Here is a 121,896-nt window from a genome sequence, read left to right as displayed (position 1 = left end):
CAGTAAAAACAAAATAGAAAGTAATAAAATGAAACTATATACAGTGTAACTGTACTAGCAAGATGACCATCATAAATATGTTGATATATATCTTTTCTGGTATTAATATTTTAAAAAATATAAATAGGAATATATTGTCATCTTGCTAGTAAGGTTACACTGTATATACTTTTTTTATAAGTGACTTTTTCCATCTTAATAATATATTATAAATATCTTTCTATGTCATTAGCACATTCCTCAAGAATAGTGGTTCTTTAAGAGCAAGAAATGAAGAACATGTATCAAATAACCCAGAGCCTCATTCCTGGGATGTAATGAGTAAGATCTTGGTGGATGACTCTGGAAGGAAAGTGTATGCTGAAAAATCCAAGCAGGACGTTCTAATAACCATCATACATCCAACTGTCTCATTCATATTAGAGGGTTTAAAATATGTTTATATTCTGTAATATGTTTAGTTCATTAAATGGATATGTAATAATCATTCTACTATTGTTGGACTTTCAGATTTTCCCCAGTTTTTCATTGGAAGACCAATGTGAATATCTTTGAAACTGTATTTTACAAATATTAATAATTATTAGTATTCTTAGCATGAGAATCAGAGAAAAGGTATGCAGAATTTTGTTTCTGACACACCCTCCCAGTGTGTTCCTCCATTAGTAGTTCTTTTTTTTTAATCTCTTACACCCAAGCATAAGTTTTGTTTTTAACCCTTGTGAATAAAACTTTGAAAAGGAAAATAATAATCTGAATTTCTTTGACTAATAACTGTTTTTCAAATTTATTGACCTTCTTTATTTCTTCCTATGTACTTTGGAAACTTTTCTCTTAAAGTTTTCAGACCATTAATCTTTAAGGTTTTCAAAATATATTAAAGGCAACAGTCCTTTGTCATATGTTATCTAAAAGAGTTTCTTAAGAGAAAAATATGAATCCTTTCCATGATACCTTTGGGTAATAGATATAAGCTTAAATCCATCCTTATTCTCTGCCTTTTAAAAAACCTAAGTTTTTGTAAAAGGCATTAGTAGTATTCATATTTTTGGAAATCAACACATTACCTATTAAATGATATTAGTTCTTTATTCTGCTCATTCTAAAAATAGATAATTAAAATAACCATATTAAAACAAAATTATTTGATAGTATTACTGATTCACATTTTCTCGTTTTGTTTTTCCTTATATTGCCAGGAATTCCACATTTTGAAAAATTCCTATTATCTTGACATTTCTTAAAACTCAAGCAAATCTTTTGGGCTGACCTTTTCTTCTCTGGGCTCATGAATATGTTCTCCAAAATCCTCACATAGTAAAGTGAAAAATAATAGAAATGCCTGGAGGTGGTTTTAAATAGAGAAAGTGCAAGGGATTTCTTATGACTTTCTCTTTGCTAAGAAACTCTATTATTTATTTTTTTTGTTCATTTATTTATGCAGCAAATATTCTGAACACTGTAGAGCAAACAATTCCCTTATTCTTTACCTCATAAATGGGCTAAACAGTCTTGCTCTGAGAAGTATATGATTTAATATAATGTGAGAACAATGAAGCTCTTAAAATGGGATGCCTGTGTTTTGGAAGTCTTCTTCACCAATTAGCTGAATCCCTCCTGCACCTTGGCTCAGAAGTTCACAGTATACTTTCCTGGCCAGAATAACAACTGAGCTTTCTTTAAATGTATTTCAAAACCCAAACCAAATACTGTGTTATTGAATGCTGACATTCAATAGTGTTCTGGTTCACAAAAATGAATGAAATGTGCATACATCCTAAAAAAAAACAACTTTAAGCTCTAAAGTAAAATAAAATAATTGAATTGGTCTCTAAATACATGCTGTGACAGTTCTTCTCCAGTCTAATACAAATTGCAGGATAGAAAGTGGGTTGGGTTTTTTTGGTAAAAAAAAAATCTTTTTGTTACTCACAAAATACAAAAAAAACCATTATTAACTATTGAAACTAAAGTTGCCTTGAGCTACATGAGATGTTCACTAATTACTATAATTTAGTGTTTGGCTTTGTCTGGCTTAAAGATTTAATAATTTTAGAAAAGCCATCCTTAGTTTAAATAAGCATCAGAATCTTGACCTGGCTTCTTTGTTCAACAAGCCCACTGAACTTAAATGCATTAGCCTACAGGTTGAAATTATATGGTTATGCATAATATGATTTCATATTCAAAGGTGACTACAGATACAGAAAGCCATCTGTATGGGTGTTAGGTTAGGAGCAATTCTGCGGTCAGTTCCTCGTCTTGCCTGAGCTCTCTGTCTCCTTGGAGACGGCACAAACCACATAACCCAGCTGCCTGACTTCAATGTAGAGCTGTATTACCGGAGCACAACTAGTCCCTTGGTGTTGTTTCTGATACTTTTTATCTATTCTGGTTGTTTCTGTTTATCATTCCCAGAGCCTCAGTCCATGTTCCTATTTCCCAACTCCAACATGTTCTTGTTCATAGGTCAGATTTCCTTGATTTTCCCCTTAGGAAGCAGAATTCTTTCAACACCATCAAGAGATGATATATCCTAGGCACTGCTCTAGATACTGGAGATGCCAAGATGAATATGACATTGCACTGTCCTGAAGTGGTGGAGAAAAGGAGAAATGTCATATCTAGAGAACATGAATGCAACTGACTAGATAAGCTCAGTGTTTCATGCAATATTTATCCAAAAATTCCTGTTGAGCTGAAGACCAACTCCTCCAGTCTCCCATTTCCCAATCCAGCTATTTATTAAATTAAACCTCTTGATCACACTTGTGCCCTTTCATTCCATTGGAGGTGATGAGTGGGAGATGACTTCCCTGACCTGCTGTGACCTGTTTTAACACACTGGCTTATGATCTAAACAGAAACAACAAAAGCAACAGGAAAGAAAGAAAGAGAGAAAGGAAGGAAGGAAGGAAGGAAGGAAGGAAGGAAGGAAGGGAAGGAGAAGAAGGACAGTTACTCTGCTAGAAGTATACAATATGGCTGAGAGTGTGGACCAATCATTCAGGGTGCCCTGATTTTCAGCCATGGTCTTGAGGAATTGAATATTTATTGAATGAGTATGTGCCAATCAAAACTGTGCTCATAACAAATACCTCACAGATGCTTTATTGAAATAGACCTATGACCTAGGTAATACTATTCTCACTTTATGGATAAGGATACAAAGAACTATAAAATAGCACTTAAGTTCCTTGTCCACTAACACACATCAAGCAAGTACAGGCCTGTGCCCACCAACTCCAAATCTAAGATCTTTTAGATCCTTTTTTAATTGGAGCATTTCTAACCTTGAGAACATAAGAGGCACCTAAATACCAAAGAAAACTCAAGGTGAAGAGAATTGATAAATTTCAAGAAGAACCTCACAGTATCTGAGGATGTCATCTGAAGTATAACCATGAAGATCCATGTTTCTGCAGGCCTATTCTTCCTAGTCAGTTGCATGCGACCTGTTTTAACACACTAATGTGTCAGGGAGCAGCCCTGCTTATACAGTTATACAAACATTATATATAGCACTATGTTACATATGTGTGTGTATAACAATATATATAACAATGTAATGTCAATCAAATAATGTTCTCTGAGCTGTATCTTCATAAAATTCTTTGACTTTCTTTCTCTAGGTTTGGAATTTGGGGTACCTTCCCCAGCTCTAATCCTACAGCTTTAAGATCATCAGTAATTAGACCCATAGGAGCAGCAATAATTAGCTTACCCTCTTTTTGTAGAGCTTAATAGCTCACAAAGCACCCCTACATATATCATGTCATTTAACTGCATCATTCCAAATCTTTACATAAAAGAGACTTGAAAAATTGACGGTAAGTCATATAATAGCAGTTTTAAAAAATATTCTTTCAAAACCTTAGAATTCATCTTCTCCAAAATCTGGTACCTCCAGGTTGTTTGAATTTTCAGATACACTTTACCGCCTTATCCTACTATTTTCCCTGTGTTTTTATCAATTCAGAGCTTTTACCAAGTTGTGAAACAAAGACACAGCAAAGCTTCTAAGGGGAAACAAATTACATAATTTTAAAGGCACTAAAAATCCAAATCATAAATATTGGAGACTAAGAAACCTTTTATGCCATTGAATCTGCAATCTTCCAAAGGTGGAGCAATAACTGAACCAACAGAATCAGTCGCTCAAGAATAGAATGACTATTAATATCAATTTAATATCTTTGCCCTGAAAACACAATTTGCTTGTGAGTGGATGCCGTGGTTGTTTCTGCTGAAAGGTAAATAATCTCTCCTCTTTGAAAACATGCATTTAATAAAGAAGAATCCCTCCTATGCTTGAACTAAAGTGCCTCCCCACACATCCATAGTTCTTTGGCTAATAAAAAGGATTATCAGGCAAATAGAAATGTAGTTTACAGTTGCAGTAGCTCACACCATTACTTTTTACCTCAATAAGTAAATCAAGCATTTGTGCCTGAAAACTACTTAAAAGCCAACTTTTTAGAATCTGTATTCCTCTGACAGCATATAATGAATATTTTGTCATAGCAAATAACAAGTTTTATTATAGCTCTAATGCTTAAAATTCCATCTGTTTCCACAAACAGACATGAATACAGGAAAGCAACCATTAATCTTAAAATGTACTAAAAAAATCCTCCTAATAAAGGGTTTCTAAAAGGCATTTAACAATATTCAAGGCCTGTTCATGATGGGTGTTGTGTCTGACACCTGAGTTTCCATTCACTGGCTGCTCAGCTCATCCATGTTTATCCCACAGATATCTGTAAAAGAGAGGCACTATTCTTTTAAAGTGGGAAACTATGCCTAATTTGAAAGGAGGATAAATATCATCCACTTGCTATTTGCTATTTTATCTACAGTATGGCAATTGCAGGCAGTAAACAAATGCCGTGGACCGTGAAATCGAGGAAATTGTTCTTAGAAAATACCCATTTACTATCTATCCACCAGATATTTATTGAATACCTACTATGTGTCAAACACTCTGCCCTGAAAATTCAGAAATGAAAGACATAGGTTTTGTCCTCTAGTAGCTCACAGTTCAATAGATATTGACAATGTGGTAAACAGAAGACAGAAAGAGGAGTACCTTCTCTACAGAGAGAAATCAATAAATATTTCTCCAAGAAGATAACGTATGGGGAGGGTTTGAAAGATGACTTTTTAAAACCTGCATAACTCAAATTTAACACACCAATGGAAGTATTCAAAGGATATTATCAGAATTACCTAAAGTAAAAGAAGCATCAAATGGAACTTCAGCAAAATCATAGGCTATCACAATTCAAAAAAGATTTAAGGTCATTGCTCAAAGATAACAGTTCTCAAACTGATATAACAATGCACATCTTTCATTTGGAAAACAATGGTTCCCTGAGTTATACTGATTTTCCAACATTGACACATTTCATTATAATATATTTTTAAAATTGTATTCATTAATTTTACCACCAAACTCATCAGAAAAGTCTTAAGTATTGAGAAGCTGTCAAGTTTTATGGTACTATACACAATATTCTAAAATTTCAAGTGTTATAAAATATAACAGTTCTCAAACAAGTCTCAAATGAGACCAAATTACATCATAATCATTTTGCAATGATATTTGCTTTTTTACTGTATAGATATTTGTAGCAATTTATAGTATTTCTATAATGGTATTTTTTTTCTTTTTGGCAGCACCTTTTAAAATAACTTAACAAACATTACCTCATCTAAAAAAAAACTTCCATTTGGAAATGAAATTCCACCTGAACACGGGAAAAATTAACGTTACATATCCATCCAAAAGCTACATCTATCCTTTCATGGAATTCTTAATTCAAAACACTACCTTCAAGATGTAAATTAGCTACATATTCCTCTCTAGAACAAGAATCTTAAAAAACAGATCCCAAATGGCCCAAACACAGATCTTTCCTATTCAGAGTCAAGCCTAGGCCAGATGCATCTCATTTTGTTATTTTTCTTCCAACCCCCTCCACCTCAGTTACCAAAAATTTCCAAAACACTAAATAAATTGAAGTTGAGGACATTGCACCATTCTCTAATAAAAGGATTCCAGCCAGAGGAAATAAACCTAGAGATTCTGGTTGAGAGTACATCCTTCAATGAACTTCATAAAGGAGCCAGTTAGTCCCCTGACTTTCTTCACACATATATTCATAACATGTGAGGGTTTCATTGAGTGGCACTGCACTTTCCTGGGTAACCTATTGGACCACACTATGGTAACATTTTTGAACGTTTGCTTGATAAATTCTGAATCTTCCTTAATTTGGATTATAATTTCCAACAACTTCATCATGGCCAGATTAACTGCAATGGGTAAAATTACTGATGCTCTAACACAGCTCCTGGCAGTGGCTTCACATTGTACCATCAGTCTTTGTGTTCATCAGTGCCACTAATTCACAGTAATATCTACTCTTATTCACAGAAAACCTCTTCACTTGAAAGAAAAACTGCCAAATGATGGTTATTCACATTAGGTTAATTGGCAGAAGCCTTTTAAAAAATGTGATTTGAGCCTGCCATTTTTATTAAAGCAAATAATAGTATTGGTTGCCAATGATGAAATTTGATCCTTCAAAAAATATTGAAATTTTAGAATATTTGTGTATAGTACCATGAAAACTTGACAGCTTCCCAATGCTTAAGATTTTTCTGATGAGTTTGGTGTTAAAATTAATGAATGTAATTTTTTTATATATTATAATGAAATGTGTCAATATTTGGAAGATCAGTATAACTCAGGGAACCACTGGTTTCCAAATGAAAAATGTATATTGTTATAATATATAACATGGGTAAAATATTCATCTAAAATTCAAGATAAATTAATGAATTTTTGTGTAATGGAGAACAAAAAACTTACTAATGCAGAATCAGATTCCATATTGCAACTAACCTTTTAAGAAATTTCTACTGGTTAAAGTTTCGGCGTAGTATCTAAGAAGAATATCCACAATTTTCTAAACAGACTATTAAAATTATTCCCTCCTAGATTTCCAACTGTATATCTGTGCAAGGTCAGATTTTCTTCATGTTTTTCAACCAAAACAACCTCTATCAGAATTTGAATGCAGAACAGTTATAGAAATTTAATGGTCTTCTTAAAATAAGCTACACATTAGTATAATGTAAAAAAAGTAACAATGTCACTATTTTTAGTATTTTTTGTTTTGATTTGGAAAATAAATATTTTTATGAAGAACGCATTACATTAACAAGTAGTTGAATGGGTTTACTTCTGCTATTTTCAAATAAAGTATTTTAAATATTTTAATTGTTAATTTTAATTATATATATATGATATATACATATGTATCACCTGTACAAAGTACTTCGTAGTTTTTAATAATTTTTAAGAGTGTAATGTGTCCTGAGATCAAAATATTTGAGAACCATTGTTCTAAGACATGAATGTATCAAAACCACCTGCCAAGCTTTAAAATACACACACACATATCACAGAGATAATTTTAAAAGCCTCACACATGATTCAAATGTCTGAAGTGAACATTGTGGGAAAGAACAATTTTTTTTCTAGAGACATCTAGTATTAAAATGTGTGTGAACATGTATTTAAATCAGTTCCAAAGTCTAATGTACAGCCACCTCTACCGCACAGCAATAACTGCCTTCCTGTGTATTAACGATGTCAATTTGTAACATAGGCAAGTTAGTCACTATTTCAAACCTCTGCCTTCTCATGTTTAAAATTTCCTGAAGAAGCAGATACAAATAGTATTACCTCATATGATTGGTGAATGATTAAATGAGGAAAGTGCTTATAGTTTAACATACATTCATTGAACTATTTTTATTATTTTATCTTTTTCATTATCTTACTACTCTTACTGTGGTTATAACTATTCCTTTGGTAGGTGGTCCTGTATCTTTATTTATTCATTGCCCATGATGGTGAACACAACGCTTTTCAAAGCAGCATATTTCATTACTGTAAGAAAAATCCTTCATTATGGTTTCAATGTGTCTCTTGGCTTTCAATTTACCTGAAAGCCAAAATTCTTCCTTGCAAAAGGCATTTTTGAGAGTCATGTAGGTTTATTGTAAAGAGAATCATACAGACGTATATTTGAATATTGGGTTTCTCTCTTATGGTTTGTGTTGTCATTGGCAAATCACTGAATGTCAGTTACTTCATCTATGAAATGGGAATAATCATGCTCTTTTGTTTCATTGTAATCACAAAATCTCAAAGAACCAATATATGTTAACCACATGATTCATTCTATTACAATGTCTGTGTGGACTTTATATTGAGAATTTGCCTGACACTCCTAAAACTTCAAACCTAGTGGGGTCACAAAGCATATTATATTAGGGGTAGGAATCCTATGTGATTCTTCTTACTGCTTCCCAACTAAGGATCTTACTGGGAAAAATCATTCATTCATTTTACATTGCTTTAGTTGCTACTTTTCATATTATGCTAACACAGAGGAATAACCCAGGTTTCCTTGCTTTTCTTGGTGACTGCTTTTACCAACCACTATTCTACTTTTGATAATCTTGTTATATTATTCACCTATACTGTGCATAAAGTATGACTAATTAAAGACTCTTCCATTGTATGGGAGAATTTTGCTTCCTGAAGAGCAGACTTTTTTCTTGCTATATTGTGCAGGTCAAAGACATTGCAACTAGAGGTGCCAACTGTCTTGCATTAGACATGCAAGCAATCAATCTAAAAACAGGTTTTAAACCCTAATCCTATCCCCAAGAGTTTGCTGCTGCCTATAAACTGATACACAATGGCTTTAAAAATGTAATTAACAGATAATTAAATATTTATGCTCTGTATAAACAAATGCCTAAGTGCTTTGGTGAGAGAGTAGATGAGGATTTACTGATTTACCTTGCACAGAGATAACAACTGGCATGATAAAAGAGTAGAGATTAAAAGGATCCTGTCTCCAGATTTTGACCATGTAATCCTAGAAAACTAGAACTACGCTTTTTTTTGTCTCTGCATTTAAGAAACAAAATGTGCTGTGCATCTGTTTTATGTGTTTCTGGGACACAAAGATAAATTGATAAATTATCTTTCAATAGCGTGCATTCCAGTGGTATAGCAGAAACTATTTCTTCTTATATAAAAATGATATGAAACTCAAACTGAGGTAACCACTAATAAAGTTTTATTGAAACACACCCATATTCCTTTGTTTATGTATTGTCTATGGCAGAGTTCACATTACAAATACAGAGTTGAATAGTTGCAATAGAGACCATATGGACTGAAAATCCTAAAATATCTAGTATCTGTCCCTTTTCAGGAAGAGTTTGTTGACCTCTGCTTTAAAGAGATTATATAAATATTGTTTTTTTCTTAAAACAGTGAAACAATAAGAATCATGATAATGATGAGAAGGAGGAGAAGGAATAGGAGGAAGAAGAGAAGCATCACGATCATGACTGTATTAGTTTGAATTTTCTTACCTGTCTCCAGGCTTGGACCATTTCTTGGGAGGACCACTTCAATAAAGGGCACATTCAATCAACTGTGTAGTGATTCCTATGAGCTCCATTCCTGGAAACAAAACATATTTTCATGTTTTGTGCAACTTTTCATCATTTATGGTCATTTAAAACATTTTAAGATGCTATATAGTAAAACTTGAGCGAGTCTGGAAGACATTGTTGCACTCACCCAGCCAGCACTGTGCCCTCTCACCCTTCCTTTCTTCCTATGAAAATACTGATTTTGTTCCTTTTTGAGCATTGTACAATCTCATGTACAGAAGAAGCTGAATCTCTCACTAGTCTAAGCTAACCAGGCTGCTTCTCTTCCCTTTATCAAGAGATAGGTTTAAGTGTGCCCACATAACAGTTCTGGGTAATTATATGTGAAATAATATCTTCTAGGGAAAGATGTGTAACCACATTCTTGCCTAATGTTCTCCAAACAAAAGGCAACTGAGTTTAAACAATGTAACTGTGAAATATTCCACTTCCCACATCAGAGATAGCCATACCCTTGAATGCAAGGCAGAATTGAGTGAGAGCAGAGAAGTTTAGGTAAGAAAAAAAAAAAAAGATAAATTGATTAAAGTGAAAAATCTTTTTCAAGTAGCATGAATGTTACAGATTCCTGCATTTAAAAAGTACAATTCAAAGTAGTGTCAAGGACCCACTTTCTTGTTTGTCTTTGTGTCTTAATTTGCAGCTATGGAAATATACAATTACTAGTGTGGTATTCACAGTAGTTGTACATGGAAAATGAAGAACACTGGGAAATATTAAACAATTGATATATCATTCTAAAATATGTATATATGCCAGTCTACATATAACATGCCTGAAGCATGGTATTTGCATTGGAAAATAAATAGATGCTAGAAGTATGAAAAGCTTCACTTACATGAATAATAATAAACTTAAATTAAATTTTCAGAAATTAAATAAAAATTCAGCATCATTACAATAATTTATATTTTAATATGCTATGTTCCTTAAATGTTCTTTTTGGCCTTTTTAATTTGCTAGATATTTTTGAATGTTTAGAAGACAACTTTTTAAAAATATACATGAAAAGTAATGTTAATATTTTCTTAGTTTTTAAAATTTACATATTATGATATATATTCAAATTTGTATATGCTAAGTACAGTTACAGTTTATTTTACTTTTTACAACTTTACTATGGAAATATGGAAGTAGTGTGACTCCTGTGTACTCATCGCCCAGCCTTAACAATTCTTTCCTATCAACCCCATCATCCACTCCCTCATATTACTTTGAGTCAAACCCAAATTATAGCCTTTCATTCATTAATATTTGTTGTAACATTAAAATATAAGAACTTTTTTCACATTATTATATCTAAAACATATTAAAGGTAGCTGTTTAACGTATGAAATAGCCAGTTAGTTTTTTAAAATCCCAGTGGTCTTATAAACGTTTTTTTATAATTCTTTTGAATCAGGATCCCAATGTTTCACACATCACAATTGATTGGTATGTCTTATAAATGCTATAAATTTTTTTCTCTCTTGCTCTTGCCCTCCCTCACTCTCTCTTGACTCTTTCTTCACTCTCTCATTGTTGCAGAAACTGATTTCTGGTCCTGGATTGTTTTGCACAGTTTACATTAGCAGTGTTTACAAAAATTTTCTGCAAATGATGAAAATATTCTAGGATGTTCAGTATGATAGCCACTAGCCACATATGGCTATTGAGCTCTTGAAAGAAATGTATATGGCATGGCCTAAGATCAGAAATAAGTTTTGTTTTGTTTTAAAGGCAAGTTTAAATTTAAATAACTACATGTGGTTAGTGCCTTATGGCTACCACAGGGAACACCACCTCTTTGGATTTGTGGATTGTATCACCGTGGGGCAGTTTAATACATTGCTATATTCTTTTTATTTCCTATAAATTGGGGGTTGGGTGTAAACTAGGGGCCTATTCAGATTCAATTGCTTTTGCTTTTTTTCTTTGTTTGCAAGAATTCTTTGTAGATGGTTTTATGTTTTACCTTCCAGAGGCATATAAACTGCGGCAGTTTTTATATTTTTGATATTAGTTGGCCTGGACTTTCAAAATCTAGGTGAATTATTAATTCATTAAAGTTGAAAAATGGTAATATTCAAATTCTGCTATTTCTTCTTCATTTTCTGTGTAAAGACTAATGGCAGGACAGATGGTGATTCTTTCCCCTCATTTACCAGTTTTCAAATAGTGATTTGGATCCCTATTATCCTCCATAAACATTATTTTACCATTATTTAAACTCATGTATTTATTAATATTTAGTGTTTTCATCCATTGAAGTTATTGTTCTTAGAGATACTTATAATTTCCACTATTTGGTCAATGGAGTCTTTTCTAGTTGTCTCTTGAATCCTTTTAAAATGACCTTAGTAATCTTTGATATCTTGCATTTCATTTTAAAAATGTAATCATCTTTTAGATGATTACTCTCAATATAACACAAAATTAAATGAAAATTTTTATTATAACATTATCATGTCTATTTTATTACTAATTCAAACACTATGGACCCCAAAAGAAAATCTAGGCATGTGCAATAATTACACTCATATATTCCTCATACTGAGTTAACTTTTAGTTATATAAGGACCCTAACTTTATATATATTTTTTATTTTTATTATTTTGAAGCTATACTTGTCAAGAAAGCAATTATTTTATATAACATCTCATAGCTTGTTTATAAGCTAAATATTTAGAAACATTAACCTACATGTGTACTTTTTCCCAAAAAATCAGGAAATAGGAGTGAGCCTTTCAATGGCATAATTTACATCAAATTGCAAATAATTCTACATTTGTTACATTAAGAGAAACATTATTTTACTTAATTCTCATCACAACTCTTGATATAAACAGAATTTACAATTCTGGTTTTGGGTGTTAACTGAGTCTCAGAGATATTAAAAGGCTTTTCCAAGACAAATAACTAGTAAATGGACTAGAATTCAGATCTTTAAATCAATAAATTTTCCAGGACACCAAGAACAGGGTTTCAATATTTTAAGCCATCTCTATTGCAAATTACTTATGTGACAATTCAGAATATCATTGAAAATACCTTTAATTCTAAATAAGCTATTTTTAAAACTAAAGACTTCAGGATATAACTTTTAAATAAAATCCCTTTTCCCCAAACTATCAATCAATTAATCAATATCAGCTTCTCTCTGAACAAATATACTTCCTCAGAATTTTACAGATGTTTTCTTTTTTTTTTTTTTTTCTTGCCAAACATGTGGTGCTATGTTATCTTTTCAGAATAAAGGAGGAAAACTTATTTGGGGGTGTTGACAGAAGCAATAAATACTGAATTGCTGACCTTTATGGATTCTGTGAGATCAGTTTATGTTTTAAGGTACACCACATACCCTCATCTCTTTTCTAAGTGAGAGAACCATTTTATCTTTCTGTGAAGAAGTAAAACACAAGAAGCTGAATCCATTTCAGAAAGTGTATGTTTGCCCAGATGTAGTATTTATACCACTTGGAGTCCCTTAGCTTGGTGACATTAAAAGTTCCATTTGGAAGTTTAACTCCTAGGAATTCTCCCCAAAAATCTAGTACTTGTGCCTACCCAAGGCATTATTGTGGCCTGAGTCACTGCCATAAGCAATGATTTGGATTATCTTTAATACCTTCTTTGTGTCAGCATCTTTTCATATATGGTATGACACTTTAAAGCATTAGTGTATGTTTGTTTTGTTGTGATCTAAGACTAAAAAAAAAATGAATCAAAGAAATATTTCTGTCTTTTCTAGTTAGTCCACCATCTGTCTTCCGCAAGAAAGGTTTGGATTCTGCAATATCAGTGTTGCTTTTCCTCTAATGCAGAACAAAACCTATATATTGGAATTCATAACATCAGAAGACTACATGTTTTACCGGATGGTTCACAATGGTGAGGGGATGATTACTCAGATACTGTGAGTGGAGAGGCAGAATGGCTGAACTACAGAGTTATATTACACGGAAAAAGCACACATCTTTAGGTAAACCTCAGCCAATAATATTCACCTGTATCCCACTTGCACTCTGCATCTTAAGCAGTGAATAGAGCCTCTGCTTGGGGGCATGTGCAGGTGAGAGCTCTGCCCTTTCCAGCCATGGTCTTGGGAGCTGATACAGCACAGCTGGTTCCTCCTGCTCGACTTAGTCGTTTGCCAGGCAGTAACATGTCTTACTTCCATGAAGAGGGATTTTACCCTAAGCATACACACACTGAAGTGGCTTAACTCTCTCATTCTCCCTTTTTTGGGGGGCATGCGATGCCCTTAGGGAAGGTTTGGGTGATTTCTCCTGTGCTTTTTGCCAAGCATCATCAGAATTCCTCATCCCGGATTGCCATGACCAAAAATCAGGTCTCCCAACTTGGTTTCTTTCTTATAATAAAGTTAATATTATGATTTCATCTTTAATTTGTTAAAATATTACTGCTAAAATTGTGCAGGAATCCTGGAGAGAAAAGAGATACAACTCAGCCTCCCTGAGACCACCAGCACTATTAATTCCCTTATATAATATTTTTTATTTATTAAGTTACTACTATAGACAAGGAATTGCTCTGAGTGGTAATACTGATGTTTCAGACATACATGTTTAAAGAGACTTCATGGGTTTCTTACCATGATGGCTGAGCCAGACTGAAAAGGGTAAGAGCCTGTTTATGCACTCGTTACTTTAGAAATTGTATTTTTCTTATACCATTAATTGAAGAAGGTATTATAATGTGCTGAATGAATGAATAGATTAATACATATTTTGGGTGAAGCACAAATACAAGATAGTTATACTTCTTTAGTAGAAGGGGATTGAATCCTCTATGGAGGGAGACAGAATTCAAAGCCGATTCTGTCACTTACTAGTAATTGGACCTTCTCTGCACAAGTATTTAACTTCTGTAAGCCTCGGTTTTATTATCTGTAAAATGGAGGAAATAGTTTGTAGCTTACAGCGTGAATGTAACCTTCATAAATAACATGAAGATAAGATTCTCTAGGATCTTAGAAAGGTAGAGAAGTCATAGTCAGTGAAGTAAGTAGAAGAGCAGAGAGCCCAAAGAAATGTAAGATTCACCAATTATATAAAAAAACAGGTAGGAAATTAAACAAGCCAAGGCTTCAATAAGGGAAGGAAACAGAGATGGAAGTATAGCTAAATAATATTTCAAGACTATTTCCTTAACTCATCCTGTATTTCTCTGTTCTTTCCCTCTGATCCAGATTTTGGCAGGGTTGACTGAGCCAGGGAAGCATCTCTAAAGCGGCAGAATCTCTCCCAGAACATGGGATCTAAGGAGCCGCTGTGATTTCAAAAAGGGCCTCTGGGGCGAGTGGGTGGTGAGCCTAAACCACCATCTGCTGTTTGTTTGGTTTGTCCCCCCCCTCCCCTTTTTTGGCTCTTCCCCTGTGCTTCAGAGACTGACTCATTCCTAGTCAACACCAAGTGTTACTTGAAACTTTTAAAAAATAATGTAAATTTCTACACAATGTATTGGCTTTAACATTTTACTATCTGACTTTTTTTTAATGAAATATATGTTGTTTCCACCAGTGGTTGTTGCAAATACCCTATAATACTAATTCAGTTCAATCAATGTTTACTGAATTTATTCAATGTATCATTCCTATGCTCCAGGCTATGAATAATATAAGACTCCAGTCCTCTAACAGTGCAGTGGAAGGGACACTGTGCCTGTGTGTAACCACTGACTTACCAGTTAGGGATGTGAGAGAGGGTCTGCCTGAGAATACTCCTTTCTACCTCTGTTTTTTACAATTTTCTTTCTCTCACACTACAAAGAAAAACTATAATAAACACTGAAACATCTAAAATTACTATAATTTACTGCCCAGAAATGACAAAAAGCAAAACAAAGCAAACAAAAATTCTAGGGTGTCATATACATAGAAATGTTAAAATATTGATACCAGAGAAGTCTCCTTTAATCAACACTCTGTAATTCACCCACCATATCGATACAAGACACATTTCCAATAAAATTTAAATCATTTTGTTAATATTTACCTGAACTTGAGTTGTTTGGCTCAATTGTGTACTACTAACAATTATAATGCATTCTAAAATATTTTTAATTATAAAAGTTCACAGGAAATAAAGCATATTTGATTATTACACACTTCAGTTGTAGAACCATTATAGAGTGACCCATAAAAGATAAATATAAAATCCAATTATAAAAATGCATTACAGTGAAAATTTTGAGGGAGAGGTGGAATAATGGATGACATCACGGAAAAAAAGAAGTAAAAAAACTTGTTCATATTTTAAAAATGAATTTTGATGGTTATTGACTTACTGTCATATTTGGATTTCATTAGATGCATTTAAATCATCCTATAATTATACTTATTTGATGATCATATTTATCTGTTGTAGTGACTTTTCTCTTAAATTCTATTTCATCCAGTATTAACAGGGCCACACTATCAGGCTTTCAGTTGGTATCTGGTGCACGTTCCTCCATCATTTTACTTTCAAACCCTATATGTACTATTTGTGTTTCTTTTAAACAACATATTTTTTTTACATCAGTTTGGCAATTACTACCTTTTAATTGCAACATGAAGGCAGGCACTTCTATTTGATGTGATTATTGATAGACATAGTTTTAGCACTATTATTTTAGCATAGTTTTTCTCTTTATCTTGCCCAGCATTTGTTCTTTTCCCCTCACTTCCTTGCCTTCTTTTATATATTATTTTTGTTATTATTCCATTTCCCCACTTTGTTTAGAAGATCAACACTCACTTTCTAATCTTTAATGGTATCTTGACAATTTTAACATGCTTCTTTTCTTGACAAAATAGTTACTTTAACTTTTTTCCTAGGCTATATAAAAAAACTTTTAGTAGCCCATCTCCACTCACCTGGGAATCATCAAACTAGCTCCTGTTCACCACGTTAGTCTTCAGTGTTAACTCCACTTCCTCAGAGTACCCTGCCCTGATACACCTTCCCCACAAACGACAGCTGTAATTAAAAAAACAAAATCAATGCTGTAATTATTCCAATCACATTCTATCTTTTCTTCAAATATTTTACCACAAATTAGTAATACATTTAATTTGGATGACTTATTTAAGGCCTAGTTCTTCCATCAGGGCAAGTTTGATGGGATTAGGGACATTTTAATCTTGGATGTTGCTTGCATCTCTTCCCTTGGATCTTTGTAGACAACAAAGTGCTTATTTGCAGTGTAGTATAAATGCTCCTACCATGGCTGACTTCAAACTACCAACTACATAGATGCAAATTTGGTAAGAGATGTACATAACTGGTTGTAGCACATGACTGAAAGTAGGAATTTTGTCATTAGTAGTTATAAACCTACTAAACTAGATCCATAATTCTCCTCTTTTTATGGTCTAAATGCATATTTGAAAAAAAATCTTTGACACATGGAATATTTTAAGAGAACTTACCTCAGAGTATATTTAGTTTGGTTATTATTGTATATTTGTTTTCCTCCAAACTATCTGAGCTTTCTGTTACATTAACATCTGTGCTTTTGCTAGATTTAGGTATATCAAGTAATCAGATTATCAGTTTTATCAGCCTTTTGAATGAAAGTTGACTTAACTAATAACCTCAGTATATTTGGGTTCATCAAATGAGTAAAATACACTAAAATATTATATATATATATATTACATACACATATACATATATATAATATATGTCTACCTTTGGTGGGGAGAGTGGTTTGGCTACATTTAGTTAACTATACAGCCCATCCTCTACCCCCAACTCCTAGATAAGGTAACAAGCTTACCTAATGCATTTCTGGAAGTGCAACTCACTGAAAACTTCCTATTTAAATAAGACATGGAAAAATGGAAAAGAAACACAGATCACTGGTATATTACTAAGCTAACGGACTTTCTGCTAAGAAAGTCAAGGATTGATCTACATTAAAAATGTGATTTACTCCAGAAAGAGAATAATTAAGCATTAGTCAATAGCTAAGGCATTTTAATACTATCTTTCTAACAGCTGAAAATGCATTAAAAGACTAAAATCTGGACCTGTAAAAAGCTTCATTAATTAAACAAAAATCCTTTTCTTCACACTGGGAAACTGTCAAAATGTTTTCAAAAGTGGATATCAGATGAAGCAGATACATAGTTACACACAGAAATACTCTGAGTTCATATTGGTCCTAGAATCTGGAAGAATTAGCCATTTGATGATTTCAAACTGAGAGAAAAATTCAGATTATATCAATGCCTTACATATCATCAAAATGGTTTAATTAAACATAGCATGTGGGCAGACGCTCTCTGTACCCTGTGGGGAATATTCTGAAGGCTTGAAAAATGCTCCCTGACTTTAGGGTACTTTGACCTGGACTCAAGGACCAGAAAAAAGACAGGTGAAATAAGAAAAATTTAAGTGCATTCTGCTTGGATAATACTCTGTAACTAGGATAAGTGACTGTGGTCTAGAGCAGTTAGAGAATGCTTCCTGGAAAAGGCTATGTATGCATATGTGTGTGTTGGGTAGGGGTAAACAGTATTTTCCAAGCTTTTAAGCATGGGCAGAATTGAGAAGGTTGGGAGGACTTAGTTCTTTTGGAGGGAAAGAGCCTAAACACAGATTAGTAAAATAATTATCCAAGACGTGCTATGCATAGTGAGATATTTAGAACCTCAGCCTGATTTTCCTTGACTCAAGTGGGCCAATGGGGATGAAAAGATACAACAGTGCCTAATGACCTTGTAATACTAATAGAAAAATAAGAATAGGCAATTTCTTGTGCAAACTATACATATGATGTAATGTTTACAACTCTATGTATGTATCACTTCACTTTACAGATGCGAAACTGATCCTTAGGAAGGTTAAATAACCAGCCCAAATCACACACTTAACACAGGACAGAGTTGGGCTTCATTGCCTCCAAAGGGGATGTTCTGCTCTGCCTCTGCCTACAAAGGCAGAGTTAAAGGAATGTTACAAAAATGGCTTAATCCCTGTTCTCCAGGAGGGAGAAAGAAACCAACATTTACTGTACATTAAGAACACTTAAGCACACAGAGCAGGAAATAGATATCCTGACCCATACAATTTCTTATGTGCCCTCCAATTCTTTCATGTGGATTTGTCTCTTGACTCAGAAAAGTTATGGGTATAACACAGTGGAACAATCATGGATTTTGGAATCAATAGGCTCTTGCTCTATATTTTGACCATTTAACTCTCCCCGTTTCAGCTCCCTGAGACTATGCTCCTCTATAGAATGCGAATATAAAACCATCCTACCTGATTGTTGAGAGAGTGGTGTGATCATGTGTGTTATGTATCTAGCACACGTTAAATGACCCTAATTATTGCAATTCATTTATCTCCCACACCGAGAAAAGTCCAGCTCATAATCTATTATAGGCCTTTAATAAATAGAGCCCAACCAGTCTTTTCTGCATTCTGTTTTGTTTTATAGTCACACATGTGCATGTTGCTTTCTTCAAGAGGAAAAAGCCTGTGGTTTATTCGCTTGCATACCCTCTCCCTCCTGGTGACACAGAAAGTTTCTAGCATTTTTTCAGACACACCAGGCAGCACCTTCTTTAAAAATTGACAAAGGCATGCTTAGGGGAGACAGATAGTAAATGCTGAGCAGATGTCAGTTTGTTCCCGTATCTACCCTATTATGTAGATATGGAAACTGAGGTACAGAGAGGTTATCAGCCAACTTTCACAGCTCATAGCAGGTAGGATTAGGATTTTAAACAAATAGTGTAGTTGCAGGGCTACATTCTTGTTTTACTCTAACAAATATACAGGATTCAAATTTCAGCCTTCCTCCCTTCTGCACACCCTCTCTACATACACATACATGCAAGCACACACACACGCCTATATCTCCCATCGATACATAAAAAAGTCTGTCACTTAATCTGAGCCAGATCAAGTGGAGGAAAAGGGGAACAAAAATACATTAGCATGACCATAACCATCAATAAATGGAAATAAATATCATAAGTTTCTGTAGAATCTATAGTCAAATAATATATTGGGTATAGTAGAAGCACGGAGGAGGGAATGCCCAGCTCACCCATGAGTGTCAGCAGAAGTTTCATAGAGAAGGAGAGGCTCTCAGTTTTGAAAGATGACCAACCAGGCATTGAAAATTGGTATTGAAGGTAATTGGTAAATAATAATTTACTGTGGAATTGGACTATTAATGTTGTTTTGCAAAGTGCAATTGTCGGAATATTAGTTTCATGGTATTTTATTTTTAAAGGCCCTGTCTAAATAGACTATGCAAACACTTAACTAAATGGGTTGAACAACGAAACACAATTTTGGATTTTTCTTGATTGTTTTCCTAGTTAACATTCAGAGTTTTTCCTTTGCTGATGGGACATGTCATTTCCCAAGCTGGCAACAGACTATACTTTGCTCTGAAAATACTGTATTACCCTCATCGAGGTTGCACTTCTTAGGGCAAAGCTTCCCCCCAACCAAAAAAAAAAAAGCTTTTGGATAATGCTGATTTAGGGTCTTTCCTCATGTGACATATGAGGAATGTGAGCCACAATGGTCACTGCAATATGTTTGTTACATGTCATTACAGTATACTTCCTCTCTTGCAAGCCTTATAACCCAGATGACCATATTGTTTGGCACATTTTAACTCTTTAAAGGTCTTTGTAAGACTTGGCTGATTTTAGCTAATTGCACTTACTTAGGTAACCAGTCAGTCTCCATTCTCCAAACAGACACATTTCTGGGAATTTGTGCTCTTGCAAATCAAGCAGACATTCCTTCATTAATGGAGATGTGATATTAGTTTTAAGTAACCTTTCTTCTTTTTTTCTATTTTTTTGATTTCATTTTTTTATTAGTTTTATTTTGGTATCATTAATCTACAATTACATGAAGGACATTATGTTTACTAGGCTCCCCCCTTCACCAAGTCCCCCCCACATACCCATTCACAGTCACTGTCCATCTGCGTAGTAAGATGCTGTAAAATCACTACTTGTTTTCTCTGTGTTGCACAGCCCTCCCCGTGCCCCCAACGCACTATACATGCTAATCGTAATGCCCTCTTTCTTTTTCCCCACCCTTATCCCTCCCTTCCCACCCATTGTCCCCAGTCCCTTTCCCTTTGGTAACTATTAGTCCATTCTTGGGTTCTGTGATTCTGCTGCTGTTTTGTCCCTTCAGTTTTCCTTTTCTTTACTCCACAGATGAGGAAATCATTTGGTACTTGTCCTTCTCCTCCTGGCTTATTTCACTGAGCATAATACCCTCTAGCTCCATCCATGTTGTTGCAAATGGTAGGATCTGTTTTTTTCTTATAGCTGAGTAATATTCCATTGTGTTTATGTACCACATCTTCTTTATCCATTCATCTACTGATGGACATTTAGGTTGCTTCCATATCTTGGCTATTGTAAATAGTGCAGCAATAAACATAGGAGTGCATCTGTCTTTTTCAAACTGGAGTGCTGCATTCTTGGGGTAAATTCCTAGAAGTGGAATTCCTGGGTCAAATGGTATTTCTATTTTGAGCATTTTGAGGAACCTCCATACTGCTTTCCACAATGGTTGAACTAATTTACATTCCCACCAGCAGTGTAGGAGGGTTCCCCTTTCTCCACAACCTTGCCAACATTTGTTGTTGTTTGTCTTTTGGATGGTAGCCATCCTTACTGGTGTGAGATGATATCTCATTGTGGTTTTGATTTGCATTTCTCTGATGACAAGCAATGTGGAGCATCTTTTCATGTGTCTGTTGGCCATCTGAATTTCTTCTTTGGAGAACTGTCTGTTCAGCTCCTTTGCCCATTTTTTAATTGGATTATTTGCTTTTTGTTTGTTGAGGTGTGTGAGCTCTTTATATATTTTGGATGTCAACCCTTTATCAGATCTGTCATTTTCAAATATATTCTCCCATACAGTAGGATACCTTTTTGTTCTATTGATGGTGTCCTTTGCTGTACAGAAGCTTTTCAGCTTGATATAGTCCCATTTGTTCATTTTTGTTTTTGTTTCACTTGCCTGGGGAGATATGTTCAAGAAGAGGTCACTCAAGAGATTTTTGCCTATGTTTTTTCTAAGAGTTTAATGGTTTCATGACTTACATTCAGATCTTTGATCCATTTTGAATTTACTTTTGTGTATGGGGTTAGACAGTGATCCAGTTTCATTCTCCTACATGTAGCTGTCCAGTTTTGCCAGCACCATCTGTTGAAGAGACTGTCATTTCCCCATTGTATGTCCATGGTCCCTTTATCAAATATTAGTTGACCATATATGTTTGCGTTAATGTCTGGAGTCTCTATTCTGTTCCACTGGTCTGTGGCTCTGTTCTTGTGCCAGTACCAAATTGTCTTGATTACTGTGGCTTTGTAGTAGAGCTTGAAGTTGGGGAGTGAGATCCCCCCGACTTTATTCTTCCTTCTCAGGATTGCTTTAGCTATTCGGGGTCTTTGCTAAGTGACCTTTCTTCTATCTTTGGCTGGAAAATAAATAAAGGAAAATAAGAAAGGTGTATATACATCTCTTTGTGCTCAACAACTGTAGCTGTATAAAAAGGGACTCTGGGTAAAACAATAAAAATAACAAAATAAAAGACACAAAATTAATAATATTAACAATAACAATTCCACTGGTTCTTTTCCACCTACCCATGAAGGATGTCAGCTTCTTCGGAATCCCAGCTCTCCTAGGAGTTCTCAGTGGATTTCTCATGTTAGTTCATGAACAATCTCCTCTTTAAGATGGTAGGTACATTGTTCAATTGCTAGGCATCCTCGGGTACCATTTTTATGAGGGCCCTCTTGTAGTCAAAGCACTAAACCCATTTAAACTCCATAGCTCCACGGCTATATAGGGTGCAGTGCGCCATGCAGGGGAATACTCCATCCTATAAGTATTATGTCCCAAGAGAAGGGCTCCAAATCAGCCACTATGTTGTTCCAGTTTCTACAGTTCTTGTTGAAAAAAACAAAAGAAGAAATATAAACCTCTGTTAACTCATAATGGTCTCACAGATATGTTTTCATACTTTACCCCACAACAAAGAGGTAAAATGAGTATTAGTATTCTCATTTTATATGTAAAGAATCTCAGCCAAAATGGGTGTCAAAGCAAGTCCTTTTCTTCTGTTGTGATCATTCTTTGAAGCACCATTTCCCACAGTGGAAAATAGTCCTAAGTGGGCTTAGGAGAGATCTTTACAAAATAAAAATACTAGCCTGTATGTTCAGGAAAGATAGCTATTTGTCAAGCTGTTGGCAAACCAGTAAACCATTTTTCCTCTATGATATTAGTATAAGGACCCCACTGACCAACTGCTGGTACTTCCCAGTATTTCTGCTGGTCTTTATTCATGACCACAGGTTCCCTCCTTCTGAGGTCAATTGGTCTCTGTAATCTTAAAATACATTTTTATTGTCTTTATATGCACCACATCTAAATGGATCTGTACATTTTTGTAGCTCATAAGCTAGTCTTTAAGTAGAATTTAAAAAACGATTATTTGAATTAACCACACCATAACAAGATGGATAGATGTTTTTAAAGTAGATATACCCAAATAAAACATGGAAATTTAGGTATGACAATGTATTTACATGCAAAGATTTATAAGCCTATTTATATATGTGGAACACTGACTCAGATTTTCCACTTACATAGACTCATACAGTTTTAAACAATTAGCCACTCTACTTGACATGAATTCATTTTTATTATTCATCTTTATTACTTTTGAGTACAAGAATATTGTTTTCATTTTACAAATATGGAAAAGGAGGTTCACCTTGAAGAAATGATAGCTGACATGATCCAGGACTTTCCACTCCATAGATCTTAGCTATTTTACAGCACCTGAATTATCCCAAAAGCTTTTCTAGACCTCACATTCTTTAAGTCTATTCCTTTAATCAACAAATATCTATTATCATCTATGCTCCAGGCATAGTACTTGATTGCTGGGATAGAATTTCTCCTCTCAGGGAGTTTAACTTGAAATTGATGAATTGAGAAAGGATAAGGTAGGGGAGACAGAATCAAGCAATAAAGTAAATAAATAAATAAATGAATAAATTCAAATGATACATTTAGAGAGAAGTGATATTAAAACGTGATATTATAAAGAGTTATGGAAGAGGTAAGGTATTTAGTGAACAAAAGAAAAATAAGAAGAAATGAGGTCTGAACATTAGCCTGAGCCACATAACAGAGGATTTTGCAGGTCATAGTAAAATTTTGATTTTTTTCTAAATGCACTGGAGGACTTTTGGGGGAATAGTGCCACCTTATTTAGATTTTAATAGATTGTTTGACTACTGTGTAGAAAAAGATTGGAGGGGCAGAAGTAAAGTAGATGTATCATCCAGGAATCTATCGTGTCATTCAGATTTAAAAAAATGAATGCTTTGAATTTACGGCAGGTAATGGCAGTGATTATACAAATTCGTATAATCCCAGAAGTTTCGGTTTTATTCTTTTTTCCTAGAACATCCAAGTATAGAGAAGTTGGCCACCTTCTGGCTCTGACAAAGTCATTCCAGTGACGTCGGTTGCCAGCTTCTGAGTCATTAGTCGAGCATACAGGGCCACGGTGCTCCCGGGCAGGCTTTGTTTGGTACCGACAGCCGTCCTCAACCCCACTCACCCAGAAGGAAGATGGGTTTCTCTCTGTGCCCCCCAAGGACATTCCTGTGGTCTTTTTATATTTTTGCCTGTCTTAATTTCTGAGGTTATTTACTTTTAAACTCTGACAGATTCAGAAAGAGAAAGATGAGAGCTGCATGTTGTGATGGTAAAAATGAAAAGGAGTTGAAAATACATAACGTAGTTATAGATCAGAGAAGAGACTGGCAGAGTGGAGACTATTACTCAAGCATTCCTACTGCCTTTAGTTTGCTTTGATGCAAGCACAGGTTTTGATACTCATTTGCAGCTGAGTAGCACACAGCGGATCAAGCCACACATAGGCCATCTCTCAACAGGCACCAATGTTTGACTATGGGATTAGTAATTGAGAACAGAATTCCATAACCTCAAATGATAGATGAAAACAAAGCATGGCCATGGGACTGGAGGAGCTCGACTACCTGGCAGGTTACTGAGACAAATACTAGACTTGACATGTAGCTTGACCCTCTATGGTCTGCCTGTGTGCCTATTAGTAACACTATTCCAAAATTTGTAGTTTGTGAATACCATCTTGGACATACCCAGCTTGTTTCAGATCTGCCGCTTCATTTAAATTCCCTATCCTCTTTATATTACTTTGTGTGAATCCTTCAACTCAAGTCCTCTTGAAGGACTCTGAGTTTAACTCATCATTGGCTTTCCCTATGAAGAATTCCAGTATACCTGCATAGCAGTGTCTCTGGATCAAACTCCTTTTACTTATACCTGGTCAGCACCTTTGTTTGCCCACCTAATTACCTATTCAGGAAGAAAGTGGGAATTCAGATACTGGAATGTAAGCACACACACACAAAAGAAACATACCTTGTTTTTTGAACTGCCTTCTGGAAGGGTAATATTCCAGGAACAAACATCATGAGTCTAATCACCGAAGTTGAGGCGCAAGATCATAAAAATGACTATTCTTCAAGCCACACTAGTACTGAATTACCTGTTTCATGGACAAAGTGAAGAAGTGGTCATAAAATTGGAACAAGGAATAAATCTGTGTCAGGAATCACATGACAGCAGCTGTGGACGGTCGGACAATGTAGGAGGTGGGGTACAAACAAGTTTACCCGGACGTGTGTGAGGCAGCCTCACATTTCTCCACAGGAGGGCGTCTAACCTTGGGAAGACAAACACTCATCAAAGGGACTGCTTCAGGAAAAACCTTTCTTTTAATATTTTTATTATATCTATATTGTACTGCTATTTACACTTATAATGAAGGCACAATGCAACAGTAATAAACTAATAATTGCAAATAGTCATTTAAAAGACCTCCGATTCTAGAACTTAACACATTTTTTTCTTTTCATATTTGTTTTTCTACATTTTATCTAGTTACAGAAATGTCTGTGTATAGCTCTGTGCACTGCTTTTTTTGTTGTTTTTTTTGTGGGGAGAGAGAGAGGGAGTATGTGTTAGCATTCTACTCTTTCCTTAAGCATACTGGCATGGATAGTTTACACTTTTCTACATAAGCTTTAGGGCTTCACACTGCATAAATTTATCATCTCACAGTTCTGTAGGTCAGAAGTCCAGAGCTGGATTTATTTCTTAGCTCCAGGTCTCACAGGGTCAAAATCAAGAAGGCGGCAAGATTGTATTCCTTAGTGGAGATTCTGTGGAAAAATTCACATCCAAATTCATTCAGCTAATTGGCTAAATTCAGTACCCTGTAGTTGTAGGACTGAGTCCTGCATATCCTTGCTGACTGCCAGGTGGGTGGCCATCCTTAGTTCCTAGACACTTCTGTCTGGTCCTTGTATGGAGCCTCCTGTATCTTAAAAGCAGCAATGCCATATCAAATCCTGCTTGCACTTGGAATCTCTCTGATTTTCCCTTCTGCCACATACCTTCAGCTTCTTCAATCTCTCCCTCTTCAGCTGGAGAGTGTTTTCTGAGTTTAAAGGCTTATTTGATTAGATTGGGCCCACCCCATAATGCAAAATTATCTCCCTAATCTTAGGGTTTGTGAACTTACTTACATATGCAAAATCTATTTTGCTCTATGAGGTAACATATTCACCTGCTCCACTGATTAGGATATGGACATTCTGGGGGGCGTTATTCTTTCCAGTCACAGTATACACCTTTAACAGTGTCACCATTTTTATGTATACTAACATTAAAGAACATTTTCTGAGGATGTATATTTGTTTTCACTTTTGTTTTGCCACTTTACATTATATTTTGTTATTTTCAGTTCTTACATTATTTCCCTTAATTGAGGAATGGGATCACTGTGTCATGTTAGAGTACTTTTTTTCAGCTTACTGCTTTCAACTTATTGCTATATTGAGTTAAAGTAGATTTATACCAGTTTATAAAGTTCAGCCCTAAAAGACTGCAGTTTTGTAACTACCTCACCAGCCTTGTGTGTAAACATTTTTAGATGTGTATTTCCAGTCTAAAGTGTGACATTTTGTCACACATGTATATAATTGATATGACCTCCTATATGAAGTATCTCCAATACTATTTTCCTGAGTATTTTTTGGCATCTTGATGCTCTATATATAAAGAAATTATCCACCTATTTGTCATATGTAGAGAAAACATTTTTCCATATAGGCTGTTACTATGTTTTATCTTGATATTTTTCAATGCAGATAATATTTTTTAACTACTTAAATTTGTCATGTCCCTTAATATTGTTTTTTTATTCAAATCTGAGAAAGCTGTTTCTTCACAGATCTTACCAGTTTTTCAGCTCTTCAAATCATCTCATACTAGTGTAGATAATATTTGATCTACCTTTCAAGGACTGATTTGCATACTGGGCATTTTTCAACAGAGGGCAGCATTTTGCATTTGTTCTGCTTTGTGGGTGCATATTTTAACCACAGAGCACCAAATGCTCTGAAAAATTCCTCAGAAAATACAGTGAATCAGGAAAACAACATGTACAAGTGCATTTCTATGGAAACAAAGGATGTATTTTCTTATCACAGAGCTTCTGGGAGAGTCTTAAATATTCTTTGAAATGCAATAAACGTTCTTTAAATCAATAATTGTGGTGAAAATAATAAAGAACCAACATATGTTAGGAAAAAAATAAGTCAGCTTTACAAGGTAATAATGACAGGAGGTTTTAGCCAAAACTATAGAACAATAAAATATGACTGAATAAGCCAACAATAAGTCTTGAATTTGCTGCAGAAAATGTAACTAATTTGGGCCAAAAACTGCAACTAAAGCTCTATTCTCTATATGACTTAATAAAAAAATGTCTGCATTATGTTTTTAATTGTCTTCATCATAAATTCTGAATCCTTTGCATGGCTCACCAGATTTTTTGTTTTCTAGCCTGAGGCCTCAAAATGTAAGTAAGTATTCTCTATTATAGTTTCCAGGTAGAATATTTCCCACCCTGTAGGGGCCGGCCTATGGCCGAGGCTGAGTCCCACTATGGCTGAACACCGCCCTTCCACTCTGGCTGACCAATGCCCTAAGATGGGGCCCGCTTCCTGGGCGCCACCCTGCCTGGTTTGGTGGCATTAGCATAAGGAAGTTGCTCCTATAGGCTTGCCTCATGCTTAAAGGTCACGCATGATCTTGATCACCATAGGCCAGCTTCCTTTATATAAGGCGGAAGCAGGAAAGAGAAGCACTCTCTCACTCCCTCTCTCTCTCACTCTCTCTCTCCTCTCATTCTTCCTCTCATTCGCTCCCCCCGGCTGTTGCTTCTTCTCACTCACCTTCTCCCAGCCTTCCGAGCGACAATAAAGAACTGAAGTGAACCAGGTCTGTGTACGTATCGCTGTCGTCACCGCCACAAGGGGCGAACGCGGTACCACCCTGTGCTCTTATCCTGTTTTTCTGTCTCTGCATTACTTTCTTATTAGGCCCTAGGCTCTTCTGGGACCTGTCTTTGTCTTATTATCTCTATGCATTGGAATTTGAGCAGTGCAGATAGCACAATATAGTCACTCATTAAATAAGGAAAGAAATCATATTGAGATATGGATTTTTCCACTTACTAGTTTGGCAATACTTTTTTTCCCGAGCACTTCTAGTATTTGCCTAATATATATATATACAAAATCCCTGACCTTAGCTCATTTCGATAAAAATTATTTCAGTATAATGTGCCTTTTCCTTTGAGGGATTTTATAGAACTTATGTGTTTTTATAAGACATTTTGAAATTATTAACTGAAGCATATCAAAGCAACTAGGAACTATAATTCCATTAGAGACCTGGTGTTAGAAATACATCCACTTCCGATTTCCAAATGCATCACAATTTTAGGACCACTGAGGTTGGAGGTCATAAAAGCAGCTAAAACTTTATGTTTTAATAAATCTGAGTTGTCTGGATTGAGAGGAAAGGAAAAAAAATGTTGCATACCACACACTTTTGCAAGATGGATTAAGTGAGCAGAAATTCATAATTCACAAGCATAAATCCATGATGGCAAGATGGTCATGGAGTGACACAGGCCTGACATTTGGTCTAGCTTTTATAAAGTATAGATAAGAAAATTATAGAATCACTTTTAAAACCCCTATACAGGATAAATTTTCTATATTGTTCAGTGCTGAAATTCCTCAAGAATGAACACAAACCACTTGCACTCAGCTAATTGAAGATTTATTGAATGTTTCCCATGAACCAAAGGACTCTGCTAGGTACATGGAATATAATAATAGATGAGATAGTATATAGAAGGGGGGCCAGAGTCCTAAAATAAAACTGTTCATCAAAAAGTACCTTCCTTCGAAAGATGATTAGATATCTAAACAAGTTGTGTCTGTAAATGTTCTTCCCCTATATTCACTCATCAAAATTCCTCAAACCTCATCTTCACAACCCTATTCCCTTCCTAAATTACCTCAAGCAAATCGCATACCTCAGATATTTCTTCAAGACTGGTGTGAGTTTGCTTATGGTGCTGTGATTCACCCAGAGGAAACTGCGTACAGTGGAGAAACTCTTACGCTCATCATTTCTTCCCGTCACCAGGTACGGCACAAAGTGCAGAACTGCAGAATGAACAAATGAGTTGCATTTCTTTCAACTACAAAAATAATATGCAGTAGTAATAGTACAACTCCTTTCAGATTCCTGGATCTGATTCCAATACATGTGTGTGTGTGCGTGTGTGTGCGTGCGTGCGTGCGTGCGTGTGTGTGTGTGTGTGTGAGGGTTCTTTCCACACACACAACACCAAGCAGTTCTCAAACCCCAATAGGATGTCCGAGAACTCAATTCTGACACTACCTGCACAGAGATTGTACCAGACTCCCCAGGTGAAGGGCTCTGTCCTGTAAGACTGCCCTCCGCCCACAGAAGCCAGATGCCTGTTGCAAGTTCCAGGCACTTGTGATTCTGACCAACAAGCTACAGATTGGAGGATCACGCGACCTCCCACTTAGGTTCAATTAATTTGCTAGAGTGGCTCACAAAACTCAGGGAAAACACTTTGGTTTACCAGTTTAATTAAGGTTACTGTAAAGTATACATGTTAATAGCCAGATGAAGAGATACATAGGGCAAAGTCCCAAATAAAGGAGCTTCTATCCTTGTGGAGCTTGGGCTGGGCTCAGTGGCACATGGAAGCTTTCCGGTTCCCCAAGCATGGAAGCTCTCTCCAACTGAGAAGCAGGATCCAACAGAGCAATGTGCTCCTCTCACTGGTTTTTGTAAGGGTTTCATTGCATAGTCATGACTGACTAAATCATTGGCTATTGGCTGATTCAACCTCCAGCCCCTGCTGCCCTTGGGTGGGTCCAAAAATCTCTCATTAGTATAACAAGACACCCATTTCACTTTAAGGCTCTGAAGTGTTTTTCAAGAACTGTGGATGAAGACCAAATATACCTGGGAAATATATATTTGATCTTATGAATAACCAAATATGTATTTCTTATGACTCATTATATTATATAAGTTAATACATGAGTGAATGAATGAATGAATGAATAATTTGTGAACATATTTTTGGGGTTTGACTAAGAGGTTAATTTTGCATTCACATTTTTGTAGTTATTCTAATTCTCTAATTCATTTACAATGTTTTGGTTATTTTATTTCAAAATTCCCATTATAATTCTGGATTTGTTACTTTTTCTTTTAATTCTCTGATTATTTACCAGTATTTATTTTCAAATGATATTACTCCATTAATTTTTGGTTGATTGTTCCTATTAGTCTTATTTTCTGCCTATTAATGACTTTTATCTTCAATTTTATTTGGCTGACATTAATATTCCAAAACCAGATACTGGATTTCTTCTTTTGATCAGTAGTACCCTTGTACAGATATCTTTTACTTATTAATTTTTAATCTCATTCTTTGCCTTGGTCCTTCCCTGTGCTGTGTGTAAATGTGCTTATTACTGATCTAACAAAACTGGTATTTTTTTGGTATTCTCTGTGCTGTACTACTGTCCCTGTGACCAACTTACATTATAGTTGTGAATTATTGTACCCCTTTATCCCCTCCCACCCTCTTCCCCCCATTCCAACCCCTCTCCCTTGGTAACCACTGGTCCCTTCTTGGTGTCTATAAGTCTACTGCTATCTTGATAAAATTGATTTTTAAACACATATTCTTTCTTCTTAAATTAATTAATATCTTAATAACTTACACACATTCACATTCTTTTTTGCTAGGTTGCTTTGTATGTTCCCTTCTCCTCCTTATCTCTCTCTTTCTCTCTTCCTCTTTTTGTACCACCACATTATATTTTCTTTCCTTTACTTGTTAGAAGGTATAGATTCTAGTTGTTTTTCTTGTGGTCCCCTGAAATTATGAGGATATACTTTGACCTGCAAACTTTTATATCAAATTTAATAACAGTCAGTGTTTCTACCACTCTACCATGAGAGGTGTTTACATGTTTTAATTACACATTTAACACATCCTCTTCTACTACCATTATTATGATATAGTTTCAGTTTTTGTTATTCATTAAAAATAGTTTTATTACTTTTACATTAAGCCCATAGTTGACTTTACTAGAATATTATCAACTTATGTGCCCACCATTTTTGTCCACACATTATTTCTGCATTCTTTTTTTCTTTTTCAATGTATATTCTCTAGTAACTCTTTTAAGTGAAGAACTGTGGATGGTAAAGTCAAGAGATATTAGAAAACATCTTCATTTCCTTTCACTCCTAGTTAGCAGGTTAAAAAATTCTAAGTTGAGCTTTATTGTTAGCACTTTGGATATTACTCTGTGTTGCTTCTTAGAAATTCTCACCTATTTTGTTTGCATGTTTACTTCCATATCCTCTTCTATGATCTTCCTCTTGACAACAAACTCCATCATTTTGTAGGAAGACAGGGGAATAAAAAAGGGAGCTGTCTAGAAACAGATAAAAGGTAAGCCAAGAGTTATAGACACTGAAAACCATCAATATCTAGTATCAAGAGAAAGGAGCAGAGAAAGTGGATAGCTTCATATTTACGTGCTTTAAGGATGGTGTGGCAGAAAAACTAGGCAATTAGTGAACTAAAGAATCTTCTGACAAAGGGTTAGATAGCCAGGGTCTGATTCCTAAAGGCAAAGGAAAAGTCAGAAAAGGGGTGATTTTAATGACTGATTTATTTCACTTATAGCATCTTTTGGTTGACCCCACATTAAAACAATTCAATGCAGAGGAAATTTGAATCCCTTCAATTTCATCTTCCAACTTAGCCCTGGCCCACCACTTACTTTTCATAGAGGAAGTTCACTGCAGGGGTGGTCTGACCATTTGATATGAGCTATTTTTGTTGCCCACCAAATTGGTCCAGATTAAAAACACAGACCTTTTGATTTATTTCCTCAAAGAGTCTTGATGCTGTTTATCCTAGTATGAAAAAGATTTGACTGGATTTGGGAAAGATAGAGTTCTCCTCAACAATAAAAATTAACTTTGAGTATTAGGTATCTCTATTCCTATTCTAGAAACAGCCATTTAAAACTTAAAAAGAAAATCCTTAACTATTTCTTTAGCTTTGTCTCTAACATATCCAATATCTAGGGTCCTAGGATGTTATTTTTATCTATTATCTACCTATCTATCCATATATCTATGTATCTTTGGCTTCTGTCTTTCCTCTCTATTATTTTCCTATTATCTGATCCCTGTACCTTAGAAGAAAGAGACAGTTTATCCCATATTCCATTACAACAGAATTAAGTTATCTCCATATCTTACTACCAAATAATTAGAGCCTTCTCTTTGGTTAACCAAGGATATGGCCAAAGCTTTGAAATCATGGGTTATGAGGTCCCACTAGAGTGTGCACCAGAGGCTCCTCCCTCCCAATAGATTCTCTTTACTCGCTAGAGCAGAAAACACCTATAGCTGCACTTGAGTAATCGTTAAGTCTACATATGTCTACATGTTCCTTTACAACATGATTAATTACAATGTAATTAAGAGTTTCTTTATATCTGTTTAGAAATAAAACAAACTCCAGCCAGGGAGACTAAAGTGCTGTGAAATCAACATATTTTACAGACAAAAATACTGATTGATGAGTAATTATGAGAAAGAAAAATCATGTATGAAACAAAACTTAAATCATAGAATTAATTTTCACAAATTCTGAATTACAAGGAATTTATGGGAAGAAAACAATGAGACATACCTATATCATATTCTTTAACATAAGTTAATTTTATAGAATAAAAATGCACTCTATCCCTAACCTTAGAGAAATTTAACTTCTTGATGCATCTATAATGAGGACATAAACATACTAATTGCCTTACAGGTTTGCTGCAGGCCAGATGAAGGAAATCAGATTCTATCATTTAATGATTGTATGGCTTTATAAATGACCAAACCTTTTCCAAATATCAAAATCTGTAAAATGAGAACACTGATATCTAATTTCTAAGGCTATTAGGGAAATGAAAGAAAATGGTATTGATGAGGGTGTCTCTACAGAGAAAAAGTATTTAATAAACTGGAGTCCTTAAATTCTATTCCATTTTTAAAAAGAGTAGATTATATACAAATTAACAAACAAAAAGTTAAAACAGAACTGGAAATTACGTATTTAAAGAAAATAGTTACAAATATCAGGATTTATTTTCCTCTAAGCCTTTGTTTCTTTTTTCCTCCCCCAAATGTTTACTTGTTTTCGTAAAACTGCCTTTGGCTCTAAACCAACACCTTCCAAATGATGTAAAGCAATGTGATGTGGAAATTACTAGAAAGCAAAAGGAATCAACCCCACAGGAACAATCTTTACTCCTTTGAAAGAAGTGATTGTGTAACTACAGGTGGAAATTGTGAGAAGTCTTATTTACTGTAGCATTTCCCCTGTTCTTTCAATATTGGAAATGAAGTCACTGTAGAGAGAGCTGTCAGACCCTATATATTACAAATGACCCAATCATTCTCATTCTGTGTCTTCTTGTCCAAATATAATATATTTTCCACTGTTTTTAATTCCATTAATGAGGGGAAAGACATGCAGGTAAATGTCTGTCACACAAAATTATAAACCTATTCAAGCCACCAATGGGCTGGAGATAAAATATGACTCAAAACAAAACATTTTCAGAAGACTTATAGAACCTCATCTGTAAAGTGGGTCAGCAGTAACAAAAACTGCTTCCTTCCCTGGTAAAAAATTAACTGAAATGAAATATATGTATATATCATAAGGAACTAGTTTGTTATTGTGTATAGTGCTTCTCATTTTAATTTACATGATTTTATAGTCTGTGTTTAGATGACTCTAAGCTGGCATGTAGTTCTTCCTGAGATAATCAGATGCAGGTCCCTATACTGACAAGTGGTTTTGGGGAATGGCTCACATTGTGTCCCCAGCTGTGAGAACATAAGACACAGGAATACCTATGTGATTTAAAGGTTAGCCTCTAGAGCCATACTGCCTTTGTTCAATCTCTGTGACCTTGGCCAAGTCATTTACACATTTTTATGCCTAAATTTCCTCATCTGCCTAATGAGGAATAATAATGGCCCTATCCTGTAGGGTTTTGTAAGTATTAAATGAATTATACATACAAATAACTTAGAAGAATGTCTGGCATAAAAAAATACTTAAAAACAATGTTAGCTATGGTTATTCCCAGGTCATGATACACTTGTACCTGAAGATCTCCAGCAAACTCTAAACCAGCAGGTTATTTCATACATAAACTGACTATACGTCTCCCAGACAGCTGAGAATGGCTGTGGAGACATAAAACTGCTAGGTAGAAAGGTAGCCAAGAGCTACAGGGAAAGGAGAAGATAAGGTTCGAGGAAAAAACATCTGCCCAAACTGGGTAGGGGGTCCCAATTGGAGACAACAAAGGCTTTGCAGGCAGATAACTTCCTTGCCTATCAGGTCCATGCTAAACTGGTCCCAACCAGGTCTCAGCAGGCACAATCAAGCAAAACTAAGAAGCGCCCAAACCACACCTCATAGTAATCTCATAAAAATAAAATTGCTGTTTTACTCCCCCCTCCCCCATGGACTTTTCTGTGTGCATTTTGGGAAAAGACATGCACATCAAGAGGAATTGCTGTATAACTAGAGCTGTCAATCAAATGATCTCACCCTGTCAATCAAAGAAGTACCTCCCAGCTAGGACATGACAGACAGACCCCCCCCTAAAATTTTGGGACCTTTGTCTACCTTGACTGACTGGCTCTTCCCTTGGAGTGTATTCTAATAGAACTTCAGCTCTGCTTTGCTACTTCATCTCTGCCTTTGAACTCCTTGTTGTGGTGGTGATAAGAACCAAGGAGAACAAACTCAACTGATAACAAGACCATCCACCCTTACCCCTGAAAAGCTCACCCAGTTTGAGCTTCTGGGCCCTTGGGTAGGAACTGAACAGGAGTTGCCCCACTCAACAGCTGGTTGCAATTTATATTCCTCTCTTCACACAATTAAGTTGTTGTAACCTTTACAGATAAAAGGGACCTGTATCATTTGTATCTTTTCTAATCAGTTTTCTTTCTATTAATCACAATCAACCTGCCAATCACAATCAACCGTCACAAAGGGAATATGACCTTCTACTGGGGAATGGATGCATTACAACATGGATTCAGGAACAACGGTGTAAGAGTGTCCAAAATATTCCTGGATTCCAAAAGGTTTCCCGTAGTAGAAATACCTATTCTGACCCTTAGTTAATAAAAAGTTCTTACCATTCCATGCACTCCTTTATAAACCTCCACTGTGACTATCACTGCCTAGGATAAAGACGAACATTTTAACATGTATACCTGCCTAGTTTCTACCTTCCTGGGTACCAGTGTCTCTTATCTGTACCCACATTGCTCTTTTTTCAGATCCTTGAAATGTGCAATGAATTTAAGAAACTTCATTTATGAAAACAATCAATACAATAACACATATCACCTTACACTCATTTCTTTCATTTAGGCAGAAACCCAAACCAAACTGAGAACAAATGCTAAACTCATTGGCTCCTGTACAAGACAAGACTGGGTCAGAATTCAAATCATGTCACCCAGACTCTTGGATTTTCTCTCTCTTGAATCCTAGCTGGCTTCGCTCTCAAGCTGGTTCGGGCACAGCTGGCCACACACAGCCTGAGGCTTATATCTAGCAACAGCAAAGCTATTTCTTCTCCCCTGTCCCCAGGAAAGCCTGAAGCCTGAGCATCTCTGCATGGGACAAATACTATCTCAGGAACAATCTGAAGGAAGTTCTGAATGCCAAAGCATGATACTATTAAATAAAACAGAAGATTATGAAAATAATTAAGAGGAATAAACCTTAGCTAAGGAATGAAGCTGAATCATGGTTTTCTAAATTTCCCCTCCTCCTATTCTCCCTCTTCTGCTTCACATTCCTCTTTCAGATACTTAAATCTTGTACATACAATTAATTATAGACTGCCTCATATCACAGCTATCAGTGTATACTTATTAGGATATACATTTCTTAAGAATTGGTATGTTGTCCTCTTTGATAAATTTTTATTTTGAAATAATTTTAAGTTTACCGAAAAACTGCAAAGATACCTTTTTCATCTTTATATGTACCACATTACTTAACATAATGCTTTAGGTACTCAGTATTTTCTATTCAAACAACAATTTTATATCAAGACCCATTGATTTTGTTAGTTAGCTTCATGAAGTAAAGCATTTAGAACTGTTGCTGTGCTTATTTGCATCTTTCTATTATTACTGTAATTATTATTAATAATTGTGAGATGAAGAAATATTCATATCCATTCTGCTCCTATAGGAAGGATAGAGAAAATAGGAAATAAACAGAATCATCACCTTAATATTGACTTTGGTCTGCTATAGATATCTCGATCAGAAATTCACAATAGGAGGGAGAATATAAGTGGTTTTATCTAAATAAAAAATGTTTATCAAAAACAAAAAGATCATCTTGGAATTTAGGGTGATACAATGATAAATTTGGAATGGACCCTAGATATCATGCACTCTACCTCCCACTTTACCTATGAAGAAACAGCTTCAGATGTGATCAGTAACCTATACGAATGTAACAAAGAAGTAGCAGTGTTGGAAAAGAAGACGACTTCCAATTGTAAGTCCAGAACATTTCGCTCTATACCAAAATGAACAGTATATTGCTAACCACTTAAGCAGTTCTTCATGTTGACTATTCTTTTGATGAGAATGTGTATTTCATCTCTTTAAATGCACCACTGAATGTTATGAGAAATCTACCATAGAAAATGGCAACATCATGCCCTGGGTTATGTCTAGGTTTTAATGCTTGATATTCCTAGACTTGAATTCTGCCTCTGTCACTTTTTTTTTTTTTTTAGTGATGTAATCACAAGTTAATCTAACAAAGTCTTAGTTTTCCAAGGACTATATAATAACAATTTGGGGTTACGCTGAGGATCAAACTGGACCTTTGTTTTGAAGATCCTCTTTAAAACCTGGCATACAAATGGTAACCAGTAAGTATTGCTTCCTCTACCACTCCCACGGAGAGAGACACTTTTTCTAGGAGACAAGCTGGTCTAGAAAAAGGCTTAGATCTAAGGATATGACTGGGTGCTAACCCCAACTCTTCACTGTTATATGTATAACAATGTCTCTGACATTCAAGTTCTTGATCTGTTAAGTAGGGATAATACCTCTTTCGTGGAATGTCATGAAAATTGAATGCCTGGCATCCTACAAGTCCTCAGCAATTGCTCTATAGTTTCTTCCATTTCTTGTATTACCTACTATTTGAATCAAAATGAGATTTTATTGATTTTCTTTTGCCATTTTTAAGAGGAGTTAAAATTTGTCATGTTTTTAAATTACCAACCTTGATTTCCAGAAAACAAAGACAATGCAATGAAAAATGCCTATCTATATTTCTCTTTATATACCTGTTTTCAAGAAAAACTACAGCTAAAAAGTCCTAGTAGGAACAATTGGCAGAAATAATGCCTTATAACCATCTAGTAATATCTTTTAGAATATAACAGCAGTGACCAATGTTCACTCTTACATATAATATAAATAATAATTACAAGGAGGAAGATAACAATAGCTAATGCTGTACTAGGTGCTTTATATATTACTTTAAGTTCTCAAAATAACCCTCTGTATTATTATCCTCATTTCACAGATGAGGAAACAAGGTTTCTAGAAAGTTAGAATATAACATACCCAGGTTGACACATTTAGTAAGGTATTGACTTGATTCGAATACAGTTATGGTTGCCATCAAAGATATTTCTCTATCCATAAATTCTGCTATTCTTCAATTCCAATAACTGAAACATCCTACATTCCTGTGATAAAGATAAGATACAATAAAAAAATTAAAAAAGAGAAATCTAGGAAAATTGAGAGTACAAAAAGAGCTGTATAGCATCCAGCTATTCCTTCCCAAGTTACTGGCTTGCTATTGAATAGATAATAACATGTACAAATCACATACACCCATAAATCAATGCATGTCGGAGGCAGAGCCAACATGGCGGCGTGAGTAGGACAGTGGGAATCTCCTCCCAAAAACATATATACTTTTGAAAATACAACAAATACAACTAATCCTAAAAGAGAGACCGGAAGACACAGGACAACAGCCAGAATACAACTACACCAGCGAGAACCCAGCGCCTGGTGAAAGGGGTAAGATACAAGCCCCGGCCCGGCGGGACCCAAGCGCCCCTCCCCCCAGCTCCCGGTGGGAGAACAATAGGCAGAGCGGGAGGGAGACGGAGCCCAGGACTGCCGAACACCCAGCCCCAGCCACCCGCACCAGAGCGCAGGCACAGTGCATGCGTGGAGGGCTGGTAACTAATGAAATAGGGCAGCAAGACCTCTGAGCGGGTGCCAAAGCTGATGCCCGTGTGACAAAGAAAAGTGGAGGCTTTTTTAAAGTGTTAAGGGACAGGGATTTAACAGCTGGACGGAAACAGCATAAGTCACAGCCCAGTGGCAGGAAATTACAGGGAAAACCGGGTGCACTAACCCCCTGGGCAACAGCTCTGAGACCCCTCACAGAGGTAAACAGCCAAAAAGTCCCCCCAGTCCATTACCCCTCCGGGCTCTGCGAAAGCAGAGAAATAGCCTAAGGTAAACCCTGCCCACAGAAAGGGAGATCCATTTGTATTGGCCAGGCAAGACACAAAGACCCAGCCTACACGCAATTACCCAACAAAAGCCACTAGGGGTCGCAGTTGTCCCAGTAAAGAAAGGCCAGTAGCAAGTGAAAAGTTTGGCTCTCCCAGCCGACAGTCAATAGCACCTATCAACATGAAAAGGCAAAAAAATATGATCCAGACAAGACTAACCCAGACAGCTTCGGCATCTGCTACATCTTCCCCTGAGAAGGAACCTGGGGAGATAGATTTGACCAGTCTTCCTGAAAAAGAATTCAAAACAAAAGTCATAACCATGCTGATGGACTTGCAGAGAAATATGCAAGAACTAAGGAAGGAGAATACAGAAATAAAACAAGCTCTGGAAGGACTTCAAAACAGAATGGACGAGATGCAAGAGACCATTAATGGACTAGAAAACAGAGAACAGGAACGCAGAGAAGCTGATGCAGAGAGAGATAAAAGGATCTCCCGGAATGAAAGTATTTTAGGAGAGCTGAGTGACCAATCGAAAAGGAATAATATACGCATCATCAAAATACCAGAAGGAGAAAAGACAGAAAAAGGGATAGAAAGTGTCTTTGAAGAAATAATTGCCGAGAACTTCCCCAAACTAGGGGAAGAAATGGCCTCTCAGACCACAGAGGTACACAGAACTCCCGTGACAAGGGATCCAAGGAGGGCAACACCAAGACACATAATAATTAAAATGGCAAAGATCAAAGACAAGGAAAAGTAGTAAAGGCAGCCAGAGAGAAAAAAAGGTTACCTACAAAGGAAAACCCATCAGGCTATCATCAGACTTCTCAACAGAAACCCTACAGGCCAGAAGAGAATGGCATGATATACTTAATGCAATGAAACAGAAGGGCCTCGAACCAAGACTACTGTATCCAGCACGAATAACATTTAAATATGAAGGAGGGATTAAACAATTCCCAGACAAGCAAAAGTTGAGGGCATTTGCCTCCCACAAACCACCTCTTCAGGGCATCCGACAGGGACTGCTCTGGATGGGAGGACTCCTAAAAAGAGCACAGAAAAAAACACCCAACATATGAAGAAGGGAGGAGGAGGAATAAGAAGGAGAGAAATAAAGAATCATCAGACCGCGTTTACAGTAGCTCAACAAGCGAGTTTAGACAGTAAGATAGTAAAGAAGCTAACCCTGAACCTTTGGTAACCACAAACTTAAAGCCTGCAATGGCAATAAGTACATACCTTTCAATAATCACCCTAAATGTAAATGGACTGAATGCACCAATCAAAAGACACAGAGTAATAGAATGGATAAAAAAGCAAGATCCATCCATATGCTGCTTACAAGAGACTCACCTCAAACCCAAAGACATGCACAGACTTAAAGTCAAGGGATGGAAAAAGATATTTCATGCAAACAACAGAGAGAAGAAAGCAGGTGTTACAATTCTGGTATCAGACAAAACAGACTTCAAAATAAAGAAAGTAACAAAAGACAAAGAAGGACATTACATAATGATAAAGGGCTCAATCCATCAAGAGGATATAACCATTATAAATATATATACACCCAATACAGGAGCACCAACATATGTGAAACAAATATTAACAGAACTAAAGGAGGAAATAGAATGCAATGCATTCATTCTGGGAGACTTCAACACACCACTCACACCAAAGGACAGATCCACCAGACAGAAAAAAATAAGTAAGGACACAGAGGCACTGAACAACACATTAGAAAAGATGGACCTATTAGACATCTACATAACTCTACATCCAAAAGCAACAGGATACACATTCTTCTCAAGTGCACATGGAACATTCTCCAGAATAGACCACATACTGGGCCACAAAAAGAGCTTCAGTAAATTTCAAAAGATTGCAATCCTACCAACCAACTTTTCAGACTACAAAGGCATAAAACTAGAAATAAACTGTACAAAAAAAGCAAAAAGGCTCACAAACACATGGAGGCTAAACAACATGCTCCTAAATAATCAATGGATCAATGACCAAATCAAAATGGAGATCCAGCAATATATGGAAACAAACGACAACAACAACACTAAGCCCCAACTTCTGTGGGACACAGCAAAAGCAGTCTTAAGAGGAAAGTTTATAGCAATCCAAGCATATTTAAAAAAGGAAGAGCAAGCCCAAATGAATGGTTTAAGGTCACAATTACCGAAATTGGAAAAAGAAGAACAAATGAGGCCTAAGGTCAGCAGAAGGAGGGACATAATAAAGATCAGAGAAGAAATAAATAAAATTGAGAAGAATAAAACAATAGCAAAAATCAATGAAACCAAGAGCTGGTTCTTTGAGAAAATAAACAAAATAGATAAGCCTCTAGCCAGACTTATTAAGAGGAAAAGAGAGTCACCACAAATCAACAGTATCAGAAACGAGAAAGGAAAAATCACGACGGACCCCACAGAAATACAAGGAATTATTAGAGAGTACTATGAAAACCTATATACTAACAAGCTGGGAAACCTAGGAGAAATGGACAACTTCCTAGAAAAATACAACCTTCCCAGACTGACCCAGAAAGAAACAGAAAATCTAAACAGACCAATTACCAGCAACGAAATTGAAGCGGTAATCAAAAAACTACCACAGAACAAAAGCCCCGGGCCAGATGGATTCACCTCGGAATTTTATCAGACATACAGGGAAGACATAATACCCATTCTCCTTAAAGTTTTCCAAAAAATAGAAGAGGAGGGGATATTCCCAAACTCATTCTATGAAGCTAACATCACCCTAATACCAAAACCAGGCAAAGACCCCACCAAAAAAAGAAAACTACAGACCAATATCCCTGATGAACGTAGATGCAAAAATACTCAACAAAATATTAGCAAACCAAATTCAAAAATACATCAAAAGGATCTTACACCATGACCAAGTGGGATTCATCCCAGGGATGCAAGGATGGCACAACATTCGAAAGTCCATCAACATCATCCACCACATCAACAGAACGAAAGACAAAACCACATGATCATCTCCATAGATGCGGAAAAAGCATTTGACAAAGTTCAACATCCATTCATGATAAAAACTCTCAGCAAAATGGGAATAGAGGGCAAGTGCCTCAACATAATAAAGGCCATCTATGAAAAACCCACAGCCAACATTATATTGAACAGCAAGAGGGTGAAAGCTTTTCCTCTGAGATCGGGAACTAGACAGGGATGCCTACTCTCCCCACTGTTATTTAACATAGTACTGGAGGTCCTAGCCATGGCAATCAGACAAAACAAAGAAATACAAGGAATCCAGATTGGTAAAGAAGAAGTTAAACTGTCACTATTTGCAGATGACATGATACTGTACATAAAAAACCCTAAAGACTCCACCCCAAAACTACTAGAACTAATATCAGAATACAGGAAAGTTGCAGGATACCAAATCAACACACAGAAATCTGTGGCTTTCCTTTATATTAACAATGAACCAACAGAAAGAGAAATCAGGAAAACAACTCCATTCACAATTGCATCAAAAAAAAAAATACCTAGGAATAAACCTAACCAAAGAAGTGAAAGACTTATACTCTGAAAACTACAAGTCACTCTTAAGAGAAATTAAAAGGGTCACTAACAGGAAACTCATCCCATGCTCATGGCTATGAAGAATTAATATCGTCAAAATGGCCATCCTGCCCAAAGCAATATACAGATTTGATGCAATCCCTATGAAACTACCAGCAACATTTTTCAATGAACTGGAACAAATAATTCAAAAATTCATATGGAAACACCAAAGACCCCGAATAGCCAAAGCAATCCTGAGAAAGAAGAATAAAGTAGGGGGGATCTCACTCCCCAACTTTAAGCCCTATTATAAAGCCATAGTAATCAAGACAATTTGGTACTGGCACAAGAACAGAGCCACAGATCAATGGAATAGACTAGAGAATCCAGACATTAACCCAGACATATATGGTCAATTAATATTTGATAAAGGAGCAATGGACATACAATGGCAAAATGACAGTCTCTTCAACAGATGGTGCTGGCAAAACTGGACAGCTACATGTAGGAGAATGAAACTGGACCATTGTCTAAACCCATATACAAAAGTAAACTCAAAATAGATCAAATACCTGAATGTAAGTCATGAAATCATTAAACTCTTGGAAGAAAACATAGGCAAAAACCTCTTAGACATAAACATGAGTGACCTCTTCTTGAACATATCTCCCTGGGCAAGGAAAACAACAGCAAAAATGAACAAGTGGGACTATATTAAGCTGAAAAGCTTCTGTACAGCAAAAGACACCATCAATAGACCAAAAAGGAACCCTACAGTATGGGAGAATATATTTGAAAATGACACATCCGATAAAGGCTTGACGTCCAGAATATATAAGGAGCTCACATGCCTCAACAAGCAAAAAACAAATAACCCAATTAAAAAATGGGCAGAGGAACTGAACAGACAGTTCTCCAAAAAAGAAATACAGGTGGCCAATAGACACATGAAAAGATGCTCCACATCGCTAATTATCAGAGAAATGCAAATTAAAACTACAATGAGGTATCATCTCACACCAGTAAGGATGGCTGCCATCCAAAAGACAAACAACAACAAATGTTGGCGAGGCTGTGGAGAAAGGGGAACCCTCCTACACTGCTGGTGGGAATGTAAATTAGTTCAACCATTGTGGAAAGCAGTATGGAGGTACATCAAAATGCTCAAAACAGACTTACCATTTGACCCAGGAATTGCACTCCTAGGAATTTACCCTAAGAATGCAGCAATCAAGTATGGGAAAGACTAATGCACCCCTATGTTTATCGCAGCACTAGTTACAATAGCCAAGAATTGGAAGGAACCTAAATGTCCATCGATAGATGAATGGATAAAGAAGAGTGGTACATATACACAATGGAATACTACTCAGCCATAAGAAAAGGGCAAATCCTACCATTTGCAGCAACATGGATGGAGCTGGAGGGTATTATGCTCAGGGAAACAAGCCAAGCGGAGAAAGAGAAATACCAAATGATCTCACTCATCTGTGGAGTATAAGAACAAAGGAAAAACGGAAGGAACAAAACAGCAGCAGAATCACAGATCTCAATAATGGACTAACAGGTACCGAAGGGAAAGGGACTGGGGAGGATGGGTAGGTAGGGAGGGATAAGGTGGGGGGAGAAAAAGGGGGGTTTTAAGATTAGCATCCAGGGGGCGGAAGATGGCGGCGTGAGTAGAGCAGCGGAAATCTCCTCCCAAAACAACATATATCTATGAAAATATAACAAAGACAACCCTTCCTAGAATAAAGACCAGAGGACACAGGACAATATCCAGACCACATCCGCACCTGAGAGAACCCAGCGCCTCGCGAAGGGGGTAAGATACAAGCCCCGGCCCCGCGGGAGCCGAGCGCCCCTCCCCCCAGCTCCAGGCGGGAGAAGAGCAGGCAGAGCGGGAGGGAGACGGAGCCCAGGGCTTCCGAACACCCAGCCCCAGCCATCCGGGCCAGAGTGCAGGGCCCTCGATACTGGGAAAACAGGGCAGCAAGAACAGTGAGCAGGCACTGGAGGCTGGGCGACAGAGGACATAAGAAAAGCGCGCGACCATTTTTTTTTTTTGCTTTTTTGCTGCTTTGTTTTGGCGAGCGCTTTTTGGAAGTCTTAAAGGGACAGGGACCCCAATATTAGGGAAACAGGGCAGAAAGACCGGTGAGCAGAGGCGTGAGGCTGGCACCGGAGAATAAAGAAAAACGAACGACCACCTTTTTTTTTTAAATAAAAATTTTTTTTTTTTTTAATTAAAAAAATTTTTTTCTTGTTTTTTTTTGTGGTCGTTGTTTTGTTTTGGCGGGTGCTTTTTGGAAGTCTTAAAGGGGCAGGGCGGGCCACTTAATCCAGAGGTAGGGAATCCGGGACCTCTGGGCACCCTAACCCCTGGGCTGCAGGGAGCAGGGAGGCCCCTTACGGAGATAAATAGGCTCCCAGCAGCTCCTGCTCCAACGTGACTCCACCATTTTGGAGTAGCTGCCCGAGCCAGGCCACGCCCACAGCAACAGCGGAGATTAACTCCATAGCAGCCGGGCAGGAAGCAGAAACCCTGTCTGCGCGCAGCTGCGCAGCACAAGCCACTAGAGGCCGCTGTTCTCCCAGGAGAGGAGGGCCACAAACCAACAAGAAAGGAAGTCCTTCCAGCCGTCACTCGTCCCAGTTCTGCAGACTATTCCTATCACCATGAAAAGGCAAAGCTACAGGCAGACAAAGATCACAGAGACAACACCAGAGAAGGAGACAGACCTAACCAGTCTTCCTGACAAAGAATTCAAAATAAGAATCATAAACATGCTGACAGAGATGCAGAGAAATACGCAAGAAAAATGGGATGAAGTCCGGAAAGAGATCACAGATGCCAGAAAGGAGATCACAGAAATGAAACAAACTCTGGAAGGGTTTATAAGCAGAATGGATAGAATGCAAGAGGCCATTGATGGAATTGAAATCAGAGAACAGGAACGCATGGAAGCTGACATAGAGAGAGACAAAAGGATCTCCAGGAATGAAACAATATTAAGAGAACTGTGTGACCAATCTAAAAGGAGCAATATCCGTATTATAGGGGTCCCAGAAGAAGAAGAGAGAGGCAAAGAGATGGAAAGTATCTTAGAAGAAATAATTGCTGAAAACTTCCCGACACTGGGGGAGGAAGTAATCAAACAGACCACGGAAATACACAGAACCCCCAACAGAAAGGATCCAAGAAGGGCAACACCAAGACACATAATAATAAAAATGGCAAAGATCAAGGACAAGGAAAGAGTGTTAAAGGCAGCTAGAGAGAAAAAGGTCACCTATAAAGGGAAACCCATCAGGCTAACGTCAGATTTCTCAACAGAAACCCTACAGGCCAGAAGAGAATGGCATGATATATTTAATACAATGAAACAGAAGGGCCTTGAACCAAGGATACTGTATCCAGCACGACTATCATTCAAATATGACGGTGGGATTAAACAATTCCCAGACAAACAAAAGCTGAGGGAATTTGCTTTACACAAACCACCTCTACAGAACATCTTACAGGGACTGCTCTAGATGGGAGCACTCCTAGAAAGAGCACAGCACAAAACACCCAACATATGAAGAATCGAGGAGGAGGAACAAGAAGGGAGAGAAGAAAAGAATCTCCAGACAGTGTATATAACAGCTCAATAAGCGAGCTAAGTTAGGCAGTAAGATACTAAAGAGGCTAACCTTGAACCTTTGGTAACCACGAATTTAAAGCCTGCAATGGCAATAAGTACATATCTTTCAATAGTCACCCTAAATGTTAATGGGTTGAATGCACCAATCAAAAGACACAGAGTAACAGAATGGATAAAAAAGCAAGACCTATCTATATGCTGCTTACAAGAAACTCACCTCAAACCCAAAGACATGTACAGACTAAAAGTCAAGGGATGGAAAAACATATTTCAAGCAAACAACAGTGAGAAGAAAGCAGGGGTTGCAGTACTAATATCAGACAAAATAGACTTCAAAACAAAGAAAGTAACAAGAGATAAAGAAGGACACTACATAATGATAAAGGGCTCAGTCAAACAAGAGGATATAACCATTCTAAATATATATGCACCCAACACAGGAGCACCAGCATATGTGAAACAAATACTAACAGAACTAAAGGGGGATATAGACTGCAATGCATTCATTCTAGGAGATTTCAACACACCACTCACCCCAAAGGATAGATCCACTGGGCAGAAAATAAGTAAGGACACGGAAGCACTGAACAACACAGTAGAGCAGATGGACCTAATAGACATCTATAGAACTCTACATCCAAAAGCAGCGGGATATACATTCTTCTCAAGTGCACATGGAACATTCTCCAGAATAGACCACATACTAGGCCACAAAAAGAGCCTCAGAAAATTCCAAAAGATTGAAATCCTACCAACCAACTTTTCAGACCACAAAGGCATAAAACTAGAAATAAACTGTACAAAGAAAGCAAAGAGGCTCACGAACACATGGAGGCTTAACAACACGCTCCTAAATAATCAATGGATCAATGACCAAATCAAAATGGAGATCCAGCAATATATGGAAACAAATGACAACAACAACACTAAGCCCCAACTTCTGTGGGACACAGCAAAAGCAGTCTTAAGAGGAAAGTATATAGCAATCCAAGCATATTTAAAAAAGGAAGAGCAATCCCAAATGAATGGTCTAATGTCACAATTATCGAAATTGGAAAAAGAAGAACAGATGAGGCCTAAGGTCAGCAGAAGGAGGGACATAATAAAGATCAGAGAAGAAATAAATAAAATTGAGAAGAATAAAACAATAGCAAAAATCAATGAAACCAAGAGCTGGTTCTTCGAGAAAATAAACAAAATACATAAGCCTCTAGCCAGACTTATTAAGAAGAAAAGAGAGTCAACACAAATCAACAGTATCAGAAACGAGAAAGGAAAAATCACGACGGACCCCACGGAAATGCAAAGAATTATTGGAGAATACTATGAAAACCTATATGCTAACAAGCTGGGAAACCTAGGAGAAATGGACAACTTCCTAGAAAAATATAACCTTCCAAGATTGACCCAGGAAGAAACAGAAAATCTAAACAGACCAATTAACAGCAATGAAATTGAAGAGGTAATCAAAAAACTACCAAAGAACAAAACCCCCGGGCCAGATGGATTTACCTCGGAATTTTATCAGACATACAGGGAAGACATAATACCCATTCTCCTTAAAGTCTTCCAAAAAATAGAGGAGGAGGGGATACTCCCAAACTCATTCTATGAAGCTAACATCACCCTAATACCAAAACCAGGCAAAGACCCCACCAAAAAAGAAAACTACAGACCAATATCCCTGATGAACGTAGATGCAAAAATACTCAACAAAATATTAGCAAACCGAATTCAAAAATACATCAAAAGGATCATACACCATGACCAAGTGGGATTCATTCCAGGGATGCAAGGATGGTACAACATTCGAAAGTCCATCAACATCATCCACCACATCAACAAAAAGAAAGACAAAAACCACATGATCATCTCCATAGATGCTGAAAAAGCATTTGACAAAGTTCAACATCCATTCATGTTAAAAACTCTCAGCAAAATGGGAATAGAGGGCAAGTACCTCAACATAATAAAGGCCATCTATGATAAACCCACAGCCAACATTATATTGAACAGCGAGAAGCTGAAAGCATTTCCTCTGAGATCGGGAACTAGACAGGGATGCCCACTCTCTCCACTGTTATTTAACATAGTACTGGAGGTCCTAGCCACGGCAATCAGACAAAATAAAGAAATACAAGGAATCCAGATTGGTAAAGAAGAAGTTAAACTGTCACTATTTGCAGATGACATGATACTGTACATAAAAAACCCTAAAGACTCCACCCCAAAACTACTAGAACTGATATCGGAATACAGCAAAGTTGCAGGATACAAAATCAACACACAGAAATCTGTGGCTTTCCTATATACTAACAATGAACCAACAGAGAGAGAAATCAGGAAAACAACTCCATTCACAATTGCATCAAAAAAAATAAAATACCTAGGAATAAACCTAACCAAAGAAGTGAAAGACTTATACTCTGAAAACTACAAGTCACTCTTAAGAGAAATTAAAGGGGACACTAACAGATGGAAACTCATCCCATGCTCATGGCTAGGAAGAATTAATATCGTTAAAATGGCCATCCTGCCCAAAGCAATATACAGATTTGATGCAATCCCTATGAAACTACCAGCAACATTCTTCAATGAACTGGAACAAATAATTCAAAAATTCATATGGAAACACCAAAGACCCCGAATAGCCAAAGCAATCCTGAGAAAGAAGAATAAAGTAGGGGGGATCTCACTCCCCAACTTCAAGCTCTACTATAAAGCCATAGTAATCAAGACAATTTGGTACTGGCACAAGAGCAGAGCCACAGACCAATGGAACAGACTAGAGAATCCAGACATTAACCCAGACATATATGGTCAATTAATATTTGATAAAGGAGCCATGGACATACAATGGCGAAATGACAGTCTCTTCAACAGGTGGTGCTGGCAAAACTGGACAGCTACATGTAGGAGAATGAAACTGGACCATTGTCTAAACCCATATACAAAAGTAAACTCAAAATGGATCAAAGACCTGAATGTAAGCCATGAAACCATTAAACTCCTGGAAGAAAACATAGGCGAAAACCTCTTAGACATAAACATGAGTGACCTCTTCTAGAACATATCTCCCCGGGCAAGGAAAACAACAGCAAAAATGAGTAAGTGGGACTATATTAAGCTGAAAAGCTTCTGTACAGCAAAAGACACCATCAATAGAACAAGAAGGATCCCTACAGTATGGGAGAATATATTTGAAAATGACACATCCGATAAAGGCTTGACGTCCAGAATATATAAGGAGCTCTCACGCCTCAACAAACAAAAAACAAATAACCCAATTAAAAAATGGGCAGAGGAACTGAACAGACAGTTCTCCAAAAAAGAAATACAGATGGCCAACAGACACATGAAAAGATGCTCCACATCGCTAATTATCAGAGAAATGCAAATTAAAACTACAATGAGGTATCACCTCACACCAGTAAGGATGGCTGCCATCCAAAAGACAAACAACAACAAATGTTGGCGAGGCTGTGGAGAAAGGGGAACCCTCCTACACTGCTGGTGGGAATGTAAGTTAGTTCAACCATTGTGGAAAGCAGTATGGAGGTACATCAAAATGCTCAAAACAGACTTACCATTTGACCCAGGAATTCCACTCCTAGGAATTTACCCTAAGAATGCAGCAATCAAGTTTGAGAAAGACAGATGCACCCCTATGTTTATTGCAGCACTATTTACAATAGCCAAGAATTGGAAGCAACCTAAATGTCCATCGATAGATGAATGGATAAAGAAGATGTGGTACATATACACAATGGAATACTACTCAGCTATAAGAAAAGGGCAAATCCAATCATTTGCAGCAACATGGATGGAGCTGGAGGGTATTATGCTCAGTGAAACAAGCCAAGCGGAGAAAGAGAAATACCAAATGATTTCACTTATCTGTGGAATATAAGAACAAAGGAAAAACTGAAGGAACAAAACAGCAGCAGAATCACAGAACTCAAGAATGGACTAACAGGTACCAAAGGGAAAGGGACTGGGGAGGATGGGTGGGTAGGGAGGGATAAGGGGGGGAGAAGTAGGGGGGTATTAAGATTAACATGCATGGGGGGGTAGGAGAAAAGGGAGGGCTGTACAACACAGAGAAGGCAAGTAGTGATTCTACAACATTTTGCTATGCTGATGGACAGTGACTGTAAAGGGGTTTATAGGGGAGACCTGGTATAGGGGAGAGCCTAGTAAACATAATATTCGTCAGGTAAGTGTAGATTAGTGATAGCAAAAAAAAAAAAAAGGGCAGTTCCTGTGTGGTAACCTCCAACGAGTTCTACACAAGGGTATAAAGGGCATATAAAAGTGTAGGCAAAGGGTCTGTTTGTGTTTATACAGAGGATCAAAGCCTAATTGGGCTACCCCGAAAATGAACTAAGATACGATATGAAAAAGAACTTCCAACATCTGCACCCTCTGGAAGACTCATGCCAGAAGATGATCATCAAAAAACCCCAACAAAGATCCACGCACTGCTACAGCTGTAGATGCACTCATCCCACCAGTTCCTGGACTTGCCATGGGAATGAGGAAGGAGATATCTAAGCTGGCCTGTGCATACAGTAAAACAACAAAATTGGACTGGATCTATACTGTTGGAACTCAACCAAGAATTTGGAGAAGTGCAAATTGTAGCGCTCCAAAGTCTTACAACTACAAACTATTTATTGTTAAAAGAACATATGGCATGTGAACAGTCCCCAGGAATGGGTTGTTTTAATTTGTCTGATTTCTCTCAGACTGTTCAAGTTCATTTGGACAATATCCACCATATCATAGATAAGTTTTCACAAATGCCTAAGGTGCCTAACTGGTTTTCTTGGTTTCACTGCAGATGGCTGGTAATTACAGATATGCTTTGGTTATGTAACTATACTCCTATTATGTTAATGTGTGTGTGCAATTTAAGTAGTAGCTTAAAACCTATACATGCTGAAGTTACTCTACAAGAAGATATATCAAAGAAATAATCAATCTTCCCATGTTTTCTTCCGCCTGCTACTTCTATAGCTTTTCTTCTTCCTTCCTAATTACAACCCTTAAATAGAATTCGTGCCTCATATCAAATTTACTGAGTATCATAATTCTTCCAAGTGGTAAAGATACCTCAAGACAAATGCTGGGCATAGAAGCCACAGGGCATAAATATGCAAAGAAGTAAAAAGCTAACTTTTTCAAACAACATGGCTTCTCTCTCACTTACCAACTTCACATTTCCCTGTATGGCCCCGGAAGATGACTGGTTAGCCAGAGACGGGTAAGATTCCTCAAGGGAGGAACAACCTAAGACAGGCACAGTCGCAGGGGGGCCATCAGGTGAGAAATTGGGGATCAACAGAGGTGAGGCTTAGAACCTCACCCCCCCGTTCTGAGAGAAATCTTCTGCATACGTGGATGTTTTATTGCCCTGGTCTAGCTTGGATTAACACATAGTCTACAGGCACACACCTGATCATCTACATGTGCTCTCTTACAACACTAAACTATGTTTTCTACCTTTATCTTGTATCTACCTACCACTTCAGCATTTTATTAAAAATAATAATAATAAAGAGAGAAATGTGGTATCCACATATAAATCAAGTATAAAAACCAAATGAGTATTCATATTTGAACTGACTGTTTATAGTTCATAATGCATGAGCAAAACCGAAAGTTTCTGTGATGACTGCCCTTGTACTGTTCACTATGTAACTTATTCATTATGTAAGAATTTGTTCTACATGTAAAAACTTGTTTGTTATGCCTCAGAAGATTGGAGACTGACAAAAATTAGGCTTGGGGTGGAATAATGATTGTGCATTGAGCATTGACTCCCCTATACAGAATTTTATTGTCGTTAACAACCATTTGATCAATAAATATGAGAGATGCCCTCACAAAAAAAAAAAAAAAAAAAAAAAAAAAAAAGGACAGACTTCCAATGGTAAAATAAATTAGTAACCGGGATGTAATGTATAGCATAAGGAATATAGTCAAGATATTGTAACAGCCTGGTAGGGTGATAGCTGGAACCTAGAATTATGTATATAAATGTTCTACCACTGTGTTGTACACTTGAAACTCATGTAATGTAATACTGTGTGTCAACTACCCTTCAATAAAAAATAATTATTAAAAAAAAAAAAAAAAAAAAAAAAAAAAGATTAGCTTCCATAGGGGGGTGGGAGAAAGGGGAGGGCTGTTCAACACAGAGAAGACAAGTAGTGATTCTACAACATTTTGCTATGCTGATGGACAGTGACTGTAAAGGGGTATATAGGGGGTCCTGGTATAGGGGTGAGCCTAGTAAACAAAGTATTCATCATGTAAGTGTAGATTAATGTTAAAAAATAAAAGCATTTCCTGTGTGGTGACCTCCAATGAGCTCTACACAATGATATAAAGGGCATATAAATGTGTAGGCAAAGGGTCTGTTTGTGTTTATATAGAGGACCAAAGCCTAATTTGGCTACCCCGAAAATGAACTAAGATATGATATGAAAAAGAACTTCCAACATCAGCACTCTCTGGAAGACTCATGCCAGAAGATGATCATCAAAAAACCCCAACAAAGATCCACGCACTGCTACAGCTGTAGATGCACTCATCCCACCAGTTCCTGGACTTGCCATGGGAATGATGAAGGAGATATCTAAGCTGGCCTGTGCATACAGTAAAACAACAAAATTTGACTGGATCTATACTGTTGGAACTCAACCAAGAATTAGGAGAAGTGCAAATTGTAGCACTCCAAAATCTTACAACTACAGACTATTTACTGTTAAAAGAACATATGGGATGTGAACAGTCCCCAGGAATGGGTTGTTTTAATTTATCTGAGTTCTCTCAGACTGTTCAAGTTCAGTTGGACAATATCCACCATATCATAAATAAGTTTTCACGAATGCCTAAGGTGCCAACTGGTTTTCATGGTTTCACTGGAGATGGCTGTTAATTACAGGTATGCTTTGGTTACGTAACTGTACTCCTATTATGTTAATGTGTGTGCACAATTTACTTAGTAGTTTAAAAACTATACATGCTGAAGTTACTCTACAAGAAGATCTGTCAAAGAAATAATCAATCTTCCCATGTTTTCTTCCGCCTGCCACTTCTATAGCTTTCCTTCTTCGTTCCTAATTACAACCCTTAAATAGAATTTACCGAGTATCATAATTCTTCCAAGTGGTAAAGACACCTCAAGACAAATACTGGGCATAGAAGCCACAGGGCATAAATATGCAAAGAAGTAAAAAGCTAACCTTTTCAAACAATAAGGGTTCTCTCTCACTTACCAACTTAACATTTCCCTGTATGGCCCCGGAAGATGACTGGTTAGCCAGAGACGGGTAAGATTCCTCAAGGGAGGAACAACCTAAGACAGGTACAGTCGCAGGGGGGCCATCAGGTGAGAAAAAGGGTATCAACAGAGGTGAGGCTTAGAACCTCCCCACCCTGAGAGGAATCTTCCGCATACGTGGATGTTTTATTGCCCTTGTCTAGCGTGGATTAATACATAGGCTACAGGCACACACCTGATCATCTACATTTGCTCTCTTACAACACTAAACTATGTTTTCTACCTTTATCTTGTATCTACCTACCACTTCAGCATTTTATTAAAAATAATAATAATAAAGAGAGAAATGTGGTATCCAAATATAAATCAAGTATACAAATCAAATGAGTATTCATATTTGAACTGACTGTTTATAGTTCATAATGCATGAGCAAAACTGAAAGCTTCTGTGATGACTGCCCCTGTAATGTTCACCATGTAACTTATTCACTATGTAAGAATTTGTTCTCCATGTAAGAACTTGTTCGTTATGCTTCAGAAGATTGGAGACTGAAGAAAATTAGGCTTGGGGTGGATTAATGATTATGCATTGAGCATTGACCCCCCTATACAGAATTTTATTGTTGTCAACAACCATTTGATCAATAAATATGAGAGATGCCCTCACACACACACAGAAAATATATATATATATATATACGCACTTCCAATTGTAAAATAAATAAGTAACCGGGATGTAATGTATAGCATAAGGAATATAGTCAAAATATTGTAACAACTTGGTATGGTGATAATAGCTGGTACCTAGAATTATCATGTATATAAATGTTGAATCACTGTGTTGTACACCTGAAACTAATGTAATACTGTGTGTCAACTACCCTTCAATAAAATAAAAAATAAAAAATAAACATACACCCATAATTGATCATTTTAGTTGACTTTGGTAGAAAGTAAAAGAGAGCATATACAACCTTTACTTTTCTAGACACTAATCTTGTAATTAATGACTGTAACTCCAGGGAGAATACATGTTCCCACCCTGTGGTAAGACATCTTTGAAACAGAAATCAGTCAAAGGAAGAAATAAAGTGGGAGAAACCCGTTTATTGATTAAAAGCAGTCGTCCACTACTGCTAGCCCATGTCTTTCACCACCTGGCTGCAAAACAGGACCCCACCAAACCTCTCCAGTCCAGATATACCCTCACTCCCCCTTGTAATCACCTATTGATATGGAGATGGGCTACTTCTCTCCACCCCATGGAAACACCTATTGATAATGGAGATGCACTAAGGCCAGGAGAGAGATTCTGGAAATACTGCAATCTTACCCGCAATGATCCCCCCTTTTTCAACCAGAATGAATTAAATTTTGTTTATTAGCAGTTGAAACCAAAAGTGGTAACTTGAGAATAATATGCTTATATTATGATATAATTTATAAACATCAGATCAATGGTTATATTAGACATAAACTAAAAATTGTGCATATTTTCTGCAAATGGAAGTTTTGCATAGACAATTTCACTTCCCTTCACAGTTTAGAATAAGATCAAAACTACTTTTATGTCCTCTTAAAAGTAAACTTTTTTTTTGGAAAGTGTTCTCTTCTAGACTTGATGCCCTTTCTTCCTGTGCAATTTGGAAGCGTAGCATCATGGACAGCTATGAGGTTGAACTTCAAGGCTGAGTTTGAGTCTAGGCTCACCTCTTACTAACTATGGAAACTTCAGATAAACACTCACCATCCTGATCCTTAGACTTTCTGCATCTCTGTGAAATGACGATAGTCTTTCAGCCCCGTTTTCAGATTTGTTGGATGATCCAAACGAGAAGATGTATTTGAGAACACTTGTTTGCAAATTGTAAAAGGCAGATGAAAAAACTGATATTTCAGGTTGTCCAAGGTGTGTGTGTGTGTGTGTATAAAATTTTACCTTTTCTGCAGGTCCTTGTTAACTTGTCCTTTCTCTTAAAGTCTTCCTTTCCTGAAAGGCTTTGCTATGCTTTCCTCTCAATGGTGAATAGTTGCCTTTCTGCAGTGCCTCCCTCCCTGACTTGTCCTCTCTTCCTCCTTCTTACTTTCTCATATTATGCATTCTACACACATCACCTTCCACATAATTTTGTCTTTTCTAATTATAATCACAATAACAACAAGAACATTGATTATAAAGGTACCTACCATTCACTAAATTTTCATCATGTGTCAGGCATGGTTTATAGCACTTCACATGCTTTATTTCAATCAATATTTTTAATATTCTCTTAAAGACAATATTACTCTCATACTCCTCATGAGGACTCCCCCTCCATCCCATCCAGTGCTTGTGGATTTTTCTCAGAATAACTCTCTTTCCCCTTTCTCCCTCACTTTTGGTGTCTTTTCTCTACACCATCTCCTGCGGCTGCATCAAGTCTGCTCCTTCTAACTAAGCTTAGCTTCTCAGGCTGCTATAAAATTCCACAGATAGCAGTAGCGCTGTTGTTCTGCAATTCACTTCATTCTTGATTCCTGCTGATTATAAGCTGGAAACAGCTATTTTCCTTTAGAAAGATCACCATTAGATTAGGAGTGGAGTCAATTTCTGCAAGTTTCCTCTATAACCCACTCTCCCAGGGGAAAAACAAACAATGGCACTAAGTTTGCTTGACAATAACTCATTGTGACATTTTAGTATTTGTTCTAATGGTAAGAACATGAGATTCGAAACAGAGAGTCCTCACTGTGTCCTCACCATCATTGCCATGCAGCAAAAACTGCAGTAGTTACATTGTTTCATAGTTTAAATACTGTTTTCTCATTGTTGGGGAGGAAAACTTTTCCTCTATTCAAGATTCTTCTAGCTGGTCTAAGAATTAAATCGACATGAAACGGATTAACAAGAGAAAAGAACAAACAAAAAAACTCCACAAAGCTTAATTATGTGCACACACAGGCCCAATAATGCAATTAAGACCTAAAGAAATGGCCGAAGTAGACAAGTGTTATACTTTTAGACAAAGAGACAATAAATCTGTGAGGAGAGGGAGGGGCGGAAGATGGCGGCGTGAGTGGAGCAGCGGAAATCTCCTCCCAAAACAACATATATCTATGAAAATATAACAAAGACAACCCTTCCTAGAATAAAGACCAGAGGACACAGGACAATATCCAGACCACATCCGCACCTGAGAGAACCCAGCGCCTCGCGAAGGGGGAAAGGAAAATTGACTAAAAGGAAAACTTCAAAAGAGCCATGTATTTCTTTCACTCAACCAGAATAACTGAAATCACATCCATTAGGAGAGAAGTCTTAGTTAAAAGTAACAACAGAGTTGGAAGAAGAAAGAGAACAGTATCCCGAAGCCATAAGAAGTAAATAAAGGATGCAAATGAGGAGCTACATAACTCAAGAAAGAAAACACTCCCTGGAATTGATTCATATGACCAGCATTCAATGATGAGTCCCACAGTTCTACATATCTGCAGATCTGTGACTGTGTTGTTCACTCATCAAGAAAATCCTTTAAACCCATCCCTGTATCCATTATCCAGGCCCTGCTGGCTGAGGAGAGCAAGACAGAAGAGAATCAGATAATGAAGACATGCTTTGTAAGTTGAAAAGGGATGTGCTCAAGTAAGGAATTAAGGAACTATACAGTTTTAATAAGGAAACTATGTATTATCTCACATTTCAGGTTCAAATTCTGAATTGCTTTCTCCCAAGACCATTGTTGAATTCTATGGTTAAGCTCTATATTGAATTTTGGATTAGTTAGTAAGAAAAAAACAACAGACTTACAAAGGAGTAATTTGTAAATAAGGTAATGCTCTGTGTGCAATATATAGTTTATGATGAGACTAGACAGGGTAGCATTGTCCTTTAGGATCATGCAGATATTGACAAAATACTTAGCACCCTGGGAAACTCACATTGTGAAATAAGAATAATAATACTCATCTTACAGAGTTTTTGTGAAGGATAATTTAGATGATTATAAAGAAAGCATTTTGCACAGTATTTTGGCATATTTGGTAAATGACCAGTGAGCATTGCAGGGTGATTCCCGAAAAGCTCATCCCACAGTGAGTGGGGTGTTTAGCTTCATCACTGGTGTGAATGTATCATAGATAAAAGTTGCTTCCTGCTGAGATAGGGCACGTACGTGGCAAAAGCATCATGATTAACTTTTCTTGCCTATGATGAAAAATGCCCAGATATAAACAGAGTAAGAACAGGAGGGACTCATCTTAAGGCTAAGATTCCACTTTAAAAAAAAAACAGTGTTGAGAAGTAAGATTTCTAACATATTTTTTTGGTAATCAGACAACTACCCACTCAATCTTAAGGCAGGGCAGACAGTCTTAACTGATATGTCCCCACTGCTTGGAGGTAACCACTGTCTAGGAGAAGAAAAAGGATCAATAAATCCCTTGTGTTGAGTTTATCTTACAGAACTATCTGGAGTACTGACTGTGAATGAGGACAGGTCCTTCACTAGAGGGAGACATCTTGAGACCACAAGTCAAGCCTATGCCCAACAACCCCCCTCCACCCTTTGCCCCTTCTTGAAAGCCTCAAAAAAGACAAAATCCCAGGTCTTTCAGCTCACCTCCCCTCTGAAGATGCCACACTTTTCTTTCTTTAAGTACATACTTTTAAATAAAGCTTTCTCACTGCTCAAAAAAAAAAAAAAAAAAAATCTGTGAGGAATTGATAGGACAAAGAAAATTTATGTTCAGGAGCTTCAATTAGTAAGGAATTCTGAACAAAATTTGGGCTGGGGTAGTCAACTGGTAAAAGTAACAAGGTGTGTTTGCACAGCCTCCTTGGCTCTGAATTCCTTCTCCCTGGTGAGGATGATAGGGAGACACACCCTTGTAAGTGGGGGATCATTTCCTGCTTTCTAGAGACAAAGGAGGGGTCAGTGTTCTTGCAGTGGCTGTTTCCTTAAGTAACTTTTAATTCAAAATGATCAATATGCCCAAGTGGAACTTTTTGGGATGGCCTGCCCTTAGCCTCTACGTCATGCAACCTCATCTTACTCTGACTTAGCTAATTTGGAAATCCTTAGAAACCTTATATTTTCCCCCATATAATGATGCATTTATATGTATGTACATATATATATATATATACATATATAAGTATGTTTTAATTCATGTTGACCAGGAATGCTAAAGGGGAATGTGAACCTACTTTTGATGTGGAGCTACTCAGTGTTTAGTGAGTGGTAGAAAATATTGGTTATGTATTTGCTTTGATCCAGGAAAAGTCCTAGGTACTTCACATACAGTCCAGTCTCAGAAAGCCCACTGTTTGGTGAGGTTCTGTGAGGCTTAGTAACTTGCCCATGGGTCAAGGGCATAGCCAGATTTAGAGGACAGGCTTGTTCTCTTTAAAGGACAACAGGTTTTGTGGTACTTAGCTGCTTCACTTACATCTGGGAAGGAAGGTTATGTTGTGCACATTTAAAATCATGTTCTTATCATTCACAGGCAATTCCTTGGTTTTCTTGGACAATTTTGGACATTGTTCTGACTTGTGGGATGTTAACTCCCTGCCATTTAGGAAACCAAAAAGATGATTTATAAGTTAAGTTGTATCTTAGCTGTCCCAAAGTCAATATAACTTCAATTTTTTTCTGAATTTTAATCAGAATGATTCTAGCCCCTGAGAAAATCTGATTCAATAATAACAATAAACATGATAATAAAATATGTAATTTCACCATCTTAGAGATGAAAGACATTAATAGGACTTTTTGTTCGATCCGGGTCTTTCTCAAAATTTGGGTGATGTGAAAACATCCCTTAAATCAATTGAGCCATTTATTTTCTGGTGTTCTCAACTTTCTCCTACACTTGATGATTCTGTCTCTCTTGAATAACTGCAGATTGCAAATCATTTTAATGTTTATTCCTCCAATTGACTTTCCTCTCAAATGTGAATAATTCATCTACACTTCTGTCTGTGAGCCTCAAGTGCCAAATCTTATTGTATGAAATGCTAATGTAATCCTTTTGATTTTTGTGGGAAAAAGAAGAAATAATAAAGTCAATTCATCTTTTAAAACATATATATGGCCTTCACTGAATTTCATGTGAGAAACAAAAAGAGAAATTAGTTGAAAAATAAAACAGATTTGTGTTTATTAAATACTATCTATTAAACTTTTGTGCCATAATGCTTGGTATTTATGTTGTATCATGGGCCACACATGTAAACAAAAATTATTTTTACATTACAGACAAAAATGGTGCTCTCCAAATTATCAGAATGATTAGATCATGAAATAAAATAGTTTAGAGGACACTTGGAGACATAAGGATAATAATTAATGAAATGTGGCTTGGCTTAATAAAAGTTTACAGATAACGGATATGTTGTTAGTTTTTCTCTTGAAATGGGCCCCCAAATTCTGGTGTTTCTGCCTATTTTGAAGGGAATCTGATCTATAGACACCAATATTTTGGAACTGTCAGCAGAAAAGAATACCAGAGTGAGAGGACAAGATATCAAGAAAAATGATATATTTCTAAACAGTTGCACACTGTGATTTACAAAGATGACAGGATCCTTTTTCCAAGGTGTACTGTATTCCTTCCTTACCGCTGGTGACACAGAGGCATTTAGGGAGGACATGGAGTAACTGGACATCAGCAAGAAAATTGAAGTAACCTCTTTGGACCAACCTATAGAAAAGATAAAGAATACATGGAACAGAATCTAGAAGGGTAAGTCTGATTACAAACTAATTAAGTAATTAAAACAAGTTTGATTAGCTAACCAATTTCCTCTAGAATGAGCTTCCTAGTGGTTTAGCCCAAAACTTTGTCCATGGGCCCCATTCTCCATTTAAAAGTTATACCTATGGCTTGGTAATGATATCAAGAAAAAAACCACAAAAACCATACTAAATTGCTTGGTTGTTACGAAACTCAGACAAACCAGCAATGTGTATGATAGGTGTACTATAAGGAGCTAGCATGTATCAAGAACTGTGTTGTGGGCTTTATACCATCTCTTCTAATTTTCATAATTACCCTAAAAATTGGTCTTATTAACTTTATTTTACAACTAAGGAAATTGAGTCTTAAAGACACACCCTCCTAATGAACACTTAATCCAAAGAGAGCTAGGATTCAAATCATGGGCTTACATTCCTCAACAGCTTATTATTTTTATGCCTGACCTCTGTACTTTATATATTTAGCACCATGGTACAACAAAAGGAGAAATGAGATTATAGTCTGAATCTAGCAAGTTTCAATTATTAAAAATAGATAACTTCAGACACATCTAAGTGTTCTCTATCTAAAATGACTTTCCTTTCTACAATCTGCTTTTGAAGTTTTTACTCATATTCCTAGAGCTGACTCAAAAATTACCTCCTCAATGAAAATCTCCCAAACAACCTTCCACATAGATGAGCAATTTTCCCCCTCTGATTTTCCATAATGACTTGAGCATTCACACTTTTTCATGCCTTCTTTGATTTAATTGAATAAAACAAAAATATTTACTTACATACTTCTTGTTTTATTCTAATCACCCTAGAATCCCTTGAGGGAGAGTATTAAGTCTGACTGATCTTTAAATTTCCATATACTATGAAGCATAATAGACATTCAACAAGTACTTGAATGAAAATGTATAAATAAAGAATTAAAATGATCAATTTCCATGAATATGCAAAACTTGTCCATGTAGCTTCTATATCCAATGTGTCTACAGCTGCTGGCAGGAAGTATCTCCAGGTGAGCAGATTTCAAATAATTATAAATATTAATGTTAATGTGCATAAGTTAAGCTTCATTTTCAATGTCTCAATAATATCCTCTACCTATAACCCACTTTCAAATCATATGAATTTGTCACAATCCTTATTGCCTCCATGACTTTGATGAAAATGAACATCACTGTCTAAAACGGTCCACCTCTCCTTTTTTCTTCTCATACTAACAAGACGCAGGTCAGACTTTACCTTCTCTACCCAGCCTTTCTCAACACTGCCCAGCCTTCTTTTTAACCTTTCTGAATTTGTATGTCTATAGGAGAAGTTTCTATAGGAGAATTCTGGGAGTGACAGCTGCCAATCATTTGGAGATGTGGTAGCTGCGGGAAGCGGAGTTCGGTGTAGCTCTTCCTCCTAGAAGAAGTGAGGAAATCCCAGATTCCAGCTATTGCTTTTCCAGGAAACCCAGAAGTTGAGGTACTTACAGTCAATTATGAACAATCTTATTGTTGCACCACAAGTACATAAATGATTATGGCACATATAAATCAATGTATAACTCAGATTCTGAAGGCGTATATTCTTTGAAGGAAGTAATATAATTGGGTAAAATTGTCAAAAAATGTATTAGGCAACTGCAACTCAATAATCTTAAAGCACAAATGGCATTTTATTCCCTTGTTAACTTTCCCTAACTGTTTTGTGTTTTCTGAGTGTTAGATGCCTAACTCCTTAACATGGTCCTGCTTTCATTTCAAGCTTTAAATTTCATCATTTCCTTCATAATTTCAGGGCTTCAATTCATATTCCAAAGAAAATGCTACCAATTCCATGAGCAAGATGTGTTTCTTCGTGGCTTATGCTCTTCCTCCTATCTTGACTTTCCTTATTCTCTCTTCTTCAGCTTGAAGACCCCATCTTCAAACTCAGCTCAAAGCTCAACATCTTGATGAAATCTTTACTCTCTCCTCCAGCTCCACAGCTCCTGGTACTAGAAACTTCTGATAGTGTCACTAGGGATTGTTTTTTTGTTTCCTTTCCTATTAGCTCTGGAGAATGAGATGCTTCTCTTAGATTTCTCCCTAGCTCCTACCACAGTGTGCAGATTTCAGTAATTTTTGTTTGAGTGATTGTTCACAACAACAAAAGGTCTGAATGTAGATAAATGAATAGAATTGCCCCTTTATGGCCAACTATAAAGCAGATAATTTTAATTTTAGAGGATATTTTCAGATATTGAAATGCAATTTTATAGTTTGGAACTTTGCATTTTAAAATGTAATAAATGCATACCATGCAGGTTTATTGAAGGTTTATTCTGGATATTAAGCAGAGAATGTCCAACTCAGGATATCTTGGAATAAATTTCATGAAAGGCTTACTTCAAAAGCTTAATGCACATACTAGGATACATTTACCCGGTCATTTGTATTATAACCTGCTGATAATTAAATGGAAATTCTTACATGTGCCCAATCATAGAGATAGAAGTGATTGTTATGGGAAGCCACAACAGATAAGAATGAGATCCAGTTTTAGGGAAATAGGTTTGTACTTTCAGTGCAGTCAACCAGGCTAACAGCAATTCCTGTTAGTCTTGGGAATGGCTCATGACTTGTAATAAACAAATTTTACTCTCTTCATGTGCCTGAGCCTCGAGAAATCTTAGCCCAGACTGCAAAGCATTTTTAGATAAATACCTACGCCCAGTTTTCTAAAATGAACAGAAAGTCCGAACAATAGCTTTAAATGAAGATTCATGTTTCTCATTTGTAGTTTTATAATAGTGTTAGGATTGCCATGTTAACTGGTTAAAAGCCAGACATTAAAACCAAGGCCTGGCTACAGAAGATGAAAGGGAAAACCTGAGTGAGTGGGAAGAAAGAGAAAATGAAGAAAGAGAAGGTGTAAGAGAAGAAGACAGATAAAATAAATAAAATTTATCCAACAGGTACTTACTGCCAAACATGGCTATTAGTTTCAGAAAACTGGACAGGCAGCTTGGGATAGTGGATAAGCAATGGCTTAAATCATGGCTCTGTCCCTTTTAGCTATGTGACCTTAAATGAATAACTGAGCTACCTCAATCTCCAATTACTCACACATTAAATTAGACTGATCATCTCTTTTTTTAGGTGATTTTGAGGGTTAAATGAAATAAAACATGTACAATGCTTGGCAAATAGACACTGGTAAATATCAGATTTTTACCATTACCATTAAAATGAAAATCTAATCATGTTATTCACTTGCTAGAATCTCTTCTCTGATCTCTTACTGTGCTCAGGACAAATCCAAACTCATGCTTGGCACTCAGGTTTCCTCTGTTCGACCTCTCTTGTGATCTTTCCAGCCTCACTCTCTGCCTCTTTGCCTTTAGCCTTGTGTGTGTCACACTGACCCACTTTCAGTTCCTCGAACAGGTAATTTTAGAACCTTGTGTATTTCTTTTCTGTCAGGGATTTCTTTTTTTTTTTTTTTCTGTGAAGCTATGCTCCTACTCCAGTATGCAGCTAACCTCTCATAGTCCTCAGGTCCTCTGCTAAATGTTACCTCCATAGAGAGCCTTCCCAGTCACCTTATTTAAGTGAGATCTGGCCTCCTAAATGTACATGTACTCCACTCCTGATTTACTATGATTGCATCGTATTCTTTCCACCATTGTGCTTTCAAAAGTTTAATTCTGTGTGTTTACTTATACATTATCTACCTTCCCAAGTACATTTTAATCACCTGGATAATAGAGATGAGGCAAACTTCCTTAGGTACCCAAGAAATGTTTGTTGCATAGAAGAGGAGGAGACATGAAGGAAAGTTATAGAAATATTTTTCTTAGTGCTCGATGGAGGAACAGAACATTTTTAAGTAGCAAATTAGTCATAGTAGTATATAACTAACTGAGGAAGACCTTATACTTGCAGGATGAATTATAAGCAATGATAGCAAAAACACTTAGAATAATTTTCTCCTACTATAGGTAAATAAAAGTGAGATGAATAACTGTGGTACATATAAAAAGGTAAGGTACTGACAAATTATAGACACCAAACAGCAACAAGACAAGGAAAATATTCTTATATAAACTTTGATAAGATTTCCACAAATTTTATAGCAAAGAGCAATGAAATTCTTTGCAGAACTCTACTCTTCTATTTGCAGGTTGTGGTAGTTTAAGGAGTCTAGCTAACTTGAGCATGTAATTATTTTAAGCAAGATCTCAGTTGCCTCATATGTGTTGTTGGTGGAATAGAAAGGTTACAATATTTTCAAAAACATACTGATAGCCACAAAATGCACATACCATTTAACCCAACAATTCCACCTCTGGAATTCCGTCCTTTAATAACAACACTAAATACAAAATAAGCTTTATGTATAAAGATGCTTATTATAATTTTATGTGTAGCCATAAAATAGAATAATTATCCTAAATGCATTCACACAACAATTATTATATAGCAAATAAAATTCTGTTTGTAGGGAGTTTGTAATGTTATGTGAAAATGCATATGTTATATTTTTAGTGAAAAACAGGTGAATTTAAATATTTACAATGGTAATTTCTATCTGCCATTTAGAATTTTAAAATGTTTTAAATGACATATATTTTAGAGTTCAACCATGTAAGCAGAACCAATAAAATACATATATATGTGTATGTCTGCATACACACACACACACGCACACACACACACATATATATAAATTGGCATAAGCCAGTTGTATTAAACACACTAAAAGTCCTATGTTTGAAGCCTAAAATCCTTAGGGCAGGTAGCCAGAAGGAAAGCTCATGAGCAGGCTGTAACCCCACAGGAATGAGCTGACGCTTGCTATCCACAGGCAGGCAGTCGGAAAGGAAGACCCAGAGGAAGGGAGAGCAATTAACAGATCCAGCTTCTGTTGGGTGTCTATCTGCTCAGGGAAGGCCTAAATACTTTTTTAAAGGGCTTCCAACTGATTAAATCATGCCTACCCAAAATACTCTATTTTCATTAAAGCATATTGATTAAGGGCTTTAGTTGTATCTGTACATCCCTTCACAGCAGTATCTAAATTAGTGTTGAATAACTAGAGATGTGTGTTTGCTAAAAATGGCTGCTGCAGCCTTTCCTTCTTGTAGCTCTCTTTAAAGAAAATCTCAGCAGCCAACTCTAACTGGAAACATGCTAGAAAAGGAAATCTGGGGACGGTAGTAGTTCAGAACAGCCAAGCTGCCACCTCACAAAACCATCACATTCACTTTATAAATAGGAAAAGGAAAATAAATGGATTAAAATCTTACTACCTGCAATAGTAATAGAAGTAAAAAGGAAGATACCATTTATTGAGACCTACTTGTAGGATAAATTTTAGCTGAAATAAGCAGGCGAAGAGAGGCAACAAAGGGCCAGGTAGTTTATTTGAATGCCCCGGGCGAGTTTCCCCAGTCTATGGAAATGGAGGCTGAGGAAGTGGCGCCAAAGTAGACAGGCAGCAAATTTTTAAAGAAGGTAGGGTAGGGGGAGGCAGAGCTTAGATTTACAGCGGTGCAAGGATTGGCTAGTTTAAGGCACATTTTTCAGGTTGGGAGGGGGCAGCAGCCGGGGACTTTGGCACGTCATCAGTGTCTGACATGCTCACCCCTCCCCACAGTGCCTTCAACCTTACACTACCATGTGCCAGTTACTTGACATGTACAATGTCATTTATCTAATATTATAAAATACTTATAGTTTAATGGGGTATGTGGGGGGGGAATTGGTGAAGGGGGGAGTCTAGTAAACATAATGTTCCTCATGTAATTATAGATTAATGATACCAAAAAAATATTTATAGTTGTTTTGTCTGACTCATCAACTTGAAGGGAAGTTATACAAGAGAGAACTTGCTCTGCCTTGTTCAGTGCTGTATTTCCAGTGCTTGGAAGAGCTTCTGGCACCTAATAAATACTTGTTAAGTAAATAAATAAGCAAACCAACAAAAAAATAATGTTCACATAAAGACTATGAAGTAATTCTCCCATTTTACAAAAAAGAAAATAAAAATTTAAATAACCCTTCCTAGATATGAAAGAGGTAATGCTAGAAACAGGTTGCAAATTCCGAAGACTTTTGGTTCCAAAGTTTGAGTTCTTTGTACAACACTACTCTACCCAGTAGGCATGTTAATTCTTTTGTAAAAGCGCTATCAGATGCCATTCAAATTAAAGGATCGTCATCACTCATTTTATTGTCTGAGATAAGGAGGAGGAGAAGGGAAAGGAGGGAGGGAAGCGTGAGTCCTAAGATAGACAAGTTCAGTGTGAAAATCAAAAGCATTATCTTTGTTTACATCCCAGGTACTGACTGGACTGTGAGAGTCTACGTCAAGCAAAAGAGTCAGGCTGTAAGTATGGAGATACCACTTAAATGACACTTTGCAAAGCCTTCATCATGTACTAGCAGAAGAATCACAAGAGAATAAATGGCTTTCTTTTAAGCTCCGAGAGTAGTACGGAAGAGACAGGCAGTGTGAATGTCATAGAACTCATTCAATTGATTTCTCAGCCACTGATGCTAAAGAGGTCTCCAGAGGGGGGAGAAAGCTAACAAATACATGGACCCAAGGAAGTCTGAATTGTCTATAATGAAATCCAAAGCATTTTATTTCTTCTACTTACTTCTAAAGAATTGTTTTTCCCCATTATACAGCAATGTAACAAAATGACAAAAAAAAGTGGAAAATAAGAAAAAATGGCCATTTACTTCCTGACTCTCACATATTTTTTTTGAAGTTTTCCCTTTTAACTTTTCATAGAAATGAATTTCAGGCTTAAATTTACATAGCAGAAAACACACTTGTAAACCATTTAGTTGAGCTTCATATTAATTAAACCAAATATGTTACAAGGCAAATTAATAAACCACCAAATATAGTAAGAAGTTATTTGGAATTTGCAAGTTTACTCAGTTGCTTTCTATACCTTCAAGTGTATTTTCTGTATGCATATAAGGGTTAATTTACTGACTATAAAGTTCAGAGAAAAGTAAAGGGTGGGGAGAACAAAAGCAGCATTTCAACTAAAATATAAAAAGTAACTGGTTATATTCCAACTATCGGAAATGAAGGTAGTTACATTGTACATCTACGGGAAACTAGATTTCAAATTACAAAAACATTACAAAAATAAACTTTATCAGAAATGTACCCATTCTGTAAGATGGGCAATGCTTGTCTATGAAAATCGATCACTGGTTACAAAGAAGTTGAGTCCCTGCATAGGGAGGGGGGTGAAGCAACTATAATAGCTTAGGGAAAGTCACTTGCTTGAAACGGGATTTTTTTCTGGGTTATATTCCTCAGTTCATTCATTCATCTCTTCAAATATTTCAACATTTATTGAACATCTATTCTGAGCCAGGTACTGGTGTAGGAGTTTGGAATTTACTGGATGGAAGATTAAGGTTTCTGATTTCAAGTAGTTGGTAGACTGGGGAAGTCATGTAAATAAAGAATCTCAATTCCACCCAAATAACTAGTGTTATAAAATAATTGATGAGGTGGTACTGTGAACCCATCAGAGAGATAGCTCATCTCTTCTCATGATTTTGTATGTTTTACAGAAGAGGTGATGCCTAAGGTGAGGCCTGAACAAAAGAGCAGGAGGTGAGCAAGATGAAGAAGGTAGAGGCAGTGAGGGCAAAGCAAGGACATCAAATACAAAGACCAGAGATCATGGCTCAACGTGAGGATTAAAACAAACAGTTTACGGTGATTACAGCACATAGATGACAAGGAAATTGGTTTTAGGTGAGGCTGGAGAGATAAGCAGGGACTAGATCATGAAGAAATTTGTCATTCAAGACAAAGCATTTCATTTTTATCCCTAGAGTAATGGGAACGTCATAGAATTATTTCACAAGGGGAGTTAGGTCTCAATACCAGAGTGATGTTGTGATTTCAGTGTTAAGCCATCAGCTCAGATTTCATCAGGACATGGGAGGGGTGGGATGGAAAGCTTTCCTAAATACACCCATCCCTCTCCCTAACCCTGTGGGTTTCCTCTGCATTAGGGTGAACTGTGATTCACTATTTAGGGAAGCCCACCGTAATAACAGCTAATAGGCCTGTAGAACACACCCTCACATTGATTATCTTTATCCAACTGGCTTTGGGATTCCAGTCAAACACACTCCTGTTTTTAAATTGTGAACTAACAGATTGGACGACACCTTCAGGACACTTGTCTATATTTATGCTGTATTAAGAGCCCATTCAGCAACCTGTGAAGACGTGTTCTCCTGAAAGCATCTCTGTTAGGTGATTTCTATATTGAGGTGGATTTGTGAGGTCTGAGTAGTTTACATCCAATGACTCCTTGAGCTGTACTGTTAAATCAAATGGTCCTTAACTCTAAATATTCTTATCCCTTACAACAAATTACCTGATCTCTCCCTTTCTCCAGCTGCAGCTGCCGAAACCCTCCTTCCTCCTTCTACTCAGTTCAAAACTCTGTTAAGAGTTAGAGATCATTCCACATTGCATTAAAACACCACCTCTTTTGACATATGCTACCCTCAGTGGACCATGGGCTACTAAAGGTAAGAGTAGAGGCCTTGTAAGTGTTAATTGAGAGTCTCCTCAAAAAGCAGGAAGAGCAGAAAGTCAGGCTAACCAAGTAAGGTGAGACCTGTCACCAAGAGGCAAGTCCCGTACCTGACTTAGCCCCAGCAGTGACATGCTTTCCCTAAGACCACCTCCCATATCTCTGGTTTCCCAAACCTCTTGCTATCCTGTCCATCCCATTCTGCAAGCAACTTTTGACACCCCTTACCACTATCACCACCATCCCAATCCCCAGACTGGTCTCTTTCTATCTTTATCCCCCTTGACTCCCCCTCTCCTTTTGACTTCAAAGATCAAGAACCAACCAAAATCCCAACAGCTTCCAGGCATCTGATTCTATACTCTGACTAGTGCATATGACACAGACACCAAGAAAATAATAGTGAGGGAGAAAATATTCAAAAACAAATATCTGATAAAGCAGGTTTCTCCATAATATATAAAGAGCTATACAATTCAATACTAAGAGACAAGCAAACCATAAAAAGAGGCAGGGTAAATGACTGAAAGAGGGTATGACTTCAGGGAAGCTGGTGACTTTCTACACCTTTATTTGGATTCTTGCTATATCAGTGTTTTTCCTTTGTGAAAATTTATTGAGCATTTGGAGTTTGTATGTTTAATTTTCACAGACTTGTAGAAAATCAAAGGGAATTAAAAATATTTCAGACAGAAAATTGCCTAGCGAGTTCCTGGCCTAGAATAGATATTTGAACATTATTTTGGGATGAAAAAAGCAAATTTATCAACAGTAAGTACAAAATAGATAAATCTATTTCAAAGTTCCAAAGACATACCCATGGAAGTTACACCTATGTTACCAAGACTTGCACTACAATTACTCTTTCTAAGGAATCAGTACACAAAGGTGCAAGGGAAATTTATTTGTTTGGTTGTACTTAATTTGCAAGCAGTCTCCAATGTCATTTAAGTTGACACTTGCACAGATTGGGTTTATAAATTGCTGGATTTTAATTTTCAAAAGCAGCAATACTAAGCTCTAATCACATGCTAAAAATTTTCCTATTTGAACACTCAATACTGTTTAATTCTAAAAGCAAATACTTAAGGTGTTATTTCTTATCCTTTCAGAATGAGAAGACAGAGGCTAGCAATACTTAAGTTACTTGCTATTAAATTGAGTTTCTCCAATTCTGATAACAGTTTTACTTCTACTTCAAAAACTGGGGATAGGATTGCTAGTGAAAGATTCCTACCTATCTGCTCCAGTTAGTTTATATGTCAGTTCAGTTTTTTTTTTTGGGTCCCAAAGAAGGGTGGGTATGCATGATCCCTTACGGTGGACTTATGACACCTAATGAAGCTGACCCAAATTCCTTGAAGAGTGTGAGGCCTCTATTTGGTTCAGGAATGGACTGATTAGATTCCCTTGACAACTCGGAGGACTCTTCATCGCCCTTTTATTTTGTAAAATTTGCATTCCATAAAATGACTAAGAAGACTCTTTATGATCTAACCTCAATTTTTCCTCGCCATCCTTATATCTCACACGAAACACTTTTAGAGGATCTATATATCTCTCTATCAACTTGTAGAAGATTGGTGAAAAGGTAGGTCAGGTTGACTTATAGGTACAGGGTTCATGCAGTGAGGAAGCACAAGTGTATTAGAAGAAGCATAGATTTAGGGAAAAAAAGTAACAGTAAAGAAACATTATTTAAGGAGGTCATACCATGCACCAGGTAATCTAAATAGATTATTTTATTTTCACAATATGTTGTATATCTCTACCTATCCTGAACTCTGACAATTAATCCTGAGCCAAATGTCTCATCAATTAGTGGAATTAAGACATTCGCATCAAATTGAACCACTTCCGAAAGACTCTCGTGGCACCTCAGCTGTCATGTGAAATCTTCCCCTGTAACAAACTTCCCTCATGTCCTTCCTCTTAAATCTCCTTTCCTTTTCAAGGACCCCTGCAACTAGCTTAAGCCTCTGTAAGACTCAATGACTGACAGGAAATTCTGGGTTATATACAAAAAATATGCTTTTTTCCTTACTCCAACATCTCTCCATCTCTTTTTCTGGACCCAGACCCATCTGTAACTTTCCTCCTCAAATCTGGGTCACAAATCTTATTACCTTGATTTACTTTTTTTATTATACTTTACTGCTACCCTATGGTAATTACAAAGCCGTGCAGATAATTTATCTTTCAGGAAAAAGTACGTCTAAGTTATAATCAACTCTTCCTCACACCTGTTTGCTCCAACTTGTCATGACTTCCATCTGTCAACAGTGACTCTGATGAGCCCGTTTCATTCTGCTAGAGTTTTTACTTCTTTTAGGGTTATTAACAGTTCCCTATAGTCACCCCTTCTATTTAAATACATTTACGGAGATGTATATATATATATATATACATATGTCTCATAGGTTTTTCCTGTACTTCTGTGTCACAGCTTTTTGACTTCAGTAGGACATTAAAATATAATGAATTGTTCTGCAAGGCGTGAATATGACATAATAGTAAATAAGAAGACAAAGCAAATTTCTTTCATTTATAATGGCCATTTCTAATAATCTCAGATCCAGCCTCCTTCAACTTTAAGACATCCAATGGCTTGCCAAAAGACACACAAAGCTAAGCATAATTTCTTCAATATCTCTTATAGTTTTCATATCTCTTAAATGGTTCCCACCAGGAATTTCTCTAACAGATTTTTAGAGTAGAAACTCTGGTATAGACTAAAAAATAAAATCTGGCTGAAACAAAATTAAATTATACATTCAGGTGTTAATATAACTTTAAAAAGAGACAGTGAGTGTTTGAACACAATAGTTGATAATACTTGACAGGTTTTTACCTATTATGCTATTGTGAACCATCCAAGACTTTAATTTACACAATCACACAATGTAAAAGAAATGTTAATATTTTCATTTAAAAATGTGGAAACTGAAGCTTAGCAGAACTAATAAGAAGGCCAAGTCCATACACTGTTAGGGCCTATTTGCTGAAAAAGTTATAGGATTGAAAGCCCAGGATTTGCGTTCTCTACAGAGACCTAATTTTGAAATCTGAGTTTGCCACTTGCTAAATTTGTGACTTTAGTCAGCTTTCCTTAGTTTTCTGAGTCCAATTACCATATATATGAAATGGGAAATACAGAATTTAGTTTGTAGTTTTCTGTCTAGGATGACTATTGTTCACTTGTTAAGTTGTGGAACCTCTAATTTCTGGCCAAGTTGGACAGAAGTTGTGGGTAACCTGGGAGTGCACTACTTGTGACTGGCATCTGAAGGAGAGGGCAGTCTTGTGGGATGGAGTCCTTTACCTATGGGGTCTATGATAACTCTAGGAGGTTACTGTCAGAACTACTTGGTGTGGAAAACCCACACATCTGGTGTCAGAAATTTGGGTGTGAGTAGAGAAAAATGGTGAGTTTTTTCCAGACACACATATAAAAAGCTGAGATATTCAATGAGTTATGTATTTTCTGTACTTCTCTTCCTATTCAAGTTGTATTTAACCACTAAGGCTTAATATAGGTGTCACTTCCTCTAGAATGTTTCCTAGATTCTACCAAATGGAAGTAAATGAACTCTTGTAACATTTTCTTTTTTACTCTTTTACTCTATATTGAGATTAAACAACACAATTCAGATAATACATGGGTTCAAAAAGAAATCTCAACAGAATTTAAATATACTTTGAACTAAATGCAAATGAAAACAAAACTTAACAAAAATGAGTGGATGTAGCTAAAGCAGTACTTAGAGGGACATTTATAGCATTGAATGAATTTATTAAAAATGAAGAAATAACTAAAATCAACATAAGTTTCCATTTAGAAAAATTGGAAGAGAAGAGCAAATTAAATCCAAAGGAAGCAATATAAAAGATATAGTAAGAATTTCCATAGAAACTGATGAAGTTCAAAACAGGAAATCAACAGGGAAAAAAAAAAGTTGTTTCTTTGAAAAGCTAGTTCTTTGAAAAAATCAATAAAAATGATAAGGTTTAGCCAGTGTAACTAAAAACACAGTGAGAATAAACAATTAGATATGCAAAAAGGGATATCACTACAGATACACAGATATTAAAAGAATACTAAAGGTATATCATGGCCACAGATCTTATAACCTAAATAAAATGGATCAATTTCTTAAAGACAAATGCTGCCAAAACTTACATAAGAAGAAACATAGGCTAAATAGGTATATATCAAGAGATCAGTCAAAGATGGCAGCATGAGTAGGGTGGCTGAAAAACAATATACATTTTTAAAATACAGCAAATACAACTCTTCCTAAAAAAGCAACCAGAAGATACAGTACACCAGCCAGGCTACATCTGTGAGCACCCAACATCTCACAGAAAAGGGTAAGATACAGAGCCATAACCCAGTGGGACCCAAGCACTCCCCCCACCCCAGACCACTGGTGGGAGGAAAAGAATCAGAGTGGGGAGGGAGTGGAAGCATAGGATTGATAAATAACCAACACTAGTAACTGTCCCAAGAGCACAGACACACATAGCATGGTGCTCTGGATATTAGAGGAGAGGAAAAGCAAAATCCGAGACTAAGACTGTGAACAAGTTCCCACAGCTGGCTGCCCTGTGACAAAAGAAAAGCAGGTGCTTTAAAAGTCTTAAAGGGACAAGGACTTAACAGGTGGACAAAACCATCCTGGCACACTCAGCCTAGCAGGCTGGGAACTTTAAGAACTTCTGGCACCCTATCCCCCTGGGTGGCAACGCAGCTCTGAGGCCCCTCATGGCAATAAGCAGCCTGCCATTCCTTCCCCATTGCCGGCACCTGCGAGTAAGCTGGCTGTCGCCACCATTGCGGCAGACCAGCTGGAGAACAGACCCATCTACAGCAACCACACAGCATAACACAGAGGCTTCTCCCTGCATGAGACCTAGACCCATAGGCTGCCAACTGCATGTGTTTGACTGGCACAGTAAGAAGAGATGCACACAGAGTCCAGGAGGCATGAAGGGGCTCTGTTCTCTCAGCAGAACACATGCCGCTCACCTGCAACCCCCTTCAGTTCCCTAGGCTATCTCGAAGGCTGCCCCGCCAATGGCAGCTCAGAGGATTAACCCAGAGGCTGCTCCCTGTATGTAGTTGACTGGGAAAGACAGAGGGAATGGGTGCAGAGTCAGGGAGGCACAAAGGGGCTCTGTTCTTGCAGCAGAACACACACCACTTGCCTGCAACCCCGCCAGTTCCCTAGGCCATCCTGAGGTCTGGACCATCCATGGCAGCCGAGGGGATTAAACCAGAGGCTACTACCTGCATGAGGTTGACCAGCACAGACAGAGGAGATGGGTGCAGAGACAGGGAGGTGCAAAGGTGCCTTGTCTTTGCAGAAGACACACATGCTGCTGGCCTGTGACCTCTGCCAGTGTCCTAGGCCATCCTGAGGGCTGCCCCACCCATGGCAGCCTAGAGGATTAACCCAGAAGCTGCTTCCTGTGTGTGATTAATTGGCACAAACAGTGGAGAGAGGCAGGGTGACCAACAAGCAGGAAGGGACTTTGTTCTCCCAATTGACACATGTGCCACTCACCAGCGACTAGTCCCATTGCCATGAAAAGGCAGAAGAACGTTGTTCGATCTAAAATCACTCAAACATCAGAAAGAGGGCCTGGTGAGACTGAAATCACCAATCTTCCTGAAAAAGAAATCAAAATAAAAGTGATAAACATGCTGATGGAGCTGAAATCTTAAAGGCCAGAAGGAAATGGCATGATATATTCAATGTAATAAAATAAAAGGGCCTTGATCCAAGAATACTTTATCCCGCAAGACTATCATGTAAATTTGAAGGAGGGATTAAACAATTCCCAGATAAGCAAAAATTGAGGGAATTTACCTCCCACAAACCATCCCTACAGTGTATTTTAAAGGGACTGCTCTAGATGGAAGTATGCCTTAGGCTAAATAGCTGACACCAGAGAAAATAAAACCAACAGCAAAGGTAGTAGACCAACAAAATATTAACTAATTGAAAATAAAATCAGGTATCCACAAAGTCAGTCAAGGGAAACACAAAGAGTACACAATAAAATACCTAACATATAAAGAGTGGAGGAGGAAGAGAAACAAAGGAGATATATAAAGAACCATCAGACTATGTTTATAATATCATAATAAGTGGGTTAAGTTAAAAGGTTAGATAGTAAAGAAGCTGCCCTTGAACATTTAGTAATGATGAATCCAAACCCTGCAATGGCAATAAGTACATATCTATCGAAAATCACCCTAAATGTAAATGGACTGAATGCACCAATCAAAAGACATAGAGTCACTGAATGGATAAAAAAGCAAGACCCATCTATATGCTGACAACAAGAGACTCACTTCAAACCCAAAGAAATAGAAAGACTAAAAGTCAAGGGATGGAAGAGATATTTCATGAAAACAATAGAGAGAAAAGAGCAGGGGTTCCAGTACTTATATCAGACAAAATACACTTCAAAACAAAGAAAGTAACAAGAGACAAAGAAGGACATTACATAATGGAAAAGGGTCAGTCCAACAAGGGGGTATAGCCATCATAAATATCTATGCACCCAACACAGTAGCACCTACATATGTGAAAAAAAATACTAACAGAACTAAAGGAGGAAATAGAATGCAATGCATTCATTTTAGGAAACTTCAACACACCACTCACTCCAAAGAACATATCAACCAGACGGAAAATAAGGACACAGAGGCACTGAACAACACATTAGAACAGATAGACCTAACAGATATCTACAGGACACTCCACCCAAATGCAACAGTATGCACATTCTTCTCAAGTACACATGGAACATTTCGCAGAATAGATCACATACTAGGCCACAAAAAGAGCTTCAGTAAATTCAGAACGATTGGAATTGTACCAACCAATTTCTCAGAACACAAAGGTATGAAACTAGAAATAAAATATGCAGGGAAAACAAAATACCCATGAACACATGGAGGCTTAACAACATGCTCCTAAATAATCAAAGGGGCAATGACCAAATTAAAACAGACATCAAGCAATCTATGGAGAGAAGTGAAAACAACAGCACAACTCCCCAATTTCTGTGGGACACAGAGAAGACAGTTATTAGAGGAAAGTATATAGCAATCTAGGCCTATTTAAAGAAGGAAGAACAATCCCAAATGAATAGTCAAAATTCACAATTATTGAAAATGGAAAAAGAAGACCAAATGAGTCCCAAAGTCAGTAGAAGGAGGGACATAATAAAGATCAGAGAAGAAATAAATAAAATTGAGAAGAATAAAACAAAAGAAAAAATAAGTGAAACCAAGAGCTGGTTCTTTGAGAAAATAAACAATATAGACAAACTCTTAGCCAGACTTATTAAGTAAAAAAAGAGAATCTACACACATAAACAGAATCAGAAATGAGAAAGGAGAAATCACAATGGACACCACAGAAATACAAAGAATTATTAGAGAATACTATGAAAAATTATATGCTAACAAACTGGTAACCTAGAAGAAATGGACAACTTTCTAGAAAAATACAACCTTCTGAGACTGACCCAGAAAGAAACAGAAAACCTGAATAGACCAATTACCAGCAATGAAATTTAATTGGTAATCAAAAAACTACACATGAATAAAACCCCTGGACCAGAAGGATTCACCGCTGAGTTTTATCAGACATTTAGAGAAGACATAACACCCATTCTTCTTAAAGATTTTCAAAACATAGAAAAGAAAGGAATACTTCCAAATTCATTCTATGAAGCCAGCATCAATCACTCTAATACCAAAACCAGGCAAAGACCACACCAAAAAAAAAAAATTACAGACCAATATCCCTGATGAACATAGATGCAACAATACTCAACAAAATATTAGCAAACCAAACAAAAAAATACATCAAGAGGATCATACACCATGGTCAAGTGAGATTCATCTCAGGGATGCAAGGATGGTACAACATTCAAAAATCCATCAACATTGTCCACCACATCAACAAAAATAAGGAAAAAACCACATGATAATCTCCATAGATGCTGAAAAAGCATTTGACAAAATTCAACATGCATTCATGATAAAAACTCTCAACAAAATGGGTATAGAGGGCAAGTACCTCAACATAATAAAGGCCATCTAAGACAAACCTACAGCCAACATCATACTTTACAGTGAGAAGCTGAAAGCTTTTTCTTTAAGATTGGGAACAAGGCAAAGATGCCCACTCTCACCACATTTACTCAACATATTTCTGGAGGTCCTAGTGATGGCAAATAGACAACACAAAGAAATAAAGTCATCCAGATTGGTAAGTAAGAGGTCAAATTGTCACTGTTTGCAGATGACATGATAGTATACATAGAAAATCCTAAAGAATTCACTCCAAAACTACTACAACTAATATCTGAATTCAGCAAAGTTGCAGGATACAAAATTAATACACAGAAATCTGTTGTGTTCCTATACACTAGCAATGAACTGGCAGAAAGAGAAATCAGGAAAACAATTCCATTCACAATTGCATCAAAAAGAATAAAATACCTAGGAATAAACCTAACCAAGGAAGTGGAAGACCTATACCTGAAAACTACAAGACACTCTGAAGATAAATTAAATAGGACTCTAACAAATGGAAACTCATCCCATGCTCTAGGCTAGGAAGAATTAATATTGTCAAAATGGCCACCTTGCCTAAAGCAATCTACAGATTAAATGCAATCCCTATCAAAATACCAACAGCATTTTTCAATGAACTGGAACAAATAGTTCTAAAATTCATATGGAACCACAAAAGACCTCAAAGAGCCAAAGCAATCCTGAGAAGGTAGAATAAAGCAGGGGGAATTATGCTCCCCAACTTCAAGCTCTACTACAAAGCCACAGTAATCAAGACAATTTGGTACTGGCCCAAGAACAGACCCATAGACTAGTGGAACAGACTAGAGAGCCCCGATATTAACCCAAGCATATATGGTCAATTAACATACAATAAAAGAGCCATGGTTATACAATGGAGAAATGATAGCCTCTTCAACCACTAGTCTTGGCAAAACTGGACAGCTACTTGTAAGAGAATGAAGCTGGATTGCATCTAACTCCATACACAAAACTAGAATCTAATTCCATATACAAAAGTAGAATCTCAATGGATCAACAGCCTGAATGTAAGACATTAAAACATAAAATATGAATAGAAAACCTAAGCAAAATTTTCTTGAATGTAAGTATGAGCAGTATTTTTCCTGGACACATTTCCTCAGGCAAGAGAAACAAAATAAAACATAAACAAATAGTACTACATCAAGCTGGAAAGGTTCTATACAGCAAAGGACACCATCAGCAGAACAAAAGGGCAACCTACTTTTTTTGAGAGGGCATCTCTTATATTTATTGATCAAATGGTTGTTAACAATAATAAAATTCTGTATAGGGGAGTCAATGCTCAATGCACAATCATTAATCCACCCCAAACCTAATTTTCGTCAGTCTCCAATCTTCTGAAGCATAACGAACAAGTTCTTACATGGAGAACAAATTCTTACATAGTGAATAAGTTACATGGTGAACAGTACAAGGGCAGTCATCACAGAAACTTTCGGTTTTGCTCATGCATTATGAACTATAAACAAGCAGTTCAAATATGAATATTCGTTTGATTTTTATACTTGATTTATATGTGGATATCACATTTCTCTCTTTATTATTATTATTTTTAATATAATGCTGAAGTGGTAGGTAGATACAAGATAAAGGTAGAAAACATAGTTTAGTGTTGTAAGAGAGAAAATGTAGATGATCAGGTGTGTGTCTGTAGACTATGTGTTAATCCAAGTTAGACAAGGATGCAAAAGATTTCTCTCAGAACACGGGGGGTGAGGTTCTAAGCCTCACCTCTGTTGATACCCAATTTCTCACCTGATGACCCCCCTGCGACTGTGCCTCTCTTAGGTTGTTCCTCCCTTGAGGAATCTTACCCGTCTCTGGCTAACCAGTCATCTTCCGGATTTTGGAGTGCTACAATGTGCACTTCTCATAATTCTTGGTTGAGTTCCAACAGTATAGATCCAGTCAAATTTGTTGTTTTACTGTTTGCACAGGCCAGCTTAGATATCTCCTTCCTAATTCCCATGGCAAGTCCAGGAACTGGTGGGATGAGTGCATCTGCAGCTGTAGCAGCACGTGGATCTTTGTTGGGGTTTTTTGATGATCATCTTCTGGTATGAGTCTTCCAGAGAGGGCTGATGTTGGAAGTTCTTTTTCATATCGTATCTTAGTTTATTTTCAGGGTAGCCAAATTAGGCGTTGATCCACTGTATAAACACAAACAGACCCTTTGTCTACACTTTTATATGCCCTTTATACCATTGTGTAGGACTCGTTGGAGGTCACCACACAGGAACTGCTTTTTTTTTGTTGTTATCATTAATCTACACTTACATGATGAATATTTTGTTTACTAGGCTCTCCCCTATACCAGGTCCCCCCTATAAACCCCTTTACAGTCACTGTCCATCAGCACAGCAAAATGTAGAATCACTACTTATCTTCTCTGTGTTGCACAGCCCTCCCCTTTCTCCCACCCCCCCATGCTTGCTAATCTTAATACCCCCCTTCTTATTCCCCCTCCTTATCCCTCCCAACCGACCCATCCTGCCCAGACCCTTTCCCTTTGGTACGTGTTAGTCCATTCTTGAGTTCTGTGATTCTGTTGCTGTTTTGTTCCTTCAGTTTTTCCTTTGTTCTTATACTCCACAGATGAGTGAAATCATTTGGTATTTCTCTTTCTCTGCTTGGCTTGTTTCACTGAGCATAATACCCTCCAGCTCCATCCACGTTGCTGCAAGTGGTAGGATTTGCCTTTTCTTATGGCTGAGTAGTATTCCACTGTGTATATGTACCACATCTTCTTTATCCATTCATCTATTGATGGACATTTAGGTTGCTTCCAATTCTTGGCTATTGTAAATAGTGCTGCGATAAACATAGGGGTGCATCTGTCTTTCTCAAACCTGATTGCTGCGTCCGTAGGGTAAATTCCTAGGAGTGGAATTCCTGGGTCAAATGGTAAGTCTGTTTTGAGCATTTTGATGTACCTCCATACTGCTTTCCACAATGGTTGAACTAATTTACATTCCCACCAGCAGTGTAGGAGGGTTCCCCTTTCTCCACAGCCTCGCCAACATTTCTTGTTGTTTGTCTTTTGGATGGCAACCATCCTTACTGGTGTGAGGTGATACCTCATTGTAGTTTTAATTTGCATTTCTCTGATAATTAGCGATGTGGAGCATCTTTTCATGTGTCTGTTGGCCACCTTTATTTCTTTTTGGAGAACTGTCCAGTTCCTCTGCCCATTTTTTACTTGGATTATTTGTTTTTTGTTTGTTGAGTCGTGTGAGCTCTTTATATATTCTGGATGTCAAGCCTTTATCGGATCTGTCATTTTCAAATACATTCTCCCATACTGTAGGGTTCCTTTTTGTTCTATTGATGGTGTCTTTTGCTGTACAGAAGCTTTTCAGCTTAATATAGTCCCACTTGTTCATTTTTGCTGTTGTTTTCCTTGCCCGGGGAGATATGTTCAAGAAGAGGTCACTCATGTTTATGTCTAAGAGATTTTTGCCTATGTTTTCTTCCACGAGTTTAATGGTTTCATGACTTACATTCAGGTCTTTGATCCATTTTGAGTTTACTTTTGTATATGGGGTTAGACAATGGTCCAGTTTCATTCTCCTACATGTATCTGTCCAGTTTTGCCAGCACCGTCTGTTGAAGAGACTGTCATTTTGCCATTGTATGTCCATGGCTCCTTTATCAAATATTAATTGACCATATATGTCTTGGTTAATGTCTGGATTCTCTAGTCTGTTCCCTTGGTCTGTGGCTCTGCTCTTTTGCCAGTACCAAATTGTCTTGATTACTATGGCTTTATAGTAGAGCTTGAAGTTGGGGAGTGAGATCCCCCCTACTTTATTCTTCTTTCTCAGGATTGCTTTGGCTATTCGGGGTCTTTGGTGTTTACATATGAATTTTTGAATTATTTGTTCCAGTTCATTGAAGAATGTTACTGGTAGTTTCATAGGGATTGAATCAAATTTGTATATTGCTTTGGGCAGGATGGCCATTTTGACAATATTAATTCTTCATAGCCACGAGCATGGGATGAGTTTCCATCTGTTAGTGTCCCCTTTAATTTCTCTTAAGAGTGACTTGTAGTTTTCAGAGTATAAGTCTTTCACTTCTTTGGTTAGGTTTATTCCTAGGTTTTTTTTTTTTTTATGCAATTGTGAATGGAGTTGTTTTCCTGATTTCTCTTTCTGTTGGTTCATTGTTAGTGTATAGGAAAGCCACAGATTTCTGTGTGTTGATTTGGTATCCTGCAACTTTGCTGTATTCCGGTATCAGTTCTAGTAGTTTTGGGGTGGAGTCTTTAGGGTTTCTTATGTACAATATCATGTCATCTGCAAATAGTGACAGTTTAACTTCTTCTTTACCAATCTGGATTCCTTGTATCTTTTGTTTTGTCTGATTGCCGTGGCTAGGACCTCCAGTACTATGTTAAATAACAGTGGAGAGAGTGGGCATCCCTGTCTAGTTCCCGATCTCAGAGGAAATGCTTTCAGCTTCTCGCTGTTCAATATAATGTTGGCTGTGGGTTTATCATAAATTACCTTTATTATGTTGAGGTACTTCCCCTCTATTCCATTTTTCTGAGAGTTTTTATCATGAATGGATGTTGAACTTTGTCAAATGCTTTTTCCGCATCTATGGAGATGATCATGTGGTTTTTGTCTTTCTTTTTGTTGATGTGCTGGATGATGTAGATGGACTTTCGAATGTTGTACGATCCTTGCATCCCTGGGATGAATCCCACTTGGTCATGGTGTATGATCCTTTTGATGTATTTTTGAATTCGGTTTGCTAATATTTTGTTGAGTATTTTTGCATCTACGTTCATCAGGGATATTGGTCTGTTGTTTTCTTTTTTGGTGGCGTCTTTGCCTGGTTTTGGTATTAGGGTGATGTTAGCATCATAGAATGAGTTTGGGAGTATCTCCTCCTCCTCTGTTTTTTGGAAAACTTTAAGGAGAATGGGTATTATATCTTCGCTGTATGTCTGATAAAATTCCGAGGTAAATCCATCTGGCCCGGGGGTTTTGTTCTTTGGTAGTTTTTTGATTACCACTTCAATTTCGTTGATGGTAATTGGTCTGTTTAGATTTTCTGTTTCTTTCTGGGTCAGTCTTGGAAGGTTGTATTTTTCTAGGAAGTTGTCCATTTCTCCTAGGTTTCCCAGCTTTTTAGCATATAGGTTTTCATAGTATTCTCTAATAATTCTTTGTATTTCTGTGGGGTCCGTCATGATTTTTCCTTTCTCGTTTCTGATACTGTTGATTTGTGTTGACTCTCTTTTCCTCTTAATAAGTCTGGCTAGAGGCTTATCTATTTTGTTTATTTTCTCAAAGAACCTGCTCTTGTTTCATTGATTTTTTTCTATTGTTTTAGTCTTCTCAATTTTATTTATTTCTTCTCTGATCTTTATTATGTCCCTCCTTCTGCTGACGTTAGGCCTCATTTGTTCTTCTTTTTCCAATTTCAATAATTGTGATATTAGACCATTCATTTGGGATTGTTCTTCCTTTTTTAAATATGGCTGGATTGCTATATACTTTCCTCTTAAGAATTCTTTTGCTTTGTCCCATAGTAGTTGGGGCTTTGTGTTGTTGTCGTTTGTTTCCATATATTGCTGGATCTCCATTTTGATTTGGTCATTGATCCATTGATTATTTAGGAGCATGTTGTTAAGCGTCCATGTGTTTGTAAGCCTTTTTGCTTTCTTTGTACAGTTTATTTCTAGTTTTATGCCTTTGTGGTCTGAAAAGTTGTTTGATAGGATTTCAATCTTTTGGAATTTACTGAGGCTCTTTTTGTGGCCTAGTATGTGGTCTATTCTGGAGAATGTTCCATGTGCACTTGAGAAGAATGTGTATTCTGTTGCTTTTGGATGTAGAGTTATGTAGATGTCTATTAAGTCCATCTGTTCTGGTGTGTTGTTCAGTGCCTCTGTGTCCTTACTTATTTTCTGTCTGGTGGATCTGTCCTTTGGTGTGAGTGGTGTGTTGAAGTCTCCTAGAATGAATGCATTGCATTCTATTTCCTCCTTTAGTTCTGTTAATATTTGTTTCACATATGTTGGTGCTCCTGTATTGGGTGCATATATATTTATAATGGTTATATCCTCTTGATGGATTGAGCCCTTTATTATTATGTAATGTCCTTCTTTGTCTTTTGTTACTTTCTTTATTTTGAAGTCTGTTTTGTCTGATACCAGAATTGTAACACCTGCTTTCTTCTCTTTGTTGTTTGCATGAAATATCTTTTTCCATCCCTTGACTTTAAGTCTGTGCATGTCTTTGGGTTTGATGTGAGTTTCTTGTAAGCAGCATATGGATGGATCTTGCTTTTTTATCCATTCTATTACTCTGTGTCTTTTGATTGGTGCATTCAGTCCATTTACATTTAGGGTGATTATTGAAAGGTATGTACTTATTGCCATTGCAGGCTTTAAGTTTGTGGTTACCAAAGGTTCAGGGTTAGCTTCTTTACTATCTTACTGTCTAAACTCGCTTGTTGAGCTACTATAAACGCGGTCTGATGATTCTTTATTTCTCTCCTTCTTATTCCTCCTCCTCCCTTCTTCATATGTTGGGTGTTTTTTTCTGTGCTCTTTTTAGGAGTGTTCCCATCCAGAGCAGTCCCTGTCGGATGCCCTGAAGAGGTGGTTTGTGGGAGGCAAATGCCCTCAACTTTTGCTTGTCTGGGAATTGTTTAATCCCTCCTTCATATTTAAATGTTATTCGTGCTGGATACAGTAGTCTTGGTTCGAGGCCCTTCTGTTTCATTGCATTAAGTATATCATGCCATTCTCTTCTGGCCTGTAGGGTTTCTGTTGAGAAGTCTGATGATAGCCTGATGGGTTTTCCTTTGTAGGTAACCTTTTTTTTCTCTCTGGCTGCCTTTACTACTTTTCCTTGTCTTTGATCTTTGCCATTTTAATTATTATGTGTCTTGGTGTTGCCCTCCTTGGATCCCTTGTCATGGGAGTTCTGTGTACCTCTGTGGTCTGAGAGGCCATTTCTTCCTCTAGTTTGGGGAAGTTTTCAGCAATTATTTCTTCAAAGACACTTTCTATCCCTTTTTCTCTCTCCTCTTCTTCTGGTACCCCTGTAATGCGGATATTGTTCCTTTTTGATTGGTCACTCAGCTCTCTTAGAATTCTCTCATTCCTGGAGATCCTTTTATCTCTCTCTGCATCAGCTTCTCTGCGTTCCTGTTCTCTGCTTTCTAGTCCATTAATGGTCTCTTGCATCTCGTCCATTCTGTTTTGAAGTCCTTCCAGAGCTTGTTTTATTTCTGTATTCTCCTTCCTTAGTTCTTGCATATTTCTCTGCAAGTCCATCAGCATGGTTATGACTTTTGTTTTGAATTCTTTTTCAGGAAGACTTGTTAAATCTATCTCCCCAGGTTCCTTCTCAGGGGAAGATGTAGCAGATGCCGAAGCTGTCTGGGTTAGTCTTGTCTGGATCATATTTTTTTGCCTTTTCATGTTGGCAGGTGCCATTGACTGTCAGCTGGGTGGGCCAAACTTTTCACTTACTACTGGTCTTTCTTTACTGGGACAACTTCGACTCCTAGTGGCTTTTGTTGGGTAATTGCGTGTAGACTGGGTCTTTGTGTCTTTCCCGGCGGGAATGGTAGGATTTCCCTTTCTGTGGGTGTGGTCTGCCTTAGGCGCTTCTCTGCTTTCACAGCGCCCAGAGGGGTAATGGACAGGGGTGCTGTTTGGCTGTTTACCTCCGTGAGGGGTCACAGAGCTGTTGCCCAGGTGGTTAGTGAGCCTGGTTTTCCCTGTAATTTCCAGCCACTGGGATGTGTCCTGTGTTATTTCCACCCAGCTGTTATGTCCCTGTCCCTTTTAAGACTTTCAAAAAGCACTCGCTTTTTTTTGTCACAGGTGCGTCAGCTTCGGAACCCGCTCAGAGGTCTTACTCCCTGTTTCCCTCGTTTCCAGCCCTCCACACATGCACTGTGTCTGCGCTCAGGTGCGGGTGGCTGGGGCTGGGTGTTTTGCAGTCCTGGGCTCCCTCTCCCTCCCGCGGGAAGCTGGGAGGAAGTGTGCTTGGTCCCGCCAGCCCGGGGCTTGTATCTTACCCCTTTCACCAGGTGCTGGGCTCTCGCACGTGTGGATGTAGTCTGGCTGTTGTCTTGTGTCTTCTGGTCTCTCTTTTAGGATTAGTTGTATTTGTTGTATTTTCAAAAATATATATATTTTTGGGAGGAGATTCCCACTGTCCTACTCACGCCACCATGTTGGCTCCGCCCTCAGAAGGCAACCTACTTTATGAGAGAATACATTCATGAATGATTTATTCAATAAGGGGTTAACATCCAAAATATATAAAGAACTCATATGTCTCAATTCCAAAAAAAACCCAAACTGATTTAAAAAATTGGTGGAGGACTTGAACAGATATTTCTCCAAAGAAGAAATACAGATAGCCAACAGGCATATGAAAAGATGCTCCAAACTGCAAATCATCAGAGGAATGTAAGTCCAAACCATAATGAGATATCACCTCACACCAGTTAGGATGGCCAGTATCTAAAAGGCAAGAAATAACAAGTGTTGGCAAGGATGTGGAGAAATGGGAACCCTTCTACACTGTTGGTGGAAATGTCAATTGGTACAACTACTGTTGAAAGCAGTCTAGGGGTTTCTCAGTTACCTAAGAATAAGCATCCCATTGTACGCAGTAATTCCACTTCTAGGAATTTACCATAAGAAAACAAAAATCCCTGATTCAAAAAGATACATGCACCTTTATATTTATTGCTACATTATTTACAATAGCGGAGATATGGAAGCAACTGACATGTCTATCAATAGATGAATAGATAAAGAAGAGGTGGTATATAGACAGAATGGAATATTATTAAGCCATAAAAAAGAAAGTCCTCCCATTTACAACAGCATGGATGGATCTAGAAGGTATTATGCTTAGTGAAATAATCCAAGTGGAGAAATATTATTACCATATGATTTAACTTATTTGTGGAATATAAAAACAAAGTAAAACAGAATGAACAAAAAAGCAGTAGACTAGTAGTTACCATAGGAGAGGGTTTGGCATAGGTGGGTGAAGAGGGTGAGGGGGATAAAGGCACACAAAAATGCTCAAGCTTAATGTAAGTTGATCATGGGGATAGTAGTACAGCATGGAGAATATAATCAATGATTCTGTTACATATTTCTATGTTGACAGATAGTATCCACACTAGAGGGAGCAAGGATTTTATAATATGGGTAACTGCTGAACCACTGTGTGGTATATTTAAAACCAATATAAGATAGTATATCAATGATATTTCAACAACAAAAAAATATTGTAAAAAAATTTTTTAAAACATAAACCATTTGGGAGAATCAAAGCCACCCATTGTCATGAAAGTTAACAATATGTTATAGGAAATGGCATAAGACATATGCTAAGATTTAATGGACCAGAAAGGAATTTAAAATCCTGACATATGGTCAAATCCAAAGCAAAATAATAATAGAACCATCAGACTAAAAATGTTTTTAGACAATTTATGGCTATAATCTAAAGGTTATCTGCTTCAGAATTACAAAAAGAGTTTACTTGAAAAGAAAAACATTTACAGCTTTCTAGCTTCCTTTTCTAAAATCATCTGATATAATAATTCAGGAATGTAGACATATATTCTATATTTTCAAATGCCCTCCAGGTTATAATAATGCATAACACATTATAGAAATCTATAACCTATTTCAATCTCCTTCATAAAGAAAGACTATAAAGAAACATGCCTGTTAAGACTTAGTCTGGGTAAAGAAAAAAAAAATCCTTCCAAGAATTTTTACCTATTAATTCAACCTCAGAGAAGATTTCGACTGAAATCCATATTATTTGTGTGAACTGAAAAAAGTGCTTAGTTTTAAAGAGATCCCAGAATGATAATGTCCTCATATGCACGAAAAGAACAAAGGCAAATCCTCTGACTATACATTAAACTTCAGACTCAAATTACTCCCAAACATGAATTCAATGAAATACTAGATTACAATAAAAAAATAAAATCACAAAACCCAGTGGTCACCATCAGCAAAATGAGTAGGAAAAAACAAATTTTTGTTGCTACCATTAACTAGTACATATTGAATTTAAAGTAAATGTACTTAAGATTTAAAGGAAAAAATTTTATAAGATATTAATATTAAAATTATGAGGTCAGAAGATTTTTCAAAAATGACTAGGCATAATCAAATGTTTAATATGATTTAAGAGATATGGACAATAAAGTAAGAGAATGTATAAGCCATTGAAATTTTATTAGGGATAAGTAGTGATAATGGGGACCAAAGAAAAATCTAGAAAATTATTCATTGAAAATATTCCATATTTCATAAAGACACTACTGAATACAGTAAGATAGGGGATTCCAAGAAGGATAAATAAAATACATCAATATACAAACACATTTTAGAAAAACTTCAGAACTGCAAAGACAAATAGAAGATTTTTAAAAGTCAGGGTGTCAAGGAAGATCACCTACAGAGGAAGTACACAAATATTGATAGCTAAAAATGTAACAGCAACTGCTACTAGAGAATTACTGAATAAAATCTTCATTGTGCTGAAATAAAATAAACACCAAGTTAGAAATCCACATCCAGTCAAGACTACTAAAATAAATAGTAGCAAAATTAAAATAAAATAAAACTTCAAGAATTTACTAAGAACATATTTTTCACTATTTTCACTAAAGGTACTTTCTAAGGAATATTCCCTGATAGCAAGAAAAATAATCCTACAGGAACAGAGGATGCAGTAGGTGTGTGTAATGCGGGGCAGGCAGAGGAGGGGAGAAGAAGAAAAAGAAATAGAGAACATGACAGACATATAGTAAAAACTAAACAATTACTGTGGGTTTAAAATAGTAATAATGTGTAAGTTATTTAATAAAAAGTAATAATAAAAACTGGTGATATAAGTTAGCAGAGGAGACAAGTTTTCATGGAAAGGTTGAAAGTACTGAACAAGTTTAGGCTTTGATAAAGTAAGTATATTACAATATTAAAGGTAACCACACCACCGATTAATTTTATCACTATTAATTAAATTTAAATAAATTATCATATAAATTTAATAATTAATAATAATTAAATTCAATAATAATAATTTCTAAATTGGTAGAATATACCCAATAATAATAACAATAAGTTAAAAAACCCAACCAAACCAAAACAAAGAAAAAATATAGAAGCCTGGAAATTGAGGAAAAAGGAAAAAAGATAGAATAGCATCAAATAAAATGTGAGAAATTAGTCAAAATATAACATTAATCACAATAAATGTAAGTGCAGCAATCTCATCAGTAAAGAGGCAACTATATTAAAAATGTACTTTGTTTTAATGCAATTCTGGTGTTTAAAAGCGACACAGCTTAAAACATGAGGACACAGAAGTTTGAAAAATACTAGGAAAAAATAATCAAAATAAGCTTGATGTAACTGTATTAGTATCAAACAAAACAAGTGCAGTACAAAAGGAAATAATAGATATGTACTGATATGAGTTTAAATTTACTTGACATATAATATAAACTTGAATGACCTAATAATATAATTTCAAAATATATAAATGAAAATTGATTTAAAAACTAAGTGAAATGAAAAATATCTACCATAATATCAGGACAATAAAGCATATCTCAGAACCTGTAAAAGTAATCTTTTCTTTTTAAAGAAATTTGTTTTAAAATACATAATTAATAAGCTTGCTCTACCAAAATTATATAGAAAGCTACAATCCAAACAGAAGTACATATTTTTTCAAACACACACAGGACATTTGTAAAAATGACCTCTGTTGCCTATTTCTCAATCAAATTATGCAGAATTTTGTTTCTAGAGACATCGGGCAGTGTTGCTAATGGCTTTTCACTTTGCTTATCAACTCTATTTCCTTCCTTCATGGCAACTTCCTACAAGGTCCTCTTTCCATAAAGCTCCTTTGTACTTAAAATTTTTTTGGCCACTTTCTTTCAAACAGCTTCCATCCTGCCCTCATATAAACGATGATGACTATAATGATGATGATGACTAGTATCAAAATCATTATTATTTTCATTTAAAATATTTTTAAACAGTGGAAGTATGCCAAACATGTATTAAATTTAAACCATGGAGGCATAATATGAATAGAGGTAATATTTGTGACCCAAGAACTGAAAGTTGTGCATATGTGATATTTACTCATTTTGAGGCATTATTCCCATATCTCAATTTTTAAAAATAGGAAAACAAGCCTTGATGAGATTAAGCTACTTATCCATGTTCACAAAGGGAGAAGGAGCGAGAGCCAGAATTCAAATTCCTTTCTCTTATAGTCCAAAAAGAAAAAGAATAAGGCTTCTTGTGTTCTGTCACTTTAATTTTCCTTCTGCATGTCAGGCAAAATACTACGAGCTTTCAGCAATTGTACCGTGTTTAATGGAACTAGAATTTCAAGTAAAATAAACAGCTGGGAAATAAAAGGGAAAAGGACATTCCAAACAGTTGAAAAAAGTACTACAGAGGATATGATGATGTGGTATGGCTGGATATATTTCCCCAGGAAAACATTAAATGTTCAGTGATTGAAATAAATGGTTACAATAAGACTTGTGGCTGAAGAGGTAAGTAATTATAGGGTATGATTTTTATGCTAAGCTAAAAAATCTATTGGATATTTTCAAGTAGGAGAGAAGCAAGGTCTAAATTTATATGGAGGAAACTTCCTCTGTCTACCTACTAACAATTATAACAGAAAGAAAGAAAATAGTTTTGTGTTTGAATCTGCAGCTAAACAAAATTTTATGTCCCTTTCAATTGTTTCATTTGTCAGCATCAGTAAATTTCCCAGTGAAAAAATAATTGTTAATAAAACTTGACTTTCTACCTTTCAGTAATACTGAGTGATATTTAAGAAACTTATCATGTTCTAAAATTGAAATGGTTTTTATCGATATGTGTTTGCTTTAGGCATTTCATCATTAGTCAGTGTTCTTGACTTTGAACAGACATGTCTTATTAGTATGACCCATAGCACTTACTTTACGGTCACTTCAAGTGCTACTAAAAATTAATAGAATATTGGTGCCTGCGGCATGGATTTAGTATTCAGAAGAGCAAATGGAAGACGATGGATGACTTTTCTGAGGACAAGGTTTTCCAAAATTTATTCTCGGTTAAATGGGATATTACTAAGTTTTAAATAAATTTGCCAAAGCATATCTCAGTACTTTTATATGCTTATATTTCTCATATATCAAGGAGGGGATGCCAAAACACATTTGATAAGGGACATGCTTTTCTTCTAAGCAACTTGGGAACCATGCATGAAGAAAATTATACTGTAACAATGGTAATAACAGCCACAATTTATTAGACATCTATCCTGGTACTGGCATTCTGCTAGGAAATTTACTTACATGATTTCATTGAATGTAACCCTTACAATAGCAGTAGATAGTAGACATGTATCTCTATTAAATAGCAAGAAACTGAAGTTCAAAGAGGTTAAGTACATACAGTTATTGGCCAAACTGGTATTTGGAAGTTAATATATAAAACTCCTATATCTATGTTCTTGTGACTATGCTTCAGAAAAAAGGAGATGGGACCAAACCCTGGAAATAGATTGACCGAATGAAGGAAGGGGTAACAGCAAGTGACAGGCCTGGAGAATGTCATCAATAAGAACTGAATGTCTACCTCTGAGACTCAAAACAGTGAGGTCCTATAAGGCACGATGTTTTAATAGGTGATATTTCAAAGCACTGAGCCTGGTTATGTGTGGAGATAAAAAACTGAAAAGAGAGAAGGAAAAGTAAGACTCTGCAGGACCTGGGAAGTTGAGTGAATAAGGTTGAAGACTAGGAAGGTTCTAGTCTGGAGTCAAGCTATCAGAATTAAAGAAATAAGAGTCCTGCTGACGTTAGTATCTGGAACCATGATGATACTCAATAATGGAGGAGGAATTGTAAAAAGGGTAGTGTTCTCACTTTGAAGACCTGTATTCAAACCTGGATCTGTCCTTCACCAGCTTTAATTAATCATGTTGAAGTTGATAAATCACAAAATGAAAATAACACCATCTTAACTCCTGTGGTTTTTGTTAAGAAAGGGGATAGGATATAAATGCATTGTTTGTGAGACCTGATAGCTGACAATGGAAAGAAATTATAGAAGTAGCATTATGTAAAGAATTAGATACATTCACATGACTACAACTGTTGTAAAGCATAATCTACCTGGTAGTTATATACATTTCCTTATGTACTGGAACTGATCATTTTTGTTTATACAAATACTAAAAATGTGTCTTACATCATTACAGACCATACAGAGTTGTCATTTATTTTTCAGTATTAACAGAGCTGATTTATTATACTTGTGCAGTGGATTTTTATACACTATATTGTCACATTTCTGATTTATGCATTTCCTTGTCACCTTTTGGGTAGATTTTAGAAATGATGCATGTGTTTGTAATACATATCCCCATGTTGTCCACTGTATTCTGTTATTATTTTTCAGGCTTTTTTCTTACAGTTTCTATATAGTAAAAAGCACAGGTTTTTAAGCACATAGTTTGATTAGGTTTGACAAATGCATTCACCCTTGTTGACATACTGAACACTTCTATCACCCAAAAACCTTCCTTGTACCCCTTTCCAGGCAGATTCTCTCAGAAGCAATCCCAGAACTCTATTTCTTTCACCATAAATGAGTTTTGCCTGTTCAAAAATTATATGTAAATTGATTTACACATTATACACTTGTTTTTCTGTAAAAGTTCTTTCACTTATCATATTTAGCTGATCATACATTTTTCTCTTCTTCCAGCAATGTGTGAGAGTTCTAATTGTTCGGTATCTTTGCCAAAATTTAATATTTTGGTCTTTTTTATGTAATTATGTTAAAGTAGTATCTCACTGTGGTTTTAATTTTCATCTGCCTAATAATTAATGATCTTGAATACTTGTGCTTAAAGGTTTTTCATATATCTTCCTTTGGGAGGTATCTTATTCAATAGGCAATCTTATGTTGCCTATTTTTTAAATTGGGATGTTTCCTTTTCAATATTGATTGCTCAGGGTTTTAAGATATTTGTGATATAATATTTTTTCAGATACATGATTTCTGATTATTCTCTGCTATATAGTTGCGTGATGCTTTCTTATACAATCTTCTAATCTCATCCTTTTAATTTTGGAATGTTAGATCATTTGGATTTAATAATATTTTTTTTTACATGGTTGAATTTAAATCTACCATCTTCCTACTATTTTGTATGATTATCTGTTTGTCTTCTATTTCTGTGTGTATCTGTTCCTGTTGCCCTTTATTCCCTTTTGGCTTTACTTTGGGCTCATTAAATTTGCTTATTAGTCAGTTTGATCTCCTTTGTTTGCTTACTAGCTATAACTGCTTGACTTAGTAATTCCTTTGGGGTTTATTTTACACATCTTTAACACAATCTACCTTCAACTAATATGATAATACTTCACATGGGACAAATCAACTTTTCCTCCAACAGTTTTCCCAATTATTCACTCCAGCAAGTGTCCTTTACCCCCTTAACCGTATTGTTTTGAATGTCAACGTGAGAGTTCTGAACTTTTAAGGAGGTAAATCATAGTCCAAAGGCAGCAGAAAGGAATAGGAAAGAGCAGGCTCCAAATGCTTTTTTTCTACTTAATTCTTCCACTCTGTCTCAGGATGAATCCATTTCTCACCACTCTGCAAACTGAGTTCAAACAGGCTTCTAACATATCAGTGGTTTCTCAGATTTATTTTGCCTCTACTATTGCTGTTCTAGATGTTGACATTATTTCCTTGATTCCATTTCTCCTTCTATAATCTCTCCCCAGATTGATCTTACGGGAAGGAAGCCTGCAGCTTTTATTAAATTTGACTCTTTGTAGGCACTTCAGACAATTGACTAAGTATATCTGTGTCCTTAGCATTTCCATATGGCCTGGAGGACATCCTCAAAAATACATTGCATGATGGTCATTTGGGCAGCCCCTGACCATCATGAAAGCAAGAAATCCTTATATGAAAAATGAGGCAACTAATTTCAGTGATTCATGGAAGACTTTAATTACAGGTGATGTATATATTTCACAACTAACCCTAATAGATAATTTTATATATACCACCTTATTTCCTTTACTGCTATTTTGCTCCAACTGGAGACTAGCAAAGAGAAGCAGGGAAACCAGAACCTGGATCTCTAGCCTCCTGATCCTGTGTTCATCTATCATACTGAAGGCACAGGACTTAGCTCTCTATATTTTGGTCATAATTTCATAATTTCAGTATTACTCTATCAAATGAGAGAATTTATTTTGTCATAGAGCTCCCAAATACAAATATTTTTCAGATATCAGCTGACCAGTTCTCTAGAAACCAAATCCACAGCCAATGTGTATAACTGATTTTATTTTATATCATCTTTTAAAATGCATAAGAGCAAGCTAGGAATCTTCTAAAAACAAAGGCTAAACTGAGGCTGTCTTCACTACTTTGCCCCATTTATCATAATGACAGTTAATAAGATACATTAAGGGGGGAGGATAATGGATTGAAAACAAGTCTGCAAACCATAACTTTCATGCTAATAAATTAAGGGGCCCTAACTGTCAAGCTATGAAACCCAATTGAGGGGTGGTAGCCCTGAAACAAACAAAAAATCACAACTACTCTTAGAAACCATTAAAACTGATGTGGCAATAAATCTGTCCCATAAAAACCAGGAAGTCGGTTAATACTATATTCAAAAGGCCAACTTTGTGGAAGTGACTGCTAAAGAGATTTAACATAAACACTGGTAGAAAAAGTAACATATTTTCCTATTAATGCCAGAAAGAATAAGCAAACTGAGTCAGCCTTTATCAAACAACATGAATGAATAGGGTTTTATCTATATAACTAATATCGGGGTAGGCTTTACCTGAAGAGCTTATAATTCAATAGAAATGAAAGAGGCAGAATTTCTTTGTAATGGGATGAACCCAGACACTGCTGTTTCTGTGTTTGAGGAGTGGGGTGTTCCTGGAGGTGATGGGATGGAGAAAGAGATATGACTAGACTAGAATGTAGACTGGGCTCTTTCTTCGGAGGTCAGAGTTAGCTCAGGAAAGATCAAATACAAAGATTTGTATTCTATATTTTTGTGATATACTTCATAGAAATAAAAAGCACACATGTTAGGTATTCTGGCAACCACCCACAAAAGATAGAGTATTACATCCCTGCAGAATAACTGCTGTTCCCTTTCAGACAATCTTTACCTACAGGCAGATTTGTTCTAATTTATCAGATAGATAGTATCACACAACTTCTGCTTCTGGTCAACAAGGAGTAACTCGGATCTACCCTCTCCTTAAAACAAGTAAAAAACCAGACAAAATACATGGGAAAAAGGGTTTGTATGACAGTTGACATCAGGCAATGCAGATCAGTGATCCCTGAGACATAGGAAACACATGAGATGAGACAGACCCAGGAAGAGCTGCAAAAGACTCCTTGAGTAAAGGGCATATTGTTGAGATCAAAGTGGCTAGAGTTCACAGGACACAGTACCAGAAAGGAAAGTGCAGACAGGACTTGGGAGATCCACTCAGGGCTCCCTTCACTTACTCGGAAGAGTACTACTAATCAGAGCATGTGGGTGAGTGGAGAGATATACAAACAAAAGTAAACAACCACTATAAATAATTAGAAGGAAATGTACCTAGCACTCACATAAGACCAAGAAGAGTGTCAGGCATTACCCAGGCAGTGAAACCACACAGTTTATAGGGCATTAGTAGATACTCAGAAAGGTCTTACTTCAGTGGTAGGGGATAATTATTCCTAATGACTGCCCTTGTCCCACTGAACATGTCTTGAGAGAAAGATCTGAAAGGATCAAACTACTTCCTGGTAACTTAACAGCATCCCAGAAAAGAAAAAAAAAAATATATATATATATATACATAAAAGTCACTGCAGAGAAAAGTAACATTTTCCTGTTATGCCAAAAAAAGAATAGACATACTGAGTTAGCCTTCATCAACAACATAAATGAGTAGGGTTTTGTCTATATAACCTAAAATCATCCTAGGTTTACCTGAAGAGCTTATAATTCAATAGAAATGAAAGAGGCAGAATTTCTTTGTAATGGGATGAGCCCAGACACTGCTGTTTCTGTGTTTGAGGGGTGGGGTATTTCTGGAGGTGACAGGGGAACAGAGTAGGAGATAAGACTGAACTAGAATGTTGGACTGGGCTCTTTCTTTGGAAGTCAGAGGTAGCTCAGGTAAGATCAAATACAAAGATTTGTATTCTATATATTTGTGGTACACTGTATAGAAAATAAAATGTATATAAAATATATATTTTATGTATATTGTATATATTTATATATATGTACATATTTAAATATAAATATAAATTTATATATGTAGCATATATATTTATATATTCTTATATATGTAAAATATATAAAATTTATATTAATTTATATGTAATATATGTAGTTTATAAATTACATATATATAAAATGTATCAGGAGTGAATAAGGTAAAATCCACAATGTCTAGCATCCTAGAAGATAATTATTAGATATGCAAAAAAAGCAGTTATGTACAATGCAAAAATCAATCAAAATCCACTAAGAACCAGCACGGATGTTAGAAAATGTAGACAAGAACATTAAAACAGTAATTTATGACTATATTAAATATGCTCTTTTTAAAGTGGAAAGATGTAATATGTAGAGACATGAAATAAATAAAAGCTAGAGATGACAACATAGTGCTTGAGGAGTGCTTGAGACCCACTGGTCTGCTAAAATTCTCACATACCTTTATACATGCTATCTACCTTTTTTCACTAGATCCCTTAGGATTTTTGAAATAGTGTTTCAGGTTGTTGCTTGGTTGTTTTTATCCTCTAATCATTGCTACATCTGGGTTATTTCTGTATCTATTTCTGTTGACAGTTTCCTTTCATGACTGTGGGTTACATTTTGTCACTTTTTATGTATTATGGTTCTTAATTGAGTGCTGGATATTTTATAACAACTCAGTAGGGACTAAAGTAAATGATTCCTATCTTCAAAAAGTACTATTTCTTTTCTTCTGACAGTTTGCTAGAAGAGAGTTGAGTTGATATATGACAAGTTGAACTGGTAGGGACTTATTGAAGATTTAATTTGATTCAGTTTCAAAATTGCGACCAAAAATTTCCTTGCAGCAGAGCCAGGGATCTTAGCATTGTCAAGATTTTTGAGATCTGTGTTCATTTCAGACACCAGCTACCTATTCTCTAGCTTGTGGGAGTTATCTCCCTGCTTTACAGCTAGGATACCATTTTTTGGAGTCCTTTCTCTCTCTTTGTAGTCCTACCTCCAAAGTTTTCTGTTTTATTCCTTTCTCTGCCACTTCCCTGATTTCTGTGGACACTGGGATGAATTTGCAGGACTTCCCCTCAGCTCTTCTTCCTTGCTGCAAGGCACCAGGAATTGAAAGTCTGAAGAACCTGGTGGGGACAGAGGGGCAGCATTTCCCAGCGAGCCTCCCCCTTACACACTCTATTAGCTGGAAGTCTTGAGTACATAGAGACTTGTTTTCAACTTTCCTGTTCCTTCCCCATCTTTCGTAACTGAAATATTGAGTGAATTTTGTCTTGTTCTCCTTTCTACCATGGCTTCCTAGATATTATCCCCAGAACTTGGTATAAACACAGTTGAAAACAATGTCAGTAGAGAGTAATCCAGTCTTTTTCCATTTGTGCCGTTTGGATGCTAACCTGTCATGCCTGTACATAAAAAGCAACTAAAACTTTTCACAGTATAGGTTAGAGTCTCCTTATCCTTATCTTTGGCATATTTTTCCTCCTCGTTCCACTTTAGCCATGGACTTCTACCTTTTATTCAGGACTTGTCCCTTCTTGGATATTAGTTCATTATTTCATTCAGGTTTTTTTCTGTCATGACATGAACAAAAAAACAAAACAATAATTTTGCAGGTTATCCAAATTACTTTGGTTGTTAGTTAAATGATTGTTTATTGTAATCTTTTGTATTCAAACAGAAGTAAAGTGAGGTTTTAAAAATTATCTGTTCACCATATGCCAAGTACCTGCACATTTAATCTTCACAAGCTTCTGTTAATGCAGATATTATTATTTACATTTTTCTGCAGGCATAGAAAGTGGGGTTAACAGGACTTAAACGGCTTGTTCAATTTTGCAAAGCTAAAAGCTTTGAATCTCCCACATGAAACTATGCTGAAGGCCAAGAATTTTATAGTAAATTATAAAATTTATATCTCAATAAGAATCTGTGTATAAGATAAAGATTAAAGGAGGCTTTTGTGGAGATAGCATTTAAACTGTACCTCTAAAGAGACATTTATCACTCTCAATAAAATATTTCATTAATTTTAAGCTTCAGGCAACACATTATGAAAAAAATGTATATTTGACAGTATGTTAATAGGTGCAACATGTGAAGTTGTGTGCTATGCACCAGATAATGCATTAGGTTCCTTAAACAGGTCTCTCTTCATTCTCAGGAAACCCTTTCAAATAGAAATTCCCATTAAGCAATAAGCCAGCAGCAAGCCCCTACAACCCTGCCTCAGTCACAGAACCACCAAAGGCAAAGAGCTGGAAAGTGATCCCATGTCTGTCTGATTATAAATCTGGTCCTTATTCCAGGAGTCTAAAATGGATTTGGCAAATCCAAGAGACAAACTTATGTAAGATAGGGCAGAGATCCATAATCCTGCATTTCATTCAAATTCCTCTGATTCTGTGACTGGGCCTCTATAGTTACTTCATGACTGTTAGCCCAGCTGGTGGAATGGTTTTTACTTTCTGACAGGATATTAAGTTGTAATGTATGTTTCAGCAGAAAGAACATTATACCCAGGTTTGAAGGCATGCTACCTATAAGCAATGAAGCCTTAACCTCTCTAAGTCTCAGTTGCTAATGTAAGCTCGATTTAATAATAGCACCTTCATCATAGGGTGGGTATAAAGAATCAATGAGGTAACAGTTATGAGTGCTAAACAGAGCACCTGACTATTCAAAGTTAGCAAGTGCTGAAATAGCATTCCAAATCTAGGCAGTCTGACACCGATGCCATACTTTTATAATGTTGGAGAATTCTAGAGGTAGACCATGGAGAAATACTCAGATGCTTAGATACTTGGGAGTTGGAGAATTTTATCAATCTCTCTGGGGGAACATAGTTTTTAATAATTCAAGTCTACAGAGCTAGTACATTTTACATCCAAGTATTTAAATACAGACCTACTTAAAAATAAATAATATATACATATATATATATATATATATATATTGACAGTGAGAAAAAAGTTTATGGAAGGCATGGTTTTGTGATGGCCAATAAGAAACACAGCTTCTTCATGAAGAGAATAAGGAAACTGGATCAGATGGGCAACACTGTAGACCTTGCTGAAAGGTACTTGAGTAAAAAGGGAAAATGAACTGACCAATTCTTGCAACTTTGTGAGATTTTGACTTTTGGTAATTAAAAAAAAATAAATAAAGGCATTGTGGACACTTGAATCCCACTCTTAAGAGAATGAATTAGCCATAAATTTGACTTTAAAAAGTTGTTTTATATACGGTAGAGTCAAAGTTAAACTATTGGAATCAAACTTTCCTAGATTTCAATCTCCAGCTCTAACGCACTACCCACCTGACGTTGGGCACATGAGTTCATATCTCTAAGCATCGGTTTCGTTCTTTGTAGAAAGGAGATAAGGGCAATAACAACACCTGGGTAAATAACATAGTGCCAGGCTAAAGGCAATAATCCATATGAAATGTGAAATATGACAATATCCACTGTAAATGTTTAATACATTTTATTTCTTAAGTAAAGGATTGCTATCTATAAACTGAGATGAGACAATGTATCTGGAAAGTGTGTGTGTGTGAGATCTGTGTGAAAATTTATATAAAAAGCTTCCTATTTATTTCTCCATGGTCTACCTCTAGAATTCTCCAGCATTATAAAAGTATGGCATCGGTGTCAGACTGCCTAGATTTGGAATGCTATTTCAGCACTTGCTAACTTTGAATAGTCAGGTGCTCTGTTTAGCACTCATAGCTTTTAACATTAAACATATATTACAAGAAATGTTTCTAAACACTTTTGCATAAATGGGCCAAGTTAATATCAAATGATTAAGTAATTTAATTTACATGGTAGTTTTCAAATGAATGAAATATTTATCTTAATGTAGCACTGTCTTCCCTATATGTATGTAAACATAACCATACCTAAACCCAAATTTTTACCAGTAGTTACTCATCAAATATGGTTATTATTATAAACATATATCTTGCTCACAGAACTTATCTAAAACTATATTTATATTCTTATTTGTCCAAGTTTCCATGGCTCTAAAAGTACACAGTGAATGTGTAAGAGTTGAGATCAATCATCCTGAATTCTAACTTGAGAGCTAGAGAGAAACTAAATTCTGAGAAAGACAGCCAATTAATAGTTTTATATTTCCATGGCCTTAAAGAATTACCTCGCAGAAATCAAACTTATACTGTAAGTTAACTCAAAAAATGTAAAGTAATATAAAAAGATCAGCAGGGAATAACATTTGCAAGTTCTTATTCAATATTAACTTTCATTTTTAAGTTTATTTAAGTTTCACTTTAAGTGTGTGTTTAGACTTCCTGTCATTGACAGAAAGGAAATTTCAAGGAATATAGAAGGTACAGACTTGAAAAAGTTATCTCACCATGTAGGCTTACTGTTTGCCCTATTCTATCCTGTGTGCTCATGGATTGAATTTTATTGTTGATTTTCCAGAAACAGTAAACTACAAGAATAGTTAGCAAATGTTATAAGCAAATGTCTTCCTAGGAAAATAGGTTTGGGAGTCAATGAAACAGAAATTCAGACAACTTATATATGTAAATCCTATATGTGAAAAAAGTTATATATATAATTTCCAGCTCTTGATGAGAAGAATTTTTAAAACTCAGAAATTAAATAAAAAGTTTCAATCTAATCTTGCCAGATGTCATCTTTTAAAACAGAGAGCTTTTTTTTCATCTGAAAGTTCCTCTTTTAGCTGCTTGATGACAACAAACTCAAGCATACTTTTACCTAGAAGGAAAAACTTGAGACTTATTGGTTGATTTTGCATGATTGTATATAAAGACCTGAATGCCTTGGGTCTCATTTGTTATTTACTCTATCCTGTGTGCTCATGGATTGAATTTTATTTATACCCAATAGCAAATATGTATTAGGTACCTAATTTATGTCTTCCATGAAGAATTATAATATGCTAACTTTTTGAAAAGCTCACCTAGGATGGAATCTTCATTTACAATCTTCATTCTGTAATCATTCACTGATCATAATATTGTTCCAAGAGTTGAAAAAGAAACAACACATTTTAGATTCGGGAAGCACTACAACACTTCAGTACATTTTACAAATGGGAATTCTGAAACCCAGAGAAAATGCACATCTTATCTCAGGTTATACAGCAATTGAGTGTCAGAGCCAGATCTGAAGGCTGGACTGACTTGTTTTCTACTATATCTTTGGAACATATAGTAAGATATATAATTGGAAAAACATAATTAGAAGCTTTAGAAGTTTTCAAATTATCTCAAATGGGCTGCAAACTGGTGTTCAAGGAATAACACATTTCATTTCAGAATGTGTATAAATACAGGGTGTATTATCAAGTTCTCTCAGTTTTCACTACTCCCAGTTGACCCGTACATGAACCACTTTACCTAACTGAGGTTATTTCCTAAAGTTATTGGAAATACTTAAGATGAAAAAATTTTAAAGTTTTTCTTTTTTTTTTTTAAGAAAAAAAGTGATCTAGTCAAGGCATTTTGGGGAGCTATCTTAAAAGCCCACATTTTTAGCTTTTATAATTTTATCCATTTATAGAGACACATCCAAGCCTATTTGATTCTCCCGGTTGGATGAGATAATTTCAATTACTGAATTCCCATATAACTTTTGGTTTTAAAGATTAAACAAGAAGGTAATACATGTCAAAAGAGTTTAAACTATAAGGTAGATGTTATTAGGTATTTTCATTATAATTATCCTCTGCTAAGTCTCCTTCTGAGGCACTAATTCTAATTTTCCAGGTAGTATTATTTATAACTCTTTGATTGTTTTCCTCCCTGCTCACCTCATCACCATAAGATGGCAAAATCTGTGAGGACAATACTTAAGCATTATTTCTGTATTTATAGTACTGGACTTTATTCCTCACACATAGTAAGGAATCAGATGATATTAAACATCAATTGAATATGGTTTTGTTGAGTGTTCAATCTAAGGTCATTTCTAAACACAATAAGAAAAGAAAAAAATAGAAGTAGAAGATGTTATATAAACTATATATGAATAATCAGTTATTGCATTTTTCAAAAAACTATCTCAGGTCACTGTTTCAGTAAACAAAAAAAACTGAGGATGTTTTTGGAGATGGCACTGGTTCTATAGTTAGAAAATTGGTTTCTCATCTTTTTTTAGTTATACTTAACTTCACTTAGTACAATATTGTCTCGACTTTTGTTAATGACATACCCCTACTGCCCCAGTTATTATACTGACTTTCTAAACCTTACTTGTTTTGGGGTTTTTGTTTTTTTCTATTTGTTGAATAGTACCTCTCTAATAAGGTCTTCCTATCTTTGCTGTTAGAAAGTCATTTGTTAATGAAACCACTGTTCTGTTGTCTAAAGTCTAATCTGACTTTTCTCCTAAGTACATTTAGTATTCTGCTGTTTTACTGTGAACAGTGAAGATGTCAGTGTATGTTTATTTAGTCTGCTTGGGATTTATTGAGCTTCCTAAATCTGCAGATTGTTGTCTTACAAAATTCATGGAAAGCTCTTACCTGTTTCCTTCTCAAATAGTGCCTCAGTTCCACCTATTCCACTTCCCCACTATAATTCCAATGAAATATATTTTAGTTTTTTATTCTTTCTTCCATCTATCTTAACATTCATTCATTTCTTAGCAGCTTAAATAGTTCATTAATTTTCTCTTCAGTTTAGTCTATGGTTAGCACATCTATTTTTTATTTCAATCATATATATATGTGTATATGTGTGTGTGTACATGATAGACATCTTTCTAAAATCATCTGTTCTTTTATTAATCTGCTGGTTCCTTGTGATTTCTAGGCTTCTGTTATTAACTTAAAACTTTTCAATATAAATTTTCTATATTTTATAACTTAGAAAGTCTTTGCAATCCAGATTCTGTTTTGTTTTTGCCCCTCACTCATCACTTTGCTTCCACTCAGAAGACATTGTTCCCTTATGTGTTTTGTGATTTTAGACTATTTTGAACTTTATCTATGAGAATGTTTTAAGGTCTGGGTTGAAAGTGCTTCTTCTAGAGAGAATGTATGTTTGTTTATGCAGTATGTTTGGGACATTAGCAATCTAAGGCTATCTTAAATTGATTCCTTATGAAGAGTTTTTTTCTACTCTACAGGACCTTCTTAAATTTATCTGCAAATCTTTGTGAAAACTGGCTGGGGACTATAAAGCCTAGCGAGAGATTTCATGTTTTCCTTTTGTTTAACATTAAATGCAATACATAGAGCTTTCCTTGATTTTATTCTTCTGCTGTATAATTCTATTTCCTGTTTGCCATTATTCTGATGGTGGAATCTCATGGGTTCTGGCCTTACAAAGGTCTCTTTATAAGATACTTAATCTTGGTAGGCAATTTAGCCATAAAAATAATGATATTTATGATGAATGTAAAATGATACTAAACTAAATAATTTTTTCCAATTCTCTTATTGGAGAAAGAACATACCAGCCCTGTAGCAATGTTTATAGTAGTGCTTTTTGACAACTGAATTCCTAGTTTGTAGAATTTATCATACAGAGATTAGGTCCACACATACAAAATGATAAATCTATACTGTTAGTATTTGTAAAAGCTGGTTAGAATAGTAAAAGATGCAGAACTGTTAAATAATCTATGTCATATGATTTAAAATATGCTGCTGGAAAAAAGAATGAAAGTTTTGTGTAGTAACGCGGAAATGCTCCAGAATTTATTAGGGAAGAAAATAAAATTCAGAACAATGTATACAAAAATACTTTTTGTGTAAAATAATAAAATAAATGAAATAAAATGAGAGGTAAAATAAAAAAATGTCGACTTCAACTTGTTTATATTACATGAAGACAAAATTTGAAAGTTACATAAGAAAATAATCTAAAAGTTTATGTATTGGGATGAGGAGGAAAGTTATATTAGGACAGTGAAAGATGGAAGTGAGAGTTTTCAAAGTACACATTTTAATAAAATTTAGAGATTTTCAAATATGTTAATATATATGTATTTAAATAATAGAAAACAGGCATATTTTGGATATCAGGCATTTTTACTTGTTTTCCATAGGCATCTAATGTACCAGGCCACTAGAAATAGAAATCACCCTATAAAATGTTTAAAGCAATGCATACTTATTGTAAAAATAGAAACCTATAAATGTCACTCCATGAAAACAAGAAAATAGACTTAAATTTAGCTAAAGAAATAGGACATACAAAAATAACAAAATAGTTAGTTATGGGGGTGATAATTATGTCAATTGACCCTCCCAAATGTTAATCACAGAAATAGCACTGCAATTTCTCTCATATGTATATAAATACACATGTGTATAGACACACACACAGGCATCACTACACATACACAATCTAATGGCTACATACGTACTATTTTTTTCTGAAATAGACTCATATTAGTGTCTCTCAATTACACAATGGAAATATTTCCATGATAGTGCAGAGAATTCTAAAACCTGGATTTATTTTTTATTTAAAGTGATTCCTTTTACTGGGCATTTAAATTGCTAGTTTTGTTTTGTTTTTAAGTACTGACGTGTTTTAATAAACAAAACCATATTTGTGTTCCATTTCAAATTATGTTAGCTTTTTCTTTTTTTGGTTTTCTTTAACTCTGTCTAGAGCAATATAAGATGTAAATAAAATATTTGGGATTATAGCCTTCCTTACAGAAAGCATATTATAATTGTTTGTTTCTATAAGTTTTATTAGTCCATAAGGTCATCAAGAAAAGAGGTTGTAAAATACCTTCATTTCTGTATTATCATTCTCAGAATAGTATCTGCTGTGTAAAGGGTGTTCAATAAAAGTATAATGAATATATGGCCACATTCCAATTTCTATAAAAAAAAATGAGCATCCATTTGTGCTGTCTGCTCTAGTAACATACACATACACACATGAACATATATGTATATATAACACTCATGTGTTACTCTGGTTAGTACAGGTACAATGTTGTTTACTGTTTCATTGGATTTCATTAAAATTTGACTCATTAGCCTAAAATACTTTGGGCTTTTGGGTGTAAAGACAAATATTAATATGAGTCATAATTACTAAAATATATCATGCTATGTTTCACTTTAATTCACTGTCCCAAAGGAAGTTCTTTCCTTAAATTATTTTTTTCCTTATAATGAAAATTGCATTAGCTTTCCACTTATAAGTTCTAATACCTCTTCTTCTTCAGACACCTTTGCTTAACTTTTAAAGAATTGTATTAATTAAATTTCTTTCCGTACAACTACAAAGTCTAAGTAGCCTAGTTCAGCCAGAATTATGTGACTAATGATCAATAACTGAGCAAAAACAACCATTCATCTTTAAAAGCCTGAAATTATACCTGCTTAGGACAAAAGAGGAATTTGTTTTAACCTCAAACCAAATTATTGTTTGTCAGGAGAAATTTATTGCATTTGAAGCAGCGTAAGATAAGCATATTTTGATATAGGCTGCAGTTTCTTCTTTGCAAGCCAGTAATTATTTAAGACTATTTTGTTTCCACTGTGCATATTACTGGCTTTTCCCTCCCAAGCTGTTTGCTGTTTTATAGCAAATGAAAATATGTTTGTGGAAATTGCATATAAAACTGTTTATTGAGACTTAAATCTTTTGTGGCTATTTTTTTTAAACTCCCAGTTTCAGTTTTCTCCCACCTCAGTTCCTGCTTCTCTCCCTTCCCCCTCTCTCAACCTCTTACTCTCTCTCTCCAAAAAGCCTTTGTATAATTAAAATCCTATATCATATTTATCCTTGGTCTGTCATTCAATCCAAATGTCTGTCTGGTTAGGACACTTTGAGGTAAAGTTCAAGTATTTAATGCCACTGAGCAGATGAGTAAAGAAAGAATAGTTGCATGCCCAGGATCCGAGAACATTTATATTTTGCATATACATATAAGAAGGTAATTTTTGCATAAATATATCGATTGGAATTTAGGTTTGGCTAAAAATAGAAACTCAGTTGTGGCTTAACCAAAATAGAGGTGTTATTTTCTGAAGTTAAGTCCAAGTGTAAGCAGCTTGCGACTCGTACTGGGCTGCCATCGTGGTCCATAAGCAGGCTGCTTCCATTTTGCCATTCCTGGAATGAAGGTCAAGGAGCTGGAGAGAGGAAAAGGGAAGGAGAGTCCTGGTCCTACCACTTAAACAATAGCTCCAAAGATGCATCCATTTCTCTTTCCTCTGATATTCCTTTGACTGGAATTAGTTAAAGGAGCTTACCTCGCTGTGAGGGAGGTATGAAAAGGTGGAATCTACATTACATGACCACAAGACTTCCTAATATTTAGAGATTCCACTGCTGAGGAGGAAGAGAACATAAATGAGTGGTCTCTGCAGATTTATTAGATTATGTTTAGGAGAGATAGAAAGATAGTTTCTATGAAGGGCAGAACAGAGCAGTAACAAAAGAAAATACGGAGTAGAGAAAAAACTTTTAAGTGGGGCTAATATTTTTAATGTTGATGGATCTGCTCTATTAGAAAGGGAAAATCAGTTGATGTCAGATAAAAGAGGGTTGTCAAAGGAATAGAGTTCTTGAATGTGTAATGTGAAATGGAGTGAAATAAGTCAGAGAAAGATAAATTTTGTATATGATCTCATATGTGGAATCTAAAGAAAGCTCAACTCATAGAAATAGCAGATTAGTTTTGCTGAGAGTGGGTGGTGAAAGGGGTGGGAGAATGAATGGTGTCAAAGGGTACAGACATGCAATTATAAGGAATAAAGTCTGAGGATATAGTGTAAGGCATGGTTACTACATGGTTACATACAGTTAACACTGTATTGTGTATTTGAAAGTTGCTAAGAGAATAGATCTTAAAAGTTCTTACCACACATAAAAATATGTAAGACATGAGATGATGGATATGTTAACTAACCTTGTTGTGGTAATCATTTTTCAATATATACATATGTGAAATCACTACATTGTAAACCATAAACTTCTATGATGTTATATGTCAATTATAGCTCAATAAAACTGGAAAAAATAGATGGTGTGGACCTTAACTACCAACACAGAATTTGCCACATGAGGAAAGGAAGCTATAAAAATTTAGTCCCTTTGATGGCTGAGGGAAACATAAGCCCTCTTCACCTTGCTTCCATTTCCTCAAATAAACTAAAGCATTAGATAAGAAGGATGGAGAGGATGTTAAGTGTTGGAAATCTGAAGTGGAGGAGATATCAATGTAGTTTAGCAGAGATTCAGAGAACAAAGTCACTGAGGACCTAAAGCATAATTAAAAAAAAATAGCAATACAAGTTCATAAATTTAACATAGCATGTCAATGGCAGCATATTTCCTGGAAACCTAGTCAGCTGCTCAGAAGTAGACATGGGATAGCCAGAGTTGAAAATTGTGGGGGTTGGAATTTTGCCAAATAAGTCCAACAAAAGAGAGAAAGCAACAATAAAAAGGGTATACACAATGTTCATAATCAAAACCTGTGGTGCTTCCTGGTATGAAAGGAAATAAAGATGCAAGGGGGGTGATAGAAAAAGTGGTCAAGTCAATGCTTTGAGGGGTATGACAGAGTTGAACAATGGCTGGAGTGAGAGGATAGCTGGTTTAAGATGGAAAGTTAGGAGGTGGTTATCAATATGAAATGTGAACCTTGAAGATGGTGTGGGAAAAACCATTGAAAAGGAGGCAATCAAGATTTGTACAAGTCAGATGTTCATGAATGATCTATTTGATTGCTAAATTTACTATTAGTCATTATAGGAAAGGATGTGCAAGCAAGATGCTATCATGTGCCAAAATCACTGATGGCCCTGGAGAGGTGATCAAGGTGACACCAAATGACTGCAACAAGGAAGAGGACAAATTAATTTGATGGCATTTGGACAAATTTGTCTAGTTTCATGGCATTGGCTCCATAGAATCTGTGGAGTTTTATGGAGAAGGATGACAAAGCCATCAGCAAGTGGCAATGAGAATCAAGTAAAGCCCTTACTCAGCCTCCAGGGGTCATGACATTTGAAGAAGATGTAAGTAAAACGATCTTCCCAGAGGACAACCGGCTTTCCATTAGAGCAACACATTGAAGAGATACTCAGAGAAGGGCAGGGGTATCTCAAGAATACTGCTGATGACAGACCATGAGTTACAGAGAGCAAAGTGAAAGAACAGGTGCCTGGGATATCAGAGTTAGATTAAGGGATATATAAAGCATTGCAGAGATCAGGGATGACCTGAAAGGCCTAGATTCCTTCTGGTAACAGAATCAACTGGATTGCAAGGCAGTAAAAAATCAGCCCTAATGGCCACGCAAGGCAAGATGCTAAAAAGTTCTGATTATAGTCATTAGGGGTAGGAGGTTGAACTTGTGAACAGCTTTTTGTGATGCAACAACGATCATGTATATGAGACATGTGGCAATCTCAACAGAAGTGAATATAATCCTGTAGACACCTGTTTACATTTCTTGGTGCAAAAAAAAGAAAAGACTAGGTAAGGGGTGGCTTTTCAGAAAACACAGATGATTTTTAAGATATGGAAATATCTACTACATGCGAACATCTTGGCTAGGTGGTCCTGGAGCTACAGATGATTCTGAAAGATCCTCTTAAGGTATATAACCTTAGACCTCTCTTGTTTTACTCAATCTATACTCACTGCCTGGCACAGTTATTCACTGAATAGGTGTTAACTGTACAAATCACTGAAAGCCACCAGGTACTCTTCACTAGGCTACAGCTCATTTAATTTTCACAATAACTTAACGAGTAATCCAATGAGTTTTAGCTATATCATATAGATGAAGAAACTGATATTCTTTTTAAAATTTCTTCTTGTCATATAGCTGATAAGAGTAAAAGCCTGGATTTAAGCTAGGAATGCCTGATTTAAAGCCTGTGTTCTTATAATGAAAAGATGAAAATGATACAGCCCACATTATCATGGATAACCTCATGGCACACCTGGAAGAAAGGGAAATAAACTTCCAAACACAGCAGAGTGTGATACACAAATGGGCAGATGAGATATCATTTGATATGAATCGTGAAGAATTAATAAAAATTCCTCAGATGAGAAGGAAAGAGAGATCTCCCCAAGCAAGGATAGTAACTAACATAGGGGAAACTCAAAGGTATGAATGAACACAAGGAGGTTTAGGAATAATGAGCAGGTTTTGGAACAAATGATTAAAATATGTATGTAAAAGTTCTGAGGGTTTGGAAGGGCTGGATATAAATAGTAATGAGCCTTGTATTTAATTCCAGGTGATTTGGACTTCATCCTGAAAACAGTAAGGCAACACTAAACACTTTTTAAAATGTAAGGGGTGCATTTTCATTTATGTTTTGGAATTATCCCTTTGGAAAAAGTGTGGATGATTGGAAAGGTTAAGGTTGAAGGCAGGGGACTCACTACAATATGTAAAATTGTCTGTTTTGTATGATATTGCTCAGTAAATATTAATTAAGTCTTCAACCAAAACAACTATTATTGTTTCATTTCCAAGACAACTGGATTTGATGAACACTTCCTCCCTCTGAACCTGCCAGATAATGTTTACTGGTTATATGGTATTAGAGTAACTTAGTTATGTACAGATAAAGGTAATCTCAAAATTAGACTCTGCCAGACACAAATGAAACTATAACAAGATTTTAGAAATGCTGCATAATGTAAACTAGCATTTGTTGTGTGTGGGGTGTGTGTGTACATGTGTATGTGCATGTTGGTGTGGGAGCGAGAGAAGTGTGAAGGGGCTCAGTAGAATGAGTGAGGGGCATATGTCTGTCTGAGAAAAGGAAGGTTTATGCCACACTGCAGCTTTGCGGCTAATCTGCGAGGCTGATTCTCCTGTCACTTCAGTAGGAGACATATGCTATATATCACCAAATATTACACTCCAAATGGCAAGACTCTGAGAAACAATGGTTCTCAGTTTTTTTATTAATTCACATAGTGGTTCATCTGAAAGAGACTCAGTAATTTGAAATGAAAAGGAGTTCAGTGTTGCATGAAGAAGAATACAAAATCTAAGGGAATAGAAAGCATCTTCTTATGCTGCTCTGGGGTGACTCGATAATGCCTAGTACCAGAAGTGACATCTTTTATCACATCCTTTTATTCAACAAATATAAAAAGCATGCTGAAATGCAGCATGGAGAATATAGTCAATGGTTCTGTAACATCTTTCTATGTTGACAGTAATTGCACTAGTTGGGGTGAGGATTTAATAATGTGTGTACTGTTGAATCACTGTGTTGTATACTTGAAACCAATATAATATTATATATCAAACCATATCAATAAAAAAAGCATGCTGTGAGCCAGGCACTGTGGAAACAGAGATGAATACTGTAGAGCTCTGCACTCAAAACTCTCTAGCAAAGGTGAAGAATAAAGATCCAGGTAAAAGATACATCCAGAGAAACATGAGAACTTGGTAAAGGAAAACTAGCTGCACTTTGGGACAAAAAGAGACATTATAATGACTATGTTCCAGATACTAAAGTAGGCAATTTGCATATGCTAAATATCAAGTCCAGGTCAGATGGTTATTATTTAGAACTGGGTTTCAAACAAAGCCTCTAACCCTGTGCTACTTCATTATACCACTCTTCTTCCAGTAACTATGGTGTGCTGAGTTACAGGATTCCACATTAGAAGAGATTAACGATGGATGAGAGAAACCTCAGAAGCACATGACTTCCAAGTTCTCCTACTCTGTGAAGAGCCTTCACGCAGGTCAAATAGGTATCAGACCAATGGTTGGAATTATACTTAGTTCCCTATGAGAAAATTTTTTCTAATTGTCAGAACTATCAGCAAACTGACACATCTGTCTCATATGGGAATAAGTATTCTTGCCACTAAAAATATTCAAATGGATATATGATGACTGGTGAGTCAAAGATGCAAATAGCTTCTAAACTTTCAAATTCTATTATATTGTTAGACCATAAAAAATGAAAAGGTATATGAAAAACATTAAGGCAAGCTGCCAACCAGTTTTACAAAAGCAAAGCAATATCTAAATTATAGAAACCTCAGAAATCACCAAGTTCAATGCCATCTTTCCTTGTACAGATAAAAAGAACAAAAGATTTGCCATAGCCAATTCTATTAGCACTCTCACAGGCAAGGTCTGGACATGCATGACATAAAGCTGTCAGAAATTCAGAAGAAAAAATATTTTTTCAAGTTTTTTCTTTTAACTATTACCCAGATAAAAAAGAAAAAAAAATAGTGATTGTTTCTCTTCACCAACATTTTGGTTTACCAAGGTCAAGTAGGAGAGAAATTTGTTGTTGAACAGTGATTCGTGCTCCTGGTTTGGAACAAATTCTTGCCCTCTGCTCCACACCACCTCAAGCAGGAGGGACAGGGCAAAGGGTCTAGGCAGAAATATTGGAGATCAACTGCAGGATAGGGTATGGGTGTCACAGAAGGGTGAGGAGTTATGGACAGGTTTAGTGGGAAGGCACTTGGTACCAGAGAATTAACTAAGAAAAAAAGAAAAAGGACAATCAAAGGGAAACCATATTCTAACTTTAACATCTTTAAAAATTAGTTAATCTTCACCATTATGTGTCATGCAAAGCTTTCTATTAATGTAGCCATGGGGTATTCATATATTAAACAAATGCATTATCAATTCTGCCAAAGACTAATGAATTTCATGGATTTTCTTTAATGTGAAAATGTTCCTATCCAGAGCCAGGGGTATCCATAGATATAACAGATCATGTGTGGCATTTTAGGTAAACTCACCATATGTATTTGTATGCGAAGCTAAGGACTAGAATGTCTCCATCTATTTTTATTTCATTCACTAACTGGATTATGCACTGATTAAGAGAATCCTATTATAAGTAGAAAAATATACCACATAAAACAATTTGAGTAGTATTTTAGCAATTAGGTTGATTTAATATATATACACTTTATCACTGATTCCTCTCTTTAAGCTTGAACATTGTTTAACCTCTCTGAACATTTGTTTTCTTCTCAGTAATACAGAAATATTCTATATGCCTAATATTGTTGCTGAAATCTATCAATAAGACACATTTTTATTACTCTTTCATATATTTGTTTACTATTTATTGAGCAGCTGAATAAGTACCACATTCTGGAATAGACATTTGGGACATAAAAATGAATAATATACATCTTACCTAAATAAATGACCCCACCACAGTGCAAAGGAATTATTGAGTCCTCAAAAGATTTTAGCTCTATGGTTTACATAATAGTTTTTGAGTAAATGTTTGCTAGTTGAATTATGAATCTACAAGACAATCATTGTATTATAAGAATGACTCTGTGGTTATTATCAAATACTAGAGGTCAGGAAAGTGAAAGGCAATAATTGATGATTAAATCTTATGTACTGCTTTACCATTAATTCACTGAGTCCTGTCACATTACATTTGCTACTCTTGGGCATCTTGTGGGGTCAGTGATTAGATATTATTATATTTGCTGTTATTAAGACAAAGAAACAAGCTCAAGAAATTAAGTGGGTGTTTCATCACTTAGCTAATAAGATGCAGACTTTAAGTTATCTGAATTCAAAATCCAATGGCTTCTTGCTAACCCAGGCTGTCTCCTGGGTGAGTTTTGCTCTATCCATCCAGTCAGAAGGGTTTCCTGTGGGAGGTGGGACTTAAGTGCTGTGATCTGGGACACAAACAGAGGAGAGAATAAAAGAGTTTATTCCCACTTATGTAATAACTAGAAATAACAGCTAAATAGCAACCATTTCTGATGTGATTTTTTTTTTTGGTTGTGAGTTGTTCATTAGCCTTGAGAACTTAGTAAAGTTTTGTCATTAGTGTCCTCTACCCTAATTTGTCTTAATTATCCTCATGGGAGTAACTGTGTAATGGGAGATGATAAAATGTTCGCTTTAATTTTACTCATCTGAGGTAATCAAATCTGGCACCAAATGCATTTGTATGTCTGTCTTTAATTATTCCCACCACAGAAGATCTCCATTTCTCTCCATCTCTTTTTGTTAAGCTCATTAAGGTGTTAAGTGCAAGTTACAGATTGATGGAACAAGGCTCCAGACAGTCTGAGTTGAGAAAAACCAGCACTGTGACTTAGTTGCCACAAGACACTGTTGATCAAACATTAGGTAAATTGGTATGGTATTAGATTAAAGGAAAAAAAGTCAATAAAGGAAGAAGAGTGAGCACATCAGAAAGGATATTCCAGTACAAAGTTTCAACAAAGTTGTTGAAATTTTCTTCAAGGTCTTAGAATGCCACGTTTTTGGAAAAAGGTTATAGTTTATAGGAAAAAGAAAAAAGGAGAAGAAATATTTTCTTAGGTCATATGAATACAATAGTTTATTCATGTTTTCCTTTAGAAAGATGTCTCATTCAAAAGTACACATGTAAAAAGAAAAGTTTGTACATTTCAGCACTCTGACTTGGTATTAAAATTTTAATCTGTCACTGCAAACCTTCAAAATATTAATGGAAAAACATCTTGTTAGAAATAGTTCAACACTAAATATAAATTTTTATCAGTTTTTAAAAATTATTTGATAAATTCTATTTTTGGTAGTTCTCTTTGAATTCAGAGGTGTTCATGTTTTCAGAAGAAAACCTCTTTTGCTAAATTTGTAATTTTTTTAGAAAACAAATCCATTTCCTTATTATCTGCAATTCAAAGGAAACACTTCCAATTTACCAGGAAAGTTGTTTAAGAACTCTGTTTTGGAGCTTTTCTTGTACAGATATAAAGCTTCAGGTTTTTCACACCCTCACACTTTCCACCCGAGAGAAAAGTCTTCCTAGATAAGAACTCTGAAGATAATTTTGAGATGAGCTGGACAGAAACTTTTTAATTCCTCCCAAAGGCTTTGCTTTCACAAGAAAATCCTATAACTTGAAAAGACAAGCCTTTTACTCTTAGACAGCTTCTTGTGACTTAGAACAATACTGGTATCAAGAACATATTACGAAAGGCTAAAGCACTTGGGGATAAATCAGTTGCTGCCATGAAGTCAGCCTTTTCCCTTGGGCTCAGCTCTAAAATCCAAATTAAGAAAAAAAATGAAAAGAAGTGCAAACTAGATTTAGGGTAACTAAGACTGAGCTTCCATTTCAACTCAGTGAAAGTCTTAAAACTCCTTAATTTCTTCAATTTTCTCATATTTATGAGAACTTAGTCATGGCTCTTCAGAAGTCTGTATTTGCAAGTATGGATCATCTTCCTCCACAACAAACCTGCCATAACATTAAGCATATTAACCCAACATATTCCACAAATCATTTCATACCATGCACAGCATGAGAACTATCCTTCATAGACATTTGAAGGGATCGGGAAGAGACCAGATCAACATTTTATAGCCTCTGTGATCTTGCTGCTTCCCCTCTTATCACCTTCATTTCTTTCTTTGTTTTTTTTCCCAATAAGCTAAAAGAACAAAAAACAACAAAACCCACTTCTTTTTCTACTTAATCAAGGAATTCAGGTCCTTGCCATTTTAGAACCAAGCCAACAATGCAAACTGAAACAAAGTATTTCCGGTGAGATAGTCTTTACCAGAGCTTCCCAAAGGTCTTCCCATTTTGGAACAGATAGAAAATCATATTTACTCAGTTCTATGAGAATCAATGAAAAGGCACTGGGATCCTCATCGGAATGTCTTGGAGCCTCCAAGCATCGGAGCGCTGAGACGATGGGCATTCTACGCCTCGGGGGTTCCGCAGTGGGCTCGGCATATTGCCTGTTAGATGTGGGCTGAGCTCCGCAAGAGCTACTGTGATTGCACGAGGAGACAGGGAAGGAAGGTGGCTTTATCTGCATGGTAAGATGTTAGAGATTCTTGGGGCACATCTCCAGATATCACTTATACAAGGGAAAAAGATTTTTTAAAAAAACAACTACAGAATCTTGGAGCTGAAATAAAGACATTAAAAAATACACTAATTACTCTCAAATTATATGTCCAATATAGTGTTTCCTGACCTCAGAGAATGGTGACATCAACTATCCACCATATATATATTATATATACTAATTACAACTCCCTGCTAACATCACCATTTTATCCCATCTGTCCACTTCATAACAAACATCATATTGTTCACTACATCACTATTGTTCTCTGTCTTGCCTGCTGGACTATAATTTCCAGTAATGAAAAGAGCCATATCTTTCTTGATTACCAATGCATACTTCCTACCTATATGGAATCAAGGTTAAAAAGATTACGCTTAGCCTACAATTATGATCACACAGACTGTAAGAGACAGAGTCCTCACTGAATCCTACATCCTCTGACACCAAAACCAGAGGTCCTTCCACTATATTCCAGGTGCCTCCTACAAACAATAGTAAAGAAATGACAGGGGCCCCTGAAACCTTGTTTAAAAAGTCACCCCCAATTTTCTACCAAATCTTGGGCAATTTTTCCTAATACTGTAACACACCTCCTTTAGAGCAGAAGAAAAGCACCCTTTGCAAAACTTTCAGCAGGGAGAAGCCACTCTCTCTAATACACTGGGCCGTTAAATGATTATAGCATTATTTTAACAACAATGAGATATGCCAGGGAATGATGGAATGCCAACCAGCTTTTACGAACAAGAAATATATACTTATATTCTGTGATAGAAGTCAGTCAAGCAGAGACTTTGCAAATAACTGGCAGTCTACCAGCTCTCACAGAAAGCTGACTGATATTAGCCTTGTGATATTTTAGGGGGTATTCCATATATACTTTCACTTTCCTTATTTTCATTCTTGGGAGGGGAATTTAGACCTCAAAGATATAATCCCATTATACATTATTTGAACATTTACTAAACATCTTCATCTGTTACCACTAATACAGACAACTAAGGAAACACTGTAGGGTGGGTTTGCTTTCATCAAATACAACTTTTTCCTTTTTTTAAAAAATACGGGACCCCATTTTATTTCATTATTAGGAATAGCTAACTACTTCATCCAGAACTGTTCAAAAACACCTTATTTAAATAGTCCTGGTCTCAGAATAGAAGCTTCTCAAAATACAGGTTTTGATATACTAAGGCTCAAGTTGAACTATTTGCAAAATAGCCCCAGACATTTCACCAAAAGAAATCAATTCTTGAAGAACACAAAACCAAGAAAACAGGCTTAGAATAAAAACAAGTTTTGCTATTGAAAGAGGAAAAGTTTTTTTTTTTGAACTGGAGATTTTTGGTGATAGGGTGCAAACCCTACAAAATTATATGATGAAAACAAGGTTAATGTTCCTGACGCTCCAATTTCATCCAATGGTAGGTACTTTGAACGAAACTATTTATATATGAAAAAAACAAAAACATGTTGAAGAGTATGCAAAACCTTATAAATGTTTGCTCAAGGATGTGCTGTCACTCTTTTCCACTACGTCACCTGGCCAGAGAACTGTGAGAAGCAGCCGAGTACTGGTTCGCATTTGCTATTCTTCTTTTCTGTTTCAGCCTCCAGCCCATCTTCTTTTTGATCTTGAATTTTAAGTGGAAACATCTGTATTTCTGAAGTCTTGAAGAGATCAGAGGCACAAGGAAATATTTTGTTAAGACTGGGAGTGGGTAGCATTATTGTCATTAAGAACTGTGAGAATCTGCTGGACAGACGCATTTTGAAAATATTTGGTATTGAACAATAAAGATACTGCCACAGTAACTGGAAATGAGAAAAGCAGTTCACCAATGGTTATTAAAAGAATAACAGATGTCAATAATAGCCAGACACATTTTTTTCCACAGTGAATGAGATACCCCAGAAGGATTTTTTGAATTGATTGGAGAGATCTTCAGTTTCCTCAAATCTGTAACTGAGGATAAAGTCAGAACAAAACTCTTTTTCTTACAGCTTTCTTGAAATATAATTGACATAAAATATAAGATATTTAAGGTGTACATCATAATGATTTGATTTATTTTTACACTGTGAAAGGATTCCCTCCATTTAGTTGATTAACACACCCATCGCATCCATTACCTCACATTTTTAGCTCTTTTTTTTTTTTGGTGAGAACATTTAAGTTCTACTCTTAGCAAATTTGTATTTACAATATAGTGTTATCAACTACAGTCACATTTTATTAGATCCTCAGAACTTACTTATCTTATAACTTAAAATTTGTACCCTTTTCCTCTCCCAATTTCTCCCACTGTCCAGCCTCTAGCAACCACTTTTCTACTCTTTGTTTCTGAGTTTGACTTTTTTCTTTTTTTCTAGAGAAAAACTTTCTCAAAATATTCTTAGAATTATATGCCCAGAGGGGTGAAGGGAATATTTTACATACAGATCAAAGAATATGAAATTTCTGTTTTGTGGGACCCCATGAACACCACAGTGTGACAAATGCTAAGTTAGATAACAGTGCCTGCTTCTATGGAAACATGAACGGTGATGGATGTTTAATTCAACTGATGAGATCACGGAATTCTCAAAAAAGGATATAAGTTGAATTCAAAAGAGAGAATACCTGTTAGACATTGGAAAGAGAAAGGATGGTCCATGACAAAAGAATAATATTTGAGAAATTATGAAGGCCTAAAAAAATGTGAAATCTTTGGGGGGTTACAGATGGTTTAGTGTGATGACTAGCGTTTATAAAAGATTAGTAAAGAATGAAAATAGCAAGGGTGGTGTACTAGCTATTTACAACTCCATAATGAATTTCCCCCAAACTTAGTGGTTTAAAGCATTTATTATCTAGTGGTTTCTGAGGATCAGCAATCTGGGAGCAGCTCTGCTGGATTCTGGCTCAGCGTCTCTCATAAGGTTACAATGCAGCTGCAGCATTTGAAGTGTGGGCTGGAGAATTTGCTTCAAGAACGCTCGTGCTATTATCTGGAGTCCTCCCTTCCTCGCCAGCTGTAGACTGGCTGTCTGTTTCTCACCTCATGATCCTTCCATGTGGGCTAAGGGTAAGGAAGGGCCCAAGATGGAAGCATGGAAGCCTCAGTCTTTTATACCCTAATCTGGGGAGTGACTTTTCATTATTTCTGCTGTGGTTACACGGACCAATCCTGCTATTCTGTGGAAGGGGACAATCAAGGGTGTGAATTGCAGCAATCGGGGGTCACTGGAAGGCATCTTGGAGGTTGCCTATCATAGAAAGTAACAGACAATGAACGGTAGGCAGTAAAGACAATTTCAAGTAAGGTATATATAAATTAATACTTGAAAATAAACAGCTTTCACCAAATATACACAGTTGCCTTCCCATTGTCAGCCTACCCAAAATATAAATCCTTGAGCACCTTTTTCAAATTCGCACATAAGACAGTTTTACAATAAGAATAGAGCAATTTCTTAATAAGAATTAATGAAACTCTGAGGAAAATAAGCTATTTTCTTTAATGCTACCTTTAGTTGAACTGTGACATGTCTATAGAAACATGAAGCTTAAATGATGAATCATTTCACAATACATGTAAAGACATCACAGACCATGTATGAACTGATTTATCCAAGGTGTTACAGCTTATTAACTAGCTGTACTGAAAGTAAAATTACATCCCCAGTCTCCACCCAGTCTTCTCCCTCTGCTGCCTCACTGCTATACAGTCTTCACAGCCATACATTGCAGTATTGCCCAACTGACTATGTAATTCTCATGGTCCGTAGTTGTACTCTTCAGTATAGTAGCCACTAGCTAGCTACCTGTAATTATCAAATTTGTATTCAAATTATTTACTATTAAATAAAAATTTTTAATATTAAAATTCAGTTCCTTAGTTTACCAGATACATTTCAAGTACTCAGTAGACACATATGGCTAGAAGTGGCCATACTAGACAGTAACTATGTAGAACATTTCCATCACCACCAAAAGTTTTATTCAACAGCACTGCTGTATAGTATATCTCAGATTGCCTTCCATTTTCCCTGTGAAATATGAATATTGGCTAAATAATTTCCCCAAATCCAAATATTATTTTCCCCCCTTATACTTAAATATCTGTCATACAGGTTAGTCTGTGGCATTTAATAGTTAATTAATTTTGAAAGGCCACCATGAAAATATTAATTGGTGGTTCCACATCTTTTGCAAAGACACCTACAACTATTTAATTAAATATCTATCAAAGAATAATTAATTAATTAGGCCACAGATGTCAGAAAACACCTCATCAGTCACAGAGTTCTGTTCCTTTCCATGTTCTTTTCATTTTACTTTTTCTTTAGTTCATTCTCATACCTGTTACCGAAGTTTTTATGAAAGCCACCTATTCAGGTTCCCTCACTTTATTCCACCTCACTACTATTTATCCTCATCACTATCAAGTTCTTTCTGAAGCACTAATCTAATCAAGTTCTCTTCTTAAAGATATTTTTAATCCTTGATAAATTCCAATCCCTTAGCATGCTACCAAAGCTTGCTAAATCTGAAATCAACTCACCTCTTTATACTTAACTCCTACCATGCCTTCAAACTCATCAACCTTATTTTTTTCTATTTCCCAAAGTCATAAAGCCCTTTCTTTCAAGGCTTTCCATAGGCTATGTTTTCCTCCCTTTTCTTCTTTGAAACTCCTACAAGTCCTTTAAGGCTCAGCTCAAGTATTACTTTTCTAAAGACTTCTTTGGACAAAATTCACAAGCTGTCCTTTGTGTTCCCACAGCTCTGCAGCATATACCAATAAATCATTGTAGCATGTTCTAGCTTGTTTCAAAATGTGTACACCCCCTGCCAGTCTGTAAGCTTCTAAATGATTGGGCTATACGAATGATTATGGACAGCACTGATGACAGTGCCAGCCATAAAACATAATTTGAGGGTGAATGAATCATTGGTTGGATGGATGAGTGAATAAATGAATGAATACATAACTGTTTATACAACAATCCAAGATAAATTATCTGGGGTTTTTCATGCCTCTTTCTGGATTCAGCAGTGAATATCAGGTGGGATTTCTTCTGCCCATATTTTTCTGTGCATAGTACCTATGTCAAGCTTCATGGTTCTAGCCATGAGTTCTTGGAAGAAATGTTCAAAAAACATGATTGAATCTCACTCGTCCAGCTAAATGAATGCAACTGGACATTGGTGTATGTTAGCCAAGTTGGATCTCCCCAATAAATTTAAACCTGAAATTAAGAGACCCCATCCTTGGTCTGGCTGTTCTTTTGAAAAAAGAAGTAGTCACATTATTAAATGAAGCTAGAATTGCTTGTTATGACAAGCGATTAAAATAGTCCCAAATAACATGGCATCCATTTAAATAGATCCATTTAAAGAGATGAAGCACTACCATAAAAGCTTTAGCTGGTATTTTAATTAAAAGATCCCCAAGAACAGTCAATAAGACAGCCTCTGTATTGTTTTACATCAGCAATCCCAAATTCAATTTCCTATCTTATATTTTCTTCTTTTAAAGCCTCATGACTTCCGTCCAATCTTCTATCTCTTGGTGCCTTCCTTATGCCCAGCCTTCTCTGTAAGAGGTCTAGAACTCTGTCCAAGAAACCTGTCTACACATTCCTGTATTTTGTAGCAATCCATGCTCTTATTTTGTATTCCTGCATGTTATCTGACATAAAATAACATTAATCACCCAAAAGTGCTGAATTACTATAATGTCATGTATTTAACAATAATCATATATTGCCCATTTGAACATGCTTTGCAACTAATATCCTTTCAACCTGCTACTACACTGGATAAGATTCAGTTTATAAAATAGTTTGGAATTTTTTGTTGGACTATCAACTCATCTTGGACTATCAATTCCCCCAAAATATAAGTACAGTTCATTTCAGTTTAATGAACATTTATTGATAGATTATGAATTTGCTAGTCCCACTGTTTGTTGTCTTTTCTCAAGAGATCAAAAGAAATGTTTATACAAATAGGCAACTGCAATAAAGTCTCTCACAGAGGTGTGCATGATAGGCAGATCAATGAGCATAAACAAAAACAAGTTAGTCAATGATGTGATTAATGAGAACTATGATTATTCTCTATACTTTGAGACTACTTGACAAGATGTATAATGGGAGAAGATATTGGTAGGCAAAGGTACAATTTATGAAGGCCCAGTGCTTTATCTTGCAGGTACTGAGGTATTAATTATAAGGTTGTCAGGAGTAATAGACTAAATGTTTCTGTCCCTCCCAAACTCATATGTTAAATCCTAACATTCAACATATTGGTATTTGGATGTGGACCCTTTGGGAGATGATAAGTCATGAAGGTGGAGACCCTGTAAATAGGATTAGTGTCCTTATAAAAGAGATCCCAGAGAGATCCCTTACCCCTTCCACTATGTAAGGAAACAGCAGAAATACAGCCATCTATGAACCAGGAAGCAGGGCCTCACCAGACAACAAATATGCAAGCATCTTGATCTTGGACTTTCTAGCCTCCAGAACTCTGAAAAATATATTTCTATTTGAATACCCTGCAACCTATGATATTTTGTTACAGCAGCCTGAATGGGCCAAGAAAAGGAAAAGTGTTACACTATAGATACGTATTTATTGACATTTTTGTTACACAAGCAATATTTTTTGTTTAAAAGATTATAGAAATCTGTTACTTAGAAAGTGAAATAATATTCTGTATTTCTACCCTTCAGATATAACTTCTGGTTAACAGTTTCATATCACTATTCAACATTTCCCTATATATTTAACATATAATGAGAATATTGAATCTCTACTGTGGAAGGGGACAATCAAGGGTGTGAATTGCAGCAATTGGGGGTCACTGGAAGGCATCTTGGAGGTTGCCTATCACAGAAAGTAACAGACAATGAAAGATAGACAGTAAAGACAATTTCAAGTAAGGTATATGTAAATTAATACTTGAAAATAAACAGCTTTCACCAAATATATACAGTTGCCATTTTTGCAATTTGTTTTTGTCAATTAACATATTCCAGAATATAAATTGTCAGGATAGACTGTCTCTCATTCTTTTGTAGCAGAGTATGTATTTCATTGTATGCAACATCATTTATTTAAGCTGCTCTCTTTTAGTAAACATTTAAATTGTTCCTATTTCTTTATTCCAATGATATTGGGGCATACAACTTCCTACATGTATCTGTTTGTATTTTTTACCTGCAATACATTTTTGAAATTCTGAGTCAAAGGCAGGGCTACCTCACTGAATGGTTCCAGAAGACACCATTCTCATTATGATCTATGGGAAGGATATCCCTAAAATTGTGTACTGCATAGCCTCCAGCTTCACAACTCACACTCTTAAAAGCTATATTATACTGAACTGTAGTATGTGCCAGACACTGTTCTAAGTGTTTCACATGCAAAAACTCATCTATTCCTAACTACAACCACATGAAGTAGGTATTGTATCGCAATTTTGCAGATGAGAAAAGGGGTGCTTAAAGAGGTTAAACGACCTGTACATACCTTCAATGAATGAAACGTGAAATTGGGTAGATAAATAAAATTGAATGTCAATTTTGGAAAATCAGGACTACAAAATGGCTTTCAAAACCTAGTGTTAGAGCAATCTTCAAAAGGCAAAAAAGTCAACACTGAGTCTGCAAAAATTAATCGTAAGGAAAAAAACAAAAAACCTTCTGATGAAATTCCCTTCTGCAACTCCCCTGAATTCACTGTAACAGAGAGGTGGAATGGAACTCTCAGGCCAACAGTGGAAGCTGTAAATCTCAGGCTTGTGTCATGGCATTAAATTATAGTGTCAGAAATAAGGATCTAAAGCCTGTCAGTGGTATAAATAACTTAAAAGAGATTACAGTCTAAAACGGGCTGCATACATATTTAAAAAGTGCTGTGTATACCGCTTGGGAAAATATATGACGCTAAATCTAATAGCCCCATCTCGCTTGCTAGCTCTCGAGCAGTAATTTAAAGTTCCAGCATTTTGAAGGAGGAAGAAAAGGACTACAAATATCATAAACACATGTAAAGTTG

The 121,896-nt window shown here is 36.2% G+C and overlaps 2 long non-coding RNA genes across 2 annotated transcripts; both read right to left on the bottom strand.

Annotated features, from left to right (window-relative positions):
* Positions 1 to 22,173: 22,173 nt before the first annotated feature.
* LOC118917547 (uncharacterized) lies at positions 22,174 to 29,148 on the bottom strand. Its single transcript, XR_005026841.2, has 3 exons — positions 29,062 to 29,148; positions 25,026 to 25,828; positions 22,174 to 22,489 (listed from the first exon to the last, which is right to left on the bottom strand). It is a non-coding gene; the product is annotated as an uncharacterized LOC118917547 (long non-coding RNA).
* Positions 29,149 to 37,825: 8,677 nt separating this feature from the next.
* Positions 37,826 to 100,045, bottom strand: LOC118917556 (uncharacterized). Its single transcript, XR_008999194.1, has 4 exons — positions 99,969 to 100,045; positions 96,525 to 96,584; positions 59,746 to 59,886; positions 37,826 to 37,927 (listed from the first exon to the last, which is right to left on the bottom strand). It is a non-coding gene; the product is annotated as an uncharacterized LOC118917556 (long non-coding RNA).
* Positions 100,046 to 121,896: the final 21,851 nt, after the last annotated feature.

This window comes from Manis pentadactyla, chromosome 9 (assembly GCF_030020395.1).
Source record: "Manis pentadactyla isolate mManPen7 chromosome 9, mManPen7.hap1, whole genome shotgun sequence".
NCBI lineage: Eukaryota > Metazoa > Chordata > Mammalia > Pholidota > Manidae > Manis > Manis pentadactyla.
This window is presented reverse-complemented; position numbering and strand designations above follow the sequence as displayed.